The 134,835-nt window shown below is 45.5% G+C and overlaps 16 protein-coding genes and 2 long non-coding RNA genes across 42 annotated transcripts in view; 11 read left to right on the forward strand and 7 right to left on the reverse strand.

Annotated features, from left to right (window-relative positions):
• Window positions 1–2,173: 2,173 nt before the first annotated feature.
• pycr1b (pyrroline-5-carboxylate reductase 1b) lies at window positions 2,174–6,451 on the reverse strand. The gene is made up of 9 exons (XM_029159849.3): window positions 6,282–6,451; window positions 5,624–5,717; window positions 5,304–5,374; window positions 4,990–5,169; window positions 4,722–4,829; window positions 4,443–4,556; window positions 4,167–4,259; window positions 3,540–3,703; window positions 2,174–3,380 (listed from the first exon to the last, which is right to left on the reverse strand). Exons 2-9 carry the CDS (start codon window positions 5,688–5,690, stop codon window positions 3,203–3,205), a joined length of 975 nt encoding a protein of 324 aa, XP_029015682.1. The 5' UTR covers window positions 5,691–5,717; window positions 6,282–6,451; the 3' UTR covers window positions 2,174–3,202.
• Window positions 6,452–11,311: 4,860 nt separating this feature from the next.
• On the reverse strand, window positions 11,312–14,663 carry LOC114863258 (myeloid-associated differentiation marker-like protein 2). Its single transcript, XM_029164182.3, has 3 exons — window positions 13,660–14,663; window positions 13,131–13,465; window positions 11,312–13,058 (listed from the first exon to the last, which is right to left on the reverse strand). The coding sequence occupies exons 2-3, from the start codon at window positions 13,409–13,411 to the stop codon at window positions 12,419–12,421; spliced, it is 921 nt and encodes a 306-aa protein (XP_029020015.1). The 5' UTR covers window positions 13,412–13,465; window positions 13,660–14,663; the 3' UTR covers window positions 11,312–12,418.
• A 2,161-nt stretch (window positions 14,664–16,824) lies between these two features.
• aspscr1 (ASPSCR1 tether for SLC2A4, UBX domain containing) lies at window positions 16,825–29,019 on the reverse strand. Its single transcript, XM_029157747.3, has 17 exons — window positions 28,867–29,019; window positions 28,592–28,647; window positions 28,077–28,191; window positions 26,659–26,759; window positions 25,685–25,742; window positions 25,530–25,603; window positions 24,902–25,448; window positions 24,200–24,247; window positions 23,982–24,121; window positions 23,165–23,246; window positions 23,014–23,080; window positions 22,587–22,649; window positions 22,043–22,095; window positions 19,266–19,317; window positions 19,095–19,164; window positions 18,450–18,643; window positions 16,825–17,126 (listed from the first exon to the last, which is right to left on the reverse strand). The coding sequence occupies exons 1-17, from the start codon at window positions 28,954–28,956 to the stop codon at window positions 17,116–17,118; spliced, it is 1,821 nt and encodes a 606-aa protein (XP_029013580.1). The 5' UTR covers window positions 28,957–29,019; the 3' UTR covers window positions 16,825–17,115.
• Window positions 29,020–30,693: 1,674 nt separating this feature from the next.
• notum1b (notum, palmitoleoyl-protein carboxylesterase b) lies at window positions 30,694–35,352 on the forward strand. Of its 3 annotated transcripts, none has more exons than XM_029148274.3 (12): window positions 30,694–31,449; window positions 32,075–32,127; window positions 32,276–32,371; window positions 32,735–32,795; window positions 32,900–32,958; window positions 33,074–33,176; window positions 33,263–33,454; window positions 33,532–33,629; window positions 33,707–33,854; window positions 33,940–33,987; window positions 34,065–34,429; window positions 34,505–35,352. In XM_029148274.3, the coding sequence occupies exons 1-11, from the start codon at window positions 31,079–31,081 to the stop codon at window positions 34,405–34,407; spliced, it is 1,572 nt and encodes a 523-aa protein (XP_029004107.1). In that variant the 5' UTR covers window positions 30,694–31,078; the 3' UTR covers window positions 34,408–34,429; window positions 34,505–35,352. The 3 variants fall into 3 exon arrangements, with proteins under 3 accessions (XP_029004107.1, XP_055358986.1, XP_029004099.1); XM_055503011.1 differs by having other exon boundaries at window positions 30,694–30,974; window positions 31,058–31,449; window positions 34,065–35,352; XM_029148266.3 differs by having other exon boundaries at window positions 30,695–31,449; window positions 34,065–35,352.
• Window positions 35,153–47,165, reverse strand: tmc6b (transmembrane channel-like 6b). Of its 2 annotated transcripts, XR_005897566.2 has the most exons (24): window positions 47,100–47,165; window positions 46,840–46,996; window positions 46,632–46,729; window positions 42,806–42,935; window positions 42,256–42,386; window positions 41,826–41,978; window positions 40,963–41,130; window positions 40,774–40,882; window positions 40,583–40,667; window positions 39,394–39,651; window positions 38,790–38,998; window positions 38,513–38,657; window positions 38,247–38,402; window positions 37,796–37,980; window positions 37,591–37,681; window positions 37,390–37,487; window positions 37,209–37,304; window positions 37,048–37,123; window positions 36,677–36,810; window positions 36,316–36,492; window positions 36,113–36,191; window positions 35,939–36,025; window positions 35,679–35,755; window positions 35,153–35,420 (listed from the first exon to the last, which is right to left on the reverse strand). XR_005897566.2 is itself a non-coding variant. In XM_029148196.3 (23 exons), the coding sequence occupies exons 4-23, from the start codon at window positions 42,859–42,861 to the stop codon at window positions 35,741–35,743; spliced, it is 2,508 nt and encodes an 835-aa protein (XP_029004029.1). In that variant the 5' UTR covers window positions 42,862–42,935; window positions 46,632–46,729; window positions 46,840–46,996; window positions 47,100–47,164; the 3' UTR covers window positions 35,153–35,740. The 2 variants fall into 2 exon arrangements, 1 of the variants encoding a protein (XP_029004029.1); XM_029148196.3 differs by having other exon boundaries at window positions 35,153–35,755; window positions 47,100–47,164.
• A 932-nt stretch (window positions 47,166–48,097) lies between these two features.
• On the forward strand, window positions 48,098–53,594 carry tmc8 (transmembrane channel-like 8). Of its 4 annotated transcripts, none has more exons than XM_041070414.2 (16): window positions 48,139–48,439; window positions 49,075–49,324; window positions 50,125–50,273; window positions 50,373–50,507; window positions 50,605–50,657; window positions 50,740–50,879; window positions 50,951–51,098; window positions 51,270–51,431; window positions 51,526–51,674; window positions 51,756–51,849; window positions 51,986–52,089; window positions 52,196–52,382; window positions 52,463–52,611; window positions 52,707–52,847; window positions 53,054–53,132; window positions 53,229–53,593. In XM_041070414.2, the coding sequence occupies exons 1-16, from the start codon at window positions 48,397–48,399 to the stop codon at window positions 53,391–53,393; spliced, it is 2,148 nt and encodes a 715-aa protein (XP_040926348.1). In that variant the 5' UTR covers window positions 48,139–48,396; the 3' UTR covers window positions 53,394–53,593. The 4 variants fall into 4 exon arrangements, with proteins under 4 accessions (XP_055358622.1, XP_040926348.1, XP_055358665.1 ...); XM_029148206.3 differs by having other exon boundaries at window positions 48,145–48,439; window positions 53,224–53,591; XM_055502647.1 differs by having other exon boundaries at window positions 48,098–48,439; window positions 50,125–50,507; window positions 53,229–53,594.
• A 117-nt stretch (window positions 53,595–53,711) lies between these two features.
• On the forward strand, window positions 53,712–56,751 carry LOC114854114 (Fc receptor-like protein 5). 7 transcript variants are annotated; one of them, XR_008692746.1, is made up of 10 exons: window positions 53,712–53,895; window positions 53,997–54,023; window positions 54,130–54,402; window positions 54,486–54,779; window positions 55,061–55,333; window positions 55,422–55,754; window positions 55,959–56,008; window positions 56,101–56,211; window positions 56,321–56,396; window positions 56,603–56,751. XR_008692746.1 is itself a non-coding variant. In XM_029148227.3 (10 exons), exons 1-10 carry the CDS (start codon window positions 53,856–53,858, stop codon window positions 56,621–56,623), a joined length of 1,530 nt encoding a protein of 509 aa, XP_029004060.1. In that variant the 5' UTR covers window positions 53,712–53,855; the 3' UTR covers window positions 56,624–56,751. The 7 variants fall into 7 exon arrangements, 5 of the variants coding, with proteins under 5 accessions (XP_029004060.1, XP_029004077.1, XP_055358874.1 ...); XM_029148227.3 differs by having other exon boundaries at window positions 55,955–56,008; window positions 56,101–56,239; XM_029148244.3 differs by having other exon boundaries at window positions 55,955–56,008.
• Window positions 56,752–57,026: 275 nt separating this feature from the next.
• si:dkey-93h22.7 (muscle, skeletal receptor tyrosine protein kinase) lies at window positions 57,027–61,926 on the forward strand. The gene is made up of 13 exons (XM_029152057.3): window positions 57,027–57,167; window positions 57,254–57,280; window positions 57,422–57,548; window positions 57,635–57,810; window positions 59,320–59,506; window positions 59,581–59,684; window positions 59,769–60,047; window positions 60,123–60,428; window positions 60,502–60,603; window positions 60,693–60,720; window positions 60,859–60,907; window positions 61,142–61,207; window positions 61,289–61,926. Exons 1-13 carry the CDS (start codon window positions 57,137–57,139, stop codon window positions 61,370–61,372), a joined length of 1,566 nt encoding a protein of 521 aa, XP_029007890.1. The 5' UTR covers window positions 57,027–57,136; the 3' UTR covers window positions 61,373–61,926.
• Window positions 61,927–62,276: 350 nt separating this feature from the next.
• On the forward strand, window positions 62,277–66,767 carry syngr2b (synaptogyrin 2b). Of its 2 annotated transcripts, XM_055503095.1 has the most exons (5): window positions 62,277–62,547; window positions 64,274–64,511; window positions 64,595–64,731; window positions 64,858–65,142; window positions 65,231–66,767. In XM_055503095.1, the coding sequence occupies exons 1-4, from the start codon at window positions 62,410–62,412 to the stop codon at window positions 65,107–65,109; spliced, it is 765 nt and encodes a 254-aa protein (XP_055359070.1). In that variant the 5' UTR covers window positions 62,277–62,409; the 3' UTR covers window positions 65,110–65,142; window positions 65,231–66,767. The 2 variants fall into 2 exon arrangements, with proteins under 2 accessions (XP_055359070.1, XP_029007904.1); XM_029152071.3 differs by having other exon boundaries at window positions 62,279–62,547; window positions 64,858–66,767.
• A 286-nt stretch (window positions 66,768–67,053) lies between these two features.
• On the reverse strand, window positions 67,054–69,737 carry tk1 (thymidine kinase 1, soluble). The gene is made up of 7 exons (XM_029152083.3): window positions 69,531–69,737; window positions 69,322–69,353; window positions 68,826–68,939; window positions 68,336–68,429; window positions 68,085–68,174; window positions 67,703–67,822; window positions 67,054–67,605 (listed from the first exon to the last, which is right to left on the reverse strand). Exons 1-7 carry the CDS (start codon window positions 69,594–69,596, stop codon window positions 67,426–67,428), a joined length of 696 nt encoding a protein of 231 aa, XP_029007916.1. The 5' UTR covers window positions 69,597–69,737; the 3' UTR covers window positions 67,054–67,425.
• A 96-nt stretch (window positions 69,738–69,833) lies between these two features.
• LOC114862673 (uncharacterized) lies at window positions 69,834–72,406 on the forward strand. The gene is made up of 2 exons (XR_003787036.2): window positions 69,834–72,041; window positions 72,205–72,406. It is a non-coding gene; the product is annotated as an uncharacterized LOC114862673 (long non-coding RNA).
• Window positions 72,407–85,864: 13,458 nt separating this feature from the next.
• On the forward strand, window positions 85,865–91,945 carry LOC114859829 (uncharacterized). 9 transcript variants are annotated; one of them, XR_008694998.1, is made up of 5 exons: window positions 85,865–86,114; window positions 86,581–86,661; window positions 89,572–91,380; window positions 91,493–91,594; window positions 91,691–91,945. It is a non-coding gene; the product is annotated as an uncharacterized LOC114859829 (long non-coding RNA). The 9 variants fall into 9 exon arrangements; XR_003786556.3 differs by having other exon boundaries at window positions 85,866–86,114; window positions 89,765–91,380; XR_003786557.3 differs by lacking the exon at window positions 86,581–86,661 and having other exon boundaries at window positions 85,866–86,114; window positions 89,765–91,380.
• Window positions 91,946–94,117: 2,172 nt separating this feature from the next.
• pcyt2 (phosphate cytidylyltransferase 2, ethanolamine) lies at window positions 94,118–100,303 on the forward strand. Its single transcript, XM_029158168.3, has 12 exons — window positions 94,118–94,399; window positions 96,160–96,248; window positions 96,425–96,586; window positions 96,708–96,859; window positions 96,948–96,989; window positions 97,085–97,223; window positions 97,325–97,407; window positions 97,566–97,643; window positions 97,745–97,810; window positions 98,284–98,349; window positions 98,483–98,571; window positions 98,667–100,303. The coding sequence occupies exons 1-12, from the start codon at window positions 94,290–94,292 to the stop codon at window positions 98,782–98,784; spliced, it is 1,194 nt and encodes a 397-aa protein (XP_029014001.1). The 5' UTR covers window positions 94,118–94,289; the 3' UTR covers window positions 98,785–100,303.
• Window positions 100,304–100,586: 283 nt separating this feature from the next.
• Window positions 100,587–110,852, forward strand: gnav1 (guanine nucleotide binding protein (G protein) alpha v1). Of its 3 annotated transcripts, none has more exons than XM_055507814.1 (9): window positions 100,587–101,026; window positions 101,293–101,384; window positions 103,951–104,043; window positions 104,463–104,623; window positions 105,527–105,655; window positions 107,910–108,039; window positions 108,113–108,184; window positions 109,229–109,316; window positions 109,843–110,852. In XM_055507814.1, the coding sequence occupies exons 1-9, from the start codon at window positions 100,969–100,971 to the stop codon at window positions 110,031–110,033; spliced, it is 1,014 nt and encodes a 337-aa protein (XP_055363789.1). In that variant the 5' UTR covers window positions 100,587–100,968; the 3' UTR covers window positions 110,034–110,852. The 3 variants fall into 3 exon arrangements, with proteins under 3 accessions (XP_055363789.1, XP_055363792.1, XP_028984871.1); XM_029129038.3 differs by having other exon boundaries at window positions 100,591–101,111; XM_055507817.1 differs by lacking the exon at window positions 108,113–108,184 and having other exon boundaries at window positions 100,587–101,111.
• A 50-nt stretch (window positions 110,853–110,902) lies between these two features.
• On the reverse strand, window positions 110,903–112,118 carry npb (neuropeptide B). The gene is made up of 2 exons (XM_029129165.3): window positions 111,663–112,118; window positions 110,903–111,378 (listed from the first exon to the last, which is right to left on the reverse strand). Exons 1-2 carry the CDS (start codon window positions 111,921–111,923, stop codon window positions 111,250–111,252), a joined length of 390 nt encoding a protein of 129 aa, XP_028984998.1. The 5' UTR covers window positions 111,924–112,118; the 3' UTR covers window positions 110,903–111,249.
• Window positions 112,119–112,226: 108 nt separating this feature from the next.
• Window positions 112,227–115,873, reverse strand: sgsh (N-sulfoglucosamine sulfohydrolase (sulfamidase)). Its single transcript, XM_029128900.3, has 9 exons — window positions 115,568–115,873; window positions 114,963–115,123; window positions 114,776–114,881; window positions 114,283–114,656; window positions 114,095–114,176; window positions 113,812–114,015; window positions 112,996–113,162; window positions 112,697–112,914; window positions 112,227–112,610 (listed from the first exon to the last, which is right to left on the reverse strand). The coding sequence occupies exons 1-9, from the start codon at window positions 115,650–115,652 to the stop codon at window positions 112,427–112,429; spliced, it is 1,581 nt and encodes a 526-aa protein (XP_028984733.1). The 5' UTR covers window positions 115,653–115,873; the 3' UTR covers window positions 112,227–112,426.
• A 23-nt stretch (window positions 115,874–115,896) lies between these two features.
• Window positions 115,897–122,279, forward strand: slc26a11 (solute carrier family 26 member 11). The gene is made up of 14 exons (XM_029128771.3): window positions 115,897–116,054; window positions 117,276–117,515; window positions 117,591–117,783; window positions 118,349–118,434; window positions 118,520–118,736; window positions 118,835–119,013; window positions 119,160–119,232; window positions 119,359–119,470; window positions 119,537–119,592; window positions 119,797–119,937; window positions 120,009–120,136; window positions 120,629–120,728; window positions 120,844–120,977; window positions 121,155–122,279. Exons 2-14 carry the CDS (start codon window positions 117,312–117,314, stop codon window positions 121,260–121,262), a joined length of 1,731 nt encoding a protein of 576 aa, XP_028984604.1. The 5' UTR covers window positions 115,897–116,054; window positions 117,276–117,311; the 3' UTR covers window positions 121,263–122,279.
• Window positions 122,280–123,424: 1,145 nt separating this feature from the next.
• Window positions 123,425–134,835, forward strand: part of LOC114842717 (deleted in malignant brain tumors 1 protein) — a 19,871-nt gene continuing 8,460 nt past the window's right edge. The window contains exons 1-9 of one of the 2 annotated variants that reach the window (XM_055507804.1): window positions 123,425–123,510; window positions 123,589–123,680; window positions 124,064–124,837; window positions 124,985–125,413; window positions 125,498–125,812; window positions 129,408–129,836; window positions 129,921–130,235; window positions 133,882–134,310; window positions 134,395–134,709. In XM_055507804.1, coding sequence (XP_055363779.1) covers window positions 123,440–123,510; window positions 123,589–123,680; window positions 124,064–124,837; window positions 124,985–125,413; window positions 125,498–125,812; window positions 129,408–129,836; window positions 129,921–130,235; window positions 133,882–134,310; window positions 134,395–134,709 — 3,169 coding nt within the window. In that variant the 5' untranslated portion in view covers window positions 123,425–123,439. The remainder of the gene's footprint in view (window positions 123,511–123,588; window positions 123,681–124,063; window positions 124,838–124,984; window positions 125,414–125,497; window positions 125,813–129,407; window positions 129,837–129,920; window positions 130,236–133,881; window positions 134,311–134,394; window positions 134,710–134,835) is intronic. The other variant, XM_055507806.1, reaches the window with a different exon arrangement.

Consider the following 134,835-nt stretch of genomic DNA (forward strand, 5'->3'; position numbering starts at 1 on the left):
TTCACTGACTGTGTGGTAACTGTCAGCGCTTCCTCCCTCCTACAGCCGTTTCATCAGACAGCTGCAACAAGCTGATACTGTATCTGCCCAGAGATCGCAGATGTGCACAGGTCACACACACACACACACACACACACACACACACACACACACACACACACACACACACACACACACACACACACACACATCCAACAAAAGTGTAGTGCATGAGTGAAGCAGAAGCAACACAAGAGACTGGCAACCCGTGAATGTAAAGGTGGAGAGAGTATTGCATAGATGTTTGAGGTGAAGAAACAAAGACAGAAGAAGCCCTTCCACCTATTCACTCGTCTTGGTTTCTGGCACTCCTCCTAGGCCTGATACAATATGCAAACAACCATGTTACTGCAAAGGTCAGTGATTACATTGATTGAATGGGAATGACAGGTAGCATCTGGTCTACCTGTGGATAGAAATCCCATGCTGGGCTGGACCCCCCCGATACACACACACACACACACACACACACACACACACACACACACACACACACACACACACACACACACACACACACACACACTCTCTTTTTTTCTCTCTTTCTCACTGATGCACAGTCCAGACTTTCCACTTAGGATTATCTGCTATTGAACTGCCGTCTTAGACCATGTGCTTGTGCCTAGATGATTGACACAGAGCACATCCTCTTCACCTTGGATGGAAGAGCGGGATTGAAAGCAGCCCCGACCAGCGAAAAGGTAACAGAAGTCTAATAATGAGAGGCAAATGGAAGTCTCTCCAGGAATGGCTAATCTTAACGGACAGCGGGAGAAGCAAGCAGAGAATAACCTTTGGGCACAAAAGAGGGATTACACTTCAGCAGCAGAGGAAAAAGCCACTGCACGCACAAATAAACAGCCCGAGTGCACTGAGATTATGTGGGCCGCAATTTAATCAAGAAACACTGGGGTGTGTATTAGTTTAAGCAAAATAAACTAATCCTACAACTACAGCTATAAATTGTTCAATTATAATGAGGACATGGCTCTTCGTCATTTTTACTTCCCCGTTACGCACCTGTGTGTCTGCTGAATAGACCTGCGGGCCTATCTCGTCCCAACACAAAGTGGCATCTGCTAATCCAAAACACAGCAGCCTGGAGAACAGCAACGAGCTCCAATATCTAAAAAGTACCTGAAGCCGCTATAGCTACTGTCTCTTAACATACCCACGGGTTGCGTTGCATTCAAATTGTTCAACCTCCACAGCAAATTAAGAGTTGTCTGCGAAATACGTGAACTTTCAAGTGTTTGCACTGAACAAATCAAACAACACTTTGAATCGACTACGGAGTTCTCCTGATGGGTTGTAGAGCAGTGCTGTACAAACCGTCAGCATTTAGTGTGCTTCCTACAGTGCAAGCTGAAAAATGACTTTTTTGGTTTTTGACAGTTTACTAAAACATCTTTTCTGTGTTTTAAAGTAGTTAAACAACCTATATAATAATCAGCTACAACTGTACATATTACAGATCTGTCATTATAAATAATCCATTTTTTGCTTTGTAATGAAGCATCTTTACGTATGTTGAGCTGTCAATGATCTTCACTAAAAGGACTGGAGGGCCGTCAACTGGGGGCATCTCTAGGCTGCATGTGGACAGAAACCTACTCACCCGTCATATGTCCTGCTGACAGATCCCGTAGCTTCTAAAATTGGACAGTTTCCTCTTTAAACAGCCAATCACAGAGCCGCTCCGGGTGTGTGGGGGAAAAACAAGTTTAGCCCTTATTATGCAAGTACGTTCAAGTATGATTCCGGGGGAAGAATCTGATTGGGAAGACACTTAAGAGGCAGAGACGAATCAGAGGAGAGCTTTTAGATGACAAGTAGGTGAAACACGAGAGCCAACGCTCTTTTGCAATGAGTGAAGTGCAGTTATGTTTTATCTTAGACCAAGGTCAATTTAAAGTCACTCAGCTGGTTGCTATGTGAAGACTGTAATTTGATCTTTACAGACGTGCTAATGGCCACATTGATCACACGGCGCCATCTGCAGTCCAGGGTGCGCCCTAATTACTTTCTGACAGAAGAGTGTGCTCAGACTTAGTCTACATGAAATGCAAACAATAACTACAACGAATGTGCAACAGAAAAGGAAACAGAAAACAATCAGAACACAGACTAGAAATCAGTGTTGTAATATGTTCAATTCAGGCCAAATCTAGAATTCAAACAATGACATTTGCTATTTAGCTTCTTTAATTTGAGGGACAGGACGACAACTTCATATGCCAAACAAAAAATACATAACTGTAATAGGAATTTATACAATTTTAAAAAAGGAGACAATCAGGATAGCGTGATGGCTTTTGCTTTAACCTCTTTACAAATAAATTCACAAGCAAAACCTGTAGCACTTTCAGGTAATATCACATTCCCTCATGAGGAAAAACGTCATAACTTTACCCATGATGTAAAATAAAATTACATCTGATGACTTTCACTTCAAGATTTTGGTGTTCAAACCCTTAAAAAGAAAATTAAAAAAAAAAAAAAAATCAACAAACATGACAGAAGAAAAACGGATCTGACCAAATGCTGCCTCAAACACCTTTATAGGTGAGAAAGTTCTGGAGTAAAGGCACAATGTTCTTACTGTGCAAGAAACCTCATGATAACACTGTAGTGTTTAGTATTTTGTTGAATTCATATTCAGTCACTGTTAATGGTGCAATACTGTCGGCTAAGCAAAGATCGGTATTTGAACAAGTAAAAGAAAAAAAGGTAGAGGGTTTTGTTGACTCACAAAAAAGGGCATCAAAGACATACATTAAAAGCTTGATGGGATCTTAGCAGGTGCCTACCAGGATCCCACAATGGCTCAACGGGTCATTACTAAGCTTCACATAGCACAGAACTCAAGCAAAGCAGATTGTTAATGCACATTGTTCTTCAGTAGATCTGGATCCGAGTGTGTATAGACAGTAATCCTCCATCACAACATAGTGTTGTGTACAGCATGTGTGAGCAATACACCCAGAATACATCTGTGCATGTGTGTGAAGTCGTGGTGACCTCACTAGGTCTAGTGTCCATAGGTCACTAAAGTATGAATAAATAATTTGGTGACATACTTTGGATTTGATTTAAGACCAGTCCTGGGGGTGTTTCCTTCTACTACTCCCATGTTTGTGTGCGCGTCAGCCTCTCTGTGTATTCAGTTCTTCTTCTTGACCATTGGGTTGCGAGCGTTGAACAGGCTGAGCCCTGCTCTGCCGCTGCCATTAGACACGCCGCTGACCGCGACACCTGGCTGCTGGAGCACCTTGTCCAACGTGGTCTTCTTAATGGCTGCTGGAGAAATACGCTCTTGATCTGCCAGGAACTGAAGCTCACTGGCAGACGGAAGACATCAATGATATTAGACAGTGTTTATGACAATGAGCAGCAACTGTCATTAGACGAACTGAATAAGTTATTTCGTTTTTTAAAAACACTCAACTTTTTAGCAACTCACATAACTATAATTGAATGTAAAGGTGTGACAGTCTCACCGTGTCCTGATGCATGACGCCTCTACAGCATTTATAAGTAGGCTGCGGAAACCACCGCTCTCCAGGACGTGCAGGGCGTGGATTGTAGCGCCCCCTGGTGAGCACACGTTGTCCTTCAACTGGCCCGGGTGCTGCTCAGAGTCCAGCAGCATCTTAGCTGCTCCCTGAAGAGAAATAGAAACACAAAAAAAGAACTTAAGTAGGACATAATGATTTTCTAATTATGGTTTAGGTTTACATAATTGCAGAGTGCTGATGTCCAGCAGCAGTAATTTTTGACATTAAAATAATGAGTGGTGCATTTATAAACTTTAATGTACAATCAATCACAAATAATGGTAAACTTCCTCCAGGAAATTAAATCTACAAAAAAAAGGTAATGTTAATATTTTCCAGCCGCTGTGTCTAATTGCACAGGCCTACACTCAGACCTGGAGTGTGCACAATCTACTGGATAAAACAAACAAACAAAAAAGATCAGAAGGAGCTTAACAGTGAGCAGACGATGGAGCCTGAAGCAACTGATGCACTTACAAAAAGTCAGTAAGTTCATTACTTTGACTAGGCTATTTCCAATATTTCCAACCTAAACTAATTAAGCCCATCATTAAAACACATACAACTTACCAGTAGAGCCTGAGCTCCAAGTCTGACAGCAAGTCTCCTGGGCAGACCCATCTTCACTCCTCCATCTGCAAGAGCATCCAGGGCTGTGAACGCCTGTTCAGAAAACACACATATGCAGCTGTTACCTTTTAGCCAAGGAAACAAACCGATCACATTTGTGTTTATTTTCATTCATCGCAAAAACAAGATGCATAAACTATGCAGGTACAGGCCAGCTGATGGAATGAAGGTGTTTGTAATAGCAAGGGTTAGGAAATTGAAGTAATGGAAACTCACGTAAGCTGGTCCACTGCCACTCAAGCCAGTGACGGCATCAATAAGATCCTCCTCCACCTCAGTGCAGAAACCTACACTGGCCATCAGCTGCTCTAGTAACTTGCCGTCCTCCACCTGCAAGACAAATAAAATCATGCTGGTAAACAAATGTGGACGGCTTTGAAGCGGTCGTTCCAAAAAGGAATCAAGCAACACCCTAACACCAATTACTACAACATATTATCTTATTTATAAGCTACTTTGGTATTAAAAATACAGCCTTTCAACTGTGTCCTTTACCTCTGCATGTGTCCCAGTAGCATACACTGTGGCTCCTTCTCTCACCACCACTGGAGTATTGGTCATACACCTCATGACTTTAGGAGCTGAACGGTACTGAAGCAGTTTCTAATAATGCAGAAAAAGTTTAAAAATGTGACAATTTTATAATGTAGGTTTGGAATAATTGTGAAACTAGTTTGATATAAATTAATTTTGAGAGGAAGAAAATAAAAGACAAAAGTTATAAGACATAGTTATAAGAGATAGTGCAGGGGAAAAGACCGACCTTCTCTATGGAGCTGATGGTGACACCTGCAGCACAGGAAATGATGAGATGGCGGTCCTCTATGTCTGGTCCAATCTCGTCCAGAACAAAGGGGATGATGTGGGGCTTCACGGCCAGGAAGAGCACATCACTCTTAGAGACGGCCTCTTTGTTGCTAGTTGTCAGGTTCACCCCCATTTTCTGCAGAGGAAAAACAAAAGGCAAACAATCACTCCAGCAATACGCTCACAGACCTTCTTTGACATGTACATGCTCATTGCTTCCCATTTTTAGACTACACACACACACAATCATGCAGAAATGTGTCTCCTCACCCTCAGTCCTGACACAGTGGGCAGATCTGTGTCTGGGGAGCTGGCTGTGATCCTGTGTGTAGCAATCACACCTGGTGGAAGAGAAGGGAGGAAGTGGAGAGTGAGGTATGAAGACGCAGTGTACAGCAAGACAGGAAATAACCCTAAACAAAACTATACTGACCACATTTTACAGTAGTAACAAAATGTCACAAAAGGAATTTTTGATCAAATAAAAAAACAAGACATTTAAATTGTTTTTTGCATTACAACGCAGTGACCTCATTAATGCTGTAAACAAGCACAGAAAAAATACAGACACAAAAGGAGGGAGGCTTCACCTGCAGCTGTGAACCCTTTCACCAGGGCATGAGCCAGCTGACCAGCTCCAATAAATCCAACGCTCATCCTGTCAGATGATGTGACTGATGTGCTCTGTGAAAACAATAGGACAAACTGTATTTCAATTGGCAGGATCGTGAACAACTTGCATACATATTCCAAGACAGTACTATGGTAATTAGAACTATTTGCTTTGATGCTAATTGCGGATCCAGTCATACCGTAAGGCACTTCTAATGACGATGATGATGATGATGTAATTTATAGGGGAAAAAAAATGGAATTGGTCTACAAAACGTGAACGATCACTACATACTGTCTCTGCCACGCTGGCTGCTGCTCTGGCTGATCTTATTGTTAGAAGGACACTTGTGCTGAGATTCACATTCACGACCACGTAGCATTTCTAACTATATATGGAGCCACTGCATATATAGTTAGAACGCCACGTCTAGCAGCAAAGTAAGACACTTGAGTTAGGACCATTATTGATTAAAATTGCCACACGTCGCTGTGTAAATGTTAACGATGTTAGCAGTGTTTGCTAACTAGCATCCAGTGATGCTGATCAAGGTGCTAGCAGCATTTCCTAGCTAACAATCGACCTCGATAGCAGAAGTAAAATAAACATCAAAAATCACCTACAAACACACCTACCTTCGCTTAGTTGACCCCCACTGAGGTTCCTGGGTTCGCAAATAACAGTGGGCAACGGGTTCTCGGCTTCCCGGCTTTTAAAAAAAGCTATAAACCACTTTTTCGTCAACGTGGCTTCGGTATCACACCGCTGTGGTCCTCAAGTGGGACCGACAACGGCTTTGGCCAATCACGAATGACACAGCGCCAGCCTCACACCAATGAGAGGCGACGGGGGCGGGGTTTGTAGTCCGCTACCCGGTTGCATCAGTTGTAAAGCGCGGTGAAGCCGCCCGCCAGGAAAATGTGAACGAGCTGGGAAGTAGATTATGATTTCAAAGTGTAGTCATCTGTTCAGTCCACGTCTGGCTGATGTAACACTGTGTAAACGTAGCACAGAAATAAGGCAAGTTTTTAAAAAACAATTATGCTAATAAACATTGCAAAAACGTTGTATTTATATATACAAACCAACATTTGGCATACTAGAAACATAATTACTAGGTCTAATAATCACTACAACTAGAGGCAGTGATGATAGTTAACCTTAAATTTTAACTAAGGATAAATGGATTATCTGCTTTAACAATGTCAAGTCCAAGTTAATACAGAAGTGTCATTAATTAAGTACTATGAGATACATTTGATAGCTAACAGATGAGACGCAAGAGCAAGAATAATCTGAACAGATGCCAAGTTGGTCTTTAAGGATTTAATAGGTTCAGAATGAAAAATGACAGCATGACACCTCCACCAAAGAAAGGCACCTGGCGACCCTAGAATAAGACCCAGCATTTGGTGTGATTCAAACATGTTAACCACTAAACCATAACTCAAACTATAACCTACTTTAAAACCTCGGCCCGACAGCATTGTGATCTAAATAAATCTGAAATGAGTTAATTTCACTCAAATGAGCAAAAGTATGCTTATATAAATTATATCTACCTTTGGAGGTTTTCAATTGTCTTAAAGAAATATAGTATTTATAATATATCAGAAATCTCGTTATTCATACAGTACAAATTTGAATAATCTGTGTCCATATTCAATTTGACCATTTTAAATGCAAATGCACTGAGATCTACACATTCAAGCGACCTGAAGTGCCTTGTGGTGTTTGAGACACCTGAATTTAAATGAAGTATTGTTATTCTAAGAGCTCGGACCTGTGCCTCTTCCTCTCCCCTTAGAGTCGACTGAATCTGAAATAGAGCAGATTCCACAGGCGGGTACACTAATGAGCCTTGGTATTTGACTGCAGTTTGGCTTCTCATCCCTTGGTACTTCACCGGCGGGTATTCTCAAAATTAACCCTGAGCTCGTCCTGTAACTGTCAGCTCGACGCCACAGTCCGTCCTCTGCACATTTTAATGGTCTGAGCCGCCTCCCGTCGCCGCTTTCCTCCATGTGTTTGTCATGCCAGGCTAAATCTGTGCTCCCCAGGAGGTAGTGTGTGTGTGTGCGTGTGTGTGTGTGTTTGTGTGTGTGTGTGTGTGTGTGTGTGTGTGTGTGTGTGTGTGTGTGTGTGTGTGTGTGTGTGTGTGTGTGTGTGTGTGTGTGTGTGTGTGTGTGTGTGTGTCTGTTGGGGGATCACACGGCGCTGCCTGGGAGGAATGCCGTCTGACTGGACTGTGCATGTTCCTGCTCTATATATAAAGCAGAAAGCAGCAGCTGTTAGGATTCTCTTCCTCTCTGGTCAGCTGGACAGAGCGATGTACATCATCAGTCACTTCAGCTCAGTCCCTACAGCTGCACAAGCCAACGTCGCTTGATGTTTGTGTCCTGGGCCGATTTTTTTCATAATCATGTTGCGGTTAGTACAAATTTAAAATGAGTATGTTCTATCAGCTCTACGGGAATTTATTACAGCATTTTACAGTATAGTAAATTACATAATTCTGCTTTTTTTAAAGGGGCACTAATGATCAATTAGAACCTGAAGAAGGGCTGTTGTGGCTTCATGGAAATAAAGGGGTGCAGTAGTTTGGGGGCGTAACCTGGAGGAACCTGGAGAAAATAGCTGTGGCTGCTGCTTTAATGATGTTTTTTCATTTTGATGTATGTGTCTCTCCAACCTGTTGAAGTGCAAACGTCAAAACCTCTTCAGTGTCAAAAACAAAAACGTCAAATCACATTATGAATAAAATGTCAATGGGGGGAGTGTCAGAAATGATTTTCAAAGACGTTTGGGGCAAAGAGGGACAGATTGTTCAGGTTATGGAATAAAATGTTGGTTAAAATGATGGTTTACTCTGCTCCTGTTAGTGGAGTGGCCGACTGTGGGAACACAAGCTTGGCTCTGGCCTCGTGGGGACCAGTGTTGGTTCCCCAAGCAGCAGAGCTTTAGGAGCTCCAGCACAGGCCCCTCCTCCCCTTGTTACACCGCCATGTTGAGTAATTGCTCAGTAAACTGCTCTTGAACCTAATCTCAAATGAGGGACGTATCCCTACAACTCAGCGTCTCCCTCAGACACACAGTTTAGGTTCATTTGCCAGCGCCTGCCTCCGCTCCATCACTGCGACCCGCCATGTGTGCTGAGGCGTGACAACACTTATTCCTTCTTTCGTTTTTACATAAACCCTCCAAGGTAGAAAAAATAACGGGGCGAACACATTTGCTTTTGCTTTTTTTCACCCGGTCCACAGCAACAGCCGTCTCTTCTGTACGTGGAGCTTTCCCAACAATTTGTTGCTTACAGCGATTGAGGTCCTGAGCCTGTGTGTGAATGAGAGAGCGGCTGTAAAAATGTAAGAGATGGATTTATGAATTTATATTTAACACCACTGACAGAAAATCATTCCAAAGCGTTTCGTGCATGTCTGAGACAAGAATGAGTGACAAAGGAAACCAAAAGAAGTGTCGGCAGAGGAGCTTAAGCACCCGGTGTAATGTCAGCCTTCAGCAGAATGTCAAACTCAAGCACGGGAACAAATCAGACTGAAAATCCCAAAAGACCCAGTGTGATGACAGGAGTTGTGGAGTAAGTCTTTCTGTCTACTGTTGGTTCCGCAGGCATTTAGCCTGAAGTGATGACAAACCCAAATAAGCCAGTGTTTTGGTTGAGGTGCTCATGTGGGCGAGGACTGATGTCCGCCAACATGGTGACTAGATACAAAGAGGTTGCCGGGCCGGTTGCCAAGTGAGGATTCACGTCCAAAGCTTTTTGACACAATTTGTGCGGTTTGATACAAATATGTGAATGCATCATTATTTTATTCTAAACAAAAAGAAAGTGTATTATTCAACCAGAGCTAATAAAAAAAACAGTGTTGCAGTGTTTACAGAGATGCACAGTTCCCCAGCTGTTGGGGAGAGTGAGCCTTTGACCTCAGCTTCCCGGAAGCACTACCAGCATCATTGCTCTAGATAAATGTACAAATACACAGTCACAGCTGCATTATGCAAGCTTGGGTTTGGACTTTGGGACGCTGACACACTGTATTTGTGAGCCTCAGTTATTTCATACGTTCAGCTGTTTCTGCTGTTTTGTTTAATCTTGTTATTAATATAAACTTGAAAAAGAGCTGAGAACTACGGAGGGATGGCGAGCTGACATCAGCAACATGCACCGTCGGAGATTAGTCATGACAGGAAGCCAGCAACCCTCCCACCCCAAATCACCCCCGTGTCCCCCTGGCTGGAAAACCAGGAAGGGACAGGGATGACGGACACCTGTCTCTGTCAGAGGAGTTCATAGTGTGTGTGTGTGTGTGTGTGTGCGTGCGTGCATGTGTGTGCGCGTGTGTGCGTGCGTGCGTGTGTGTGTGTGCGCGCGTGTGTGTGTGTGCGTGCGTGCATGTGTGTGCGTGCGTGTGTGTGCGTGTGTGTTTGCGTGTGTGTGTGTGTGTGCGTGCGTGCATGTGTGTGCGTGTGTGTGTGCGTGCGTGCATGTGTGTGCGCGTGTGTGTGTGCGCGCGCGTGTGTGTGTGCGTGCGTGCATGTGTGTGCGTGTGTGTGTGTGCGTGCGTGTGTGTGTGCGTGTGTGTGTGTGCGTGTGTGTGTGCGTGCGTGCATGTGTGTGCGTGTGTGTGTGTGTGTGCGTGTGTGTGTGTGTGTGCGTGTGTGTGTGTGCGTGTGTGTGCGTGTGTGTGTGTGTGTGTGCGTGCGTTTAAGACGAAGGCCCGCAGGGAGCGAGAGGCAGAATGAGTTCCGTACGTGGAACAGCTGCTAAATGAGGATGTGTGGAGGCTTCCAGATTGCTGTGTGTTCCGTCACATTCAGCGAGAGCTTCTGTCAAATTCGCCTCACGTTACGTCCGACTCTGAAGGCGTACGCTCAGAGCGCTGCTTCCTGCTAATAAACATTAAGCGGCAGGATTTATCAGACGATTACATCAACTTTGAACCCGGGCACAGATTTTACTTCAGCCACAGCACAAAGTTACTCAATGCTGCAAAAATGATCATCATCTCACACAAATCACTTCCAATCTGTTGCTCATGTGCTCTTTGTCTACATGTAGATGATGTTTAGAATCTCGGGGCCGTGTTCTGAACTGCCGGTTTGCTGGATTTGCTGCCGAGCACTGGGACGCTCTCGTTAGACGTCTGCTGTGGCCCACTGGCTTCACAAGGACTTAATATAATACGTCCACGGCGCTCACAGACGTGACGGGGGAATACGCTGATCCTGGATTAGAGAGACGAGATTCACCGAGGTGACCGAAGCAGAGCGGAGTAAAGGATGTGGAGGAGGAGGCGGCTGGAACCATGTGACGTGTGAGGCAGAATTAACGAGAGCGACGCGGGAGAATGTGGGATCAGAGGCCTCCGTGTGTTTCATTCCTGGGAGGAAGAACAGCTGAAGAAGAGGAGAGCAGGAGCAGGAGAGGCCCGGCTTCTTCTTCTCGTGTCCACAGGCTGCAGAGATGATCAGTTGGGACGCGTTCTCAGACTACACCAGACCCTTGTTCTGAACTCACACTTGAGTGAGAGAAGCATGTAGGACAAAGTACACGCTGATCTCTTAATAAACCATCCTCACTGACCACAATCACCACATACGTGGTACATTATGTAGTTTTTGTGGATCTTGAAACAGTTTAATATCTTTTTATGGCTTTATTAAACCCCATTACATGATTCACAGTCCTCTGAGAAGGCACGAGCTAATACAACATATTACATTCCATTCTAACATCTTTGAAGTCACGTGGCTCCCTGTTATTTTGGTCTCCACAGTCGTCTGGGACCAGTGTCTCCTGAGCAGGTGGATTATTAGAGCGTCCTCAGTCGAAGCGGCTTCACTTTGATATGAGGCTGAATCAGAGCAGTGAAGCTTCAACGACGTGCTCCAACAGAGGAGCTGCAGAATGAGATGATCCCTAATCTCACACTAGGAAAAGTCATTCATCCACAGATTAGGTGAAACGATTGTTCATAGCAGCTTCATGTCAGTGGATGAGTCCAGTTTCCAGTTGACGATCAGTTCAGCCAGTGTTCGTTTGTTTCCTGGGTCCCAGGTGAATCAATGTCTGGTTTCTAAAAGGAGATTCTTTTTATTACAGACTGAAGGAGGGATTTTTATAAAGGCACCAAGACACCAACCTGCTGCAAATGCTGTCTCACCACTTCAGTCTGTCTCACGAGTGTCAGTATTTATTTTTGGCCGCCTTGGTGAAGTCTGTCGACCGCTGGTGTTGAGTTTGCACATGTCTGGGACGCCACAGATGCCAGCGTCATATTCGCTATTTATATATTCCGGATTCCCATGCATTATTTGAACACAGGTTCAAGTGGTGTGTGTGTGTGTGTGTGTGTGTGCGTGCGTGCGTGCGTGCGTGCGTGCGTGCGTGCGTGCGTGCGTGCGTGCGTGCGTGTGTGTGTGTGTGTGAGCGAGTGGGAGACAGTGGCAGTGTCTTGTTATTTAAGGACTGGGCAGGACATACAGTTCCAGACTCTGGCTGCTTGGATGAAGGTGACTGACCCTCTAAATCTCTCACAGGTCAGAGGGGTCGCATGGAGGGAAGTCAATCAGTGGACAGTTGTCAGATCATAGATCAGATTCCACTGAGTTTACAGACTGACTCTGTCTCTGTTAGTTGATATTGCAGCACCAGTGATGACCTGGCTCCGTAACACACCTCCCCCTCCCATTGTTTGTGACACATAATCCAGATAAATCTAACAAATGCCGGATGCCAGACTGGGTTCCTTCAGGGCAGGACCCGCGAGGAGCTGAAGCGCAGCCTCTGGGAGTAGATGAGATCTGCCGCGTACAGTGCGAGGTTCAGGAAGGAGAGCGCGGCCACCGCGACCTTACTGTCCCACGGACACTTGCCCCACCCGCACGAGGAGTCTCTCCACGGGGAGCCGTATTTGGGGTCGAAGCAGAACACGGGCCACACCACGGACGCGCTCAGGTACAGCAGCGCCTCCAGCAGGGTGCACACCACCACCAGGCGCTCGAAGGGCATGCAGCGCACGGCCTTGGTGCGGCCGCACATGGTCGTGGCCACCAGCGCGGCGGTGAGGGCGAAGCAGAACCCGTACACGGCCGCGCAGTACACGGTGGCGCCGTGGCGCGAGAACTCGCTGCCGTTGGCCAGGGCCCCGAAGATGATGCAGGCCACGAAGCCCTGCACCACCTTGAGCAGGCCGGAGGCCGTGGCCATGTAGCCCACCACGGCCTGGCCCGGCCGGGCCCGGCACAGGCCCACCTCCACCCCGTAGGCCACGGTGCCCAAGACGGAGCAGGCGCTGACCGCGATGCGGAAGTTCCGGACCTGGCAGCCGGCGTAGGGGCACTCTGCCTGGACGAAGAAGAGCGGGTAGAGCACGGAGGCCGTCACGTACCTGCAGGAGCGCAGAGGCGTCAGATCAGTGCACACACACAAGAGGAATCCCATCGGACCGCTCCGGACTCACAGCAGGGTGGCGAGGGCCGCGCACGTGACCGTCAGGTTGTCCCAGGACACGGGGAGGCAGCTGTGCAGCCGCGTGGCGTCCAGGAAGAAGAGCAGCGCCGACATGGCGAAGCAGAAGCACCACGCCGCCATGCAGAAGGCGCCGTGCGGGCCGGCGGCGCCGGCGCCGTGCGTCACCAGGGCGATCGCCGCGCAGCCCGCGGCCAGCTGGGCGAGGCGGGCGGCGCCCAGCGGGGAGCACAGGGCCTTGGTGTTCAGGTAGGGACCCCCCGCTGGGTCCATGGCGGGGCGGAGCGGGGGACGGAGGGGAGCGCGGATCCGGCGGCCGCTCGGCGTCTTGAGATTGAGCCGGAAAAATCAATCAACAATCAGCTGATTCTCATCTACGTACTTTTCCATTGCATCCTTTCAGATTAAACGAAGCAGAGTAACACTGATGCTCAGGTGTGGGCTGGAGGCCCCCCCCCCCCACTGTTTCACTGTTCTAAAGCATGCGAGACATCTGCATCTGGACAAGCAGACACACTCACCTCTCAGACAGAGCGTCTCATCCTGAACGACATCCAGTCAGATCCCTGTCCCCACCAGCACTTTGCTCTGAAGTTCCCGTTCCAGCTGGATCGGCTCAAACTCGGGCTCTCCTCCTGAATGCTCATGGATGATCCTCCAGGTCTGCCGCTCTCCCACTCCCACACACTTTCTCCTTCCTCACTGTCCCTCTCTGTTTCGGGGGAGGCGGTGCTGCCCGCCTGTCATACCAGAGGGAGTTATGTGGAGGGTTGGGCCATGGCAGCCACTGTTGGGGGTCGTGCATGTGCTTGGGCGTGGAGTCGGGACATGCAGACGTATTAGAGAGTAGAGGGGATGACTGGCCTCGAGGGGACCAGGATCAGCCTATGGAACGTTACACATACTGTACATATAACCATACAATATAACGTTTAATAGAAATCCTACCCAACCCCAGGATGAGAATGGGGGGTCACCTGCCTTGTCTGGTTGGGGGGAGGGAACAGGCCTACTGTTATTGTTTAGCCCTTGTTGTCATGGACAGCAGCCACTGCTTTGATGCAGGACGACTTCACCAGACAAGCATCAGAGACATATCTCATACAAGTGGCCTCTGAATAAAATATCAATCCTTAATTTAAGCAGTTGGGTCAGTTTAGTTGATAAGACACCTTCTGTCACCCTGTTAATGAAGCATCACTTCAGATGATTCCACAGCAGTAACCAGTAAGTGTAGTGTAAGTGTATAAACGCAGTGAGTGAAGGCTGGTTCTATTCAGGGCGTGTGTTTCCTGCTGGTCACTTGTTAAATAGCTGCAGCAGCCGCCAGCCATGTGCTTCAAGTGCCAACCTTCGCCTGGCATCTGATGCTGGGTACACGGTGTGTAGTGCTTCAGGTCATGGAGCCCTCCAGCTGGTTGTTTACAGGCCTGACAGCTCCATCCCAGCTCCTCTGGCTCCACATGTCCAGCGTGTGTGTCCGTTGCCACGGCGCCGAGCCCCAAGTCGCTCCCAGTGGAGGCGTGTGTGAGGCGAAACGAGAGGCTGAGCTGTTAAAGTGGAGAGCAGGGCATTGATCAGAGCTGGGTGGTAATTCACTGTGGGCCTGTCACTATTAGCAGCACAGATCAAATATTACACAGTCATCTGCTCCATTTTTAATACAGAAATATTGATCAGTGCAGCTTTTAGAGGCGCTGATACCATCTAGAAGCAATCTTAGCTCAAATGTTCAGGGAACATTACACATCACCTTGAATATCACACACAACATTACAATGACACGTTTTCACCGAACATGATTATCTTGGAACATAGGGACACAAAAATGTTATTTACTAATGCGTTTGATATTAGAGAGCGATTTGAGGCTGCACCATGTTACAATAACGTGCAACAATAAGGTGCATGACAAACATAAACACTAAGGTTACTCACTGGACCCGTCTTCATGGTCTGAGAGCACGGCCACTGTCCTCCATCAGCTCCACAGCAGCCCTCTGTGTCCTCAGGTCTCTGTCTCCACCTGCAGGTTGGTGGTGTCCCTGTGTAAAGGCTGACAGAGGGGTGGGACATTTACACAGAATAATAAGGATATGCGTTTTACACATTATTAGGGCCGCACACAGGCAGAAAACCGTTCACACTCGCCTTCACGCCTGTAATTTATGGTTTCTACAGTAACTAACCACGTCTTCGGACTGTGGACAGGAGGCAGAGCTGCACAAAGTGAATGCAGATATTAGGAGAACATCTCAGGCAGCAGAAGAATCAGTCAAATTTGAGATGTCTCTCATATTTAACCAAAAACATTTGTTGCCTTTGCTGCCTTTTGGTACGTCATTCTTTTTAGTTAAAATTGTAAAAATACTGAATATGTTTCATGTGCAGCCCTGCACTTTTATTTTGAAAAGGAACAAACAAGATCTGTGCATGTAAATAGATTAAAAAGATCATAATTCAAACTGCACATCAGAGCAAAATCCAAGACCAAGAACTTCCCCTAGACCTCAATGGTCTTGCTGAGGTTCAGATCGAGAAAAATCTGAACTCTTGACTGCGGGTGGAAAGCTCTCTGAAGCAGCTGCGGAGCTGCCGTTGCCACTGCGGCCACAAGGAAGCACTGTCGACAAGCAGACGCTCTTCAGCTCAAGTCCTCAGAGACCACACGTGACAGCTATTCATTAATAATAATCAGACACTTCATTGAGTCCTGTGGGGGGAGTTTTACATACAGCGTGTGACGTCACTGCTGCAAGGATGCGAGGACCCTTCAGCGTGTGGACAGGAGGAAGCAGGGGCCCAAGAACGGCTCAGCCGCTGCATGACTAGCTGACGCGTGTCTAAAGCTCTTAGTTATCGTCCCCTACAAATTTTATAGTAAACTCTCTCTATAATCAACTAAAATCCAGTAAATTGGTGCGAAAGTAAAACCTGCTTCACTAACGCACAACTAACACAAAACCCACAAACAGCCCATCGCTTTATTTGGCATCAAAGGATCCGAGGACAGTTGGAAGTCATTAATTTGCGAGTGAGACACAGAGTGTGTGTGTGTGTGTGTGTGTGTGTGTGTGTGTGTGTGTGTGTGTGTGATAAGTGGAGGAATGCACGGCTCCCTCAAACGCCCACCACACAAACAGCCAGAGTCCTGCTCCCCTCTGTGTTCGGCCTCTTTTTGAAGTCCTTCCCGCAGCCAGAGGAGCGCACGAGGGGCAGAGGACCGAAGGACATGCTGTAAATCTGCGTGTGACGGTGACAGCACATAAAATTGCTGCTGCTTGTTTACCATTACCAGACGGCCCGATAAGGGAGCGGGGCGTGCGAGAGCCCGAGGCTGCTGCCAGAATGTGTGCGTCGCTAGATCAAAGCCGCGGTCTCCGCGTGTCCAGGAAGGCACCTGAAAAATGTCGAGCTGCTTTTAAACGCCGACGTGCAGCTCCAGACGCAGGGCAGCCGTGGGCTCTCTGGTGCAACACATCCCACTATACGTTCCCATTACTTTCACCCATCAACACAAGGCCGGAGGACCGTGAAGCTAAAAGGGAGCTTTGTTGTTGTTTAACACAAGTATTAACGCAGGTGGTGACTGGATTTTTTTGCTCATCACTTTTCCCTTGGGGTGAGATTGTTTAAAATAAGTCTTCTGCTTGGCTAAACTTCAATTTGAGTCAGTAAAAGGCACATTTTAGATCAACCATCAAACATCTTTATTCACTGTGTGTTACAGTTCGACCTCTTCAGCCCCCCTCCACACAAACAGCAACCGGAATGAATCACTTCAATCTTCTTGGCAATCGAACATTACTACTTAACCAGGTTCAGTACTTTCCTCCATGATAGATCAAATCCATCAGAGTTTTTTTTTTTCTAGAGCCAAAGCACAGCAATGATTTAAGCGCTCTCCTAATTCTGGGTGGCCGAGCTGGTCCGACGCCTGCCGTGATCAGTCCTTGCATCGATGCGCATCAGTCATTTTATTTTTTACCTGCAGAAGAAACAGGAAAGAGCTTTCAGTTAGGCACTTCCTAAAAACAACATATCGTTGTTTGAGACCAGACATGTACTAAAACCATTTAACATTAAGAGGATCATCCTGAGAACTTTCAAAAACACTGTGTGACACTCAACAGCAAGTGACTTAAATCCCAGAAGGTCGTTGGTTGGCTGAGGACTAGAAGGTTGCTGGCTCTGATCTTGATTTCCCCAGAACACATGAACACACTCTGACATCTCATTTAACCACAGGTTAAACTGCAGGACATCTTCAGTGATGGATGAAAAGCCTCTGACAGAGAGTATGAAAGTCTTCTGTGTCTGCGTGTGTCCTCTGCAGGGCTCCACACATGGAGTCTATAATTCCTGATTCAGCCCCCTCCCTCGCTCTTTTTTCTTTTAAATTTCCTCATGAAAGAGAAAGCAGCCACAACTTTGCTATGAGATGCTCATGGACACACACAGAGATCAGGCAAGGAATAAAAAGCACATAAAAACACAAACAAGACAGCGGGATAGGGGGAAAAGGGAGCAATATTCTCAACAAAACATCAATGCAGTGACCACCAAAAACACAGCAGACCAACAGAGAAGCGCCATGCCTGGGTCGACCACAGCGGCTCGTGCCGTGTGATGTGGCCCAGTGGCAGTGGCCCAGGGCCCGGAGTGGTTGGTGTAGTGGTCCAGAGGGGTCAGTTAACTGCTGCTTCTAACATGCATCCTTATCTAGTGAGTCATGGGGGGGAATTCTGCTTTCAAAAGCCATTTCCTATTCACTGTGGTTGTGTGTGTGTGTGTGTGTGTGTGTGTGTGTGTGTGTGTGTGTGTGTGTGTGTGTGTGTGTGTGTGTGTGTGTGTGTGTGTGTGTTTGGCGGAGTAAGAATCGCGTGGCTGGACCCATGTGTTGTTTTCTTACAAAAAGAGGAAGTACTCCCAGAGACGGCAGGATGCTGGGCTGGACTGAAGGAGTAAGTCTGATGCTTTCCGTGTGAAAACAATGGAGACCACAAGGTTGTTAGACAGAATATACGTGTATGAGAATCAGCTGAAGTGTTATTAATCAGCTGACTGAACCGTCAATGAGCTCTGTCCACTACGACATCCACCAGATTATGGGACAGTGTTTTCTGCAGACAATCAAATATCCACACCATCACCGGGTCTTGTCCTTCTTGATAGAGAGGTGACAGGCTTAACATTACTTACTGTTGACACCATGGAGAAGGAACAACCCAATGAGCTTGCTGTTTAGAAGGATGACCAAGAGGATAAGATAAGTGAAGTGAACAGTAAAGGTCATTTTTCTGGTCCTCACCTGGAAGCTTCAGCCATTTGGGCACCTTTCCTGGATCAGACCTGGTGGTTCTAGCAGCCTGGGTCTGTGTAGAAGCGTCCTGCTCATCCTCTGCAGCATCGCTGGCTCCTGTTGAAGGCTCCTGTTCTGGAGGATGCAGTGGCTCTTCAGGGGCCAGAAAGCTGGAAGAGGGTGTTGGGGACTGGAGCATGCAGCTGAGATGGGGACGAGAGATGAGAAACAGAGGCTCAAATAAAAAAAATAAAACACACACACACACACACACACACACATTTTAAGGTCACATAAAAACAGAATTGAATAGACGATCTGTACCAGAAGTTAACTTTGACTGTGTGACTTGGACACAGTGCAACGACCTTGTTACGGACGTTAAAGGACAACAGGTGGGGGTCACTTTTGGGAAACGGGCCCTATGTTTAGGAGGAGCGGAAAGTGTGTGTGTGTGTGTGTGTGTGTGTGTGTGTGTGTGTGTGTGTGTGTGTGTGTGTGTGTGTGTGTGTAGGAAATGAGGGCACATGGGGGCACCTGCTGTTTAGGCAGAACCTCAAAGGGATTCCAATGATGACAGCTTTGTGACAGGAAAATAGTCTGGTTGCCGCGGGATACAAGTGCATGTACACACACACACGCACGTACGCATACCTTGCCACAGTCTCATTTGCTTGCGAGGCTGAGACAGACGATTCAAGTAGATCCCTCTTTATGTAACAATCTGTGTAGGAAACAGAAAGACAGTCACACAGTGGTAACTTTTGTTTTGGGGTTATGTTTCTCAGTAATGCAACATGTCCAATTCATCACGTGAACAGAGACCTGTCCTAGCGTCACAGCCAAAGTACACCAGCGCACCAGGGACCAGGTCGGCCTACAGACGCAGACAGGAGAGATGAACAGCAGCGTTAACAAGTGCTTGGCACACAAGGCAATTTCTGAGCAGAACCACCACCTGCTACAGACAAACATCCATGGTTCATGTCTGACGATGATTCATGGCCCGAGGGTCTGAATCAGTGAGTGTGGCCCTTTGATGCGGACCACAAAATGAGAGGCAATCAAATGCTTAGCGAAAACACTTTCGCCCCTGGAGCGCAACCCTCCTCACCCGTGACGGGCTCGGCGGCTGCAATATTAGCAACCGTACAATTATGAGGTGAAGGCGCAGACAGACAGGCAAGTGGTGTACCTGCGCTCAGTCTGGTGTGAGCCGAGTACAAAGTTCAGCTTGAGTGGGAATCAGGCTGTGAAAGCCATGATTTTTTTTGTTCTGTCCAGCAGTTTAACAAGCAGCATATATTACACTGAATGCCATATTGTGATGGACAGCTTTGCTTTAACAAGAGGGGTATATATAAAGTATATATACTCTTCTTGATTAATGGTTTATTTAATGTTTTATTTAGCTAATCCTAAATATGTGTGATGTTGCTGTGTTGGTGGACAGCTTATCTGCTTTGGGGTGTGTGGGAGAGGTGGTGGGGGGTTTGGTGAAAGCCATGATGAGTGAAGGATAAGCTATAGTGGTGGTCAAGAGCTTCAGCGTCCAGAACCAAAATTCCATCTTCTGCCCACTTCACCTCATAATCTCCATTTCTAGCAACTGGGCAGACTGGAGCTTTAGTTAGTGCTCAGTGCTGAAGTGCCATACTTTCTTTCGTCAACATTATTTCTGACATCTGCAACATTTATTTGCAGATGTCAGAAATACTTTAGTTGAATTTAAGGCTGTTTAAGAGTGTAATGGGTTTACGTCATCATCATCATCATCATTAGGTGAGCATGTTAAACATTTTGCTTGTTCTAGCATCTGAAATGTTGAAGGTTGTGTATTTCATAGTAATTTAAGTTGAATATCTTGAGGTGGATGGTTCTTTGAAAACAAAATATGAAGTCTGAAGTTGCCCCATTGGGCTCTATGAGATAATAGACCTCAGTACATCATCTCTCATTTTAATAGCCATCCCTTAAACAATAAAAAACTCTGACAGGGCTTAGCCTATATATCTAACATTTGTGAGTTCCTGATACAGGACCATAAAACATTTGTAATGTCGGCTGAAATAAGAAGCTGCTTTTGTCTGTCTGAAACCAAGAATCCACTGTTGGTAGTAAAGCTGCCCTGGGTTATCTATGAGCAACAGCAATGAGGTGACATGGGAGGGTCTATTCACCTGACACACATCCAGTACCGTGAGTAACTGTTCTATGTACAGTTTAAGGGCAGCAGCATAAAAACAATAGTTATCACTAGGATCAGGCAGGTTTACCCTCCTCTACAAATCATCTTACACACACACTGCTCTTTCTCTGTGTCCCGCTCTCATCCTCACTAGCTGGTTGCTAAAATAGGACACGCTGGCCTAATTGCTGTTAGGGAAACAATGTGTTACAGTGGGACAATGGACATTCCTGCTATCCTGCTCCTTTCTGGCAGCAGCAAGCCCCATTTGGGAAGACAGGGCATTGGGAGAAGACCCGGTGTGTGTGTGTGTGTGTGTGTGTGTGTGTGTGTGTGTGTGTGTGTGTGTGTGTGTGTGTGTGTGTGTGTATGAGAGAGATGGAGATAGAGAATGAAAAAAGGCATAACAAATCCCGATGGAAGACAGAGGGAGAGACGGATGAGGGAGGGGACGCTGGTATCAAAGAGCTGCTGGGTTGGGAAACATTCCTTTCCCGACATGACACAAAGTGATTAAAGTCTGTGTGTGTGTGACAGAGAGGGACACACTGGGAGTACATAAATGTGTGCATGTGACATGGAAAAAGAAGATTAAAGATTCTTTGCATGTGTGTGTGTCAGAGATTGATGTATAGACAGGGAACCAGCCAGACAGTGTGTCCATGTGTGTGAGAAACATGACACCAAGAGGATTAAAGATTTTGTTTTGGTGCGCTTTAACGCTTTTAAGTCCCTAATAGGTAGAGACATGGGGGTAAGGGGAGGAGAGATGGAGGCAGGGGGGTGAGGCACAAGAGAGGGTTGGGAAGAGGGAGAGTGGTGGAGGAGGAAGAGAGCAAGATGTAGTTGGAAAATAGGCAGTATAGGAAAATAGGCTGTCTACTTCAGGGTCGATGTGAGTCATAATGACAAAAACAGAAGTGAAGCACTAATAAAATAATGCATGTGATAATCTTTGACATTGATCAACTGAACCAGAGTAGTAACTTCCATTTCTTCCCCTACTTGTTTCGCATGACTTTCAAGTGTTTCACCACACGAATGGCTCTGAACTTGAAGGCAACAAAGCATCAAGGCTGCCCATTGCTCTGTGTGTGTGTTGAGATCAAAGCAAGGCCTGTATTAACCCCATGTGCCAGTCTGGGAAAAATCAAGCCCAGCTGGGGTCAAGGACAGTGGAGGGGGGGGGGGGCAAGTGTGAGTGTGTGGGAGTGAGAGGAGAGGGGGATAACGGGAATGTGGTGGGGCTTTGAAGCAGAGAAAAGGACCAGCCGATACGTTTTACAATCTGCGAGCGTGTTGAGACAGTTTGGAAGAAGATGGGACATTTGAAGGTGTTGTTGCCTGGAATTTGATCGTAATGTGGTCTGTTCATGTCTAGTGTGGCTTTAAGGGAAATGTGAGGAAGTCTTACCTGGAAAAGAGAAGCTGAAGGGTCACTCAGAATGGTTTTTGGGGGGGTGGTGACTGAAATGAAGTATTGACAAAAATCAGGAGACATTCGAGCTTTGGGAGTTAAATTTACACATTTACAAGATAATCAGGTTTTATCTAGAAAAAGTTTTGTCTGAAAAGGAATGTGTGGGCAATCTGTAATAATTATTAACTATTGTCAGCAATTTACCTGTAATGCATTAGCTGATTAATCAATTCATTATTTGACAGGAGATCCATCATTTGCTATTTGAAATATTAGGGACTGGTTCAATGATTTTGGCTGGACAAAAATAGATCTTGAGTGATTAGGTGGGCGCCTTTCTGACATCTTCCAGATAAAATCAAAAGTGATTAAATGATCAATTATCATTATGCTCATACTAAGAAAAGACACATTCTCACTCTGAAACTACAGTATTCTAAAATTAAGTCAACTGTAAATATTCAGAGATAAATCTGGAGTCGATTGTGATGCTTGATGATGTTGTGGTTAGTTAACAGGAATTTCTACAAACACTTACACAGGTAGAAACTGAGCTGGGGATCTTCCAAGTGGCTGCTCACAAACAGCCTCACAGCACCAACTGGTCACAGAAGACACACACAGAACATGAGCTTACAGATAAACACGCTGCTCCATGAGCATCAGACAGTGTGTGCAGTGTAATTCACTTTTCAGTGGAATTTCCCATCAATTTGTTGCTCTGCTGGCTGTCGTGTTGCTGTTGGGCCTGAGATGCATCTAATCCCTGGAATTACAGACCTGGCTCATTCTTTCTGTCTCTGTCACTCTGCTGTGGCTACAGTCATACATGTGGTGAGGGAGCCAGAAGTAGCTCTAACATTGCAGCCATACCTGTGGCTAGTGAGCTGAAATGAGCACTTGCCCCACACACACACGCACGCACGCACACACGCACGCACGCACGCACGCACGCACGCACGCACCTGTCTCGAGAGGCCTGAAAAAGCCCTGTAGAACGTGTCTGTCTGGAAACTGAACCCTCAGGACCACCTGGAGACAAAGGTCTGTGCATTTAAAAGAAGCATGTGATAAACATAACAGGATTGAGAATGTGTGCAAGTAGCCTGGACTCACTTTGGGGTATCTGTCCATCTTCTCTTTCATCTGTGATTCTCTTAGAGATTTAGTCATTAGCGGAGCCTCTTCCAATAGCTTTCTAAGGGAAAGAGAGTGAGGGAGACAGAGACAGTTAAAGACCAGGGAAGAGAAACAGTGGGTGTTTCTTCGGCTGCCCTTACTCGTGTGTGGCCGTGTATGTGTGTGTGCATGTCACAGGCAGAGATGAATTGCTGTGGTCGTCCTAATTATACACTGGGTAATTGCAGTCATTGACACAGTAGTAGTGTAGCAATGAGGCAGCCAGCTAAGTCAATGTAGACGGAGATTAAAGGATGTACTTGGTGAGGTCTCGACCTGATGGGTGAAAAGATGAATGTCTACACAAAACAGGTTTACTAATTGGTCCCTGTACACCATATTTAGAACGGCCCAGAGTGTGCATGGTGTCCTATAAATGAGAACATGTTTGCAAACACACACGGCGTCTCAGCAGCTGTGGTCTGCTGCGGTAACATGCAGAGCGCACAGAATAAACTCGTCCGCATCTGTTTTGAAGAAGCACTCATAAATAAATAAAAACTTCAAAACGCACGCAGTGATGCCCGGCATTCTGCCTCCCGATGGCCTCTCATCATTGCCATGGTATTCTACAATTAAGGGTTATTCATCGACGAAACACCACAGGACCAAATGCCAAACTGACTAATTATCTGTTACAAACAGTGAAGGAACATCTGATCCAGACGCGTTTCTGCAGCAACAAGGTATTTATACAAAATATCTCTCAGTTGTTGTCTGAGTAAAGTCCCTCCACCACCTCTCCTCCCCCCACCTTTCACTCTTCAGCTGGGCAAAGCGCTTCCGCACATCATCCATGGTCACTTCAAAGAACTCATCAGGCAGCTCTCCCTGATCCTCAGAGTGACAGGAGACTGAGTCCAAGTGGTAGATGAGAGACTCCCTGTCCACTGGCTGCAGAGAGGAAGTAAATGGATGAAAGTTAATGCGGTTGAATGGCAGAAGATTTTGATATGAAACAAATATGTTTACCTTTAAGTCCTCTGTCCCCTCTTTTGACTGATTGGCTGAGGTTTGGTGCTACAGTATGAAGGAACACACACAGCTACAGTCAGATAGTAAATTACAATACAAAGTACAAAAAGCTTGATTAAACTTGAAAAAAAAAATAATGCACCAGAAAACAAGAGTTGATCATGGGTGAATCCCCGGAATTGACAGTGCAACCACTCATACGTATAAGAAAACTTCCACTTTTTCCACTGACCCTGGTAGGTCTTATGCAGTATAAAGAAGAGAAGACAGTGCTAAGTAACGGGTTATAAATGATTTCTAAAGAGTTTGGACCCAATAGACAACACTCAGCAACAACAACAGAGATCAAACCAAGAGTAAGGCGTGTAGGACTCCAGGCCACAAGGAACCACAGGGTAACATTAGGTGAATTGAAGTTCGCTGTTAGTGTGTCAACTATATGAAAACCTTTAAACAGCTATGCCTGGCATGAATAAAGCTACTACTAGACATCAGATGATGTGGTCTACAGTTTACTCAGGCCATGTGAATAAACAAAGGCTACTATAAAAATGTTCTGTGGATGGATGAAACCATGAGCTTTCTTAGCTTGAAGCATTATTACTATAGTATACACTATACTAATATTACTATACACATTAGGTTTGACAGTGAACACACTAAGCTGCTTTACTCACTGTGGCAATAAAAGTAGCTCACCTTAGCACTAGAAGAGTAGCTCGGTTTGGCTTTCTTGGCTTTGGGTGACTCTACTGTAGTGGTCAGAGGTGATGAGGATGACAAGGCTGAAGATGCAGAATGCGCCGGTACTCCGATACCCAGGCCTCCGAGGCGCTGGCCACCTCCAGAGAAGGGAATGAAAGCAGCTGAGGGAACGGACGAGGAGGAAGAGTGATGGGAGTTCAGTCCCGAAGGTCCTGCCTTCTCGCCATCTTCCTCTGGCGTTTCACCACCGACAAGAGGAACCTTTGGCCGAACGGCCTCCTGATGTTTCAGGACGTCTTCCTGTTGAAGTGGAGGTGTACTTATGGAAGACACGGGAATCGGAGTTTCCATTGGACTACCATGAGCTGAGCCTTTAGTCACATCTGACAGTGACGTCTCTGGATGCAAAAGAGCAGGACTTGGCTGGGATGCTGGGCTAAATGCGGTTTCCTTAGCAACAGGCAGGATTGGCTTAACAACTATTTTGGTGACCTCTCTACCATCTTGTTCTTCTCCCGGGGTATTTTTCTTTAGTAAAAACCTTAAAAAGAAATCATAACCCAATTTTACCATAAGCATTTGCAGACCTTGCAGACCAAGTTGAAACAAGTAGTCCACATACCTGACAATGGCACTTCCTCCTGTGAGACCCAGAGATTTCAGAGTGGTTTCCTTTAGTGCTTCTTCTCCACTTACCTTAACATATACGTGGACAAACAGCAGTGTTACCACAAAACTCACATTTGTCTCTTGATATAGGAAAGGAACATAACATACCTCATCTCTCATGTACACACACACAGGAGTGGATCCTGTTTCAGAAAGCTCTGACACTCTGGAGAATTAAAAGAAACTCACATTATATATTATGGGTGAATTATTTCCTGTAACAAAACATGGCACAGAAGTTAATTTCTCTTGTTGAGGGAAATCAGCTCTGTGATTTTACAATAAAATCTAATGCACTGCAGTGGTGTACTGCATGTGTAAACCATGTGTGCACGATCCCATGTAGAAATTAACTGAACCATAAATGTTTTATTATTGTTCTCTTCAGCTCTAAAAATCAAAGCTCCCCCCTTTGCTTCACAACATTCCCAGAGACTTTTACACTGTGCAGCTAGTATTAATTTCATGGAAACGTAAGTTCCCTGGAACAGGATCATAATAGGGAGTGATGTCATTTAATAGAGATGAGATGAGGGGCTGGACAGATGCACAAGCACCTGGCAAAGCACAGCTGGAACTACTGAGCAACAGCTGCATGTGTGTGTGTGTGCGTGTCTCAGTGAGTGCTGGTGATGTGTGGGAAAGCATAAACTGCGGTAGAGGAGTGGTGAGGAGGGATGTTATCTAACCTAGAGCTGCTGGACTGCGCTCATTCCTGCACAATGACCACCTTCACTTTCCATCCCAGTGAAAAGTTGGCAAACACATGTGTGGTGTCTACACTTGTGAGGACCATATTCTTGGGCTGGAGTTTCTCACTGTTGTTCAAAGCAGTGAAGTGTTACTTCACCGTAATGCTTCACAGTTAACACTTTGAACAAGCAAAAGAATATACGGCTCTATTTTTAGTCTTTTCATTATATTGTTTTATTCAAGTCAGTTAAAAGTGAAGAGAATAAAGAATGTGGGTGAAAACACTATCCAAAAACACTTCCAACCCACAAAAACTAAAAAAACCTCTTACCTATTAATTAAACCTGTGACAGTTTGGGCATTTAAAATAGAGCAGGGCACATACATACCTGGTCTGAGGAAAATGTGTCAGCAGCTCCCACAAACTCTGAGCACAGGAGAAGGAACCCTGGAGCCTAGAGCCGTCCTCCATCTGCAGAGCAATCCGCACCTGAGGGATAGTAACACATATACGAACATTTAGACATGTGACATTTCTTTCATATTCCTATTGTTATGATTGTTGTTGAGTGTTAAAGACAAACTATTCTACCACAAACAAACAATAAAACAATAGGATTTCACTTTTACTGTTGTCTTATAAAAAAGGATTTACTAGAATATTTTGACAAAACAAGTGAATCAAACAATTATTTTTAAGGTTTAGGTTCTGATACAATGTGTCACGTAGAAAGTTCTTTGATAAGCCAGCTTGATCAAGCTGCACATGTGCTGGCTCAGTCTGAAAACCACCAGAAATTACTGCGAGTCTCTGTTGCTCTTTCACACGGAGTCATTTTGTAATCGTTTCTGTTTACTAAACAACCATGATGTCTGACATGGACATCAGGCGGTGCACCAGCACACCGGGACAGATGAAAAGACCGCCTTGGCTGTCAGTGACGAAACATGACACACGGTTAATGAGAATCCTGGGCGCTGCTCTGTATGAGTGTGCGTGTGGCACAGGGATTGGAGTGTAAGTATATAAAATGTGTGCGGTATCAACAGTCAACAATCCATCAAAGCACAACAAGATCAACAAATCAAACTCAGATGTGATTTTATTGCTTGGAATATGGTGCCATGATGTCATAGGAAACAACAGCTCATTTACAACAAAGTGCTTTTTTGGATACAAGTCAGGGAATGAGCGCATACTTACTGAACTCCAGGTAATGACAATAAAAACGCTCACAAACAGCTTACAGACACAATAAGGACTGTGTTTAAAGCCATATTATTTGTAATTTTTTATTGAAACATAATTCTAGGTGGGAAACACATAACTTTGCCACCAGTATCATTAGTTTTTGTTTTGTTGATTTCCCGGTTGAATGTATTTTCAGTGTATTTCCCTCAGGAATAAAAATTACCCTAAACACCAAAATTAAAAACAAGAAAAACAAATAACTTTTTCTAAATAGTCAGCATCATCCTGCAGTGGATAAACAACTAAGCACTTTAGTAGAAGTCTATCTTGGGTAAATTATAAATTTATTGCAAATATTGGAAAAATACTGACTAGATAGTGTCTTTTGAATATTTTAGGTAATATGGTCTAATTTTAGAGTTTCATTAAGTGCTACTGGTGATGATGGTGCGTATTTAGTCTGATCAATCAATATTAAAAACCAGATCTCAAGCCTCTCTCTCTCTCTCTCTCTCTCTCTCTCTCTCTCTCTCTCTCTCTCTCTCTCTCTCTCTCTCTCTCTCTCTCTCTCTCTCTCTCTCTCTCTCTCTCTCTCTCTCTCTCTCTCTCTCTCACCTGGCTGTCAGCTGCAGCTTGTTTCCTTGTGCTTGTCACCATTTCCAGTTTTGCGTTGTTTGGCAGGTTGGCAAATCTCCATGGTAATGTAAGATCCATAACAGTCCTCTGAAACCTGTCAACAACATGGCAGGATAATTAAATACCATAGTTCTTATTGAGTCAGCTATATGTAAAAACACTTATTCCAATTTTTGTTGTCCAGTAGTTGCGGAGAATACATGAATTCTAGTACAATAAGGTATGTGGGCATCCTCCTTAGCTAATAAATAGGTTACAAACCAATCTAGTGCTTATACTAACAACACACACTACTGTTTTACTTCCAGACCTACATTTCACAGACACCATATACTGTACAAAGCTAAACCATACGAGTCACCAGACACGTATGGTTTAATTACAGTCTATTCAGATACAGACTCAGATCGGGCCCTTAATTGCTAAAAAGGCTACAAACGTCAGATTTAGCGGTGATGTTTCGATGACAGCAACACTAACCAACTCATACTCACTTCAAACCGTGATCATCGGGGTCAAATCCATGCTTTTTGCAAACCTCCTCCAGCACCTGAAAGTACAAAGAATTACGAATGTTTACAATAATGCCAGACCACAAAATAATTGAAAATGTTTAATTTTAATAACCCCAAAACAGAAACTGATCTGTCACTGGCTAACTGCTGTTAGCCAAACAAGCTAATAGTCTGCGCTAGCTTCAAAACATACGACCAGAACGAAACAAAGTCAGACAGAAAACACAGATAATGTCCCTAATGAAAGGGGTTACCTGTAATAACGGTGTGTTTGAAGACACTTTAACTGTCTGTCTTCTCCCATTTGGGGTGAGAACTGTTACAGCTGAGCCACTGGCTGCCATTGTGCGCCGTACGTCACGTTGTTTATTTGAATTAACTTTATTGAAAACAGCGGTCGCGACAATATTTAAAGGGCCAGTTCAACGTTTTAAAATTGCAAGTTGTAATTGTAATAGATATATTGTACAACACAGATAGATAGAGACATTCTAATGGCTAAAGCATGTAAATGAAGACTGCTTTTGCTCATTTTTTGATTGCTGGGATTTTGGTTTAAGTGTTGTTAAACTGCATTGACTGACTTTTAAACTTGCACTATTTATTGCAGCAAGTTAAAACATTCCCTGGTCCTTTTATTTGCACCTCACTGGGTTCATGAATATTATATTAGAGGTGGCCAACCCCCGGCCTCTAGACTCCATGTCCTTTTAGCTTCCCACTGTTAGTTACCTGAAATATGATTGCCAGGTGTATTCAATGAGGAGTGAGTGCACAGAAATCAAGCCTGACTGTGGCTCTAAACATAAAAGTACATGTAATGGTTTCACATTTTCCCAGATAAAAAATTAGAGATGTTGTACAATATTCTCAGATGGTGTTCTCTATACCATCACCGAATGAAAGGCCTGTTCAGGTTGGTATACTTGCAGTTACCCTCATACATCAAGAATAGATCGTGTTTGTCTGTGGTAAACAACGCAACCAATCTGTTGCCCACATGAACAACATTGTAAATGCGCCCTTTACAGCTTAACAGATGATCTATATATTTTGTGAATCAAGTCTGTTTTCTCTCAACAAGAATCAAACAGGAACGAAAGTGGAATCAGACTAAACAGACAACACATGGTGCCAACAGATGGAGAGGTGTGAGGCCGGAGTTTCATAGGTCCACGACAGACTGATGGAGTACATCAGAGTCCACGGAAGACAGTTGAGAGAGGGAGGTGAATGCAGTTCTCAGTTATGGGGGGAAATTGTCACCATCTGAATAAACAAACAAACAATCTTGTTTCCTTCCTCACTCAGCAGGATACCAACTTCCCAAACTGTCCCTGAATGTAGCACAAGCCCCCGAAAGCATCTGGAGCCTCTCAAAAGTTGCATCAAATAAATCTTTAATTACGAAATAATTAATGGAAAAGAGATTTATTTAGTTATTTAATTTCATTTAGTCTAAACACAATGACAGCATTCCACCACTGTTGATGTATTGTTTGTTATTAGAATAATTCCAGTGATTTATATTGTCCACAAAAAAAACTGAAGGAAGATAGATTTGAATCCTCAATATCATTGATTCAGATTCTGTGCAAAGGACAAAGTACTATGAATCTATGTCCAAAAATAAGCTTCAGAATTTACTGATATTTGAATTCAACACAGAGAGTTGTTTTATGTAATCCATCCTTATGTTACATTTCATTTTACATTGCCTACAATTTTATACAAAATACAGCAAGATAACCCGAGCAAACTGCCTTATAACAACTAACCGTAATAACACTAACGGTATTGTAAAAATAGACTACATCTTGGTAAATCATTGGTAAACTGAACAAAGGGCAGGAGAGAGAAAATGAAGATGCTCGAACTCCAAAAAGTCTAGAATTTAGATTCCATCAGACGTTCAAAACTACTTTAAAGGTAGTCTGGCGATACAAATGGGACAGAAGAGTGGACGGACACAAGAGGCGTGTCAGGCTTGAGAGCGCTTTTGGCGTGAGACCGACGCCCCGCGAGGAACGTCAGCCAACCATAATAAGGATTGGCTCGCGGGAGTGGGAGTAGTGGGTGGAGAGGGGGCAACTTCAAATAAATTCCCCCGTCGCTCGCAGCTCCTGAGGACCAGACCCAGGACGCAACAGGTCGAGACTGAAGCCGCGAAGCAGGGCTCAACGACGGATTCCTACGTGCGTAATGAAGATTTGTTGGATGAGGTTCGGAACCATTTAGAATCGAAGAGATGCGGAGAGGACACGTGCACTTTTGAAACGAGTGCTCCATCTCTCAGGGCATGATGGAGACCTTTACCCTGCGCTCCTTCAACACATCTGGCGTGAGCCGTCAATTCCAGCAGGTCTCCGTGCGTTTTCAAAGAACTCACCTCTCCGTCGGCTCTTAGGACATGCGGTTTTTAACCCCTCACACCCTCGCACGCAGGTTTCCCCATAGAAATTAGACATGCAGAGCCGCGTCGCGTCCGCGGTGCGCTGCTGCGTGCTGCTGCTCCTGATCCACGTGAGCGCAGCGGCGGAGGCGAGGAGGGTGCGCGGCGGCCGCGCGGAGAGCCGCCGCGTGCAGCAGCAGCAGCAGCAGCAGCAGCAGCAGCAGCAGCAGCAGCAGCCTCGCGCGCACAGGGAGCGCGCGGATGGAGCCGAGAGCTTCCCGCTGGACTTCACAGCCGTGGAGGGAAACATGAACGACTTCATGGTGCAGATAAAGAACCTGGCGCAGTCACTGTACCCGTGCTCCGCGCAGAAGCTGGACCACGACATGAAGCTGCGCTTCTTGCAGAATGTCTCCGTGACGTGCAACGACGGGTCACCGGCCGGGTGAGTGACGGCCTGCGCTACGCTCTAGCGTTTGAGAATAGCCCTAAGCCGCTGATCGTATGTTGGGGGTCGCGTTAAAGCCACGACGGGGCACGGGCTCAGTTCCGCACTGTTTCACCCAGAAATGAAGTGATGCTGCGAGTTGAGTCCCACGCCTTTGATTCCAGGGTCGCTCCGGATGTGACCAAACTGGATCAAAGAAGCAGATCACAGAGAGGTGCTGTTGATCACAGTCTACTGACTGAGGGGCTCATTAGATAGCGGTTGAAGCCTGTTATCAACCTTAAAGGATAACACTTCATATTTATGATACAGGACTTCACAGGGCACTACATGTTTTACTTATAGTTTTATTGGCATGTATAGCATGTATGTAAGTTTTACAACTTAGGACCTAGTCTGCAGCAGTTACCTGCTGTAAACTCTGAACTGCAGCACTTACTGTAATCAGAGGTAGAGGTCATTTTAAAAGTCATTCAGTTGCATTCAGTTGTTTTTTTATGCTCACGGACCGAAACTTTAACATAAATGGAAGAACAGCATGGAGGCTTTGAATCAGGTTTTTGGGAAGAGTTTAAGTGTGTGATACACAAATACATTTAAAATGACTTGTCTTCATTTGCAGATACTACATCAAGGAGTCTAAAGGCAGCAAGAGGTGGCTCGTGTTCCTAGAAGGTGAGAGCTGGTAAAACAAAGCTGACGAGGAGCTTTGCACAGTGTAATCTGTTAACAGCAGTGTGTGTGTGTGTGTGTGTGTGTGTGTGTGTGTGTGTGTGTGTGTGTGTGTGTGTGTGTGTGTGTGTGTGTGTGTGTGTGAGATCAGGTGGCTGGTACTGTTTCAACCGACAGACGTGTGACAGCAGGTATGAAACGATGAGGGGACTGATGAGCTCCACCAAGTGGCCAAAAACCAGAAGAGGTAACACACAGCAGAATCAGCAGTCCCTGCACAGAAACACACATGCATGTGGCAGCTTCTCCTTAAAGTGAACGTCAACACACTCTGGATGACAGACATGAGTTTTCATTAAATCTCATACTCTGGTTATTTCCATCCAGCCTCAGGGACTGAGTTGTACACTTATTTGTGTACAACTCTCCCTGAGTCTGCGTGTTATTGCTGACCAAACAGTTCCTAATGTTAATGTTAATGTTTAATTAGTATCCACACACACAGCTACACATCAGCTTCATTGAATTTTAACTGCCCAAAGCGCTTTTCAGCTGGTCTCTGTGAAGGACACTTATCCACAAAGTGAACATTGTCGGCTTCACTTCACAGGAACAGGAATTCTGTCTCCTCAGCCGGAGGAGAACCCTCACTGGTGGAACGCCAACGTGGTGTAAGGCTTCACTCTTCAATTTGCTCCTAGCATGTTGAACATTAGAGATGCTTTATGAATGAGACCTGAAAGAAAACATCTAACTGGATTGTCCTGTCCTGTAGATTCATCCCGTACTGCTCCAGTGACGTGTGGAGCGGAACAACCGCGAAGACAGATCACAGTAAGACACAGTAAATCAGCAGGTTGTACCTGTGTCTGTTTACAAGAACAAACAAAGGAAGAAGAAAGAGAATGTCTGTGTTTTTCTCTCTCAATGAATGATGATGTGTTTTCAGGTGATTATGCATTTATGGGCTCTCTGATCATCAAGGAGGTGGTGAACGAGCTGCTGACTAAGGGTCTGGATAACGCCAAGGTTCTTCTTCTCGCTGGAAGCAGGTGTGTGTGTGCGTGTGAGACCATTAGTACCTGTCTAATGTTTGGAGATGACCAGCTGATCGCTCACCTGTCCCCTCTGTTACCAGTGCGGGCGGTGCCGGCGTGCTGGTTAATGTGGACCAAGTAGCAGAGCAGCTGGCGTCACAGGGACACAGGGGGGTGCAGGTCAGGGGCCTGGCGGACTCTGGATGGTTCCTGGACAACAAGCAGTACAAATTCACCGACTGCCTGGACACCATCAGCTGTGCCCCAACCGAGGCCATAAGGAGAGGAATCAGGTGAGAGGCGGATGGATGGATGCGTGGTAGGACGTTCACCAGCAGGGCAGACGGGTTCATCATTTGCTGTGGAGCAGGTACTGGGGCGGACTGATGCCAGAAAGCTGCAGACAGGCCCACGTGGGAGAGGAGTGGAACTGTTTCTTTGGATATAAAGTCTACCCCACATTAAAAAGTGAGTGACAACACTCCCCCAAGCTTCCCCACGAAGGTCTGTGTGCTAGTAAAGTCCGGCCCATTTCTTGTGTCCAGGCCCAGTGTTTGTGGTGCAGTGGCTGTTTGACGAGGCCCAGTTGACGGTGGACAACATCCACCTGACGGGGCAACCTGTGCACGAGGGCCAGTGGAGGTACATACAGAACCTGGGGCAGGAGCTGAGGAGCACGCTCCAGAGCGTACCGTAAGGACCGCACTCGCACACATACGTGTACAAACGCACACAAGAGGGTAATGTCGCTTTCGTTAACCATTGTTTCTATTATCAGGGCAATGTTTGCACCGGCCTGTCTGTCTCACGAGCTCATCACTACAAGGTGAGTACAACACCACGCTTACATTGGCCCAGCGCTCTGAGCCGACCCTCCATCACCACGTCTCCCCCTCCCCGCAGTCACTGGATGGACATTCAGGTGAAAGGCACGTCCCTCCCCCGAGCCCTCCACTGCTGGGACCGCAGCCTCCAGGATCAGCTCCCCATCAACGGCAGCCACGGCAACCGCAGCACCCAAAGGCCCAAGGCGCCGCCTGTCAGGGGTTGCCCTCTACATTTGATTGACAGCTGCCCGTGGCCTCACTGCAACCCGTCCTGCCCGACTATTCGCGACCAGCTGACGGGACAGGAGATGACTGTAATCCAGTTCCTGAAGCACATGGGCTTTGACGTGCAGAAGATGGCGCAGCAGCAGGGCATGGACCCCAGGAAGCTACTGGGCATGCTCAGCAATGGGAACTGAGTCCCCACTTTACTGTAAACCAGTAAGGCCACAAAAAGGTGCTGAAGCGATAAGTGAAAGCGAAGAATAAGCTGATGTTTGCTTTTTTTTTTTACAGCATTCAAAAAGCTGGATGACTCGAGAACTCGAATGCCTGATGAGTTCTAAAGCTGCCAGAGTCAAATACAATTAAACGAGAAAGTCTGAGCTCAACACAACATATGGGTTCACATGTCCTAGCTTTTACATGCAGATGTCAGATTGAGGTGCACAAAAACACACCAGCAGCCAAGGGCGGTATGTGTTCTGTATAATCTGTGTACACAGTAAAGGCCACCGTGGTCGTCTGAAACGGGAAAGCACAGGACTGGAAACACCTCCCAGTTTGTGTTTCAGGGTTCTAATACACATTCATCTGTGGTGCTGCAGTTTCTACTCTTCACCAAATATGCTGCTTTTTCTCATCTTAGAAAACATATTTAATGGGTAATAATTTCTAAATGGTACAAAGGTTAATATTTTGTTTTCAGGCCACTGTAAAGTGCTTGTATATTTATTTTTCTACTGAAAATATATTTTATATGTATATATATTTTATAGCCAGGTTTAGTTAAGCTAGTGCTATAGTGTCTCCATACATTTAAGTTTGTATAAAACAACTAAGCTGATAGTACAAACTGTGCCCACAGTGTGTTTAGCCTGATAATATATTTAATATCTGTTTGTGTGCTGTAGCAGAGCCCACCATAAGAAAAGAATACAAATACACAAGATAAAAACATAATTTAATTACAATACTATGACAATACAGTTGCATTCAGCAGCTCAGAATTGTATTTTTTAATCACACTCATACATCCAACACCATCCAGTTTATCTGTAACATACTGAAAAAAACTATTTTATAACAGAAGTATAAAAACAACAGAAAATTGTATGAGAAATAAAAAAATCTGTTCACATTTAGTATGAAAGTGCTTCTCTGAGAGATGATGAATCTCTTCAATCCAATGACACGGTTATATTGTGTTTTCCTGCAAACAGATGTCACCTCTTCAATTGTTTAATCTTTTCTCAGTTTTGTTGTCTTGCACAGTTAACATTTACAATGTCCACTGTGACTAAGGTCAAACATTTCATCTATATTTGATAATATATAAAACAGAAAGCTTTGTTTCACCTAATATAGACATGACTAGTTTTTAGCCACTTTACAACCCACCAAATGCATAAACCATTTGGTTTTAATCCTATTTACAGTTGCCAGTACATGTGTCAGTTATGTTACATACTTTTCTAGGCAGTGATTGTCAGATGTGAGAAGACTGGGCTCATAGTGTCAGGGTTTGCCATCTCAACAGTTTGAGTCCTAAAGGAGAAAAAGCACAGAGGGATGTACAAAATAAACCCAAGCAAAGCTTTAAAAACCGAGGGCAGCTGCAGATTCAGGTGATAATACCACACATCACTACAGGTGACAATGTGTCAAAGTGTTCATGGTTATATTTAATCTACTGTACAACTATTAATTACAATTATATTGAAATCTTACCTGACGTCGGGGTCTTCTACTTTGAGTTCGCTTATTCTCATGGATGGACTGGAGGCTAGTGATTAAAAACTTTTTATCCTCTCCCTCCTGAACAGATTCAACAAGGAAAGGTAGAAGATCGTCATCGGCTTATGAGTAAGATGTCTGTAAATTATTATTTGTGTGATATCTTACATTTTCTATCTGTCTCTGTAGTAAACTGATTATTGTCCTCTGTCCATCTACCACCTGACTGTGGAAGTAGATGACGATGCTGAAAAGACATTAAGGATTAGATTAATACAAGCAGCACATGACAACAGATCAACACTGAGCTCAGAGATAATGCAGCCTGAAATGTGGAAACCACATGGCGCAGCTGTGTTTTGTGTACTCACAGAAAGATGCCTGCTCCCACAAACAGAAACAGAGGGTTTTCCACCAGGAAGGCATGAGCCCTAGCCAGCACACTCAGTTTGGGATTGTCTTTTTCCAGTTTTTCCATCAAGTGCTTCCCTGCCTGGATCATTGTTTTGAGCCCGCGAAATGGGCCGCAGGATGAGGAGGGTGTGATGCTGATACATAAGACAGTCAGACATAAGACTTGGCCATGAGCCCAGCTACACTGTACTTTGACAATTCAAATTGCAGTATTAAAGATGCACTTGCTGGAAAAACAAAATGTTTAGTGGATTTCATTCAAATTTATACAAAATACGCCTACACATGTACTGTAAATGAGTGCATGTGAATGAGTACCTCCACATGGTGTATGTGACACAAACAGAGGCCCCGAGGAAGGAGGGAAAGCAGAGAAGAGTGATGAAGATGGTGGTCATCTGGCTGACTCGGTACGGTTTCCTTGGAGCCTGACAGTTGATCATTACACTGCCCTGAAACAAAAGTTAAGATTATAATTGACCCATTATTTGTTTATCTGGAGGGTCTCCTTTGCCTCTGCAGCCTCTCTGAAGCTGCATAGTATTAAAAAATATATATTTATTCAACATATACTGAATAGTGTCAATATTGACTTCCATTATTCATAAAGTGAGAAGCAAAATATATTTGGGGCCAAGATTTTCAATTTAAGGTTTTATAAACACTACAACTGAAAAAAATGAACATACCATCTTAATGTAGAAGAGCAGCCAGAGCTTGATAATCTGCACTGCAGGTAGGAGTGGAGTGAAGAGAACACCAACCCTGAAAACCAACGCTTATTGTCATTACCCAGAAACCCTTTGGTTTGATCTGCAGTAGAGTGGAGAGCAGTAAGATCCATCCGTACCAGGCCAGTGTCTGCCCGTAGATTAGTTCAAGGACATTCCTAGCAATATCAAACTCTGGTTTCCTCCTTCTTTTTAGCACCTTTTCTGAGAACAATCTGTAGACCAGAGGAGAAATGAGGTGGCATAACAGAATATAAAATAAAAAAAGAATCACAAAAGGTTTTTTACTGAATGACCCACCTCCAAAGGAACTCTCCAAACAAGGAGTCCAGTGCAGTGAAGATGAAGTCCATAAGAAGAAAGCGATAAAGCTCCTGGCCAACAAAACTCTCCCAGCACTGAAAACAATGTTATAAAAATGATATAAACATTATGTACTTAGTAAAGATGATAAACATCTGTCCTATTAGTACAAAAGTAAAGTGATCTTGTTGGTATTACCGTTAGGCCAATACTTTGAGGATCAGCAGCCACCCGACCCAGCCAGTGGTAACACAGGATGCCAAGCACACTTACTTTCAGCATGAGGTTCCTATAAAATCACAAACAACAGGTTGACTAGTAATTCAGTAACGTCCTCCATTCAAATACAGTCTTTTCTTGCAGTATGTTCTTTTGCAGCCTACCTGAGGATACCTGAGCATACCTGCTGAGGGAAATATATGTGTACGTAGACGGTGAGTCGTATTCCTCCATCCAGGCTACAAGGTTGAATAGGCCGGGCAGCAGCATGTTGATGAGTGACACAACCACAGGCAGAGCCAGCAGCTTGGCCTCGTCCAACAGTGGGTTCCTGTTGGCATTCCTATTCCGAGAGAGTTGCTGCAGGTCCTGTGGGGACATAACGCATATTACTGTAGACCCAGTTGGTGGACGGCTCGGTTTGGAACTAGGTGATGTGCTCTTCACATGCCCTGCAGGCTCAAGCTCATTTATGTGTGATTCCACCTACTGTGTGTGTAAAGTCGCTGACTGCTGGTGTACGAGTGTAAAAAAAACTCTGCTTGTTTGCTACAGAATCAGTAAAGAGGAAATAGACCTGGGTGTAACAGAAGGAGAATAATTGGTTGAAGTCACTTAAAATACATCTGGCTCACCTGATGAATGTAATCAGAGAAGTAGTAAATGGCAAACACACTGCCAATGGTGGCTGCTATGCAAATAGTCCATGCCACACCATGGACCATCATCCTCCACAGCTTCTGACACACAGTGGTGCTGGTATCTCCCTGCTTCACTTCCGCCAACAGCTCCTACAGAGATGTAATGATGGAAGGAGAGAAAGAGAAGGGAGAGACAAACACAGGATTACTTACATGGCAGCAGAAGTGTGCATCTTTGTTTTCTTTATGTCTTCTTTTACCTTGATCTGGGTGCAGATATTATCAGACATGAGTTTGACAGAGGATTCCCTGACGACCCTGAAGTCCCAGGAGCAGAAGACCTTCATGGCGAGGATACTTTGAGACTTGTCGATTCGGAAGCTTTGACCAAAGGACTTAGACATGCTTTTACCAGAATTAAGACAAAACCATAGATAAGATAGAAAATGAGCATCTATCACATCTGAGGCAAATTGTTTTAACCATTTTGATCATGTTTAGTGGTGCCTTCGAGGCCTCTCTCTAAGAAAACTGTACCTGTAGACAAGGATGATACATGTGAAAAATAAGGCCATTCCTATTGTGAAAAAGTATGCGAGTGGCATGTTGTAAGAGAGGTTATTCCACACACAGTCAGGCTTGGTTCCATTGGCCATAATGTGTCCTCTAGCATCATTCCTGCCACTCATCCGTAGCGTGTCGTTACAGTAGTATCCATAATACATCACAGTATCTGAGAAATAGCCCTGGGAAGACAGGAGATAGAGATGTTTAGCTTTTAGTGTTACCCCCATTTGAACAACATTGTGTATTATAATCTTTAAAACAAAAATATAGATTTGACAGTTACAAATTGTGCTGAAAATTACTGAATGCAAGAGTATATGTTGCAATTTACCTGAAATTCAAACCAGGGTCACAAAATTATGTTTGGATGTACATGTCCTGAATTAAAATGTATCAAGGACACATCATTGTGATGACTGAAAGACAAACTTCCAAGAGAAGCAAAACCTGTGTGTACCAATAGCATCTTTGATATTTAGATGTCATCACCATGTAAACTAAGTCAGCTGATCACACATTAAGAATGTGACAAGCGTGTGAGAGTTGCTGCAATAACTTGCGGTAAGCAACTTACCGCTCCAGTGACGAGCTCAAGTCCTTTGAAAGTACGATTCTCAGTGGGTGACACTGGAGAGTGCACTGCTTGAGGCAAAACCAAGAATGTACCAGTCACTAGGAACAGGAAAAGGTTGAAGAAGAGTAGGGTCTTGAGAAAGACGAAGTAGGAGAGCACTCCGGTGCCGAATCGTCCACCCACTCTCTTGAGTGCCACTTGCCACAAGTGGAGGGAGTGCAGGAAGGACAGCCAGCTGTACCAGCCTCGCCTCACAGCCTAAGACGGCCCAGAGTGAAAGAACAAGAAACATTCTGTTGTTTCAAAAACACTGACAAAAATCTGTCCAGAGTTGCAATAAAATAAAAGAATTTCTTTAGACAAAAGTGCGTGCACACATTCATTTATGGTTGAATCCATTCTTGACTCTAAGTCAGTCCCTCAGAGTTGTAAATAATTGAGTAATAGAATGTTTGCATCAACACCACCGACAGGAAATGCCCTCTGAAACCCATTAACGGTCATAAGGATTAAGTTGTATTGTGTTTTTGTATGTTGTTGTGTTCTTTTGAGAATTTGAGGGATCTTATTATCTACAGGGACTTAAATAACATTGTCTTAAGGGAAGGGTCTCAGGATGAAATATTCAGCTGTGCTACGGCACGGATCAGATTACATATTCAATATTTTTACCATTATCCTTCTCCTATTCACGTTAATGAAATCCACTGTATTATTTCCGCAGGTATTAGTTTAAGTGATGTTTGACTTTTACGTATCTATGGAATTAGTGTTTCTTTGCTAAACACAATACCACGAGTCTTGTTTTGTTCTTGTTTTTACATTTGCTCTGACCACCTTATGCATAATAAATTATTGCTGCTGTGGTGAGTGGTTTGTTACTATTTTATGTCTTTACTTTCTATCTTTGGGGGAGGACTGTAAAGGACTTTGTGCTACATTGCATTGTATGTAAGGTGCTATAGAAGTAAACACTTAGATTGGTTGATTGATACAACTCCTGACTTAGCACAAAGTGCAAAACTTAGTCCTCACTTCGATAGCTGTGGATCCGTGGATCATTACAACAAATGCGTGTACTTTGGAAGACTAGCAATAAAAAGTGAATCAGTAATGAAGATACTGTATGCTCTCAATGTCTTCATAAGCTCAAGTGTACTGAAAGCTGGTGTGTTTCTGGTGAACTCACAGAAAGAACGCAAATTTTAAGGTCACTGCAACAAGTGACCCTCTTGCTGGATTTTATTTGCGTCTCCCTATCCAAGACTGACTTCCTGTCAACAGACAAACACGCAGGAAGAGTTGGGCATTATTCGAATAATATTCACAAGTCAAAAGCACAATCTAAACATCTGTAATTAGAACAAGGACCACACAAACCTCAGATCACTCTTATCAGACATACTGAGAGGCATCTCTCTGAGCATCCGGACTCTGTCACCCACTGCCAGGTTCCGCAGATTGTTCACCAGCTGTTCCTTTTTACTCACTAAAACACACAGAAAGGAAGTTAAGCCACGTCAATAAGTTGTCAAAGACAAATTAATGTATATCCTATTGCGTCCTCACCCTTTGCATCAATTGCATATGTGCAGGAATCTGTCTCAATGCCGTAGCCTAGTATGCTTGGTCTGGCAGAGCGAGAGAAGTCACGGATGGAGGGTCTGCTCTGCCTGCGTCTCCGAAGCTGCAGAGTCCTGTTGTAGTACTGAGAGATGATGGCTCCCCTGCTGCGGCCTGACACAACAGAAACAGAGGACTGTTTAGAGACACTTAGCTGTCTTTGTTTAACTGACTTCTGCAAACATGACTATCTCTATATTTTATAATTTTGAAATGGGAAAAAAACACTAAAGGCTAAAAACTATAAATAAGTCTGACAGACACTTCAGACGCTTCAGTGAATCCACTGTTTAAATACCTGTCAGAAGAAGATGAACATGTACATTGATACACTATATGTGGCTGTCAACAGAACGTGTTTACAGCAGAAAATGTGTCATGTGTTGAAGCTAAAATCTATCAAACTATCCCAACAAACTTGATGAACCACATGATCTGTCACGGACAGTGACAGGAAGATGACGAACTGCTTCCCCATGAAACTCCACTCACCAGAAAACAGCTGATTCTTCTCTTCAAAAGAGCAGCGTACGTAGCATGAGTGAGAGCCAAAGCTCAGAGGACTGATGTGTAATTAGTTATGAATAGTGATTTTATAGCACTTTTAACAAATGCAACTATTCATATACATAATTAAAAAAATGTGAATTTTTTCAGGAACTTCGATCCAGAGTCTATGTCTGCCACTAACCCACTAAAACCTATTTAAGCATACAGTCAAAAAAGGTCACTGTAAAGTAATAGTAGTAATCAAATAGTAACCCAAACTCAAATAGTCACTGTTGTTTCACAGGCTTTGCTGAACCCACCAATGGTGCGACTGGGCATAGAGGACAAAATCTTCAAGGTGTCTGAGGACCAGCGTTCATCCACCAGGGGGTCTGTCAGTCTTTCATCACTGTCCCAATCCTCATTCTGGTCTTCAAAGTCATATCCAGGGCTGGATAGATAGGCCACATCGTCTTTGGGATAAAAAAATTAAAGGTACATGTAGGCATGTGGGCAAAAACCAAACATCATTATATTCTAAACATGACAGGTTTTGATTAGTGATATCAGTAGCAGAGACATGTTGACCAAAGATTCTCAAATTACTTCCATGACAAGTGACACTGTTACTTCCAGCTTACTGTTATTCATTTTTTGGCTTTAGTGACCAGATTATTATAAACACATTTCACCATAGTTACATACAGAGATGTGACCAAATACAGTACTGTATGTGCTTTGAAACAGTACCTCGACCCTCCTCATCCAGGTCTCTCTGCAACTGCTGCAGCTCAAAGGCATCGTACTGTCCTTCATCCTGACTCTGCTCTGCTATCAGCTGGTTAAATGAGTCATGAACAACTTCCTCGTCCACTGGGCTCCTTGCAGAGGGACGCGTGGACATCAGTACAGACAAATGACACAAGAATAGGCTTAAATAAATGCATGATCCTTGTCTCTGTATTTTAAAGGTGCACAGTCACAATAAAAAAGTGCATTTAACAAGAAATAAATAAATTGCAAAGCCCAAATTCCTTCTTTACTTTACAAAGATAGCACAGGAAATGTACCCCACATAGGACAATCAAGGCTATTTTTAAATGAAGCAGTTGCTTTGCCTTCCCATTGGAAGTCAAAAAAGACATCAAACCACTTCTAATCCTGCAGTAGCTGTTCCTTTCTTGCTCTCCTCCCACCGACTTCATGCTAAACTACTGGAAAATAACAACTAAACAGAAAAACGAATGTGTAAAAAATAAAGCGGATGAACACGGTGCGAAAGAGATAGGGCTAAACTTACTCTAGTACTGCGTCCATATGGAGGTCGTTCAGGTTAAAGTTAACATTATGAGCCATTCTTCTGCCCTGAGGATCACAGTCTTGCCCGTTCAGACCTGCAGTCTCCTCCCACCATGGTGTTTGTTGTCTACCTGAAAGGGGAGGGGTTGGCAGTCAGTGAGAAGGAGAGAAAAGGAAGCAAATGCCAACACTCATGCTTGGAAAGCTCAAGTCATGTTACTGCCTGTCCAGTGGCGGTTCCACTGGAATTTGAGCATATAGACATTCATGATTTTTAGAAGGGCATTAATATGGAGTCAAATTATCGTTTATCGGACAATAATAAACACGTTTACTTTAACAATGGTTTTAAATAGCCTGATATGTAATACAGTTGTTAGACAGGCTTGGATTTCAGTGCAGGATCTTGGTGCTTCCTGCTCATGTCACCAGTACCAAAAACACAGGCAGAAAGCTTGGTCTGCGAAATCTCGATAGTTTAATTAGTTCACAGCTCTTAGGGAAATTGTTAGATCCCTTTGTAAATCTTAAATGAAGCAGATACAACCAGTTGAGACCTTCTTCAGGATTTTATTTGCAAGGAGTGAGCAGTTTACAGCAAAGGCAACTTCCTCTCACTGAAGAGAAGACAAGGATTCAGCTCATAATATGTATTGCATTCTGGGAGGTGCATAGTCACACAGTACGTGGGAAATGTTTCCTGCACAAAGCAAGCATTGGGCTCATCAGATAAGGATGCTACACACCGGTACTCCCTATTTCTTGCAGAGCAGAAGGGAGGAAACTTCAAAGCCATAGCACAGCTTACGAGGCTTCAGCAGATCAGCAAAATAAATTCCAACAATGTTTCATTGATTAAATGCAGTATTTTTCCAACAACAGCATTCACTTTCAGCTGAGACCTGCACCGCTCTTACTCTGCCTCACTTCACCCACAGTAATGTGATGGCGCCTGCCAGCAGGTAACAGGCAAATCGGTGAAGGACAAGACGCTCCTGATCGTTCACTAAAAATACGACACAAAATACAAGTTAAACACTACGCTTCATCCACAGATACCTGTCGCAGAGAGCGACAGGGAACGTAACCCAAGGCATTGACAGGGACAGCTAACAGGATGTCACCCAGGTAAAACAACTCACCGGAAGTTGTTAATCAGTTAACATGGTCACTTTTTCATATGGATCACATACACACACTTGTATTTACATCTTAGTGGGGACCATTGACATAATGCTTCCCTAGCCCGTTACCCTAACCCTCACAACTAAAGGGAAACGTCAAACCTTTGCTCTAATCAGAGTCAAACCTCAATTCTAACCCCCCCCCCCCCCCCCCACACACACACACACACACACACACAGAGTAATTATTATAAAGACAAAATGATGTAAATATTACATCATTTTGTCCAGACCCCAATAAGAAACCCCATTGTGGCAGTCAGATGATGCAGTGTCACCAGTGAAATAAATATTCATAGGCGGAGACAGAATCCTGCATTGTCAGAGTTCACAGAGTGGCACAGACTGTTTCGCATTTAGAGGAAGAGCGATGGTTCCCGTTTGTGATTTTCAAGGGCTAAAGCTACTCCTCCCTTAGTTTAGTGACAAATGAAGAAAACTAGAAACAACAAACTGAAGGCTACTGGGAAAATGTTCTTTGGACACATGAAGCCAAAGCAGAACTTCCTGGTGACCATTACTTCATTTAAAGCTGCAACGTGTTATATGTTACAGATACTAGCAAAGTAATGCAACCCCCTGGTCATATACATGGCATTATTTACTATCTGTCTTCAGCATTACCCTGCTCTTTGGAAGCAATGCAAAGAAACATGTGACATACACTGCAGCGCCTAATCATAGGTTGACACTGCAAGGCAATGTACTATGCAGCGCTTTAAAATATTCATCTATGAGTTGACAATCAGGTTTTACAAGGCATCGCACAACAGCGAGTCGTTTAAGCTAGGCAGTAGATAGTTTATAATGTATGCAGATTGATAGTTTATCATGTATGCAGATTGAATGGAGGATAGGAAAGATGAATAGGTAGACCATTTCTCCTGACTACCACTACTGCTCTTCTACTACTACAATTGTCGTAAAAAAATATGGTCTTCAAATTTGAAAACATCATCATGTTATAACAACCTATTTCTGATTTGATAAAAAAATCATTACAGAGATTTTAATTAACAGGACATTTTGTCAGTAATTAGATTTTTCAACATAGTTGATGGATATTTGCTCAAACTACACAACATCACGTATGTATTTAAAACACTTATAGTAAGAAGAGCTTAAGTTACGACAAACGGTCCACTTCCTGTTTACAAGTACTTACAACAGAATGTTTTCCCAAACAGCTGTACTCATTAAAAACATCTGTTGCGCTTGTTAATGATGCTATGGTAAACACAAAGCACGTGTAAAAATTCTACATCAACGCATTCAATGTAAAAGCAGCCGTACGAGTGCATGATTTCATCAGTACACTTTCATTAAAACTGCATTACATGTATCTCAAATACAGAACAGACCCATCTGTTTCACATATACAAAGCAGGGAGGAGCCAACAAAACAGCTAAATTACTAAACATCTCAAAAATGTCCTTCAACCATTATGAACATGAATCTGTTTTTTTTTAACTTGCTGTTCAGTCTGTTGTACACATCTGCTCAGTCGACATGGCTTCACAGGGGGTCACAGTGCTGCAGTACACGACTGCCAAAAAAAACATGTGCGAACACAGTGGAACAGAATACAGCATGACTTAATGTGCATATGCCACACCACATACAGAATTGGAAGAAAACACATTCACAGTGAAGTCATCCTACAGTAGTGCTGCTAAACATCATCACATCACAAGTACAGTAGCAGGAAACGGAAAACATTACATCAGTAGATGTGAAGCATAGAAGTAAAAGGAAAGGAGGATAAAAGAATCTGTTCGCCCTGATAACTATGAAAGCCTGCAGGGAAATCAGTTCCCAGACTGATGAGAAGGGAGAACAGGGAGAGCATGGAGAGCAGGGAGGCGGCGGGGACATGGGAGTAAGTGGTTGTTTTAATATGTCAATGTGTTGTTTCAGGCATTCCAGTTGGTTCTGAGGGAAGAGCGGGACAGATGACACCTGCTATTCAGTGTCCACACAAAAAAACCCCGAGGCTCTAAGTTACAATGAAGGAACCAAAACTCAAAGCTGTTCACACAGCTGTGCAGGCGAACGCAGCCTGGCACGAATACAACGTAATTATAGGGTTCGTCTTCGTGAGACCCAGGATGTGATGGTCTCTAGGCTTCTTTCTGAATAAAAAGTCACACCATTGTACGTTTAGCGTTTACTGCACCGTGAAAACTCCACAGCACAGATGTTAGAAAAGTAACAGACCGACCTGTTAAAGGTCTTAGTTGTTACAACAGACCACAGAATCTTTGCACAACGCGAGACCAGAACTCAGTCACCCGCGTTAGTCTGTGTGAACGGCCGTGGGGCAGAACGCATCCACACCACGTAGCGAGCGAGACGAGGAACGTAACAATAACTTTAATGTCAGTCGCATTAAATCGCGGGGCGTGTTGTCGTCGCTGCTAGCTTAGCGTTACCTGTTAACGTTAACTACCGCTAACTCCTGGGCCGGTTGGTGGCGACCAGGTTGCGGGTGCGTTAATGAGTGGTAAAGTTTTATAGGCTTCGCAAACGTTAGGTGGTGACAGCGACACGGCTTTACGAAAGCCGGGCTTTTTTAAATAAGTGAGACGGGGGTACCGTCACAAACAGCGTAGCGCTCAGCGTAACCAAAGTTTTCAACTCACCTTCTCGTCGGGGGTGCGCTCATTTGTACGTCAGTCAAACTCATTTGCACGCGCAGACAGCTGGGAAGAAACCATTGTTTCTGATCGGAGGCGCGTTTCTAAATTAGCAGCAAGAAACAAAGTATCGGTCGCTTAAATCTTTAGATTACTCTAACAAGCACAGTTGCAAAGCTAATACGTGTGCTGATATAACAGTGACCGAACTTACTCAAGTGTGTTCTCCTCAAACTACGACGAACTAATTAACGTGACCCCCAGCAGAGTTGGAACGAATGGTTCGGTCCTGTTCGGGCTTGAAAAGCAGTATTTGCTTCATCAGACAATGGAAACTTGCTTGTGTCACGCAATGTCCGCTGGTCAGACCCCTAAATGAATCGTGTTTCCATCAGTTTACATGAAAAAATATGTGGCGAGTCTATGCTGAACGATATTAAAACATAACAGAAAGGCTATGATGCACAAACGTACCTGTTTCTTCAAGGGTGGCTGCTGTGTGGGTCCATCATGTTGTGGTTCTGTTTGTGGACTCGCTCAAAGTTCTCAAAGGCCACACCCTAGAAAATAGCCAGGAGGTTGTTTGCCTTCTCTTACATAAGATCAAGGCCACAATTCACTATATGGGGAAATTTCCATAAACGTTTATACCTGAAACAGTCTCAGGTGGAACAACACAATTGGTAAACGATGGCTGAGTCAGTTTCAGGGTTCTGGTACTGTTCACTTTGTGACTTCTACTGCTTCTACTCAGCTGCCGCTCGTTCAGCATGTGGTTCAGCTGAAGACAAAGTACCCTGGTACTTCCCTCCTAAGAGCATCCTTGTTTACTAAGAAAACAATAGTGTTCATGCTTCTGGCCTAATGAGGATTATGTGAGTTTTAAACCTTCCCTGGAAATGATGTTGAAACGTCTTGCAAGAAATGGCACCTGTGGTCATGTCTCTTTGTAAATGGTGCAGGCTGAAAGCTTCACACATACTTGTGGTGCAATGGTGAGTGGGTGTAAAGAGCATTTCTGCTTTATTATTCCCACACCCCTATATTAGATTCAAACTAATTTAATTAGTTTCAGGACGCACGTTGAAGGTTTCTTAGTGTCAATCGGAAAGTTAGATGATGACTTTGACTAATTTTGACTGTTTCTGTTATTTATATTTATTATGTACATTTGTTGCTCATTACAGGCCTAAAACAATGATCATGACAAAATGTATTTAACATTAGAAGTAGTAATTAGAACCAAACATGAACATAGTATTGTCTTGGTGTGGAATTCACTTCAATTTTAAAACAAGTAAAACAGATCAGACCTTATAACAATCTGATTTCTAAAAGCTTAGATTGTGTGATGACTAGGTTATCAATTCTTGAACTGTGCCTGTTAATTTAATTATTTCAGCCTTTTCTGTTCCCCATTAAATGTGTAAAAATACACCTTTTCTTGTTGTGTTGCAGCTTTATTTGCAGCATTTTAAGCTTCGGTAACAATAGGACTACTAAAGTTGCTTCCTGTCACGTGATTTCCTATGAACTGTCGATTTTACCCAAAGTTAGTCAGCCGTGAATCGGTCTAACATCTGCTCAACATGTCAAACATAGATACTAAACCAACAGGACAAGAGGAACAGCGCCGACTCTAGATCAGCTCAGTGTGATACTGCTGCAAGATGCAAAATATAGAACTATGAAAGTAACCTTTTACATCGTAAAGCGAAGTCTGGCTGTTGAATGTTTCTTACTGAAGAGGAAGCTCTCCATTTGAGAAGCAATGGAGGAGCAAAACACCACACACATGAGGAGGCTCCTATCAGGTAGCGTTAACAAAGAGAACTCAAAATACAAATGTGTATATGCTTTAATCACACATTATGAGTGTGTGAGAGATATTGTTTTTATTCACCCATGTGTCCGTATGTAACTGTTAACCTGTGTGCGTCGTTACACTGAGTGATATACATACAGTGTAGAATATGGTACATAGCTTAATCTACCAACACATAGCTCATACTATGACAATAAACACAGAGGCTTATGGGAACAGGATTTAAACATGGCTTAATGCTGTAACAACAAACAGCAACATGTTTTCATTCAAGTAAGAAATTTCTTGTAATGTCCGTATTCTAGATTTTATCTTTATTTAATCTTTATGACACATATGCTGAATGACCATGAGTTGAAACACCAATTGTTGGTTTCAGTAAGTTATTTATATTACAAACAAAGGCTAAGCAGGCAGACATATATAACCATACCCAGATGCATATTAACGGTAATGCAGCAGATGAAGCATGTAGTTAGTAAATCTAATTTTTTTGGATAATTTAACAGTAGTTTGTGCATTTTTTTCAACTGCAATTGCCAAGTGGAATATTCACGTGTTTTTGACTATCTATGGATAGTCTGTGATAATGTTCTGAACGATCATGTGCCATTCTCACCACAGAGGAGAGCACTTGTTCCGACCTGTCGTCAGATTATGAGTACTATCAGACAGATATCTACGAACTGCTGCCCAGCGTCCAGGCCTCCCGCGCCGAGCAGAGCGGGCCGGGACTGGAATCAAGCGGGGCCAACCAGGGCGGCCCAGGTCCAGAGGAGAGCCATGGCCGCTTGGTCAGAGGACAGACAGACAAGGGGTCCATGCAGCCCTTAAAGAGCATGCCCGTGTGCATTCAGGCTAAGAGAGATGCCAGGTGGGAGGACTCGCTATAAACATTACATATAAGCTTTTTATTACACGTGAAGGTCCTTTGTTGCATTTAAGGGAAAAATCTGTTTTCAAACCTTGATACTTGAATAATGTCATTGTCCTTCCATTATTCTGAGCCCTAGTGTTCAAACCTCCTTTGGGACATTGTTTACATTTAATTCTTTGGCAACATAATAACTATTAGTGCAGATTCCCATCCAAGTTTTATTTATGCCTCCAAGCGGATGTATGCGACAGTGAAGGCCCTTCATAGAAAGAAGCAATAGAGGTGAAAGACAACACAGAGTGTACTGTAGAACCACGAGGCACTCTGAGGAACTGCCGAATGCTTTATTTATAATAAATAATACCTGAACTGTATTGATCCTGCTTTTTAATCCCTCCCCTGGAGGAGCAGTGGGCAGTGGGTGTGTGTGAAGTGTAAAGTGTAGTCTTCGACCTTCTGCTTCCCAGGCTGTTGCTCTACTTACTGAGCTAACAGGCACAAACAATGTCCTGGCACAGTGTGAAGATATTTTATCCTGTAATTGACAAGCAAATCCAAACCTGAACAACTGAAAATACCATTGATCCAAATGCCTTCTGCTCTGTTTCTCTTCTGTTTCTTCTAAGTGTGCTTATTTTAGTGTATATCACACATATATATGTTAGTTACCCTTGATAACATCACTATGACATCACTGTGCAGGGTTTGTAGACTTTTCCAGAGCCATGTTTTATTTATTTTTACTATTGCTGCATGCATTTTGATCATTCATAAAATTGTAAATACATGCTGATTAGGGAGAGAAGGAAGATGCATCTCCAGGACGCTGGCTTTTGGAAGACCTGGTGGACGACCCAGAGCATCAAGAGGAGGAGGGCCTGGGAGCAGATGAGTGAGACTCTGTCAGGGCTTCTGCCGTGGCAGCACACGCTCCACGTCATTGAAGGTAGGAAACCTGCTGAAAGCTGGAATTTGGTGAGAGCTCCATCTCATGCTGCAGCTCAGTGTTGTTGCAGTCCTAACACTGACTGTTGGTGCGTTTCAGGCAAGTTCGGAGTAGGAGTGAAGGCCTATTTTGTCTTCTTCCGGTATCTTATTTGCTTGAACCTACTGCACTGTGCTATGATCTGTGGTTTCATTCTGGGGCCCACGGCACTTTATGGCAGTAGCAAATTCAGTGGTGAGTCAGAGGAAATGCCATGTTGCAATAAAGGAAACTCAGCTGGATGCAAAAACATATATTAATATACACATGCTTGTTCTCTGGGATTTTGCAGAACTTTTGCAGTTCAGAAAAAACGACTCAGTATTAAATTTCTTCGATGGAACGGTAAGAGTTTGTGTTCATAGATGCCCCGTGTTTTTATTCTGACCACAGGCCTTGACAGCTCTCCTTCTTCTCCTTCCCACAGGGCTACTTGAACCGCTCCCTAGTCTTCCATGCTTTTTACACTCCTGGATCCCTGGCTTCGCCATGCTTGAATACACCTCTGCTGTACCTTGCTGGGATACTCGGCATCCTCCTGCTCAGCCTTATCATGGTGGTCCGCAGGTCAGTGCCCCAAACAACACAGGCGAGTCAGATTTGATAGGTAAATAATCACCTGCAACCTTCTCGCATAGAACAACAGTCGGGTACAAGCACACCTGGATGCTGGGTAAGGGTTTCAGTACGAACGTGAGCTATAAGATCTTCTGTGGGTGGGACTTCACCATCCAGAACCCGGAGGCTGCCATTCTCAAACACGGCTTCATCAGGAACGACCTCAAGGTGCACGACATGCTTGCGTGTGGTATTTGCACAGTCACCAACCAAATACACCTGTTCTCTAATTATTAGAGTCTTAATGAGTTCATTGCAGGTCTGTTATGATTGAATTGCTTTGTGGAATCTGTCTCCCCAGCTCACCCGGGCGTGTTCTGTCTGTCTGTGTCTCCCCAGCTCTTCCTGGAGGAGCAGAGCTTCTCCCTGCGTGTGGCTCAGAGGACGCTCTGCCAGCGCGTGCGTCTCTACCTGCTCAGGTTCGTCCTCAACATGCTTGTCCTGTGTCTGCTGGGTGGAGCCTTCTCCCTCATCTACTTTGCCATAAAGTACCAGGACAAGGTGAGGCCCCAACCCTGTAAGATTCACCCGATGCTGAATGTTACAGACTCGTCACAGTTCGTCCTGGATCTGTCTGAGTGCATTTCTTTTCCAGAATGAGCACTGGCTCATCAGCCTGTTCTTTCAATATCTTCCTCCCATCACCATCTCCTTGGTCAACCTGGTTCTTCCTAAAATTTTTTCCAAGATCTCATCCTTTGAAGACTACTCTTTCACCATGCAGGTCAACATAACCCTTGTGAGGTAATGTGTGCAGGGGGAAAACTGTTTACAGTGATTACATAGAGTACATACCAGCATAGGTTCACTGTGATCTGTCTACAGGAGCATCTTCTTGAAGTTAGTTTCGCTCGGGATCTACTTATTCTTCCATTTCATTTCACCCAATAAATCATCCGATAAAACATCATCTGAAAAGGTGAGTTCATGTTTTAAAGTCCAGCAGGCTGAGCTGTAAACACCATAAACTGCTGCTACAGTATCAGTGTTTGATGCAGAATGGATGATATGAGGCAGATCCTCATTCTTTGTCTTCCTTCGTCTGCTCTTTGCAGCGTTCGTGCATTGAGAATGTGATTGGCAGAGATATGTACAAGCTGTGTATCTTCAACTTCCTCATGACTTTCTGCAACACCTTCTTCTGGAACTACCCTAGAAAGTGGGTTTGCTTCAAGTCTCTTTTCTTAGTCATCAGTGGCTGTAATGGAAAGTGTTCTTGATGTCTTATTCGAGCAAAGTATCGATTTACACGGTGGGGTTCACAGGCTGGTGAAGGAGAAGTCCCCCACGTCCTGCCTGGGTCAGCTTTCAGGGAAACAGGAGTTCCTGATCCCTTTAAATGTGTTGGACCTGGTCAACATTCAGACAGTGTTCTGGGTGGGAGTCTACCACTCCCCTCTGCTGCCTCTGATCGGGCTCATCACTCTGGTGGCCACGTTCTACATGAAGAAGGTAGTCTGAAAGCTCATGCAGAGCATGCAAACAGCAACAATGATCACCAGCTGTGTTTGAACAAAGCGTCTCTTTCCCAGTTCACAGTCCTGCGGTGCTGTGTGGCAGAGCAGCGGCTGTTTCAAGGCTCCAACGCTTCAGTCCTGTTCCACTTCATGCTGCTGCTCGGCCTCCTCATGGCCGCCGCCTCGCTGGGCTTCCACTTCTTCCTTAAAGGCGATGGGAGCACGTACGTGCATGTTCCATATGTATATACTGTAACAGTCACTGGACAATAGGTGGTCAGCAGGTCTGCAGTGTGTGTCCTTTGTGTCTCCCTTCCAGGTTTTGTGGTCCGTTCAGTGCTGGGTGGACGGTGCACAATGTGACGCAGCAGTGTGTGGAGAGTCTGCCCGGGCTGGCTCAGAACATCATTCACTTCCTGGCCTCAGAGGTCTTCGCCCTGACGCTCATACTGGCCGAGATGTAAGAGAGCAAATCAGCCGGTCGCTTCGGCAGAAAGAGCTCAGCTGCTCCGTATGAGCAGCGAGACAGGTTTTTCTGCTGGAGCAAACAGGTTTACACATACCAAACAGAGCCGAGGCGTTCTACTGCTACCTGATCTAGTAGTTGCGGCTCTATGCTCAAAGTACCTGCATGTTGTAGCGCTTCACTGTCTTCTGCTCCCGCAGCATCGTCTTAACCTCATATGTGTCACGCGGACGGGCTAATCAGAGAGCCATCGACAGGCTGAAAGACATGCTGGTCATGGTGAGTCAGTAGACGCACGGCTGCACCACGTGCACGGCGCCGCCCTGAGTCTGTGTGTTAACTGGGTTTTTGTGCGCTTGTGTCGTCACAGAGTAGCTCGGACAAACGCTTCCTGGTGAAACAACACACCACCATGCAGAGACACCGCAGGACCCCCCGCTGTGCGGCAGAGGACCCCTTCCCAGCTGCTTCACAAACCGTCAGACCGGACCGCACGCAGGCTGCTACCTAAGAATTATTAAGATTAAGGAACTTATTTAACCGGCTGCAGTCATTTTAGTGCTCACTTTGCTTGTGCATGTATTTATACATCCACTTTATCAGTAAGTTTGAAGTATTTTGTTTTTTTTAAGCTTTTGTCTGTGTAAACGTTTTCCACACACAAACAGACATACTATGATCATCATGGTCATATTGCCAAATGCAATTCAGCCTGCAATAAAAGACTCAGAGACTTAATATAAGCGTTGTGGTTTCTGATCCTATAAAAATGTGTTCAGCATCACAAAGATCAGTGAGAGAGAGGAGCACAAAGACGATAGAGAGAAAAGCGCGGCCTCGTAGGTTATCTACCAGCAACACATGTGTAACACCCTTAACTCTGACCAACACACACACACACACACACACACACACACACACACACACACACACACACACACGCACACACACACGCACACAGGCCAGCAAAAACCATGTCCACGATAGAAACAGAGCCCTGTTATGAAGGAGCTACCGACTCTTGCTTTCCTGCCTTTTCTGGGTGAGTTAAATCCATTTAATTTCAAATACACACACAAATAAAAAGCAAATGAGCAGTAAATATTCAATTAATGCCGCGTGTTATTGCTATTGTTTTTCCAGCTCTGACGAATGTGTTTGTCAAGACATGTAAGTCTGCTACAGTGGTTTGCTGGACTCAAATATCTGTGTGACTGGAGCCAGGAACTGAAAGCAGAGAGCAGAATTGAAGCGTGACTCTCACCCGTCTGTGCAGGTGCGGCGCCTCCTGTGCGTCCCGTGCTGACGGGTCCTGGCATGGCCTACCTCGGCTCCACCGCGCTCTTTAGCTGTGCTGCTCCCGGCGCCTCCTCGCCGCTCACGTACGACCTGACGCTGGACGGCGTCGTCACCAGGACCTCCCGCCGGGCCGAGCGGCCCGCGTCGTTCGCCCTCAGAGTCACCGAAAGGTCGGGCGGGTCGTACCGTTGCCTGGCGACGGGCGGAGGAGGCGCAGGGGCGAGCGACAGCGTCCGGCTGACTGTAGTCAGTGAGTACCACGCCTGCTCCCCTTCAGTCTCCCTCCAGGCGTTCGTCCCGCTCACTGCCGCGTCCTCTCTCCTCCACCTGTAGCTCCACCGTCAAACACCAGGGTGACCTCTGAACCCTCGCCCCCGGTGGTTTACGAGGGAGCACGCGTCACCCTGAGCTGCGTCGTCACCAGGGGCTCTCACCTCTCCTACACCTGGCTGTTCAACAGAAGCGAAATAACATCCCCTTCCTCCTCCTTCAACCTCCAGGGAAACACACTAGAGATAGCGCAGGCGGCCCCGGAGCAGGCCGGGCTCTATTCTTGCATGGCCTGGTCCAGAATAGGAGACGTCAGCAGGTTTTCCAGCAGCTCAGAAATCCTGGTGACGGTCAAAGGTATATACACACAACAGATGGCTGGACCTGAGGCTCTGTAGATGGAGACAAAGAACAAAAGAACGAAAGGCTGTGACCTGGCTGCAGCTTCATGCTCAGCTGGATGCCTGTTCCGTGCAGAGGTGCTGCTGTTTGAGCTCAGATTCTTCATAGGACGGGCTTTCAGTTTAGACAGGAAACAGGAAGGCGCCTTCCCCAAACACTCATTGTTAGCTGTAGCATTTTGAGGCTACTATAAAAAGCCTCATGCACCACATTTTCTCTCTCCTGTCCTTCAACAGTCTACGTTTCAAAACCGAGGATCTCTTTCTCCGTCTTCAAAGAGGGAGACGGTTACCGGGGCAACGTGACCTGCTGGTCCCGGCGAGGGAGTCCTCCGCTCAATTTCTCTCTGTCAGTGGACGACAAAGAAGTGGGATCTGTCACAGCAGCGGAGCGCCCCGCTGCCTGGTTCTCTGTGGCCGTGGTCCCTGGGCTGGACATGGGAGACGCACGATGTCAAGTCAGCACTGACGTGCAGGAGTTGACCAGTGACTCTGTGACTCTGGAAGTGGGTATGAGCTACACAGACGTGGGGGAAACGTGTGTCTGTGGTTCCCTGGTTCTCTGGAGTTCTTACTCTTTGCTCCTCTGTGCATCCAGTCCCAGTCGGAGGTGCTGCCAAGGTGGAGGTGGAGCATCTGTACAGGGCTGACTCCAAACTGGCTGCCATCATTCTCACCTGTGGAGTGAGCAGAGGGACCTTCCCCTATGTCTCATGGCTGTATAACGACTCCGTGCTTCCCGCCGAGGCGCACGCCGAGCCCCTTTTTCAGCCCGTCCTGCCTCAGTATGTCCTCGCCGACCGTGGGCGAGCCCTCGTCCTCGCAGCACCTGGCCCACGGGAGTCTGGGTACTACTCCTGCAGGGTCAGGGACAGCTACGATGAGGCGGGGCCCTGGGTGGAGAGTCCGGCTGCGCTGGTCCATGTCACAGGTAAAAGGATCCACTCAATAATTACTCTGTTCTTCCCTTTCATCTTATTACAGCCCCCTCAGTTGAGAGGCTTGACCCTTGACCTTTGCCCTTCAGACAGATAGACATTTCCCGTTTCTTTCCAAGACGCTGGATCACCACTAACTCAACAAACAGAATTCCAATCAAAGCTTATTCTTTTATTTTTTACTTCTGATCAGACAGGATCCTTAACTCCATGCCTCGAGCAACACCTTCCCCCGAAACACCACAAAGTAAAAAGTGTCTATTGTTCACCTAAATGACCTTCATGTTACGCCACACGCTCCCATCGTGATCTGCCGGCCCGGTCCCTTCTCTTCCGCAGACGTTCACATCAGCAGCCTGGAGGTCATCACCATGGCGTTCTGCTGCTTCCTGCTTCTGATGCTGGCAGTGGGCGTGGCCTGCGTTTACGCGATGCTCCACCACAGGCACGGTGTGTGTTTGCCTGTTAACGTGAGGAAGTAAGCGCTATCTCACGTCAGTGACGGCAGTTTGTTGGTTGTGTGCGTGAAAAGCAGCTGAGTAGTGTCTGTACTACACAGCTCTGACGCCCTGCCACTGTCTGCGCCCAGCCGGGTCGACACGTCTGCAGAACGGGACGTGCAGAATCAGAACCAGGTAAACGGGCCAGTGACTTTGAATCAGAGTGATCTTCAATTCATACAATACATGGAAAACACTTATTATTAGTTGTTATTCACGATAACATTTTTTTACATTGTTTGTAAAGCTTTTATGATTTAGTATTATATGATTAGACAAACTGGCTGGATTCAAACAGGAACATGCATCCTGACTTTTGAGTCTCTCTCTGTTCATTTCAGATGGTGGAGATGTCACTGTGACATCAATCATTTCATTTTTCTGTAGCTACTGCAGCTTTTGTCTTTTCAATTTGTCGAATTGTTTATGAATTCATTTGTATTACTACTGTTATTTTTTTTGCCAATAAAATTTCCAATTTGAAATGACATTTTGTTCAAATAAATCCCACCATTGCTTCAGCTGGGATCCCCCTCAGCACGACCAGAGCAACTTAAATGCACCATCGTTCCCACTTTCGATCACATGTCTTCAGCGCTCACTCTGTGACATGATGGGCACTGACAAACAGGGCGGGTGCAGTGAAGAGGTGGGGTGTAGCACTATCAGTTGCTTCCACGTGTGTGTGTGTGTGTGTGTGTGTGTGTGTGTGTGTGTGTGTGTGTGTGTGTGTGTGTGTGTGTGTGTGTGTGTGTGTGTGTGTGTGTGTGCTGCAGCACTTCGACTCTGTTTACGACTGTAAAACTCCTGTATCACGCAGCCCGATTGCATTTGAAGCCTTTACATGTAATGAAAACGGTATTGTTTCTTCAAGAATGCTGGCGTCGCTCTTTGTGGTGGTTGTAGGTAAGACAGATGACATAGAGCTCTACAGTCTGCTTCTATGTCACCATGTCCCTCTGCTTGATTGCTTTTCTTCTCACTCCCTACAGGTTTGTGCTACTGTAGCACGGAGAGCAGTAAGTTAACCATAGTCTGTGTGTGTGTGTGTGTGTGTGTGTGTGTGTGTGTGTGTGTGTGTGTGTGTGTGTGTGTGTGTGTGTGTGTGTGTGTGTGCGTGGTGCTAGTACAGTTCCTCAGTGCCTCTCTCACTGTGACAGGTGAGCCTTTTCTGTGGCGTCCTCAGCTCTACGGCCCCTCAGAGGGTCTGGTGACGCGCATCGTACAATTACAATGTGAACTTCTGAGCTACCCGAAGAACGAATCTGTCCTGCTGCAGCTCTTTAAGTCAGTACCAGGACATCCAGCGCACTGCGTGAATAAATGAACACGCTGCCCATGCAGAATAGCTGTAGTTGACCCTTCCTCTGCAGGACGGGCACCCGTACCAGGGCGCTGGGCGAGTACACGCTGCACGGCCGCGTGGCGACCTTCAACCTGGTGCTCGGACCGCACCACGACGGCAGCCTGGAGTGTGTGGCCACGCTGCAGAACAACACCTTGTCCTCAGAGGCCATCGTCAGCAACTCCCATCACCTGAAGGTTGTTGGTGAGTGTCTTTATTCACAGAGCTTTATTATTATGATAAATACATAGAAGACCTTTATTGTCCCACGATGGGGAATTTACCATGTTGCAACAGCACGAAGCCATACAGTACAAAAGAAATAGATACACAGTAATTACAAGAAATGAGAACTCCACGGGTTATCAACATTATGTACACAAAACAATGAGGCAATTGACTGCAACAGGCAGAGTGACTTAGATATTAAATTGACTGGTGCAATTGCCCTGGAGATGTAGTGTGTGTGACAGTGGGGTGGAAATGTGCACCATTTTATAATTGTTTATTGTGAAGTCAGCAGCAGGAAGGAAAGACCTGTGGAATCTCTCCTTCGCACAGCGAGGGTGGATCAGTCAAGACACGATGATGCAGTGAGAATGTAAACATTCTTACTCACAGCGAGATAAGGTGGCACAAACCATTCTATTGGTGCAGAGAGACATTCCACCAGAGCCAGAGAAAGGGGTTAAAAGGCAGAAGCAACCTGAGGATCGTGGGCTCTTTGCATCACACCTTCGTGGTGTGTGCACTGATCTCCCCAGCTGGTTTTTGGTTTGTTGATGTGCACGATCAACATCCATGTTTCTGATTTGCTTTCCCCATTATTTTTATTTTTCATCTGCCTCTTTATGGGAAATTTATAACAGTCCACTCTCTGGATGTTCATTCCCTGAATGTTCACTGAAGGAGGGGGTGTAGACTGACATCTGCAGAAGTCCACCACCATTCCCTGCATTGATTAGAAGGTGGTTCAGCTGACATCAGTCCACAAAGTTCTGTGTCAGTTCTCTGCATCGTCATCATCAGTGATAAGTCCGACAATGGCAGAGTCTTACTTCTGCAGAACACAGCTAGATGAGTTGTGTCGAAGTCTACAGTGTAGAGGGTGAAGAGGAAGGGGGCCAGGACAGTGCCCTGTGGGGCTCCCACGCTGCAGGTCAGATATCACATACACAGTCCTGAGCTCTAACAAACTGGGGACGGTTTGTGAGGTAGTCCAGTATCCACTCTGCACCAGCTGACTCCAATTTGTCCCTTAAGAGAGGCGGCTGTATAATATAAAAGGCACTGGAGAGAAGAGGATGCTCACAGTGCTGCCAGGCTTCTCCAGGTGGGTCCTGGAGGTCCTCTACTCTCTAGATAAACACCGCACCTTCCGGGAGGGTACGATGTCTTCATAACGAAGGTTAATATAGTCTGTGATGCAGTCTGTGATTGCATTGATGTCCTCCCCGTGTGGATCACAGAGCTCAGTCCACACAGTGGTACTGAAGCAGTCTCTCAGGGCAGACTCACACTCAGGAGACCACATCTTCACAACCAACCAGGCAAAACAGGCAGCCTGTGGACAACAGGTTCCTACACAGGCTTCAGATGGATGATGTTGTGATCAGCTCTCCCCAGGGGAGGGAGGGGGGATGAAGAATATGCTCCCTTGGTATTAGTGTTATTAGGGATATGCACTTACCTGTGCGGCTGTTTGTGTGTCAGTGCCAGTGAGAGGTGCAAGGATTGAAGTCCTCCACGGGTCCCTGGAGTTCTTTGAGGGGAGGGGGCTGACGCTGCGCTGCACACTTCAAGCTGGAACTTATGTCTCCTACAAGTGGTTCCTGAACGATCGGCTCCTGCGCCAGTCTCAGTTCCGCCATCAGGTCGCTGGCGACCTCCGCATCAACAGGTGGGTGACGGGCGACGCGCGAGCAGATGAGCGCTAGGTCGGAGTAAACACCGAACCCACCGTGTCTCCGACAGAACCACCTCCAAAGACAGCGGCTCCTACAGGTGTGTGGCTGCCAACGAGTTCAACGGCACCCTCTTCACCTCCAACGCCTCTGAAGTGGTCGTTACTGTCAAAGGTGTGTGGCGGCGCCGGCGTTCAGGCTCACGCCCGCATCTGCCGTTCCTCCAGAGCCAAACGTTTGTGCATCCCTGCTCCTCAGACGCGGCGTCGGAGCCTGACATCTCCTTCGTCGTCCTGAAGGAGGGCTCCCACGACTACTCGGCTGTGGTCACCTGTCAGTCGGCGAGGGGGGCCACGCCCATCACATTCTCCCTCTACAACGGCACGGGGCGACAAATGATCGGCAGTCAGACCAGCGGAGACAGAGAGGCCACGTTTAAGCTTCCCGTTGAGTTGGGCCGACACATGGGATGGATCCGGTGCAACGCCAGCAATGGAGCCTGGCCTGCGCACAGTCAATGGCTGCCTTTAGAAGTCGGTAGGTTGTAATTCATCGTCACAGCCAGTCCGTTTGCCTGCGGCCTCTCCGCTCAACCTGCCATGTCTCCAACAGTCCCGGTCAGCGGGCCGGTGAACATAAGCTACGACTATGACACTGGGCAGAACTACGCCGTGGTCCACCTGAGGTTCCACTGCAGGCCGGCGAAGGGCTCTCATGCACGCTTCCACTGGTTCCTCAACGACACCCTCCTCCCCGAGCGCGGCAGCTTCTACAGGATAATCCACAAGCTCCCGGGAGAGTCCCAGCTGGAGCTGCACGTGGAGGGGAGGAGTGCAGGGACCTACCGGTGCGAGGCGTACGACAGCTTCGACAACAGCACCGGCTTCAGCAGCAAGAAGCAGTACATGGATGAAGAAGGTAGGCGTCAGCTGGTGCCGTAGCCGTCTGTGAGGCCTGATGACTGATGTCGTCCTCGTTTTCCGGTCCCCAGTGTTGAATCGTCTTCCCGTCCTGGTGGTGGCAGTCGTCTTTGGGTGTTTCATCTTCCTGATTCTCCTCGTCTCCGTTTGCTGCTGGTTCGGCGTGATGCGTAGTGAGTTTATCCACAGCACCTGTGTTTGCCTGCTCCGTCCACTTCTTCCTAATGTGTGACTGACAAACAACACGGTTGGCTTGTTTCAGGGAGAAGACTTTTTGGAGACGCATCACTGTGAGTCGTTATGTCTGTGTCAAAATGAATCAATAAGTCGATCGCTAACAATCATTTGGGTGTAACTGTTCAGGCTGATGAAACCGAGCTATTGGCCTTTTTGCTGTCTTGTGACATCTGGCTGTTTCCTGCTCTCAGGTTTGGTCTGGACATCAAGAAAAACATCATTTTGTACGAAGGCGAGCTGGTCAGTGCATGTTTCTATATTGTCATGTTAATATTATCAAATATTTTAGATCTGTCTCTAAAAAAAGCCCTTTATTTATATAATGTCGTCTGGTAGCTCACTCTACAGCGGCGTGGTCCACCTCCTCCATGACATCATATACTGTAGAGGAGAGGAATAGTTCAACATATAGAAATTATTCATACAGGATATTTTATTTGACTATAATCTAATGCCAGCGGTGTATATTTGTAGGATCTATTAGACAACAGCGTGGATGAAGATTTGGGGAAGACAACCAGCAGGGATGACTCGGATCAGGTCAGATCAGATGTACTATCATTCATATCATAAGTAGTCAATAACTTGAAGGAGAAAGACGTGAAACTGTGTTCTGTTCAGGCATCTGAACCTTCTGTAGACGAATGGCTGCATATGGCAGAACAGAGGAACACAATGGAGGACGGGCCCATCGAGTTTCCATGAGAGATCTTTGTGTTGCAGTTTGTTTGTACAAGCACCAGGACGTGTAGATGTGTAGAATGAGTACAAAATATAGTATATTCCAAGTATATTGAATCAGTAAGATAAGTAATTATTATTCATTATGCAGTTTTTATTTATCTATTAATTAATGTTTTTATGAGGAGTGGCCTCATAAAAACATTTATAAAAAACTAGCTTGCTTGATGTTGAACAATAATTTACTAAATAGTTGTTCCCACATTTCTGCCTTTCTGACATTAATCTGACACACGGGTCAAGCTGCGAGCTCATCTTTTACATACACGTCCTGTGAACTGGACGCTTATGAAAGCCTTGTTTTTTGGTGTGTGCTTGCTTAGAGAAGTGTATTTTTAGCTTTTCCATCCATTTTTTGACGACGTCTTCCCTGAAACACCTTTGTTTTGCTTCGTTAAGGAGACGTTGTTTAAATAAATTTGCGGTAAACACATTAATTTTGTCTGCTCGTTTGGTGCACTGTGTTTTTATGAAAACATGAAAGAAATGCACAATTATACTAAAGTCATATAATTACATTATGTTGTGTTGTTTTTTATGGGGCGGCACGGTGGTGAAGTGGGTAGCGCTGAAGTAAAGCATTACTGAATTAACAATAGAATTAGTTCAAATTTTGTACAGGCGTAAAAAGTTGAACCAACAACACTGTGATGCGTCATTTATGGGTTACCTGCTTAAAATTGGTAAATTTGGTTGGTATTTGATCCACACTCACTGACTGAGTTTAAGTATCACCTTTGACAAATGATTTAATTTGCACCGGACGCCTGCCCTCGTGTTAACAAGCGCATGAAATTATCCCCTACAACCAAACAAACAAACCACAGAGCCTCTCGGGCGACAACCGTCACATTGTGCGCTCTGAACTCCGCCCCGTGACGCGCGGCCGCGGGTGCGCAGCTCGTCTCGCGCTGGTTCGTCTCGTGCGCCTCAGTTGAAGTAGCGCAGGATGCGGCTGTAGCCGTGGTTGTCGGACCCGAAGGCTGTCGCAGACCGCGCTCATGATTCCGGAGGATCGGCTCAGAGACATGGAGGAGACGGGCGGCGCCAGCGCGTACGGAGCGCCGCTCGCCGGGGGCGGCTTCGACTTCTACAAGTTCATCCGACAGCCGCAGACGATCGTGCGGGTCCTCAGCTGGGTGAGTTGGAGCGTTTCCTGCGAGTTCAAAGGTCGAGATAAGCGGGGGGAGGAACGCCGGCGCGGGTTCAGGACAGGTGCGCTCCGGGTTTTTTACGTTTATTGGCGTGAACAACAGGCTGCTGTGTTCGGCGCCCACGCGCGGGCAGCTGCTGCGTGACGGCAGCTCGGTGACAGCGCAGGTCAGCACCGCTGCTGTCACAGGACGACGGCAGGAAACTGGCGGATACGCAGCGAAACTTCCACTACTGAGTTAAAAACACGGACTGAGCGGCTTTATTGTTTCCACTGTGATTTACGTTACCAGGTTATTCAGCCGAGTCTTTGCGTAAATGGGGAAGTCGCTGTGTCAAACTGACCCGGAACGCTTGTAGGAAGTCGCTGGGAGCCGCTGATCACTTGTTGCCAGGGAACTTGTGAGCGCCTTGTTTTTGCTTCATTGGGCCCAGACACGGCGACAAAGCTGAAATGGGCGCGATCCTGGGGGGCCTGGTGTCCGTGAGCGTGCGCGAGCGCACTGATTGCAGGGCAGCAGATGAGCAGCGGTCTGAAACCAGAATCTGGAGCTCGAGTCAAAGGCGCCTTTGTGGAGCACCTGCGCTTTCATCTCATTGTGACGCTGAACGACGTTTTTTTAACCTGTGTGCTCCATGAAGTGGAAACTATTTTAGCTAATGTTTATGCGGGTGTGTGTGTGTGGGGGGGGGCGCGTAGTGTGTCAGGGTAGTAGGTGAGCACTGGAGACAGAATGTGCCCCTGGTTGTTCGTGGGCGCGTGTCTCTGGTAAACAGGGCCAGTGGGGTAAACGGATCCCACACACACACACACACACACACACACACACGCACGCACGCACACACACACACACACCCTCAGGACAGTTGCTGCTCCACTCGTCTGAGATCGATGCACCCTGTGTCTGGTGATTTTAGTCTCACTTCCATGAGCACAGCGGATGATTGTTTCCTCTGTAAACCTGCCTATAGGTCCCATGATGCACTGCAGCAGCTCCCATTTCCACTGATGAGTGGCCGTAGGTGTATTTCCAGTGTATTTATAGTCGCTGATAGTGCTGTGGTTAATGTGTAAACACTCGTCGCCGGCGTTTGTTTACTGACAACTGACAAAGCCAAGCAGCGCACACCGAGGGCCCAGACGTACGGGACGTGTCCGCAGGCTCATCACGTAAACCCATCAGAGCTTTTATATCTAGAACCCCCCATGCCCACTGTCTGTCAGTGGGTTTTATCACTCTTTGCCTCGTCCCCCCTCTCGATCCTCCTCCCAGGTCTCATTGTGAGTGTTGTCAGGGAGCGGGTGGAATCTCCACAGTCACATGTCGGGCAGCTGAACCGGCAACCGGAGCAGACCGCAGGGCGATCAGGAGCTGCATTTAGCCTCACTTGGCAAATAACAGGACGATCACGGCCCAAAGGAGGCTGTTGATGTCGCGTTCGAACAGCGCCGCGCTGGATGCGCTCTCTTGTGACTTGCCTGAGTTGTTATGTAACATGGTTCCAGCGTGATGCTGTCGGGAATCACTTCTCAAAAGCCTCTTTCATTAGACACAAACCAAACCAGGGGGGGGTTCTGATTTCCTCATTTTTCATTTTCGACAGCTTGTCGAAAAACACTTGAATTAACAGTAAGACTATTACGGTCAAGCTTATTTTAAAATTGCTTATTGAAATAATAACAACCACTGTGTATGTGGACGTCCACTGCAGGTGTTCGCCCTGGTGGTGTTTGCCTGCATCACGACAGAGGGACACATCAACAGCGTCCACAGCTCAGAGGTTTACTGCATCTTCAACCAGAACAACTCGGCGTGTCAGTACGCCGTGGGCATCGGCGTCATCGCCTTCCTGGCCTGTGTGGCCTTCCTGGTGCTGGACGTGTACCTGCCCTTCATGAGCAACTCGCAGGAGAGGAAGTACGCTGTCATGGCGGACCTGGGGTTCTCAGGTGCTTTTCGCTTGCGTGTTCGGCAGAAATGATGTTTCCCATGGGGGCTTTTCCGCTTACGCGTGCGTGGCTGTTGTGTCCAGGCGCGTGGACCTTCCTGTGGTTCGTGTGCTTCTGCCTGCTGGCCAGCCTGTGGGGCCGCACCCACGACGTCAGCGGCATCCCAGAGGACGCGGCTCGTGCCACCGTGGCCTTCTCCTTCTTCTCCATCGCCACCTGGGTGAGCTGTCGGCGTCCTCTTCCTTTCTCCCCCTCCCCCAAACACCATCTGTTGCTGTAGAAGTGGTGCAGGGTTCGACAGGCAGCATTAACCGTAGCGGTGTTTGTGTTTCGCCTCATGCTGCAGGGAATCCTCACCTACTTTGCCTTGTGCCGCTTCCGGCGTGGCGTCAGTGAAGTCACCCTCTCCACCTACACGGAGCCCCAGCCGGAGCTCCACACCCCGTACCCTCCCACCTACGCCCCCACGTCCTACAACCCCACCACCTACACCCCCACCACTTACTCCGTGTATCCCAACATCGGGCCCGACGTTCGCCAGCAGCCTCTGAACCCGCAGCCTCAGGGGGACGCGGGCTACCAGCCGCCCAACTACTGAGGCAGAGGCCGCACGGACATGGCGGCGATCCAGGTCCCTGCAGCGGCACTGCACACACAGAACGACATCCTATTGATTTGGTTTTACAGTTGATTTAACACCGATTCCCACGTGTTGTCAGATCCGCGAGGCCGAGCGGTGCAGCTGCAGCTTCTGGATGAGGAACATTGTGGTTTACATCAAAAGGTCTTGGGTCAGATTTCAGGACATCACATTATTTGCTGAGATTACTGCTGATGCTCAGGTTATCTGACCTTAGGCCTGTGTGCAACTATGCAACTTTTACCTCAAACGGGCGGACCCTGAAGTAGAAGTAGATAAAATGTACACAGGAGGGCAAAGGTCACACAATGTATCATAAGAGAGGTTGTTTTTTTTCAGAGCGCTGGCGGTGAACACTGAATGTGTTTCACATTACCTTCAGTTGGAGCCTATGATCATTAAGTTATAGATTTCACTATGCAAAGTTGTTTTAGTTGATGTATGTGACTGATTTTCTTTCCAGTGGGTTTAGTGGCTTTCTTCCCTTTTCAGAGCAGTATTTGGCCTGTAACTGGCAGACTGCAGTAAAACGCCCCTGTATTCACCATATGTTGCTGACAGAAGAAAAGACAAAAGATCCTCACTTTTCTTAACTGACATGGCAATGCAACAAATCTGTCTTGATAAAAAATGGGTATTAAACCATAAATGTGTTCATCAGAATATGAGTTTCAACTTGTAGCTAACATTGGAATAAACCGAAGGGAAAAGAATGTACATAGCTGTGCACTTCCAGTAATAAACTACTGAGCGTGTCCTCACACTGAAGCATTACTTATTATCTGCCGGCAGCAGTGCTTCCTCTTCAGCCTGTGACCAGACACTTCCTCCCAGCTCTGGGTGATATTCAGCTCTCTGAGCAGATCCGTATCTCCTGCTCAGTCTTTTGTGTGTAACCTTTGGAGGCTGGAATCAGCCTGTTGGCTGTCGCAGTCCCCGCCTCAGAGAGGCTACTGCTTTGTGGCTTTGACGGTTTAACAGCTCAGCTGCCTGCTGATGTGGAGGTGTAGGCACTGAAACAATGTGCACCGACGCCCTGGTAGTAACAATGTAAAGATATCGATGATCAAGTTTGTCCCTTGGAAGAAAGTATTACTGAGGCCAGATACTAAGAAAATCATTCAGACTGTAGTATTGTTTTTTTGAGGAAAGAAAATGAATGTGAGCGTGATGTACTGATAGAATACTGACATTATAATTTAGGGTACAGCTGTGTATCACAGCTGCCTCCACTGCTGTGCTTGAGTAACGATTGTGTGTTTTCATGCTCCAGAGAATTAGTTCCATCCTTTTGTTAAACATTAAATGTCTCCTGCTATACCAGCTCTAACCAGCGCCTTCCTGTAAAATATCAAAATTGTACCAAAAGGCAGCAGTTTAAATTTAAAGTACAAAGCTGCAGACTTTGTGAAGTTAATTATATTTTGGTGAAGGTTTTAGATGCAGACCGTAATGCTTCTGGTTGGCTTGATTTATTTCTTTTCACATGATTTGAAAGTTGGTTTTGTCCAGTGATTTGCAAACCTCTCATTTGTTGTCATTTCAACGTGTCAAATGCACGGCCATGATTTACTTGACACTTGTTTATAGAATAAACTTATTGCTATGATAGTCAACTTTATAATACTGTTGAATTTATGAAGCATGCTTTATAGTGTATGGAGAAGAACCTGTCAACTCACTGCACAACCTTGAAGCCAGGTTATTTTGGGCCTTAGTAAAATGTGAGGGTGTAGTATCACATATCAGTGCACAGAGTTCAAACATTTGCATTAAACAAGTGAGGAAAGACTTTCCCCATCAGCTTTGAAACCTTCTATACGGTAGCAAATTAAATCCTAGATTTGAAAACCTATTGTACTAAACATGACAAAACCTCAACTGTTACAGTTCTATTAGAAATGATGGCACAAAAAACATTTAATATAAATAATTTAAAACATTGAACAAATCACGCTACAGTTTAAGAGGCTTCTAGAAATAAACACATCATCGAACACAGAAAATCACTCCGTTCTTATTTGTCTCATTTGTGCTAGGACTAATATTAAGTGCTCATATGCATCATGGCAAACAAGTTACACAATCTGACACCAAACAAAGATATGATAACTGATTAAAACTTCGCCTGTCATAAAAAGACGATGCAATCAAATGTGGCAGGATATAAGTTTAAAAGTTAGTATTTCATAAAGTTTCAAATGTTATCACATCACTTTTTTGTTTTTAAACTTTCAACTCCACAAAACACTTGTGGCAAGTCTTGTTTTATGTTCAGAGTTGTAGCGTGGCGAAAAGTTTTCTGGGAATCCCAGAGTCCACGACTTTTCCTGCAATGCCGTGTTGTGGAGTTTCATCTCTGAAAGGAGCGCTGTTCTCCTTGGCCACCATTAGACCTCCATAACACTTTCTACACACCGCCTGATACTTGTCAGCTCCACCAATCACTTCCACCTGCAGCATAGAATTTAACATTTCAGATAATTACTGTAGTGAAAAGATAGATTCAGGTTGGCGATGCCACCGTTGACACTTAGGGTTACCTCCTCACCTCTTTCTCTGCTCCTATCCTCTTCGTATAGGCAGCTTCTTTGTAACACTGCATGCATACAGCGTGGAGCTTCACTACACTCTCTGCTAGAGGGACAAGGTTCAAGATGTTCCCAAATGGCTACAAGAATGCACAGAACAGCAGAAAGGGAGTCAGTTATAACCACATTACAAGGACAAAGACACACTATAGTCAGGGACAATGGGAACATCTATCTGGGCATTATTCTGCTGCTCATGTGGATTGTTCATTCCTTCCTTAAAAATGTGTTTTTTGTTTTGGATACTTTGTGGTGCTCAGTCTGTCCTGGCAGCATTCATTTCAGTCACATCAACACATTTGGGTTTTCTTGCATCACTAAGACATGTAGACAAAAACTCACTTTTCTTTGGAAGGTTCCATCCAAGGCCGCAACAATGACTGTCTTTCCCAAATTGGCCATTTCTTCACAGAATGCCACTGTGTCTGGAAACTGCATTAACACAAACAGACTTGTTAACCTCCACCTTTTACTGGTTTTTGAATCATGAGGACCTGAACGTCCCACACAAGTCCAGAGAGCAGGCCTTAGTATGATAAAGAGTATCTCATTCACACCAGGAAAATAAACAAATATATGGTCCACAAACTTACAAACTGTCCTTCATCAATTCCAATGACACAGGCTTGTAGAGCCAGAGACTTCACATCATCCAGACGGTTGGCTGGTACAGCATCCATTGTGTTTCTAAAAAGGTGTAGTACACAATGGCATCATTTAATATGCCCTCACACTAAACACAAGTATGAACTGTTAAGTAGAATTCGCTATGAAACTCTAGTGTTTTCACTAGAGGTCAGCATTTGCTCAGACATCATGGATCCAACTAGGGAAAAGTACAGAACCTCTCCCTGTCTGGCCAGATCCAAAAGCAACTCTCATTCCTCCTCTTTACAGTGAAATATGTGCCCACGGAATGATGCCTCAGCTCACATTGTATTTGTTAATGTTGATATATTACATGAATGAATGAGCGCAAACCCAAACGTACTGAGTGTGAATTGTGTTTTTCATTACAGCTTCTCCAAACAGGCAACATTTGAAATGGTGGAAAGGAAAAGCCCAACAAACCACGGGACTTGCCTGTCATGCGTAGCCATGCCTTTGTCAGTGTAGCGAGTGTCTTTGGCATATTTAATGACCAAGCACTTGTACTGAGCTATCTGGAAACGACGCACCCTCCTCATCAGCTCAGTGCTGCAAAGCAAATAATAATAATCAATTACTCGACATGATTAAAAAGACACAAGTTACATTTTTTATATGCTAGAACGAGAACTTGGTGGTGGCGCCCTTCTCATTACGTTATCATGGGTTGATAACCGCTACATAACATACAATACGTGCGCAAAACCATTGTGAAGTGGACCTTAGATCGCAGGTGTTGAGGTACAAAAATGGGTGCTTTGATATTCGAGCGGAGTTTGAAAACAGGACGTGGTTAAGAAAACATCATTTGGCGGGAGGCGAAGCCCGCGCGCTCTCTCGTGGCTGTTTAACAACACGAACCATTCCAACACTAAATAACAACCAAACCTGTAAACACACCACCGTTTTATGCATGTGAAGAAAAACCCACCTTTTGCCTGAGAACATGGGACCAAAGATGACCTGCGAACAAAGACATCAGCTGTTATTGCGGAAGTAACTCACTACAGGCTCAGTTACTACAAATACGTCACCCTCCCCAAAACTACTGTAAGAATAGTTTTAGGTGCACAAAAATGACATATAAGTTAAAGATGACTTACAACAGAATCAAGAAGCTAACATCAGTCTGATACACACCTGTACTTGACCCCGAGCTTTCCTCGGCGAATTAGGGAGGACTCTTGGAAAGTCCGCACAGTCCATGTTATATTCAAAGGGATTATATTAAACTAAAAACAAGAGTTAAATTTGAAAATTAATTGTAAGACAGCTATATTCTATTTATCATACACTAAAACAGTTGAATGTGGCGCCCAGTTGGTGCAAGGGTCTTTATCCAGAAACCCGCCAATAGGGGCATAGACACGTGATAATTTCAACCAATCACGTTTTCTGGGCGTTATTTCCGACCGGCTACGTGTTAAAACTTCCTGTGAAGTTTTTTTCAGCTGGGTTATTGTGTTTAAGACTAAATTCTGTTATTCGCTCATATGAAGAGCAACGAGTAAACCGGTGTGTTTTGAGTTTCATCTTCAGGACAATGTAACCAGTCAAGACGGCTTGATTTCGGACGATATAGTCAGAACAGGAAAATATAAATCCATTTTGCACGTGAGGAAGGGCTTCCTGTCGTCGTAGCACTCCGTTTCAAAATAAGAGTTTTCTCTCATATTTCTTTCATATGGCGTGTGGGTGAAGTCTACCATGTGTACTGTCAGAACAAATCTTATTGTGTGTGTGTGTGTGTGTGTGTGTGTGTGTGTGTGTGTGTGTGTGTGTGTGTGTGTGTGTGTGTGTGTGTGTGTGTGTGTGTGTGTCATTTATTTTCACTCAAACAAGATAAAACCAACTAAAAACTATGGGCGCAAACTACAACTGGGTGAAGCAACTGTCAGAGCATGAAGTGTTATAGAATCGCTGGTCTTCTGGTAAAACCAGTGAAAACGTGTCTGTCTACCGTTACAATATGACTTACAGGGAGCTATGGTCGCTGTGTTACAGGCGTGTTCAGACACATTAACAACTCCTCCAGTTCTAAAACTGTCAGATCTTGTTCACATAGTTCTGCACATTACATTTATGTTTTTATATGCACAGCTGTATCCATCTGATTAAGCTGGGAGATACAGATGCTAGGGTGGGAAAACAGGTTGAAACAATAGAAGAAGTACAAACCAAACTTGTGTTTGTCAGAGTGGAGAATAAGTTCTGACTGTTTGCTGGGGATGCACCAAATGTTCTTCTACAATCATGCATGTGCTCTACAGAGTAATAACTTAATGTCTGTGGGTTGAGGCCCTGTGGGTTATTGGGAGGACGACCCACAAACGGCCTTTTATCAGTTTTATAACATTGACCCAGCTCAAATAACTCTGGTCCCAATGTCAAATATTTGTATTGTATACATGTTGGTTTCAGGAGAAAATAAGAGGCTACAGTACTTGCTGTTTGTACACAAATATTACTGCCACAGTTAAATATGAAGCTGCTCCGACAACATGTGGCCACTAGATGTCTCCACGCAGATGAGCAAAACAAGGACAGTAAACTCATCATTCATACATTAGCTATGTTGTCCTTTAGCTGTTGTGATCTGGTAGAGACATGGTCCAAGTAATAGAACACCTTAGTGGAGTAGAGCATGTGGGAGAGAGAGGCTGATGGTGGTACGGTCCCTGTAAGTGTGTTAGCTGTCCAGCATTGTGAGCTATGCAATACACAGTTTCAAATAACTTACTTTTTATTTTCTCTGAAGTAAAAAAAAAGAAATATTAAAAGACAACAGATGATGAGATGATAGAACTGCATGATAATAGCTATCTTACAAAATGCAAAAACAAGAGGAATCAATTCAAAGAACAAAATGGCAGGTTTTCCCTAATAATTTTACAACTCTAGGACTGCAGACAGCCCCACAACCTCACTGTGCAGGTACTGTGTTGACCCGTTCAACAACAGCTTTGTGTAAAATTTGTTTATTTTGGTACATGTAGGTCTGTGTTTGTGTATGTACTCAGTGATACTCATCCTGGCCACTTATTCCTGGTATGAAGGTGCTGCGGTGCACAGACACTGGTTTGTCCACTAAACATCCTGAGGAACATCTTGATTTCTTTACTTGTCTTCTCTCCAGGTTGTTTGGTAAAGTCGTCTTGTGGAGCTTTTCCAACAACGTTGCTGAGAAGAAACATGTCCTGGCAGCCTTCCACCCTTCATCGTTGCACACTTTGCCTCTAAGTGTGACGACAATCCACACGTTTGTGCAATACTGGTTTATGCTACTTATGTGGTCGTAACAATCAGTAAAGAACTGTGAAGCGTGGCAGCTTGAACTGCCAGCCTGTCATGGGAACTGGAGACTACCAGCAGCCATCAGAAGATAAAGGGGAGCTTCAGCAGTGAAAGGCCTAGTTCAATGTGCTGTGGTATTGAATGTGTGAGGTTAATTGTTGGTAACTGCTCTTTTCCAGACAACAGCCCGTCACTCACTGGTCAGCATCATCAGCCATTTGGACCCTTCGAGCAACATGGTGTTACCAGCCTCTGGCTGAGATATATACAGACGCCTGCTCAGCCAGCAGATGGGCTCCTCGGCCTGTAACAAGAAGCAGAGATCATCGGACCACGGGTCATTCTTGACCCTGCAAAGTGAGTAACATCACGTTTCTCATCCCATATGTCCAAAGCCCACATCACAGCAGGGGGGATTCTACAGGTCAGCTGAAAAGCAATACTCAGATGAGGTCAATCTAAGTTGTCCAGAAGTCTCACTTTGTAATAGGTTGTGTGTATGTGTGTTCTTTTCCTATAGAGACCGCGCCCCACGGCACTATCTCGGCCTCCGCTGGTGATAGACAGACATAAACATACACTCCTGCTTGCTATGATGAAAAAATGATCTAATGCAGTGGTTTGTAGCTGATGCTGATGTATAACAACTCATTCTAATTAAGTTTCATGGAAGACACTCAATAGCCATAAAGAAAGCTAATAAAAACATTTTTATTAATAGACCAATGCGTTTGTTTTTTTGTTTTTTTTTTGTGGACCGCCTGTGGGAGAAAGAACTGGAGAACCAGCACAGGCTCATAGGTGGAGAACAGATGTACAATTTGCTGGTGATGGATGAATTCATGTCTGTGGGGAAGTTGAGTCCCAGTCTCTTGTAGTCTCATGTGGTGTCACTGCTGCATGCAGAGGATGCCACAAGCACCTGACTCTAAAAAGCTAAAGCTGTTTGCAGTAAGGAGGAAATGAGTCTTCATCAAACTCAACAAAGACTATGAACTCAGACAGTGCAGATAATGATTAACAGCGATACACAAGATCGCTGTAAAAGCTTCTGTGGAAGCGTTTCAACATTAATTAGACACAGTAAGTAAACAAATATAAGGCTGATGTTATTCTACACAACCTTCATGGTTCAATATGATTCTTACACATAAATAACTACTATACATAAATAACATGTTTTCTCTCCTCCACCTGAGCCTGGTTCTGATGGAGGTTTCTTCTGTTCAATCAAGTTGGTTGAACAGTGAGATGGTTCTGTTTTTGCATCTTGTTCTTGCAGGTTATGGAACCAGAAGCTAACTGAGTAACTGGCCTGATGTTCCACATTAAAAAAAAAAGAAAACAATGCTCTGCAAGGCCCGAAGCTATGGCCACACCCAATAGCTTTAAATAAACCTTAGATTTAGACCTTTATTAGGATACTAAGCTTATGTGTCTGAGAAGTCCAGAGAAATAAATGACAGCTTGGTGAGTTTTGTTATTTCAGATCCCAGAAATATAAGAAGTGCATGCCTTTTGACTGTGCTGCTCTGCAAGGACTAAAGATATGACATCAGATCTCACTGTACAGCTGTATGAGTCTACCTTGTATACTCTCAGTGTCACGGTGCAGCAAGGAGGAGGACCCAAACACACACTGGTCCCAGTTCGTGGAGTTTAATGAAAACGGGTGGTCAGACAGCACCAGGTCGGTACACGAATATCAACCAGCGGCAGTACAGACAGGGAACAGGCGAAAGGCAGTCAAGTTCCCAGGCAGAGTACAAAACACAAGGCAGAGTCCAAAAAACAGAATCTAAGGGCCAGGCAAAGCAAGGTCAAAACACAATCCGGAACTGGTACACAAGAAGGACTTACTAGGCATGAAACACTGGAGAGTCCACACAGGTACGTGATCAAACAATCTGGCAAATGACTTTCTTCATCTTCATCATTAGCATCTTCTTCCTCTTCTTTTGGCTTTCGTGTGACAGTTTCCATACTACAGTGCATTACTGCCACCTACTGTTTTTAAAAACAACTCATACCACAATTTCAGTGATCTAACATTCCATTATTCGCTTCCAGCCGTTTCCTCCAAAAACTTAAAATCAGCTCCATACCCCATATCATCTGCTCTCAAAATCAATAATATATAACTTTATATATAACTTTGTTTTATTTACTCTCAAAACTCTATCATCCTTTTCTTTTGAATCGTATATTTTGTGCAAGGGACTATTACATACTATACTTTTCCACTCCACATTCACACTGTCTCATGCTTTTTAAGTATCTTTAAGACCTGTCTGCCCGAACGTCATTCTGCTAATTAGATCCTCCTGTCTCCTATTCCTACTACATTCTACTAGTGCTCCCACCTTCCTTTGTATGTTGCAGTATACTCTTCTTTTACTTCCTCTATCCCATTCTTCCTGCCAATTCCTTTTTGTTATTAGTTTTCACAAAGTTTGCTGCTAAACTGCTTTTAGATCTTTGTATCAGTTGTTTCTATGATGTACTGAAATATGATATTCTGAAGTATATACAAATTGCGGTTATAAAAAACTTAAACTGCAACCTTTCTAATTTTCAATATTCATGTAATTCTCAAAACCTTTGGCCATGACTATACTCTTTATTTCTCCTTTACTATACTTTATTTCAATATCCACATTTTCTTTCCCCGCTGCTCTCTTGGCCTGTTTGTCTGCCAGCTCATTTCCCTGTATTCCTATCTGCGCTGATATCCAGACAAACTGCACTACCACCCCTGTCCTTCCTACTCTATAAACTGTGTATCTATACACAACATCTCCACCACCACATCTTGTCTAGCTTCTGATTCCATTTGTTTAATACTTCAATCAATGAGCTACCTGAGTCTGACCCTATTACCACCCTTTGTGGCCTACATACCTCTACCCACTTAAGTACATACAATATTACCACTAATTCCCCTGTAAACATCAATAACCCATTTAACTCACATGATCCCTACCGGTTGCCACATCTTTACATTTTCTTAATGCTCTTACCAGCTCTGCTCCACTAAAATCCACGTCCAGACACGTCTTAGTTCTATTGTGTTTTGGTTTACCACGTCCCTTCTCCTCCCCTTTTTTAACCATTTAGATTATCTAGACTATGGACTTTAGTGAAAGCTTGTTCCATAACCTGTGCTTTAATCTTATCATCTACCAAAAACTTTTCCTCATTCTTCTTTATTGGATATCTATACTTCCTTCTCTTCCTATCCATATTCCTAATTACATATACTTGGCATACTTATTTAATGGTGTGTATTTCCTTACAGATCTCCAAAAGTTCTGCCAATGCTCCTCCTCTCCTCACCACTATGGGATACCGAATGTAAAAGGAGCACCTATAACTAGTTTTCTCACATTTGAATAAATGACACAACATGTTTTCTCACATTTAGTTAAATGTGCAAAAGTCTAAATGTAAATGTTAAATGTTAAATGTAAATGTTAAATGTTAAATGTTCGCAGAGTGTAAACTGAATATTCATGAATGGGCAAGTAGACTCCACCCCTACCCTCAAACAGCGCTGGTCTCAGATCAGAGACGCGAACTCAAACACCTCAAACAGTGCGTTTATAGCATGGACGGAACTTCGGCTAGCTAGTATAGTTAGCCAACTAATTCTCCACCGGCGCCACAGAAATATTCTTTTTAAACCTACTTGACTCCCCATTAATGGTGTTTACGACAGAACGGCAGTTTGAAGCGGAGCCTCAGCCCGCACACCTGCCGTTACAGCCCGTTCAATCTCCCCCAACGGGAGGGAGTCGGAGCTGGCGGCCATGATGGCTTCGACTTCAGGCTTCTCTCCAGTATTTTCCCTCAGTCCCTCAGTCTTACCTCACTCCATCTCCTGAACGTGTTTCAATTAGCTTTTTTAAAATTCCACCTCCCATCCCCTTGTTCCTGTTCCTCTGTTTCCTGTAGGCCAGCCTTAATACTTCTAGGATAACGGGTAAATGACTATTGCAAGAGGTGGTGCTTAAATATAAGACGAGTGATTGGAAACAGCTGAGAGATCACATGACTGCAAAGCAAAGCTACACATAACAAAATAATAATAAAAAAGTAAATAATAAAACAGGAAACAACAGAAAACAATATCCGATATCTTAGGTTTTGAGACAACTGGTGTGCTGTCATCTGGTTTGACGTTGGTTATTCAACAGACATTCGACTAAAAGTGCCTCCAGACAAGCGGTCCGTGTTTGAACAAGCGATCCGCTTTTTGCGTTCGCTAGGCGGACACAGAACGAGACCGCTCGGCACATGCAGACGTCGACTTAGGGACCGTCGTTAAATTATTTGGATTTTAAAAAAAAATAATAATTCAAAAGCGTCCAAATCGGATAGTCGTGGAAATTCTCATGTAGCACATTTTTTAAAAATATTCTTGTCAGGTTTTTGTGCTCACTTCCTGTTTTATTGTCACAGTCCCGGTTTCCAGCCTCATCCTGTTAATGCTACCATTACTTCCGGTTATCATTACACGCACCTGTCTTGCATTTACCATCACTTACCAGGATATTTAACCACCACCTGTTACCGCAGTAATCCGCCAGATCGTTGAATCAATGTCTTCACGGTCTAGCAGTTTCTCGTTCAGCTTATCCCGTCTCCGACCCAGTTCTGTATTCCTGACCACTGATTCTCGTCTGATCCTGACTGGTATTGTAAATTCCTTGTTTCTGTTTCTGAATTCTGCCTGTTACCAGACCTGTTTAAGCCTGCTGGTTCAAACACGGAAATTTGAGCCTTCTGGTATTGACCCACACCTGTTATCGGAATCGATTACGCCTGCTCCCTCTGTGCCTCAATCCTGTGCTTACCCGTGTATGACCTGGACTGTTTGTGACCTAGATTTCTGTATTAAACCCTTGAATTCTACCATCTGTCTGCTGTCTCATCGCTGTGCATGTGGGTCCGATCTCCCCGAAGCCTGACAATTCTAGTATTAATATTACAGTAATATTTCAATACCGTCCAAACCATATGACCTACTGGTTCAAAACCTGCTACATAATTTGTGTCTATATCTCTTTATTGGGGCACAGCCATTTTTATGAGTATATAGTGATGCTGCATTACTTTCAATAATATTTTATTGATAATACAGCCCAGCTACATACACAGGTCACAGACATTTAAGGGGATTTTATTTGCCACTCCTAATCACCAGGGGGTGATAAAGCCATTGAAGCCTAATACCAGCCCCATTAAAGTGCCTCAGAACAGAACAAACTTTTGGAAAAGTGTTGCACATGTGCTGCTTATCCTTAGCCTCCCAACACAAATATGGTTCATTTCAAAAAAGGTCACACACAAAAGACTACTGATCAGTGGGAACATGCTAGAGGAAAAGATGCAATAATTAGTTGTTTACCTAAAAACAGTTTTACTACACCTAATGCAGCTATTACAGCTGAGCAGTGGTCTGCAGTCAGTGTCAGTCTTTTTAAAAATGACATTAAAAGCTATTTAAAATGGCTAAAGGTGATATGGTTTCAGGACAGGAAAAGCATCAAGACAAATGTACTTTATTCAGGTCATGTGTGACAGGTAACAAACTGAAAGCTGTATGTATGCATGCTGCTGTGCATGCTGTGAAAGATGCGGAATATCAGAAAGCTACAGACACAAATCAAAGTAGAGAAAACTGAATTGTTGACCTAATAGCCATTTCATGTACTTTTTGTAGCCTCAAAGTGTGACAACACAGTACTTGGCCATAAGTCAAGGTATTGTGTTATGTCACACAGCTGGTTAAGGTGTATTCAATTTTTGAGTAGTGCGAGTGGGAAAGAGAAGATTGAGTCATGCAAAACTGACGAAGAGGACATATTGAAAAGGAAATGTGAAAAAACAGAGGAGTGCTAAGGAAATTGAGAGTAATAGGACGGGCGATCTGTGCAACAGTGTCACAGACAGAAAGGCCATCGAAAAGACAAACAACAAAAAAGACAAATCTGATGAGTTAAGTGGACTTACTTCAGCATGTGAGGAATCAAGGGACACTGTATAAGACATGGTCTCAGATGTTTCAAACTTATTAGCCAGTGAAGACAACTGGTAAAAAGGAAACACAAAAAACAGTGCAAGGAACAAATATGTAAAGACAGCTGTTCACAGCAGAAGAAGATGAAGTTGATGGCAAACAGAGGTGCTAAGGAAAACGAGAGCAATAGGAAGGAAGACTTGTACAACAATGTCACACACAACCAGGACACAAAAATGGCCTTCGGAAAGGTATTACAAGTTCAATTACTTATGAACCAAACAAAACTAAACTAACTAAACAGACAACTACACCTGTAGATTATTGGTCCCCAACATTATTTGCACCACGGACCGGTTTAATTTAACAATATTTTCACAGACTGGTCCTTATTGTGGGGCGGAAATATAACCCTAACCCTAACAAAATAAAATGTTACGACCGGCATGAAAACTGGTATTGTCTATTTATAATAATAAACGTGCATCCACCATGTGTGCAGCTTTATTAGCAGCATCCATGTAACATCGCCTAACCAGTAGAATGCTTGATCTCCAAGTGATGAAGCAGCTTGAAGGCTTCATTGCCTTGTTAGAACCACTCGCTGTACATTTAGCATAGCGGACTTGGAACAACCAGTCGTAATAAGTCCATGTTTCAGGTAGGTTTTCTGTTCAATGCATCTTTCTTTTTATTTGTAGTCGTTGGCTCTTCTTCTGCCTCGCTGGCTCTTTTACGCTGCGCAAAAAACGTGTTCGCTAGCTTGGGGTTTTTAATTTAGCGGTAATGTGTTACGTGTTATCGACCGGAGAAGCCTGTAAGACAGCGTCTTAACATGTGTCAAGACCACGTCCTAGGCAAATTTAGCCAAGAGATTCTGGTGAATTTCCAAAATAACATCGTTCAGAATCACACAATAAATAAAACAGGAATAATGGGAGATTTCTTTTCTCGGCCCGGTACCAATTTATTTTTTTATTGTCCTAAAAAAATCAACGGTGGACTAAAATAAAACCTAAACACGGCAGAAAAAAATCTTAATCCTTCATGGACAGACACAAAATCCTTTTTGTACACTTTCATTTAAGTACCAACATGTCAAGACGGTTCACATTCGTGAAAAGAAATCTCTATTTTTCCGTGCGTCAGCAGCCTTGATGGATGCAAGGCTGTGTATATCTTTACTAAAAATTCCAAACCACAGTCAGCAGATAAAAAAAAAAAAATCAGTTTCAAGGTTAGGCGACAAGGTGGAATGAAACATCTTAAACAACAACAGAAATGTAGACCAGCTAAATACCTGCAAAGGGGAGCTATTGCAAAGGCTGTATCTGCAGGTACCAGTAATTACTATCTTAACAAAGACACCAACACAGGAAGTGCTCGCTGGCAACATGAGTAGAAACCTAACCAAGAAAATATCATCCGAGGTGAAAAGGGGTTCAAGGCTTCACAATGACATAATACTTGAGCTCATGCTAACACAAAAAATAATCAAAGAGAGTGGCAGTCATGCAGCATCAAATGGCTATCTCCAGAGCCTACAGATAGATCCTTTTGCTGTTCATATTTACACAAAGCGAAATCCAAATATTAATGGAGATTCCTGATTAATATAAACGGGTCTTGTATTTTGCACTGGTTTTGCCTGGCGTGGGAAAGGATAAGCCTCCTTTGCCCGTCGCAGAGCTTATTTCAAACAGCCATTCAATCCCAGCCATTTTATACTAGCTCACGGAATTCAGGAGGAAGCTGTGTTATGCTACAAAAAGGAGGATAGCACAGATTTAAACTGACCACAGCTGGGCTCTGATCAACAGTGTACTCCTATCCTTTAACAAGGAAAATATGTGTGCCTTGACCGAGCCTTTGAAATTATATATTCTTTAACACTCCTTTACTGTGGTACACATCTGCTCTGCCCAGATCATGAAGACAGTGGCTCAAGCTTTTGGGAAAAAAAACTGCAGACAAAGGCATAAAAGAGTATAGAAGCTTCACATTTGCTTGTGTAAATGGGTTATATTATTATATTGTTATAATTACACAAAATCTGATCTTAGTACTGTATAATAATATTATCTTATATCTAATTATATATGTAACACCTTATACAAAACTGGAGTCCCTCTTTTTTTCTTTATTTTTCCTCTTTATTTTTTTCTGTATTGGGGATAAATGTGGGCTGCACCCCCTCACTCTCAGGTGGGTGCTGTTTCACGTAGAACAAAATGGCTATATGTCCAATAGTTTTATATTAAGTCTTGTTCAGATTGTTAATATTCGTTATCCCTGTCATGTCACGATCCACCACACAAAATGGTGGATCGAGGCTATAGAAATCCATTAGTCTGAGGCAGAACCACAAAGGGGGCGACGTCGTCTGTGGCGGGGGCCGCCGATGTGTGGCATTTAAGACGTGCAAAGGCACCTCTTGTATTTTACGCCCCCTTTGAACCACCACCCGGAAACGAAGCGTACGTGGCCCCCTCCGGATGAGCACTAGAAGGCAAGGCGGCGTGGTCTCCTCCAAACCACCAGAAAGAGAGGCCGGCAAAAGGTCTGGGCGAGTATCGATGTTAGCAGGGTTAAAATTCAATAGTCCCGAGGAGGTGGATAGACAGATGGCCACCTCCCATTGCCACTCATCCGCCGCCAACAGTTCCCTCCTGGAGTGTCAGCGGGGTCGAGCAGGGGCCATCACCAACAGCAGGGCACGACTTGGAGCTGATGCCATGGCAGACACTGTAGCCAGTGTTGTGGCTGGGGCAGGATACGGACCCAATGCAGCGACAAGACATGGGGCTGGTGTGAACCGGAAAGCAGATGCAGGGACCAACTAAGGGACAGGTGCCGAGGCTGTGGCTTGGTCAGGACGTGGATCGTTGGCTGAAGCTTGGGCAGGTCGTGGAACCATGGTGTGGAGAAGACGTGGAGCTGCAGTGTTAGAAAGTCTTCCAAGAGAGCAACAAGTTGCTCGACTCCACGGAAGCCCTTGCAGTCCTTTAGCCAGGGTGTGGCAGAACACACCTCCTTAGCCCAGTCGAGTGTGGACTGTTGGGCAACTCCGGGATTGTGGCCAGGAGCCTATAAAGAGTCCCGATAATCTGGGTTTCTTAGCCTGCTTTGACTGGGCCTGCTTGTGGCTGGGTCATTCTGTCTGATCCGCCACACAAAATGGCAGGCTGAGGCCTACACTCCTTTAAACAAAACACCACACACTAGGAGGCAAAGATACCAACTTGGCTACATAGAAAAAAAATGAGCAGAACGTAGCAAAGGCACCGCATGAACAACGAGAATAAGGCATTGCATGGCATGAACAGAACTAAGGCATGAACCACGAAACCAATGACCCAAATGATAATGACCCAGCACCAAGTGCTGGGCTGCAGAAGTCTTTAAAGAGAGGCAGAGGGGAAGCACAGGTGTGGCGAGTTGTCTAATGAGGGAAAGAGAGGGAGTGGGTGTGGTCTAAAGGCGAGGCGTGGCCTGGTGAGGGAGAAGGTGTGGTCCAGGGTCAAAACAACAACAGGATGGCTGGCAGAAACAGCCCAGGATTCTGACAGGTCTTTACTTTTATATACATGTATGTCGATACTTTTAGGTCCCAAAGTGGTTTTCTTTTAGTTTTGTTGATCGTTACTGCTAGTTTGCAGTTGCACTAATCAAGCTAACTTCAGTGTTTGTGTCCGGTGCCTTTAGGTAGGTAAGGAGAGAGGGTGGATTTTTACCCTGGTATGGGATGTGTTTCATTTCTGTTTGTCAGAATGAAATGGACAACCGTAAATCCCGGCTGTGAGTCGATCTTTAAAGCCACTACACAACGCAGAAAGTCACCGGTCACATTTGCCTTCTTAACTGCACAGCTATGGACGAGGCTCTTGATATTTATGTGTGTGGTTTTCAATGCATAGGATGATATCCCTCTGGTGAAAAGCAGCAATACTTATTTGAATAAGTGCATCCTACAAACAAAAGATACAAAAGTGGAAGAAAGTGAAGCACACAAAACTGAAACTAAGTGCAGCAGGGACTGTGGTTCCAACAGCGTTGTTGGAGTCACCTTTTACACAAGCATTTCAGATCAAATGTGATCAGGCAGAGTGTGATATCCTGTCAGAGGAGGCAACTAGTGTCAAAAAAGAGTTCTTCTGCTCTGGCATCATAGAGGTCCTCCTTGAATCCTACATGGGAATCTTCCCATTGTGGAGTGGTCTGCTGCTAGGAGATCTTATGAGACACAGAAAAGTCAGAAGCTGTAAAATAGAAGCCAAAGGAGAAACTAACTGTCACGTTGAACTCTGGTTTGGCTTAGTGAAGCATTCCATTCTACAAAAAAAGAAATTTCTTAAGACCGGCAGAATTTGTTTCTAAAAATGTTTGCCTCCATACGAGGGCGTTACTTAGAGCATATCAAAAAACATAATCTGCCATTGGACATCCTGGACAAATAAGTGTCAGGTTCCACAAACACAGAGGATGACCAGCAGGAACAGTGGGCCAAACGGGAGAGCGCAAGTGTTTCCAAGACTAAATCCAAGTATTTTAATCGACCCGACAAGCTGCCAATGCCCAAACCTAAAAAAATCCATCACAAAAAATTTAACAGCACAAAAGACAAGCTTGGTGACAAAGATGCACAGGTATACTAAATTTCTCTGTTGTACAATGTGCAATTACTTTGCATAAAATTAACATACAATAATAAAAATGTTGTCAGATACGATAAGTCTGTTGTTCTACCATATTTTTTTATAATTGATAAAAAATAAGTAACAATGAGTTACTGTAAATTTCTTTCAGTTAGCAAAGCTGTGGGGAAAAAATAATGCAGTATTGCAGTGATTGTTGCAGTACTTTAGTTACAAACCAAGGGTCGCAACATTGTCATCCATCACAGCGATCTCTGTTCACTTCGTCCAAACCAGTGGTTAACAGGCGAGGCATGTAACTGCATATTTTGACTTCCTGAACAAACACTGTGATGTGAATTTTTGCTTTACTCTACCTTAGTAGCATCCAAAATACTTTACAGTAGCTTCTCATTTTGTGGCTTTCAGCCTTTGCGCCGCTAGAGGCGCTCCTGTGTTTTTTATGTGGGTCATCACCTGTGTGCTGTAATGAGTTAATGATTTCCACCTGGTTCATGTAGTATTTAGGCCAGCTTTTTTTGGTTCACCCAGCGCTGGTGCGTTAAGCCGTATATGCGGTCGTAGGTTGGAAGTTACGCCAAATTACTTTAACTAAAGAGAGGAGTTTTCGATGAAGTGGAGCTTTTTGGTTTCCTTTGATGTCAGTGATTTTTAGTTCTTGCATTATCGTGTTAGACCTGAGTCCTGCTTTGCAGTGATTTTGTCTGTGTTTCCAATGGTTCGGAACCGCACAGGGGGAGTTCGTAACACATTTACCCATTGTCTCACTCACTCACTCTGATCATTTCTAGGAATAAATTATCTGGTTGTGTTAACATAATTTTTTAAAATACATTTATTAACTAAATGTATAATGTCAGATTATTATTTCTTTTTCTTTTTGTTTATTAGGTCATTGAAGGCTTGTTTCATGTTGCTGCCCACAAATTGAATGTCATAAGCAAGATCTATATACTGAATCATAAACACAAAACAGAGCTGGTGCAATCTTGTTTGGTGACAGAACACAACTACAGTTTACCAAAGGTAATATGTGTTTGAATATGTATGTGCAGTACATGTGCATATGCTGTTGCCAGCCAAGTGTCACGTGTGACTTTCTGGCAAGCTTGCTGACTCAAACGCATGCCAACATAGTTAAATTCCTGAATGTACCTACTGAGCACAGACTCACTAACTAAGAACACAACTGTTATTGCTATTTGCTGTATTGTTATGGTACATTAATGCAGCAAGAAGCATGGTGTATCTGATGGATCCAGCTTGTTCAACATTAGATTTGCAGGATTCAGAAGATGCAGCAAAGAAAATCCAGTAAATAATGTTTTTTTTTGTAATTGTATTTTATGATTTAGGAATATTTGAATGTTTACATTTTGGCAGTAAGCCTAACACAAAAACTAAAATAAACAAATTAAAACCTTTGGTCATGGTGAGTAAAAAATGATGTAAAGCTAATTTATACCATAATGAAATGTTTTAAATTGTAAAGTAGTTGTGAATATACTGTATACACTATTGAGTGATCTGTTAGTGTTACAAACACCCCAAGACCAGACAGGGCAGAACCCAAAAGCAGTAACAGGCGAGGATGGCAGAATACAAAACGATATATTTATTATACTACACAAAACCAAGGATCACTACAGAGTAGGCAAAAGGTGCATAAACTAAACTGAGGCGCGCTGCGAAGCAGGACCAAACAAACTAGACAGAGGAATAATACAAAACAGAAGCCACTACCAAACAAAACTAGGACACAATATGTCGCTGCACTGAGTAGCCAAATAAGAAGTAACAGGGCTGTTCACGATCCAAACTAAACACAAAACCAACCGTCATACAGGAAGCCAGATGCAAACTGAGAGTCCACCATAACACACTGACAACTGGACGAGTCTCCATCCTCCACTTAAATAGTCCCCAAGTTAATGATGTTCCGGAAGGAAACAGTTACTCAGTGCCGCCCTCTGAGGTTGGGAGGAGACTCACAACAGTTAGTGAGATTTCTGTGATTAAAAATAATGTCATTTGCATTCTAATTACCACATACCTAACTTTTGCTTAGGGAGTTTTTAGGAGAATGTGTCATGGAAAAACTGAATGAGTGGACCTAAAGTGGAAAGGTGAACGTTCAACAGGATGGACATAACTCTGGTGTGATTGTCATCAAGGTAATTTCATAATTTGTATATCATTTGTACTGTATAAAAACACTACTAAGATAATTTTCATAACAAAATACAGTACTAGTATGTACTAAAAATGTTGTAATAACACAAAACAACCTCTATTTGTTTAGTTGGCAAAATTTGTGATGGAAACCTTCCACGAATACCAAGAATGACTTGTGGGATTTCAAAAAAGGAAATGGCAAATGAGAGGCAAAGCCCTGGGGGCCTCAAGTATGTTTACTATACAAATTTACAGTGTTACATAAACAGGTTCATAATAATTGACTTACAAGCTACAACACATAAAATTCCTGAACTTTTAACACATCAATAGTTTGTTGTGTGTTAAAATTACATGTTATAATACACAAGTGGTATATCTTAATATTAGAAGCCAGCAATTTCAAAATATTCTTTTATTTAGTTTGTTTCAATCTTTGATGAGCACACCAACTGTGCAATGCGTGCCACTTTTAAGCCTCCAGGATCTGGACTAGGCATTAAAACTGGGCAAGTTGGTTACATTGAAAAATAAAGATTCAGAAATTAATGAAACTATTATACTGTGACAAAGCAAGAAGAATAAATCATAAACATTTTACAGGTCCGGTGCAATGAGTGTCAAAGATGGTTTCATGCTCAGTGTCTAAGTATGAAGAATGCAGAGTTTGAAAAGGCCAAAAAAAGGAATGTGGAACTCTCTCCTATGTGAATGAGAACATGTTAATGAAGCATTTCCTTTTATTGTGTATATATACTGGAAATAATATTTGCAGTATTGTAGATACTACTGCATGTTCTATGTAAATACAACCAGAAAAAAATTATAAATAAATGATAGATATCCTGTAGATATCCTAGATTATTTGCTCACGTCGTTGAAGGATGCGAAATGACACAAATTGCATTTAAATTATATTAAAGAAATGAAACGTGCAAACTAATAATATCCTACTGAAAATTATTGTGCCATAATCAGTTTCAATTATTAATTGTGGAGCAAGTTTTGGACCAGTATGTTCAACGTCAAACTAACTTCAACGTGGTATCCTCAACCTACTACTACTCTGTTCTTTAAACTGGTGCCTATAGGTCAGAGGACCAAATAGTAGAAGCCAATGTATCCTAAGTGGCGCAGTTGTTAGCAGACTTACAGTAAGTAGGTTTTTGTTCATTTGCGAAAGTGTTTTTCTTTTATTTGTTCTCCCTGTGTCTGTGTGGGTGTATTTTCCACCCCACATACTACAAGATTAATGCAGGGGAGCAGGTTAATATATTAAAAAATTATTAATTTCTTGAAAATCCGAATAATTTATCGACGGTCCCTAAATCGACGTCTTCACTGACGGAGCGGTCTCGTGCTGCGGTCGCGTAGCGAACGCGAAACGTGTCCGTTGAATATCCAACGTCCAGCCAACTTCACCGCGGTGTTGAGGATCAGGTGACTGCCTGTATGGAGTTATGAACATTCAAGAAAAAAATGTGAAAATCAAAGCAAAGGAGCTGCAGAATTGGGAGAGAGAACAAAGTGGTTGCAGCAACGGACAGACTGGTTTACAGACACGTCGAGTTGTAGCAGGTAAGAAAAGAATAAACGTCTTATTGTGAGACTTACAAGAGCAGCTTCTACTAGAGAGAATCTGAGCGCTAGTGACAAGACAGCACGAAGCTAGAGTGAAAAAAGGGCAAAGCTTCTCCCTTCAGTGAGACCAGAGCCTTGTTGTGTTGGTAAAATGATACAAAATACAATCACAGATTTATGATTGAGAATGTATTTACTTAATCTTTGTTTTACTGTGAATTATTCTAAACCCCTCTGGTAAATTAGCAATTCTTAATATAAAAATGGGTTTAACTGGCACCTGATGTAATGTTACACTTTAGTCTTAGTGGTACAACCCACATCCAAAGTTAGGCGCCTAAAAAAAGGCGCCAATAAGGTTTATCAAATCAAATCTATCCACAACAGGAAGAAAGGCGTGGCATTTAGTTAGGATATAAAGCTGTGTACGGTCATACTTCCCCCCCTTTGCCTGATTCATCAGTGATACTGCTGCAGAAGCCACTAGTTTTCAAAGGAACAAGAGGAGATGGACAAGCTGAAATCTCGACTGGAATCGGTCAAGGTAAATCTACGTAGACTTCTACGTGGGTTGTGGAAACTGCTATATGTAGTCGCGCAAAATGTCAAATTTGATATTGGTTTCACCCTGGGTCCGATCTCAATCTTCAATCTCAACGTTGATTGGAGGCGTCTTATGGCTGTGTTTAATAACAGCCATGACCTTACACAGGCTGTAGAATCAAACGACAACGTTGTTGCGGTGCCTGAGAACCGCAATGTTCTTTACTGAAATTCAACGTTAATGTCAATGGATGCTTGCGTCAGAAGTCCAGAAGGAAACTAACGTTCTAGAAGAAACATTCCAACAGGAATTGGCAGAGTCCCTGTTGTTGTTAACATAAAGAATCCGGTCAATAGCTTGAAGGGATCAGTTCAATCCACACCACGAAGTTCATACAAAATCATTCGTTGAAAAAGACCAACAGAATGTACGACGCAGAACCGTCTCGGTTCATCAGAAGCTAGTGACATCCAGCGAGCAGTAGGAAGTTGTGGTTAAGTCCGGGGATTTCCGCAGCGCGGCAACTGACTACGCATGGTTTCCGGCTCGATCTGTGAAAAGCAGCGAGACTACCTTGAATGTCTCTGGAGGTGTGTCAACACACTGTCGAAAATCCGCCAAAGGAGTGGCCACAATGAATTATTCGCATGTTTGTTAGGCAAGTTTTTACACTGGATGCCCTTCCTGATGCAGCCCCTCTAATGATGCAGCCTCAGGACCGACACCAAACTCACTGGTTTGCAAGTCTTGCGCGAACCCGCAACCTGGTCGTCAGTAGCGCAAAGCGCTAACCACTGCGCCAGACGGCAGTAACCAACAAAATATTAACCGTTCTAGAAGGCGGCAAAGCTCGTCAGACATCTCCAACAGGAATCGGCAGAGTCAAGAGTCCAGCCAACGGCTGGGAGTGATCGGTGCAATCTGCACCACAGCATTCATACAGAATCATCTAAACAAGACTTGGTAATTACTCGAGGCAGAACGAAGACTCTGGAAAACTCAGACTAAAAACATACAACGTTTGGTCAGTTTCGGTAAAACGCAAGTCTCACTGCTACAGTCAACCAAGTCAACTTTCCAACGCCACCTGCAGTGGGCGCAACGCTGCATTACTGCCACCTACTATGCTTTACGTACTATTGAAGAAATCCCTCCTCTAAGCTCCCCATGAGCTATACGATGTTGGACTGAGAGAAAGGAGCCCAAAAGATTTTTGGCAAGGCTACATACTGGAGGCGAATATTAAGGGGCCCCGGGACTTGAATTGCTTCCAGTGTGTGAAGACAGAACCGGCAACAAAGAACAGAGGAGAAGTGAACTAACTGTTCTGATTTATGTAGCCACAAGAAACATGGAGAGCTATGCATCCTGCTGCGTAGATGGGTGGCGAAGGAGGACAATGACAACCTGGAAGACCGGCTTGGCGCTACATCAGAAGTCCACTAAACAGCACATACCAGAGGTGTATCAATCATTGCCCCGCTTAAAGGAGAAGGACACAAGTCCGGGGATTTCCACAATGCGGCAACTAACAACGCATGGTTTCAAGCTCGATCTGTGAAAAGCAGTAAGAAAAAAACAGCGAAACAACCTTGGATGTCTCTGGTGGTGTATCAACACACTGTCGAAAATCCGCCAAAGTTTTCCCAAAGTGGCCACCATTGTGAGAGCAATGGAAGGGTGGTAGTCCTTTGGCCCCACCACCGGCTGGGAGTGATCGGTGTGGTTCCCAATTCATACAAAATCATTTCAACATCTAAACAGGACTTGGTAAGTATTCGAGGCAGAATGAAGACTCTGGAAAACTCAGACTGAAAACAAACGTTTGGTCGGCCTCGGTAAAACACAAGTCTCACTGCTACTGGAACCAAGTCAACTTTCCAACGCCACCTGCAGTGGGCGCAACGCCGCATTACTGCCACCTGCTATGCTGTGTCACGATCTGGGTTTTGTTTCTTGTTGTTTCCTGTTCGTCGCAGTTGTTTCCTGTTTTATTTTGTAATACTTCCTGTTCAGTTGTCACGTCCTGGTTTTAGATCTGCTTTTATGTTGAAAGGACTTCCTGCCACGTCACATCACAGCTGTTCCCTGTCAGTACCTGTCCTCATTATCCACATCTGCACTTCATCTGCTATTAGTCCACCCCTTGTATTTAAGCTCCACCTCTCACCCTTGTAATTTGCCAGATCGTTGTATGTGTGTAATCGTCATTGTCCAGTTCGTTGATCTAGCCCTGCCGTATATTGTGTACCCTGTTTTTGATCGTTGATTCCGAGCCTGCCTAATCCCTGCCTGTCCTGTTTGCCTTGATTATCTACTGCTGCCTGTTACCGACCTTGCCTGCCTGACCACGATCTGACGCCCAACGATTTGGTATTGTAACCCATCTCTCGTGTATGACTTTGCCTGTACCTGACGCCGTCTCTGCCTGATCCTGTTTAAACCCCGTATGATCTCCCGCGTATGACGCTGCCTGAATTGGATTCGCTATCTGGAATAAACTGTCCTCTTATCATCATCAAAACGGTGTTGTGCTGTGCATGTTGGTCCTCATCCGTGCGATCGTGACATGCTGGAATCATTCAGAATATCCCTGATTGATTCCAGAGCACATCTCTGCGTAATGTGATGTGGTTAAATTGATCACTATAAGAAATAAAGGGCTTATGGTCTTAATGTCGTAGTCATGTGTTATTTTCACCCCTGGTCTGTTTGTATAAGTTATGTGTTAAAATGAGCATTAAGAATTGTGGGGGGGGGGGGTTCAGGAAAAGGCATATCTAAACATTATGAGGTTACAGTGGCTACAGTGCAACTTCATAATGTACAGTATTATTAAAAAATATAAGACATGCTGTGAAAAATCTTGGAGGACATGGTCAGAAGCAGAGTGACACATGTGCTTTCCAGGGGGATGGTGGGAGAGGTAAAAAGAATCTAAATATCATTACCAAGGCCATCCTGATGAAGCTGGGCTCTGCTGGTGGCAGCATCTCAAGACAGGAAGTGACGTAGTGGACTTTTTTATTGGTTTTATTTGGTTTGGTGTGTTTTTGTTGCATGTTTTTAACATTGCATGTTTTGTATTTTCATGTATTTTAAGTCAGGGCTTGGACTGCACTTTAGTTGTTGGATCCATTCCCTCTTGAGTAGACGCAGACAAACTTGAGAACACTGGACGTGCCAAGGACGTGGAGCCAGGACACACCTCCCGCGTCAGTGGGCATCCCGGAGGATGCCGTACAGCGTTTTTGGTGTGGAGCTGGTTCTGGTGGCCTGAATTCAAAAAGTACGTCCAGGAATACGTTGCCGCGTGTCCTCATTGTGCTGCCCACAAATCATCCCATCAGCGTCCGGCGAGCCTCCTGCACCCGCTCCCGGGGCCTCATCGTCCATGGTCGCACATTGCTCTGGACTTTGTGACCGGACTACCGCCATTGCAAGGGCATACAGTAATCTTGACAGTCATTGACAGATTCTCCCGGTTAACCCATTTTTTTCCCATGCCCAATCTTCCGAACGCCAAACAGACGTCCCAAGCGGTGTTGGAGCACATATTCCGTCTCCATGGATTTCCCCAGGACGTAGTCTCCGACAGGAGTCCCCAATTTGTCTTTCTCAGTTCTGGCGGGAGTTCTGCGCGTTGCTGGGAGCAGAGTCTCTCAGTCTCTCGTCTGGTTATCACCCGGAGTCTGATGGGCAAACGTAGAGACCCAATCAGCAGTTGGAGACAGGACTCCGGATACTCGCATCTAAGAACCCGTCTACCTGGTCCAAGCAACTGACGTGGATCAAATACGCACACAACACCCTTCCAAGCTTGTCCACTGGTCTCACGCCTTTTCAATATGGGTTCCAGCCGCCTCTATTTCCAGCCCTCAAAGAGGCACTCTTCTGAGCCTCTGTATGCTGTGGGTAAGTGTGGCTGTCCACCAAGGACCTGCCGTTGCGGGTGGAATCACGTAAGTTGGCACAGAGATTCATTGGGCCATTTGCAAAAACCAAAGTCATTAATCCAGTCTCTGTCAAGCTCGCCTTGCCTAGGTCCATGCGAATCCACACCACGTTTCACGTCAGTCGCCTCAAGCCTGTCTGCGTCAGTCCACTGGTTCCTTCGGCTCCTCCACAACCTCCTCCACGGGTCATTGATGGTGGCCCTGCGTACAGTCAGGGCTCTCCTGGCTTGACGAGGCCAGGGCCATCAGTACCTCGTTGACTGGGAGGGGTACAGGCCAGAAGAACGCTCATGGGTTCCAGCCCAGGACATCTTGGACGCCAACCTAATCAAAGACTTTCATCAGGCTCATCTGGACCTCCCAGATCTGTCTGGAAGCTGAGGTGGTTCTTTGAACCACTTTCTCTTTCTGTGCCTGTACTGTAGCTGTGCCTGGAACCACTGTGAACATTAAAGACTGCGTACATACCTGCTGGTCTCCATCGCCATGCATGTGGTTCTGCTTTGTCAAGACACCTGCCAGCCCTGACATCAGTCACATTTTAGCAGCCACATGTGTGAAGTTAACCAATCCATAAACAGGTCTTCTCTCATTTCAGGCTCATACGTATGTGACAGATTTCGATGAGATGAGCAACATGGTGTTACCAGCCTTTGACTGAGATAAATACAGACACCTGCTCAGCCAGCAGATGGGCTCCTCGGCCTGTAACAAGAAGCAGAGATCACGTCATCGGACCACCGGTCATTCTTGACCCTACAAAGTGAGTAACATCACGTTTCTCATCCCATATGTCCAAAACCCACATCACAGCAGCTTCTTCCACTTCACATTAGTGATCTGACCACCTGTCCTCCATCTCTTTCCGTTCTCAGCTTTTGATCCTCCAGCTTGTAAGAGTCGTGGTCATGAACAACAGAAGAGACGAGTTGAGGATTCCTGTCAAGCTACAGGATGATAAGTGGGGGATTCTACAGGTCAGCTGGAAAGCAATACTCAGATGAGGTCAATTCAAGTTGTCCAGAAGTCTCACTTTGTAACAGATTCTGCATGTGTCCATTCTTTTCCTGTAGAGACTGCACCCAACGAGATGAAGGCTCTGCCTTAAAGTTGTGGGTTGTGAGCTGCCACCTGCTCGGCATCCGCTGGTGATAGACAGACAGTATAAATAATACAAACTCCTGCTTGCCATGATGAAACAAATATCTAATATAGTGGTTTGTACCTGATGCTGGTTTATGACAAAAGTCATTCTAATTAAGTCTGATAGAAGACACTCAATGGCCATAAAGAAAAGCTAATAAAAAAAACATTATTAATAGGTCAAATGTGTTTTTTTTTGTGGACTGACTGTGGGAGAAAGATCCAAAGAACCAGCACAGACTCATAAGTGGAGAACAGACATAGAATATGCTGGTGATGAATGGATTCATGTCTGTGTGGAAGTTGAGTCTCTGGCATCTTATAAGACTCAAGTTAGCCTCGCTACATCCTCCAAACCTTGAGACATCAAGGCGTTCCTCAATTTGATCCTTTATTCCCTGAAGAACAAAGGCATCACTTTATGGAAAACCTGCCATTTTGTCTGTTTTGATTGATCCTGTTCATGTAATTTGTAAGTTAGTGTTTTATTATCATGCAGTGCCATCATCTGTTTGTCTTTTACAAAAAAATGTTTTTTGTATTCAGAAAAGATAAAAAAGCCTTTTGTTTGAAACTGTATTTCATGGCTCACAAAGCTGGTTAGCTAAAACACTTGACCCGTACCACCATCAGCCTCTCTCTCTCCCAGTGCTCAGATTAGAAGCTGGTACCAAATCAGATACATTGTATCAGATTTAAAGCTGGTACCAGATCAGTTACATAAATTTGGTTAGATACATTATATAAGATACAATGAATGGAATCCATTCAAACATTTCACCCTGTGACGGTACTTCTATAGCAGTCGATGAGTCCGATCACATCAGGTAAATCTGCTCTTGATGCAAACTGTGCTTTAATCTTGCTCTGATTAACCGCATCATATGGGAACTTGATGCCTTGCTGACATACGGATGATTGCGTCCCACAGAGCTGGCTCAGGCTCCACTACCCGACCGGTCTGCAGCTTCCTCTGGATGCCCTAATGGCTGGGACCCTGTGGTCAACAGCTGGATGTGTGCTGGCTGCGCGGGTTCTCGCTGCGTCGCATTCCAGGAATGGGCACTTCCACCAGATTCTAATAGATGCTCTATTAGATCTTCTAACAGATCATCTAACAGAGCTGTACAATATATGTTTTTACCGTTTTGCTCTTATTTTTATATCATCTCATCTAATTGCAAATGTGTGGCTGTATATTAATTGTTTATCGTTTTTCTCCCTTGTGTGACTAATGATCGTTTTCATGAGATTAACAGTTTCCCAGTTACACCTCTTTGTGTCGCTAATGGACCAATAGCTGTAGAAAATTATTTACGTTTCTACGTTAAGTTTTTCTTGATACATCTGACCTTAGGCGTAAATTTGTGCCTACGCCAGGATTTTGTGCGTAAGTACCGTTCTTACATGAGTCCCCTGGTGTTTAATTGGATCATAGTTTAATAACAAGCTCTCACATTCACTAATAGCAAGACACCACAAACCCAGTTGACAGACTAACCATGGTTGTTCATGTTTTGCCTTGAGCTTCACAAATGCCAGCAAAACTCCTATTTTCTCCTGAAATTGACGTGGAAATAAAACAATATTTGACCATGAGACCAAAATTATGTGAACTGGATCTCTCTCTCTCTCTCTCTAGAGAAGTTACAGAGGGCCATTTGTGGTCATTCCCTAAATGAGCCACTCTGCCTCAACTCAATGACTTTCATTTATTATTCTGGAGATTGTAAAACACGTGCATGATTGTAAGCAAAGAGTCAGAACTTATTCTCCACTCTGACAAACACATGTTTGGGCTGTATTTCTTCTATTGACCCGTAACACAGCGCCTGTTTTTTAGGCTGGCTGCCACAGAGGGTAAAGTAGTCAGGACCACGCCTCCCAATAAGTCCAGTACATTTATATTCTAACATTCTAAGGAGACACCTTTTCCAGAAGTTCATTACAGTTTATAGTTGGTTGTATTTTGTATACGTGAAAACCAAGCAGCAGTAGCAGCCCCCCTCAAACACACACACATACACACACAAACACTCTGTAAGATTTGCTCCGACGGTACACACGGCAGCCTCAACACGCGCCCCTTAAGAAAGCGAGACTTCTGTTTTAAAACACAGCACACGGACGGCAAGAAACCGGTGCTCACGTGCAAATTAAGTTTTTTATGATAGTGTTATGATTGTTTTGTTAAGCTTTTAATTTGGTGGAGAATTCAAACGTTTATTCCGTACGCGGACCTGCGAGTACCTTCTGCACACACAATTGCGTCCACTGACCAGCGCCCCTATCACTTTGTTTATTGGCTACTTCTGGTCACGTGATACGCGTTGTTACGCAATCGGTGTCTGCGTTTCGTTCGATGTGACGTAGAGACGGAGGCGTTGGCTGTTCCAGTGTCTTGCGCCAGGAAACTCCAGACGGCTTCTATTGTAATATCCGTAAAAAGTCGCCGAGGTCAAGCGTGTTCAAGTCGTTACTTGATTTTTATTTGTACGACTACTACACTCTTTGGCCGAACCGCTTAAGATGATCAAAAACGGACATCACGCTGCGGAGCAGGACGAAGCCGGCTGCGATAATCCGGTGTGCAGCCCGGTGAAAAGGAAGCGCGTTGTCCGGCTGTGGTGTGACGGCTGGTGAGTACCTGTGCTGCTGCTAACTTACTATTCTTGACTGATTTATTAAACTCTTCCACGTGCCTTATAAAGAGTCACGTGTAACACGCGCCAGAGAACACTAGGTAGCGTTACCATGCTAATGCTACTTACCTAGCTTAAATAGTTAGCATATTATTACCACGTTACTAAAGTGTTATCTGTTAATTACATCGCGACGGAGGTTGGGGTACGCTGTTATCCCTTCATCCTAGACTATTAAACGTAGCCAAAACACCGCTGATGTCAGTTAAATGATCAGAATTGTAGTTATTAACATAGTTAATTGAACTTGTACCCAGAACAGAAACTATGGTCTAGAGAGTAGGAAGGAGCTGAACATAAAACAAACAAAGCAGTGCCTGATGTTGAAAGTGCAACAGCTGATTCTTTTGAAAAACGCTCAATGTAAATCTTATACCATGACACTGACAACTGACACAGCACTATTTACGCCTTCTAATCCTGTTCTGTGTAAGGAGTTTACGCTGATCCCTGTTGGGTTGGCTGTACACATGCCTTTGCTCTCACGTTCACTCTTACCTAGTATGTGGTAGTGACACTCAGAGCCAAGTCATACAGGCTGTGGCTCCCGTGTCTGTCATGGCTGGACTGGAGGGAACAATCTGTGATCATCACACAACATTACCTGCAGCTCAGCAGATACTACTTATGATCTGGGCATAAAGTATTATCTAGACTTATTAACAAGGAACCAGAACCTGGCAGAGGTGGTAATAGCTAGTTTTTCTTGGCCCATCTCATGTGGTGGGTATAAATAACTAACATAGTGAACATGTTGTCCAGAGTGATGCCAAAGCTGCATGCTGTGGTGCACGCAGGTTCGCTTTTTTAGTGGAGAAGGTTGAAGCTTAGTGCTGCTGAAGTGTCATAGAGACACTCTATGCACTCTTGTGAATATAATCACTCTCCAGAAGAAGCTTGATATGCCAGTGGAGAGAACAAGGTTGCTTGCTGGGGATTCAAAGACGAGCTGGCTGAAGTTTCTGTCATTTCTTTGACAGAGACATCGTTTCTGATTTTACTGGAAAATGCTATTGAAAATAAATTATTCAATTAATCAGTCAAACTATCTTCAGTCATACTGTTTATTTCAGGACAAATCTCCTTCTATAGATATGTATTATGAAACTACTTTTGCTGATACAACATTTTTTATAGAAGTGTCCTTGGGCTGTTTTGTAACTGCTGGAATGTGAACGCTCCAGGGTGCTGAACAAAAGCACATGTTCATCTAGACCTGAACAAACTCAAGTTGGGGTTTAACAGTTTCACAGGACTAGGACCCAGATATAGAAGGGATATTAGTGAAGTCACATTCATTGCCTTTGTTTTGATGTGTATTTCACAGGAGTCAGTTTTCAATAAGCCACATGAAATGTTCCTGAATAGTTACTCAGTAGCAGAAAGCAAATAAACACTGGCTCATTTGTACACGTAGTATATGTGGCCATCACTCCCAGTAACCTTTATCATTCTCATTCACTAAGCCAAAAGGTACCGTCAGTCCATGTTATAGGCTCTAACACAATGCACTCTATTGTGCAAGGTCAGAATAAAAGACACAAGCGTAGGTATTCATGGCCAGTGAAAGCTGTGCTGCACGCTTAGACGAAATAGCCAGAGAAGTACGCTGCTGATTAGGAACATCCAGTGCTGCTTTGTCTGAAGCCGTTACATTATCTGTTGCTTTTATACTGAACGTCTGTCTGTCTTCACAGTTATGATATGGTGCACTATGGTCACTCCAACCAGCTGCGTCAGGCCAAAGCCATGGGAGATTACCTCATCGCTGGAGTGCATACAGATGGTAAGACCTTCGCACACATTCAGATTTGTGTGAAGCCTTTTATAAGTTCTAATTTTATTTTCATTTGCCTGAGCACAGTGTCAGCTGATCTACATATTAGTATGGTGACCATGTATTATTAACTGTAATATGGTATTTTAATAATAAACACATTGTTCCTCAATTGATTCTCACAGAGGAGATTTCCAAGCACAAGGGTCCTCCAGTCTTCACTCAGGAGGAACGCTACAAGATGGTACGCGCGATCAAGTGGGTGGATGAGATAGTGGAGGGGGCACCGTACGTCACTGCCCTGGAGACCTTGGACAAGTACAACTGTGACTTCTGTGTTCATGGAGGTCAGTCTGTTGATTTGTGATCCTGACTGTTCACCATGTGTCATCACTGTCATGGACCTCACCTAAGTGATAGGATGTGATTTATGTTGATAATTTTGTTGTCATTGTGTTTGTTTACCAGATGACATCACGCTGACGGTAGATGGTAAGGACACGTATGAGGAGGTGAAGCGTGCAGGTCGTTACCGGGAATGTAAGCGAACCCTGGGTGTCTCTACCACAGACCTCGTAGGACGTATGCTTCTCATGACTAAGACCCACCACAGCAACATGGTGAGCTCCTATTTGCATGTCATGTTGTGTATGAACAACAGTTCTTTTCATGTTGGTCTAATGTGTTGCCCAATAATCATTTCTGCAGAACAACCCAGATTACCAGCAGCACACGGACAACTTTGGAAAGGTGCACAACATACCTTTGTGTTGTTGAAACTTGTTGGGGCATTATAATAAAAATGTATCTGTACTATTATATATTTTTACTGTGTTATGTTCAAGGGTCCTAAAGGCCACAGTCCGTGGACTGGAGTGTCTCAATTCCTTCAGACGTCCCAAAAGATCATCCAGTTTGCCTCAGGAAAGGAGCCTCAGCCTGGAGATACCATCATCTATGTGGCTGGAGCATTTGATCTGTTTCGTATCTTTAACATGTGGTGATAATGTGGTGTGTTATTTTTGCTGTGCAAAGCCACGTATCTGGTGTTTAGGTTTTAGCTGTTGCCTTGACCTCAAGTACAGACATTGGCCATGTTGACTTCTTGGAGATGGTCTATAAACAGGCGGAGAAGCCCTATGTCATCGTAGGTCTACACTTTGACCAGGTACATCTACGTATGAATGTGAACTTGATGGGTGAAATAATCCTCTTTGAAAACCAGCAGTATTTAGTCTGTTGTGTGAAGGTTTCAGATTTTCAGAATCAACAGGATGAAATTAAAAAAGCAGTCACTGAGCACCTTACTGTCTGCATTGTGTTCAGGAAGTGAACCGATACAAAGGAAAGAACTATCCCATCATGAACATCCATGAGAGAACACTAAGCGTCTTGGCCTGTCGGGTGCGTACACACACACACACACACACACACACACGCACACACACACACACACAATTAGGCTGTGCTGTAGTCTTTTTTCTCACTATGGTCTATGTTCACAGTACGTGTCTGAGGTGGTGATTGGTGCACCGTACACTGTGGGCAAAGATCTGTTGGATCATTTTAAGGTAAGTCGCCTTTCTTTCATGATGTTTTTATTTTGTGAGTACAATGAATAAACGCGAACTGTTGGTTTTTACAGTAAACCTTAACAGTCTGGAGGAAAGTAGCCTGATCAGGATAACTGTCCTTTCCCTTCTCACTACGTAAGGCCATGTCGGGGAGGCGTGGTTCTGCAGTGGGCTGCACCGTATTGTGTTGGTTAGCACTGGTTAGCACTCTTTGCTCACAATAAGAGGCTTGTGGGTTCTTCTCCAGCTTCCTCCCACAGTCCAGAGTCAGATAATAGAATTAAGTGGTGGCTCCACTCTGCGGTAGCTGAGTATGAATGGTTGTCTGTGTGTGTACATTGGTGCCTCCTTGTGGAGAGGTCAAACATCACCAACTTCTTCACACTTTGCATCACACATTGTGACGTACTCTATGTGTAATTTGTCAGTGATATAGGTTCATTTAACTTGGTGTTTGTGTAATTGTATAGGTGGATCTGGTCTGTCATGGCAAGACGGAAGTGTTCCCAGACAAGGATGAGTCAGACCCCTACGCTGTGAGTACAGATTTATAGTTTACAGTTCACAGTCTGCTTGGTCGTGTTCAAGATTTCACTCAGTGTAACCTTTGCCGATCTTTGACTTCGCTGACTCTGCGTTTGCATGTGTGTATGTGTGCGTCGTCCTCAGGAGCCTAAGAAGAGGGGCATATTCAAAACTATAGACAGTGGGAACAATCTCACCACAGATGACATCGTCCAGAGGATCATTGAAAATAGGTCCGGAACATTAACTTCCCTCTTGTCTTGGTCGTTTTTTGATTTTTTCTTATGTGGAGCAGTTTGAGTCCTGATATTGTTTATTTTCTGTACAGGCTCCAGTTTGAAGCCAGGAACCAGAAAAAGGAGGCCAAGGAGATAGCAGTGATTGAGGCGATGAAGAAGAGGGAGCAGGAACAGAAGAAAGAAGCTGCAGCTCAGAGTGCTCACTAACGACCCCTCACACTGGACCTGCCTGGTTCTGTGTTTCAGGTCCTCACTCTAGTACACTCAGCTGTGAGACTGTGCACACCGTCAGAATGGCCCTGCACATTTCTCTCAGCTCCTCTGTGTGAAGACGGCTCCAGCATATGTTAACCTGTCCTGATCCGTTTTTTCAGCTCACCCTCCAAAGGAAACTTCCTTCTTATCATCTATTGTTACATCGCGTTTGCATCTATGAATTGACACACTACATGCCCCTGTGTAGGTGCAAATATGGTTTGTTCAATTGCTAATTATCCCTAACTTATTGACAAATTTTAATGCTGTTGTTAGTTATGTTATTTAAAACCTAATTAGTTTTTAATGATCATAAGTGTCACCCATACAGCTGAATATTAGTACACTTGCTTTACAAAATAGAGTCGATTTGTTTTAATTTTTATGCTTTTGAAAAAACTAATGACAGAATTTCTACATTTGGTTGATCTATGAAGTAGTTTACTGATTTTATCTGTATTTTACATGAATTTGCAGAGTGACTGAGTGAGTCAGGGAGTGAGTGAGCGAGCGAGTGAGTGAGTCAGGGAGTGAGTGAGTGAGTTGAATGTGATTTTGTGCCGTCAATGACTAGTGCCTCATTTCTAAAGCTCTATCTAATGTAGGAGCGCTTTCAATGTTCTGACCTCAGTGATCAGTAGTAGTAGTAGGTTGTTGAGAACCTCTTAGTACCTATTAACTCATTTTTTTCAAGATGTATTTTGGAAAACTAGATAATCTACTACTCTTCTTCACAAGACAATCAAACCTGGGAACCTGGGACCCACTTTCACTGTTGGACTGTTGACACTTCTCTGTTGCTTTCTCGGCACTTTGCTTGGGTGGGAATCATTAATAATCTGTGAGATCCTGACAGTCTGGAAAAAAGAAAGTTTAGTAATAAATGTTGGCAACTGTCACCTCTTGAGCTCCATGTTGCAATTTGTAAATGTTATTTTTTATGAAAAGGGTGTATAATATGGCAACGCAGCCTCTGGTGTCTGTTCTACAGTGGCAGAAAAATGTGTGCAGCCGAACCGATCTTTGTTGGATCAGCACATAGTCGCGGTCCACTGAGTCAGTCAATGGGGCCACAGCCGCTCAGAATCTGCTTTTCCAACTGCTCCTGTCTAGTTACCGATGGGCGTCACCTCGTTACAAATACAAAGAGCCTTTAAATTGAGCCAAGTGTCCCGTACCTGCAGGAAGCACCCGGTCTCCTACAGATACTGACCCAAGATACGTTCAGCTGAGACGTTCTGCTGCACATTTACTGCGCTGCTATTTAGACGTTAAAGAAGATGTCACCCTTCATCCTGCAAGAGGCTTTGCTTTATTAGTGTACAGTGGCTGCTGTGCTTCTTTTAGCACCAGTTGAATAGTTGGCAGGAAACAGACTTCTGGGATTCATTAAACGACTGGACTGTTTCACTTGTTCATCATCCAACACTGTATCACCAAAAACTAGGAAATAAATTATTTTAATAAGTTATTTTGCCTGATCTGCCTCCTTACTGAAAAAACCCAACTGTTTTATAATATCATCACTGTCAAGCTTCCTGTCAAATAAACCCATTTTCCTTCCTGAATGTGAAAGTAAGAGCTTGTGATCACAGTAGGTGGAACTTCTCTTTATTACCCACTACAATTATACCAAGGCAACCACGAATTAGTGTTACCATAACTACTATTACAGTACTAATGTGCTTCCTGAGTACCTTCTCTGGTGTCAGGTAAAAGCTGGGTCTGCACAGTCAGCAGTTGAGAGAGCACGTCACTTCCCAGGGAAGTCCCGAGCTCCCAGCTGCGCCGCAGGGGAGGAGGCAGCGCCACCGTTTGGTGCTGCGCCAGGGCGGTAGCGCAGTTTGAACCGCGCTGGCGCACAGGGACGAACGGTTGGGAACGCACGCTCCCGCTGCTGGTTTCGACGCGCTGAAAGGAAAGAGAAACCGAGGACGAACGGCTCGGACCCGTGCGCGGACGCGGTGTGCCCGCGGCAGCGTTGATGGACGGCTCGGAAGATGGCTTGAAGTCAACTTTTGCGCCCTGTACTTGTGCTTGCACGAGCGGTGGGAGGACTCGGCGCGTGCGGGCTGGAGGAAATAACTCGGCTTGATTCCACTGTGGACCCACTGCTTTTGTGTGGCCCGGGAGGGGATGAGCGCTCAGCATGGGACTGTGCCTCGGTACCGAAGTTACAGAGGAGGAGAAGAAGGCGAGGACGCGCAGCGCAAAGATAGACAGAGACCTGTACGAGTGCGCCAAACAGGACATGAATGTGGTCAAAATACTCCTGCTCGGTGAGATTGAAGCTTGGCCGCCTGGCACTGGTTCCTACCTGGCTGTGTGTGTGTGTGTGTGTGTGTGTGTGTGTGTGTGTGTGTGTGTGTGTGTGTGTGTGTGTGTGTGTGTGTGTATGCGCGTGCATGCGCGTGCATGTGCGTGGAAGCCCACTATAACCACAGCCCTCATCCCCTTCAGGTGCAGCGGAGAGCGGTAAAAGCACCTTGGTCAAACAGATGAAGATCATCCACAGTCACGGCTTCAACAAGCAAGAGCTGATCAGCTTTAAGGTCGGTGACACACACACACCAGACACACACACACACACACACACACACACACACACTACCTGCCCGTTATCAGATCACACACTGTTAGCATACAATGGTTTCTGTGTTGGTGAAGAAGTGCTGCTGTTCCCATTGGATCCTCATAGAGTAGTAATGAAGAGCTGACCAATGCCTTCACCCCCTCAATAGGAGGCCTGTCTACACTGGGTTATTATTAGCGTAGCTCAGTGTCAGGACTGAGTTCAGAGGAAACAGAAGCAGGTCAGAGGTCAGTTTATCCTGCAGGCGATGGATCAGAAAGTCTGACGAGATGAAGGATGGGGAATCAGAGATGATTCCTATGGTCAGATTCAAGCTGCATGCAGAGGCTGTGTGTGTGTGTGTGTGTGTGTGTGTGTGTGTGTGTGTGTGTGTGTGTGTGTGTGTGTGTGTGTGTGTGTGTTTTCAGACCACTGGAAGCCAAATTCCTCCACTGTACATGGAGCTGGAGCTGGGATGAGGTGGGGATAATTCAAAACACACAGACACATCAGACATCATGAGGCGTTTTAACTGAGAGCTTGTCTTTGTCCTCCTCGTGCTGCCGCCCCACACTCGTCTGTCTCTCCTTTTATTTAATTACGTGGTTCGTCCTCGTGTCTCTACCTCATCCTCTCAGAAATCCCCATCGGGTCAGAACCAGGTCTGGTCAGTTTTATTCAGGCCAAACAGACCAGTCCTTCTTTATGTAATCAATACATTTATATAATCAGTACTCAAAGCTGTTTTGCATGTACAAGCATCCGTCAACAGGTTTTTTCAGATCTCCTTTGTTGTCCCCACTGTCAGTTGGCGCTCTTTTGTTCTCACTACACACTCATTCTCGTGTAAAAAACTGACACTAAGCCACGACTCGCCCTTCTCTTCTCTCCCCTGACCGTCCCAGCCTCCCACAGCAAACACAGGCACACCCTCCACTTCCATGAGCTCATCATCATCATCAGCCTTTCACACCCGTGGTTGTGTTGATCTGTTCCTCTTCAGTGGTCAGTAGAAGTAGGTTATCCCACAACAGAGATAACATGGGATGAGATGAGAAGGAGCAGAGCTAGGCCGCCCAGCGCCGGACTGGACTCCCTGATGCTTCTCCTTCCTTCTTATTATGTCTGTGGCCCTGCAGCTAGGTTTGTAGTGCATTAGAGCCGTGACGGGAGGAATAATGAGAGGAAAGGTAGGACGGGGCTCCTCTTTGTCTCATCCCTCCATTATTTGCTGCCAGAGGCTGTTGTTTTTACTGTGAATTGGCTGATGGACAGAGGATTGTCCCCTTCATTCTTCTACTGTGTCAACAGAACCGTGTGTGTGTGTGTGTGTGTGTGTGTGTGTAGCAGTGCTTTGCATTTTTCTCTCCTTTTTTTACTTCAGGAATTTCTTTATTGATTCAGGTGTCTGTGTGGACCACGTGCTTCTCAATAAATGTGACATATTTCACTGAGAGCCTGTGTTCGGTTGTGAACTCAGCAGAGCTTCAAACCAACAACCACTCCCGTAGTTCTACAGTGTTTGCACAACAGTCAGCGGTTAATGATTAAATACCAGGCCAGCACCAGTCCAGCCACATTCTCTGATGTTTGTTGTCTGCGGGCAGGAAGCTGAACGGAGAAGAGAAGACGAGCACTACTTTTATGGATTACAGGATTACACTGTCTACGAGTTGTAATATCCCCTCTGACACACAGGCTATCGCAAAGTTCCCACAATACGTGAGACCGTCAGGAAACGTAAGATAGAGGGAGGTGTGAGTCTGCTGGACTTCCTTCCTTGACAACTGATGGACACACACGTACACACACACACACACACACACACACACTGGTAACAACAGGGTGTCACATTACTCTGTTGCTGCTGTTGGATTTAGATTACCATATGAGATGACACTCCTGTGGCCCCAGGCCTGTGTGTGTAGGTGTGCGTTTCCCTGTGAAAATGAAAGAATGTGTGTTTGTCGTCAGCTGAAATGTTCCTGTGTTGTGCACACTGTTCATTACAGTGTGTCCACTACAAGAGAGGACGAGTAATAAACTTGCTGTACACTGTGACTTCCCTGCGGTTTGGTTCTAATCATGCTGTTCATCAAAGCACAACGTGGCCCTCGAGGCTTGGTTGATGCTCGGCTCCTCTGCCTTTTGTGGAATGTTTGGGAAATATCACTAAGATGACACATTGGCCTTTGGTTCCTTGTTCCCATGCCCTGAACATTGACCTGCTCCATTGATCGCTCCACAGCGCCTCTAGTGGTAGAAAACGGCAGCTGATATTTAATTTAATGAGTAGATGCAAAGAGGTTCCATGTTTCATACTTCACACACACACACACACACACACACACACACACACACACACACACACACACACACACACACACTTCAGCAGTTGAGGTTTGATACATGCTTGACTTGGACTCTTGCAGATGACAGCAGATTTGACCTCAGATTTGCAACAGTGTGTTTGTTTGTGTGAGACTGAAGTCGTGAGTCAATCCTGGCTGTCGATGAACTTGACCTTTGAGCTTTGTTTGGTGCAGCCTGCGGTGCTGGATAACCTCCTGACCTCCATGAAGTTTGTCCTTCACGGCATGGGCGTCCTGCGGATCAACCTGCTCAACAGCAGGAACAAGGTAGTCGTTCCTCACATACTCTTACATTCACTCCTCCGGATGAAGCTCCGTTCCCTGCACTGCACCCAGACCTCCAGTAGAGGGCAGCATCCTAGCGCTGCGGCTCCATCTGGCCCCTCCTGCAGAAAGGAAACGGCTGTCTGCTCTGATTATTTGAACTTTGTTGTCAGAAGTATCAGAGCTCATACATCACCCGCCCACTCAGCACATCCTGCTGGTGGACAAAGTACTTCCTCTATTATCTGTCACTGGGGTGTGTATGTGTGCTTGTCCATGCATTTGTGCATCTGTTCTGATTAAAAGTGACAGACAGAGACAGACGCAGGCCTTTCCCTTGTTTCTGCTCACACCCTTTTTTCCGTCCTCCATCTCGTCTTCCTCTAATGGTCCGTCCACTATCTGCCGCCGTCTCTCCTCAGGTCCACGCCCACTCTGTCCTGTCGTGTGGACGGTGTTTTGATGAGGACCAGGTGCTGTTTCCCTTCCTGAGCCATGCGCTGCACTGTCTGTGGGCCGACACGGGCGTGAGGGCCGCGGCCGCTCGGGGATACGAGTACGAGCTCAATGACTCCGCGCTGTAGTGAGTACACGCCGCTGCAGGGGTCTAATTAGCTGATGCCCACTGTCACTGGGAATGTGGGAGTGTGGAGAGAGGAGAGGGAGTGAGGGGCAACAGAGATAATTGATTAAATAAGTACACGCTTGTTTACTTTCGTGCCAAATGTGATGTGAAGACAGTGTTGGCTGCTCCAGGAGGCCGTCTCTTCTCATCCCCGGCCCCAGCGAGAGGTCTCAGGTCTGGGTTATTTACTGCGACGGGCCCCTTGGTTCCCACAGAGAACCAGCGTACATCACCATAACCCACTTTAATGTGTTTGTACTGCTATACTTCTGAGGACCCAGAAGAAGAAAGACATGAGAGATGTGTAAAGTTACAGTTCTAACTGCATGAACCATAGTTTGCTCATTTGCGTTGCACCAGTTCAAATGATTGACAGTATGTCGGCGTTTAGGCCTTTTGAAAAGTCGACCACTCAAACGTGACCCTCTCGATTACTGGTCCTCACCGAGACAGTAGAAACAGTCTCACACACACACACACACACACACACACACACACACACACACACACACACACACACACACCAGTGTTTGCAGTGACAAGAGGCTGATCCTGGAGGACGAGCTGTGAATGTCACAGGCAGTTCAGGCGTGCGTGCGTGTGTGTGTGAGATGCTCTGTGTTACCAGCTAATCTTTGTCTCAAAGCTGAGCCTCAGAGTGTTATTATGGTAAACTGGCTGTAAATATTCATGGCACTGAGCTGTTGCGCCCCCTGGGGCTCCTTTCTTATCACTGCACTCACTGATTCCTACTTTTACTCTTTTGATGTCAAGTTGTCTGCAGGTTATTGTGTTTACAGTCTTTAACCTTGCCCTCTCTCTCTCTCTCTCTCTCTCTCTTTCACCTCTCTTGTTTCCTAGTTTCTTTCAAAACATGACTCGCATCACGTCGCCGGGCTACGTACCCACCGAGACGGATGTTCTGCGAGTGCGGCTGAGGACCACGGGCGTCATCGAGACCCAGTTCAAAGTCAACCACCTCATTTTCAGGTAGTCGCCGTCCACACGCCATTTAACATACGGAGATGCAGGTTGAGGTTGCTGCCTCCCTCAGAGGATGCAGCTGTCGCATTAGCGTTGGCTGTGACGCCTTTATCTCTGACCACAGCGCTGATGAGAGGTGAAGATCAGCGGCTGTGATCAATAGGCCAATACGCCGCCGCCCACTGACGCCGTTATCAGTGCACAGCTCAGGAGTTTCACGTCAGGTGACAATATTTATTTCCAGTCAATGAGCTGGTGTCACACAAAGCAGTTTATCGCTCCCCGCTGGATGAACTCATTTCCTGAAGCTGTGTGTGTTTGTCACACTGTGGAGCACGGCGGAGGTTCCTCTGGATGTCAGTGACTTTCACCGTTAATATAACATCTGTATTTGTGGAGTGTAGAAGTGAAGGCGTCTCTTCGCTGCTTTTATTGGAGGAGTGATGGGCCGACGGGGACGCCGCGTGCTCGCGTGTGTCGACGGGTCCCATCACATTCTGCAGCTCTCTGTTTTAACGTCTCCCTCGATGGCACGTTTCATCCGGAGCTGTAATAATAAAGCGCTTTAGCTCAGCCCCTCATTCGTGCTCTGCTTAGCATATAAACGCTGTAGACGCAGCGCGGTTGTCAGCGGATGACTTAAGGCCGCGTGTTTGTGTCTGTGGGTGCTGCCGATGTGTGATCGTGATTAAAATGTCACAAGAAGGTTTGAGTCACTTTAAAAGTTGAGCGAGTTTCCGTCAGGAAAAGTTCCACCTGCTGCGAAGCGCTTTGATCCCAAGCGACGTGTGAAGATAACCGGTGGCGTTTCCTTGCGGTTTGGATGATGGCGTCACTAGTTTTTATGAAAAAGCATTTGTTTCCATCATTTGATCTCCCTCTGTATTAATGTGACGTCACCATTAAGCGATGGAGCAGCGGAGTCCCAGGTGGCGCTGCAGGATGGAGCCAAGCACACGCTCTTATCTCCCTCAATCCTTGAGCTGATGAATAATTGGGTTTAGAGGATTGGCTTGTTTTTGTGTCTGTGTCTGTGGAGTCATGTCTGATTTGAAACGATGAAGAGCTTTGCATACGTTGATGTAATTATTTCAAACTGGTTTCAAAGGGATTGGCAGACGTTGATGGTTTCCCCAGACAGAGTGAGGGCAGTCAGCAGGTCTACAGCACACGCGTCTGGACCACACAGAGGTTGACTGGTAATGGATGCTAGAATAGAATGGAGCTTGAGGGAATCTACAGATGTGTGTGAGACGTGTCCAGTGCCTCCTGTTGGTTTGGTGAGACTTAACATTTCTCATCTAAGCCAATATCTGTGACTTTCCAGTGACTAGTTTGCATACAGACACTCTAGTTGACCTTTGACCTTCGGTTTAATAGGGGTCACGGCTTGTTCCTTCATCATCAACTATCAGATGGTTGCAATTAAACGTCTGCATACGAGAGAGAATATTATACAACAAGAAAGTCGGGGAACTGTTCTTCTTACAGATGAGTTGAATCACAGTCTCTGTCAGATATTCCTGTACGTTTATGTCTCCATCAGGATGAGCCGTAAAAACATATGTGCATAAGTCAGTCCTCCATCTCCAATAATGAACTCTATGGTTCATGTGGTGTCAGACAGTTTTTAGTGTGAGTGAATTCCATCAAAAATCTCTGTCTCTTCCTAATGTGGTGTTGCCTTCTATCGTGTAATGGAAAATGTGTGCGTGCGTGCGTGCGTGCGTGCGTGCGTGCGTGCGCGCGTGCGTGTGAGCGTGTGAATCCCAGGTTTGCATCTGTCTGACCTTCTACATCCGGTGCTATATGTCACTGATTACAGCCGGGTCATGAACGCACCGTAAGCGCAGCCTTTCGCTCTTCAGCTGGAAATTGAATTGTGATAAAGGACGTCAGTCGCGATGAGAAGCCGTCCCACATATTCACAAGCCGGCAACATTCTGTAGGTGAAGCACAGAGCTGCCTACACGGCCTGATGAGCGATCGGCAGCCAGATGTTCCCCGCTCATCAGGGTGATGCTGCACCGATGATGATGATGATGATGATGCTGTAATGACTTCACGTCATCCAGCAGACAGCAGTGGCCGCTGCTGAAACGTGGTTATGTATAATGATAAAGGCATGTGGCACGAGGCAGGAGGAAATCTCTGTGTGGCCGGGTCAGCTGGGGGGTGGGGGGGGTTGGGTCAGGCAGCGGCGACAGGAAAAAGCGCAGCGCGGCCTCATTCGTCACCGAGCGTCTGTCCTCGCTTTCAGGATGTACGACGTCGGGGGCCAAAGGACCGAGCGGAGGAAGTGGATCGGCTGCTTCGAGGACGTGAGGGCCGTGCTGTTCGTGGTGTCGCTCAGCGGCTACGACATGACGCTGGTCGAGGACCCGTCCACGGTACGAGCCCCGCCCACTCGCGCCTGTGCGCCGCGAACGCCACCGGCGTCACTCACTGCCCTTCTCTGCGCAGAACCGCCTCCAGGAGAGCATGAACCTCTTCTCCTCCGTCTGCAACAACGTGTTTTTCCGCAGCACGTCCATGGTGAGAGCCCGTAAAGACGATCTGGGTTCAGGTTTCCTCATGACTGTTTATAGTGATAATAACTCTACACAGCTCTTGCATTGGGGCCTATGATGACAAGAATATAAAACTATATTAACATCTTTTCAGTCCTCAACTCTTCACTAGTGTCTCGTCTGATGGAGCTGATGGAACGACAGCGCTGCTCCACCACCGCGGCCTCGTCCTCCTCCGTCCTCTGACGCCCGTAATTAAACGCCAGGCCGTAATTACAGCACGACCCCCTCGTTTTCCATCCCCGCGTTCAGTAAATGATCAGGATGAAACTGCGCTGGAACAAGCTTGATCCCACTTAAAACGCGAGGCGCAGACGGTGACGCAGCTGCTGTCGCTCCGACGCCTCTTCTGATTAATCACGTGGGTCGCGTCTTATTCTGGTCTCGAGTTTGCAACTTGGAAAGTCACAAAGATGCTAAAAAAAAAAGTTTCACATTTATGTAGAAGAACATTCTTTTTTTTAATTCATTAGAGATAAATGCGTGCAGGTTGTGTGTGGGCCTGCGCTAACGGGCTCATTAACAAAAGGCTTCAATGACAGCTTTCTCACCGTGGGAGCGACATTTGTCACCTCCACTTTAATTCACTGGTCGCTGTGGCTGCTCAGCGGTAATTAAACACAAAGGTGCTGCTCCGCGTCCCCGTCACTGGAGGTCCCTCGTTATTAACACGGGCACTTTGTTAACCCGCTCGTGTTTGTTTTTGAGATCAAACGAGCAGGAAACGGCCGAAGCTGCTCGTGGTTTTAATTGATCCACCACCAAGACAAAGGTTCCGCTGAACGGCGGCGTCACCGGCAGGAGTCGCGTTTAGAGGCAGCGAACGTGTGACGCTGATTGGCTGGTTTGAGTTCAGCGGGTTGATGTTCTGTCTTTGTTTGGACTGGATGGATTTATGTTTTACACTGGACGACACACTGTGTGTGTGTGTGTGTGTGTGTGTGTGTGTGTGTGTGTGTGTGTGTGTGTGTGTGTGTGTGTGTGTGTGTGTGTGTGTGTTTTGTTGCAGATTTTATTCATGAACAAAATCGACCTGTTTCAAGAAAAGATCTTACATTCTGGGCGACATCTGCGCTTGTACCTGCGTCAGTTTAAAGGTAAGTCTGCTGGTTTACGTTCTAGTTCTAGTGACCGGTCCACATGAACTGAACCAGGCGGCGAGAACGTTTCTGTTAATTGGGTACACCTGACACCACCCAAAGAACCAATGTCCCACATCAGCATCAACAGACAAGTATGAATTCAGACCCAGCATAAATTCAATAACCCTCTTAGTCTTTGCTATAAAACAAATGTAAGATTTGAAATTGTAGATAAAATCCCGACCTTTGAGCCGAACGCTCACACTGGTGTCCGTCAGGGGGTCCTCGCATCGGTTCCTCTCACGCCTCGTGGGCTCTACAGGGGCGGCGTCTGCTCTGCTCTCATGCAAATGTCAATATAAATGCTAAAACCCCCGGGATTGGGGTCATCCAGCGTCTGCCTCACACTGACCTCCGACATGATGAAGTCTGATGCAGAGCCCCCTGATGCCACGACGGACCCCCACCGACAGCTGAAAAGGTTCTGCTGCATTCAGTGAACGCGGCTCCCTCTCTCTATAAACCCCATGCGCTCCTCCAGGTGCAGACTGCGACGTGGACTCGGCCGCTCGCTTCGTGGTCGACGCCTTCGTCTCGCTGAACGCGGCGCCTGACAGGCTCGTCTACTACCACTTCACCACCGCCACGGACACCGGCAGCGTGCAGGTGGTCTTTCAGGTGGTCATGGACACCATCATCAGGGAGAACCTGGAGGCGGTGTCGCTCCTGTGACCGCACACGCCGCCTGTTTCATCACATGCAGCCTCTGAGCGTTGGAGGAGGTTCTGATGGAACAAGCAGCTCGCTGGAGGAGGAGGAGCTCTCGGCCAATCTCACTGAACCCTAAAGTGTTGAATGCAAAACCTTTATCTCAGAAATGGGCATTTGTTTTACATTTGTTCTGCAAAAATCGAATGTGTATGAAGACTTGATGTGTATGTGTCATTCAGAGGCATGAGTTACTGCTCGTCACAGCCCGTTGGTGGAGCCAACGTTCGTAGCACAATCCCCCACGATCGCCCCTGTTGCTTATTGACCTGAGCTCAAGCAGCCGACGCTGTTTTCGGTGGAATCTGTGCCTTCGCCCGTTTTCCAGACTCGTAAAAGTCAGCGATGACGCCGAGAAGCTTTAACAATAAAAATGTGAAATGTGTGTTAGGAAATGTTTGGTTGTTTTAATGTTTGATGATTGTCGTTGCACACACACGTAAATGCTGGAGGAGTAAGTCTGGGTCTGGTCATTGTCCTGTTACATTGTCTGTGCTTATGTTCTCATAGTGTGACAGCAGCAACGTGATAATGGCCGATAACAATAATGAAGGAGAAAGACATAACAAAACACAATAAGTGCCTTTCTATGAACTAGTTCTGTTGTTCTGCAATTAAAATGTGTAATATTCATGGATATGTGAAATTTGTACGTGCTCAGTTGTGTTTTATATTCTATCTCCAATCTTTGAGTCTTGTTTTCCCAGTTACTGCTGTTTTATGGTTTGGACAAAATATGCTGGAACTACGAAACCGAATAAACGGAAGAGGCTGCCAACCTTACGGTGATGAAGTATTGTCTTTCCAGCTCGGCATTTACGGCAGAGACACAGTAGAGTTAAATAACCACATTTGTTCGTTTTAATAAATAAAATAAATTAAAGCACCTTCTAACAAATCCACTCTGCAACTTTCTGGACATTTAATACATTTTGGCAGTGGTGGGTACATGTGGGGTTAAACAGCAACACACGCCTCTCCCGCACCGTTTCTCTCATGTTCCTGATGCGCACCCAAAGTGAAACTGAACAGAATTCGCGTTTTAAATGAGAATATTCAAAGTCCGCAGCGGTCCAGCGTCGGCGGGGATCGGCTCTTCCTCCGCAGCCTCAGTCGCTCGTCGCTCCCCGTCTTCCAGACGCGCTCCCCGGCTCCCGGCGGCACCCGGTCCGACCCGGACTCACGCGGACAGACAGTCCAGGGAGTCGAGGGTGAGGAAGACGTCCGCCCTGCACTGAAACGTGCCCGTCCCGTCCCGCAGCAGCTCGCAGCTCTTCAGGTTCGGTGAGATGTCCTTGACGCAGATGGCCTTAAGAGCAGGAGGAAGGAGACAATGTGAAGTTTGCAACCAAGGTCCACTGAGTGGTTCCATCTGTCCTGTAGCTCCGATAAAATACACGGACTCTAAGGATTTACTGGTTGCGTATCACGTTTTATGACCGTTCTGGATTAATTGCGGTTTAATTAAACCTTTACGCACGAGCCGTTTAAGCTCTGTGGGACTTTGCTCAAGTGTTTGTTTTCTCGCCTGATGGAATGAAGCAGAACCACAGCGCGCGACGGAGCCGCGCGGTCCGCAGCGTCTCCACTCACCATGCTTTTGAGGATGGAGATCTGTCTGCTCTCCGGGATCACGCTGCTCCCCGCTGTTTCCCCGCTGTCGCTCTGCGTCTCCTCGGACTCGGACCTGCGGACGTACGGCGACCTCCGGATACCGGACAGCAAACCGGAGGCACGACCCACCGAGTAGTACGTGGGCCCGGCCGACTGCTTGTACCAGGCTTCGGCTGGACGGCAGTGGATGAGCAGGGAAAGCCCGACGCACACCACGGCAAACAGGACGGACCTCTCCATCGCCTCACACCTTATCGGCACTTTTACCTGCAAGGAAAAACGGTCCTTCTCTAGTCTGTTCCTCAGCTTCTCAGCTGCCGAGTTTATGTTTTGCGGGATGATCGGCAAAGTTCGGGGTCTTTTATGGGCTGGTGCGACGGCGCTGGACGTTCGTCAAATCAAAACCAAGGTGGGCGGATGATGTGTGGAAAGAAAAAAAGACCAAACTCGATGCGATCCTGGTCTGGAGGGGAGTGCGTGTGTGTGTGTGTGTGTGTGTGTGTGTGTGTGTGTGTGTGTGTGTGTGTGATACACACGTCAGTGCTTCTCTGACTCTGTTTATTTGATTCTATGCATTATCAGTCACTCACCTGCATGAAGATGTATCTTTACATTATTAAAAAAAGCTTTATTTGGTTTATTGTTGAGCATTGCAGCAGCACTTACAACAATATGAAAGCTAAATATAAATCATGTATCAAAATATATATTCAGGTGGTGCGATTAGTGTGTGTCAGAGTCCATCAGAGGCCATTGTACAGTGGTCGGCAGCGTGGCTCCAGTTTGTCCTCCAGGACATAGTCTGGTCCACACACCCAGGGGTCCCCGGTCTCCCACTGCCACTTCTGCAGACTCTGCCTCAGTGTTTCCAGCACGGCGCTGTAAGACGGGTCTGACACCAGGTTCTTGGTTTCCAGTGGGTCTGTCCTGTGTTAGTGAAGTACAAGGTGTCAGCCAAAGTGTAACAGTGATGATGCAGTAAGTGGTAAAGACCACACGTCGCTGTAGCAGACCTGGTGTCGAACAGCTCCCAGCGCTCCCTGTAGTAATACTCCTCCAGGCTTTTGAACCAGTGCGTCGGCTCACTCAGTACCGTGTGGTTCAGGAGGTCCTGGAAGGTGGGAGACACGTACAGGTCCTGGTCGATGGGGAAGGGCATGCGGTACTGGAGGTTGTGGAGCAGGCGGTACGCCCCCTGGTGGATCGATCGCATCGGGTAGAACATGCTTATCTGAAACAGAGGGAGCAGCGCAGGCGTCAGCAGCAGAGCCCTGCGTCCGGATCCTCGGTGGCGCCGGTGATGCTGGCAGACCTCATGCAGCGACTGGCTGGCATAGACCGTGTGCCAGCTGCCGGGTTCGGTGACCAGAGCGGGCAGCAAGGAGCGGCCCGTCAGGTGGACCGGAGCGGCAGGGTTCCCAGGGAGCACGTAGGATGGGTAGGGAATGGAGAACCAGTCCAGGACGGTTGGAGTGATGTCTGCCCACAAAAAGACACGGCAGAGGGTGAAAAAGCCTGATTACATGGTTTTTGGGGAAAGTTTACATATCTGCCATACAATTAGTCTCTGTTCTTTTATGCTGTTCAAAGGGGAAAAGATGAAAAACAGACTGTTTTCTTTGGCTCCCAAACCTCACATTTAGTTTAAGTTACATGTTCAAATAACATAACTGTTTCATGTGAAATATTCATAATTTACAATTGTAGTTTCATTTTTTTACTCTCTGCTTTTATTGACGCAGCATCGTTGTGACCCCCTCTTGTGGACAATAATGCATGACATAAAAACCTAGACACCACTATTTGCTCTTTCGTGTCTGCCGGTGGTTTACAGTCTGGGGATGTGAGGACCCAGAACGTTCCAAGGAAAGTCTGAATACTCAAAAGAAGAATAAAACAAAATGTTACTGTTTAATATTTCTGACTTTGCATATGGAACTCTATGAAAAAAGACACGAGACGCTTTTAGTTGAGCTGCTCACAAATTCTCCCTCACTAAGGAAATACCATATAATAAAATATGATGAGCCACAAAATGAGCACATATGTCACTACTGAACCGCGAGCTGCTGTCCAGCGTGTGATCACAGCATGTGCTATTCTTCAGCGCTACCTTGACCTGTCTTACCCAGTAGGCTGACGTAGGCCTGGCTGGTGTCTCCCCATCGCTCCCTGTGCTCTGGAGAGGACACCAGCATGGGCTCTGCAACCCCTGACTCATACAGGTTGGTTCTGCCGTTGGGAAAGGGGATGCCATTATCTGAGCTGTAGATGATCAGGGTGTCGTTGTCATAGCCGGCCTCCCTGAGCTCCTGAAGAACTAACCCGATGCCTGTGGAAGCAGTTGAAACCGTTATTGTTTACTGTTCAGTCAAGTTCCTCTGGTTGCGTTCGTGTCCTTGCCTCCATACCCTGATCCAGCCTGCTCACTGTGGTGTACTGTGCAGCCAAGTCTGCTCGCGCTGCAGGTGTGTCTGGCACAAAAGGAGGGACCTAAAGTACAGATGTATGTTATTACAAAATTATTTGGTGAAAATTAAATTATTAAGTTAAATAAATTAAATTATTTGGTGAAATATAATTGTTGTAAATCACTGACCTTTACTTGCTCTGGTTTGTAATAAACTGGTTTCCAGTCAGGAATTCTACCCATTCCCATTTCACCGTTCCCAAACTTCTCACAGAAAGCTCCATACTGAGGCTGTGAATGTCCACATCGGTGGATGTCGTGAAAGGCAACGTAGAGGAAAAACGGCCTCTCTTTCTCTTTTGTATCATCTCTGTTGCCCTTATTTTCTTTTCTCCTCTTTCGCTCCAATGCTTCCTCTTTATGGAGGTGGAAGAACTTGCGGACCAGGAGTTTAATACGAGTGATGTTCCTCCCCACCTGCAGGACAGAGCTGTTTTCTTCTGTGTAGGCAAAATCAAAAGGGTAAACGGATCCAGGACCAACGTGCTTCTTCCCAATTATACCTGTGTGGATAAAGAGAGAGAGAGAGAGAGAGAGAGAGAGAGAGAGAGAGAGAGAGAGAGAGAGAGAGAGCATGTATGACTGCAGACTGAAAATGAACATGTCTCGCCCGGTTACGTACCTGTGTGTACGTTGGCTTGTCTTAGTAGCAGCGGTAGGCTTTGTACAGCATCAAATGAGTTAAAATTATGGACCCCCTGATGAAGACCATACATGCCATTCTGGTGCTGAAAGACAGGACAAACACAGCTCAGCGTCGTGCCTTTGTGCGTATGTGTTCCTCCTCCAAGTTCCTCTTGCTGTGTTACCTGTGGCAGGCCTGTGAGGATCGTGGAGCGGCTGGGAGAACAGCTACTAACAGAGGCGAAGGCCTTGTTGAACACCAGGCTGCGCTGGGCCAGGGCGCGCAGGTGGGGTGTGTGGACCACAGAGTTGTTGTACACCTCTGTCTCAAAACCTCCATCATCCACTGGAAGAGGACCAGCACAAAACAAAGCAGCAGGATGTGTCTATTTATATCTGTAGGAACACTCGAAAATTGCACCAATACACTGTTAAACTATTCTGCCATTTCCAAGGCCTGAGCATCAATCTCTGTAGTCAGCTGATTAGCTATAGACTAGTAACGACAAGTTTAACGTCTGGATTATCAAGGGTCTAGAATGGAGTAAAGGTCAGTGCAGAGCTGTACTAAGAGGCCAAATCAATGAAAAACAGCTGTCAGGTGTGTATTGATTTATATTCCTCGTTCTCTTCTGCACAGTGTTTGAATACATTATTATATGTGACCACTACAAGGATCATTAGGATCCAGAAATTTTTAAAAGACTGCTAAAAAAAAAATCATCAATCTTAATAAAACGTTGTTCTGTTTTCCCCACTGTCTGATGCAAAAATAAAAACGCGAACTTACCGATTATTAAGAGGACATTTCTCGTCTCTGACTCTCCAATCCAACAAGATGCCAGCATGAGAAACACTAACTCAAACAGCACCATGACGCCTCAGCAGCAGTTCACTGTTAACGTCGCCGGCCACGTTGCAGTCATTAAATCATAAAGTGCTAACTTAAAATAAGCGGTCGAAACACTTGTGTTTATAAAACACTTCTCCAAATTAAAAGACATGTGACATGAAGGACCAGTGGAGTTATAAACCAACAACAAGGCAAACCATAAACAACTAAGCGTCACCTCTTCCGGGTCCCGCCCACCGGTCGTCACATGACACCGGTCACGTGTCCACAGAAAACAGGAACCTGCTTTTTGCTTCCCCAGCGAAATCGAAGATGAATGTGGGGGGAAGTCGAGTATGAGGGAACAGCAGCACTTACAGAAACATGGACCTGACAAATCACTGCAAAGGAGCAAGAGACGCGTTTAAAGAGGAGACACAGTAGAGTAAGAGTTTGTGTCAGTGTTGTGTTTGTTTGTCTGTTCATCCCCTCCCTTCTCTATTGAGACTGTTTTTACCTTATCTACTACACTTGATCTATTACTGTTGTATTGATTCCCCCCTAATCTATGTATCGTGTTGTGGTTCAATTACAATTTGTTGTGTTTTCCTAAATAGTTTCGTTTTTTGGGGTGATTCTTTTCTTCTTTTTAACAATTTTTGTTTTGTTGTATTTATTTGTTTCTGTTCTGTGCAAAAAAATCTTTTCCCAGGTTCACAATTCAAGAGTTTGACAAGGTGGCTTATTCTGTTAACCTTTGAAGATTCTTATGTCCAACATAACAGGATGTAAATACTGGTAATAATAAGTGTAGGTAGCTCCTAACAGAGGAGAAAGTTTTGTGTCTTTTTGTTGGGTTATTTTATGCCTGTGGACAACTGTGGGTTGTAAAATAGTTTCTGCTGGAAGACAAGCATGCAAAGTGCCAGGCCGTCGCATGATGAACAGCTATAAAACCTGTTTTGGGGCAGTGTCACAGAATGGCATGTGGATTGTCTGTCCTCACGAGGCCACATTAGAATAAACAAACAGAGGCATGCATCTGAAACAAGTGACTGTCACTTACTTTGTATCATTGTGTATTTGTTCAGAAAAACTCACAGATAAACTGACTCATACCCGCCCATGGAGCACATCAGTGTTGTGTTTGAGTGCTGGGCCTGTGGAGACAAAGGACTCACACAGTATGTGAGGATGTTTTATACCATAGAACGATAAACTCTCCTTTGTTTTGCTGGTATTTGCATGTAGATTGTTGGTGGTGCACCATGTGGACAGCTTCTGGACTGTGACTGTTGTGTCACCTGTAAACGTGATTATGATGTTAGATGAGTCAGAGGCGATGCAGTCGTGTGTAGAGCAGCTACAGGTATGGACTCAGGACACAGCCCTGGGAGGGCCTGTGCTGAGCTCCAAAGGGCCCAGTCCTTGTTATAAAGGCTGAACTGTAGTCTATGAAGCGTGTGCTGACGCAGCCTGTAGAGCTGCAGCGATGGCGTCCCCTGTTGACCTATTTACTCTGTAGATGAACTGGTGCTGGTCGAAATTTGGTGGGAGGAAGGACCTAAGAGGTTGTAGGGCAAGTCTGTCAAAGCACTGTATAAAGTAGAATTATTACACATAGAGCTGCACACACCTGAAGCCTCACTCTGCTTCCCGCCTCCAGGTCCCCTCTCTTCACCTGTGACCTCTGACCTCTCTCATGGATCGGCCTGTGCGTGGGGGACTGTCAGCTCGGGGCTGCTGCTCCTACAGCGCCCTGAAGGCCTGCCTGCCCGTCCTGTCCTGGCTGCCCAGGTACAACATGGGCTGGCTACAGATGGACCTGCTCGCAGGCCTTACCGTCGGCCTGACGACTGTACCGCAGGCGCTGGCCTATGCTGAAATAGCCGGACTGCCTGTGCAGGTGAATCCAATTGACCGTTTTTCATTTTAATGTTTAATTTCACTTCTATTTATGTGAATTAATTTGTCTTTGTAGTTTGGGCTGTATTCTGCCTTCATGGGAGGATTCATCTACACTGTCCTGGGGACGTCAAAGGACGTGACGCTGGGTCCCACGGCCATCATGTCGCTCCTCTGCTTCTCTGTGGTGGGGGGGCAGCCGCACAGAGCCGCGCTCCTCAGCCTGCTCTGTGGACTCGTCCAGGCTGCAATGGCCCTGCTCAGATTAGGTGAGGAGAGGGTTATTGGAGTCACGAGGAAACAGCGTGGCTGCAGTTTTTATGTCAAAACCCGTGAGCGTTCAAGGTTAGATTTTATAATGACGTGATGCAATATTTTTTTCAGTCTGTGTTGAGAGTTACAACAAGGAAATGAGAACACGTGTCATGTTGAAGGTGAAAGTGATGATGCATAGATATGGATGTACAGTATGAATATAGGCACTGACATTTATTGTGTGCTGCCGCTGCCTCTTTCATCCTCACAAACAGGATGCAGTTTTATCCGAGAATACTTGAATTAATCCACCTTTCACGCACTGCAGGTTTACAGGCAACATGACCGTGGCTTATTAATTGATACTGATATGTCTTGTTCACATTGCCTGCTGCTACTGCAGCGGTGTCCAGCGCTGGCTCATTTCTCTGAAGGGCCCAGATATCGTCATTGTTCCTTTATCTTCATTCAGTGCTATTCTAATATGTTAGTTTCAAGTGTTATGCGGTTGAGTGGAACTGACACTCAACCGCTTTTCTGTGAAATCTGGAGGTTCGTTCACCAACGTGTCTTCTGCAGGTTTTCTCTTGGACTTCATCTCTTACCCCGTAATAAAAGGCTTCACGTTTGCTGCTGCAGTTACCATTGGGTTTGGTCAGGTCAAGGTACGGAGACACACTGGGCACATACAAACACAAACCAAAAGAAAGAAGCAACCTCGCATTGATGCCTTGATGTTTCTGTTCTCAGCATATTCTGGGACTGAAGGGGGTCCCTCAGCAGTTCTTCCTGGAGGTTTATTACACCTTTCATAAGATCCCAGAGGCCAGGCCCGGAGACGTGGTCCTCGGTGTCATCTGTCTCTTTCTGCTGGTCATGTTTAAAGTCATGAAGACGAATCTGGGCTGTGACGACGGGTCTGCATCATTGAGAGTCACCAGGAAAATAGTGTGGGCTGTTGCGACCAGTCAGTATCTGTGCTTCAGTTGTGCCTCTGCGCTACGTTTTAGCTACTGTGCAAGTTTAGGATTTCTGAAAATCGTGGGGTTTTTTTTCCTCTTTTAGTGCGTAATGCTCTGATAGTCGTGGCTGCATCGTTGGTAGCTTTTTCTTGGGATGCTTCTGGTCACCATGTGTTTACTATCACTGGAGAAACTCCTCGAGGGCTCCCCCCATTCAGGCCCCCACCCACCTCAGACACCACATCCAATGGCACCGTTGTCTCCTTTGGAGACATTGTTGAGGTAAGAACGAAGGACAAGTAACAGGATGAAGGCAGGGGCGTTTCTTAACTGCTAAATATTAAATTGCAACATTCACTTTGTAGAATATCTTCATTTCACGTGAGCTGTAGCTGACTGACCAGTCTGCCTCTTTGTTGTTTGTGCAGGACTTCGGAGCAGGGCTTGCTATGATTCCCCTCATGGGTCTCCTGGAGAGCATTGCTATTGCTAAATCTTTTGGTAAGTGCTTTTAGTGATGAAGTCACTCGCTCTAGTCTCTTTCGTCCAGATGCACATTTCTAAAAAAACATTTTTACTGATAATCAGAAGCATTTAAACAAAACCTGCATTTCTGTTTCACCTCAGCAAGTCAGAATGACTACAGGATTAATGCCAATCAGGAACTGCTGGCAATCGGTCTGACCAACATTATGGGCTCCTTTGTGTCTGCTTACCCCGTCACTGGCAGCTTTGGAAGGTGTGTATGTGAAAAAAGCCAGAGAAGACGAAGCGTCAGGTATTTACAGTGTGGTGTTTCCTCCAGGACGGCCGTGAACTCCCAGACTGGGGTTTGCACTCCTGCGGGAGGGATCATCACCAGTGAGTGCTTTTTCATTAGATCTCTGCTGCCCTCTTGTGGTTTCACCCACACCAGAAATATTAATTGGCTAAACATTCAAATCACTTTGTTGTTTCGATGGACTGTAAAGTTCCCAGTTTATACAGGTGCCAATAACAAGATTCACTGTCTGTGGTTTTGCAGATTCCTTGTGTTTTATCCATGACCTTTTCTTTTGTTTGCAGGTGTGATAGTGTTGCTGTCCTTAGCGTTTCTCATGCCGGCCTTCTACTACATCCCCAAAGCCTCCCTGGCTGCTGTTATCATATGTGCAGTAGCACATATGGTGGATTACCGCATTGTGATTAAGATGTGGAGGATATCCAGTGAGTGTCTGCTCAGTGTTTATTCGACCCTTGTGTTTATTGCTCTCAAACCTGATGCCTGTGTGTTCCAGAGTTGGACCTGGTGCCGTTTATTGTGACCTTCCTGCTGAGTTTCTGGCAGGTGCAGTACGGGATCATAGGAGGCGTTGCTGTATCTGGAGTCCTGCTGCTGTACAACACTGCCAGACCCCAGATAAAGGTACACTGATACTCAGCACTGAGTGTGAGTGTTTGAAGCTCAATCCAATGATGAAACCCGTTTACCTACCCTCCCCACAGCTTAAAGCTGGTGATTGCGAGAGCGTTTGTCAGAAGTGCATGACGTTACAAAATCTGAACTAATGAGGTTCAAACTTGGCTGGAACACAGCACAATGTGGCCATTGTATTAGCGAAGGGAGTGATTGGGCGGTTGGATGATATATTATACTGACATCAGCAGTTCCTTAACAAGTGACAGGAGCTTTGATGTCATTGTGCTCCAAGGTCATTTATAGATGTTCCATAATCTCCCTAATGAACAGATCCTATTATCCTTTGAGGGAGTACAAAGTTAATTATTAAACTTTATTCCAGTCATTTGAATCAAAAACGATATCTGTCATAGACGAGTTGAATCATGATCATCAGGCGTCATCGCTTCATCGTATCTAGACTCTTGAGGGTGATTTGTGTTAATGCCGTGTGTGCAGGTGTCTGATCACGGTGTGCTGGTGATGGAGTTGAGCAGTGGCCTCAGCTTTCCTGCCACAGAGCATCTGAGCCACATCCTACACAGTCAGGCTCTGCAGGGTAAGCCTTTGCTGGTTAAGTTAGTAAGGCTTTTTTGTGTGATGATCCCAGTTGTTTTTTGTAGATTTGTTTTGTTTTTTCCCGTCATTCACTCCCCAGTCTCTTTCCCTCCCAGTTTCCGCTCCACGGTCAGTGGTGCTGGACTGCCATCATGTCAGCGTCATAGATTACACAGTAATCAGCGAGCTCGGGGACCTGCTGAGGCAGTTCAGACTACGGGATGTGGAGCTTGTGTTCTGCAGGTTGCAGGTATGATACACATGTCTCACCTTCTCAAACCACACAAGCTAAAACACACAAAACATATAATAAATGAAAAATAAATGTTAGATGTGGAAGGCCAGTGTTAATGCCACATCTCAGCTCAACAGTCCCACTTTGCACTGTACTCTGTTACACTAGTTGTCTTTTTCTGCCCCCCCTTAGCCGTCCGTCCTGCAGAAGCTTGTAGCTGCTGACCTGAAGGACTTCAGGTACACAGACAGTGTGGATGCAGCGCTGCAGGTGGAGTCACACTGCCTGCTCGACTACTGACACCGAACCCCTGCAGTCGCATTCTGGAGAGAAAAGGCAGCAACAACACACCTCGCTGACGTTTCTGAACTGGGATTATTGTGCTGGTATCTGTTGACATGAAACTGTGATAAACCGCCACCAGCAGATCATTGACCGGCAGTGAAGGGAGCAGTATCTGCCACTGGCCAAGTTGTTTTACATTTGGTTTTATCAAGTCTGTTGCACTAAACGTTTTATCTGCTCAATTTATTATCAAAAACGACTGCAGTCATGTTGGTTGCGACACTACGCTCCTTACGCCTTAATGCATTGGACCAGATGTGTTACCTATATAGCTATAGTTACCAGCATTTTGTATACTTCTGAGAGATATTTTGTAGTTTTTAAAAATGAGGCAAATAATATAACTGATTTACATTCCAACTGCTTAGAGGGAAAGAGCTGTCAGAGACCAAGTTTTCAGATAGTGAACAGAGCACAGCGACCTCAAAGGTCACCCATTGTTATGTGTTGCGTTATTTGTCTATGTAAAATCAATTTTTATCTGACTGACACACCTGTACAGAGGATAAATCAAAGGGTAATTTATCTGACATAAAATGTACTCATTATTCCTGAGTGAAAACTTTGCATCAATATTTTAACTGCTAACAGGTGTCATGGTAGAAGGTGTCAGATGATGAATATACTCCATGTTTATGGAGGTAATGCCAGTGGATGAAGCAAATCTGTTTCATTTGACGTCACATCCTGTGGAGCTTTTACTTGATACACATTGAGCAACTCTATTGAACGGCCTGGAGCCCGCAGCCTGAGCAGCTCTGCACCATTTGCTGCATCCAATGTTTTTTAGACTCCAAAGCCACCTCAAGTCTGTTTCCACTTTGAGGTTAAAGTGGCAGTTCGACACTTTTAATAAATGTTTGTTGATTAATTATAAAATGCACTCATTACATGAATCCAGCAGCTTAATGTCAACCAAAGCAATAGAAAGTTTCAAATGAATGTTTTGCAGAAAGAGGAATTCAGTTACGACATGTTATGGTTTGGTGTGCTCTTTTTTTAATACTAATAATTCCTTATTTATCGTATGTCAGAATGAAATTGGTGTTCTGCATTGAACCCATCCCCTATTGTGGGCTGCCACTCAGTGTTAGTGGAAGTGGAACTCACAGTGAGCTACAGTATGTGAAGTGTCTTACTGAAGGACACTCCTGATGACAGAAGCCGGGCCGAGACCTTGTGCTTCCCATGCCAGGCTCCACCAACTGAGCTACAGCCATCTTCACTGATAAAATAAATGATGATGCTACCAGACAAATGGCATCAAACTGACACTTTTATCATCCAGGTAGAAATTCACAGTCAAAACACAGATTCCACTGAATGAGGAGGAAGTTATGATGAAGGAATATTGATCAGTCAAAGCATGTTCAAAGGGCTTTTACAGTAATAGAAGGATCAGGAGCCAAGTTTGAGGTTTTACAGCTAGCGGTAACTGAAACAAGAACCTTCAGTTCTTTATGAGGCTTTATAGGAGCAGCCACTGGGTGTAAAACATTTTCGCAATATTTTCGTCCCACTTAACTTAACCCTTGTCTCCACCCACATACTGGCCACTGTGTGTGTGCTGTGCCAGTTAAACACATTTTTACATATTCTGCTCTTACATCCTCTGATGAATTGAAGGGACTCACGTTTTGGCCCTCATGCTGCAGAGCCTCCTGCAGATGAACTTCAGTCTAACACCTGGAATACTTGTTTTATTTCATATCCTTGATTTTTATTTGCTCTAATCACATTTGTATCAACTTGTACGTCAGTGAAATACAGGAAATACTTATCAGCACAGCAAACACACCCTTGTTGTAATGGAACAAACAACTGGGTCACCCTGTTATCTCAGTAATAAATCTGAACAAAGATGTTGGCCATGAGAATCACGTGGGAACAGGAATTCTGGTAAATAATAATATTTAATTTAGATGTGACAAGGTGATAAAAACAAACAGGTTTCTAAAATGATTTAATATCCACAACCATAAAAGGCATCTGATCTGATCTCAGACAGGTTTTATATATATTTATCACACACGGCTTTGGTTCTGGTCCTGTGTGAATGAGAGCCTTGTCTCCTATTTTTATTAATAAGTAACTGAATGTACAGAGGCTGAATCTCAGCAAATGATTGCTAGATGCAGGACTATAAATCAAAGCCTGCTCAGTCGCTGCCAGCTTTTCCACTACGGGCGCTGAAGTTACTAAGGCAAGACAGAGAAGAAACCTTCTGCAGAGCCTGTTGTTTGAGAATGTATTGATGAGTCTTCTCTTCCTCCCTGTGCAGCAGGTCTGCTCCCTGGATGTGGTCCAGTATGGATGTGCCTGGGGGTTTGTTATGGTTCCTCGTGTTTCTCATTTTCACAGGAAGCACTTCAGGTAAACCTTCGAGTGTGTCATCGTAGAATTTACATTAAGAAAGATGCCTATTTAATATACTTTCACTGTGTTATTACTAAATTATACTCAAATTCATGAAGTTTATGGCTCTTTTCACCTATATTGTTGTGTTTGAATTAATTAAAGTTACACTCAATATTTAATTTTTACTGCCACAAACATTTTGTATAGTGGTTGTTTACATTATAAAAGCATATTAACAATTTTTAGTATGTCACTAGTGTAGAATATAAGAAAGGCCATATATAGGTAATATGTAATAAATATAATAAATTAATAATTTGATTTCATTTGACACCACTACCGTAGTAAAATAAAAAAAATAAAAAACAGTGTGCAACAAACTATTTCTATGCTTCCAGGAGAACTTGTCACCAGCTGTGATTCATGTCACAATGAAGCCACCTGCATGAAGCTGCAGGAGAGAGGCGACAGCTTTGCCGACCAGTCCGTCTCATGTCTCTGCAAAGATGGCTTTGTGGGCGATGGTGTCACCTGCTACAGCGTAGAACTCTGCAGTAACTCTTCTTGCTGCCACCAGGGCTATCACTGGTCTCCAGATGGCGGCTGTGTGGACACTGACGAGTGCTCGGTCAAAGACCCGCCCTGTGCCCCACCACAGGTTTGCCGAAACAGCGAGGGCTCCTTCACGTGTGTGGACCCTCCTTCCTTTAGCAGTTCTGGCTCACGGCTGCAGTTCCATTGTGGAAGCACTGTCTGTCCTGCAGGACAGGACTGCATCACTAATAATGGGAGTCCTCGCTGTTTGGACCCCTGCGACTTTTACACTGTACTGGAAGATATCTGGCGTTCAATAGATAGCACCGCAAACATCGTACACTGTGATACACAAGTTAACTGGCAGGGCTGGTACCGCATGTTTCTGCGGAATTCCAACGCTGAAATTCCGGACAGGTGTGTTGAAAAAAACAGGTGTGGAACCCACGCTCCTCTGTGGATCACAGAACCGCATCCTGCACAGACCGGTGAAATTGTGACCCGCACGGTGTGTGGCCACTGGTCAGACAGCTGCTGCTATTTCAACCCTCAGAACATCCATGTCAAGCTCTGTCCAGGGAACTACTATGTCTACAGGCTGATGAGCCCATCTGCGTGCAGCCTGGCATATTGTGCAGGTACAGTATTGTTCCATTTCAAGCATCTTTAAATTGTAAAACATCATGAAATCAATGCATGTCAGGGTGGTGGGTCAAATGCAGAGTTGAATTCCTGCACTGCTAGGATCACTAAAATTTCTATTATTATTCATATTTTTCCTTCAGTTGAATCAGGAGCCAACACCACTGTTTTTCCAACTACACCTGAGCCAACGTATTCAACTGTCACCATGACGCCCACATCACCAGGGGTCAACGGTACCAACAGTACATCAGCTGAGGGACAGGTCCGCCTGGCTAATGGAAGAAACAGCTCCTGCTCTGGCAGAGTGGAGATCTTCCACAACGGACAGTGGGGGACGGTGTGTGATGACTCCTGGGACCAGGCTGATGCTCAGGTAGTGTGCAGACAGCTGGGCTGCGGCAGGGTCCTGTCAGCGCCACAAAGTGCAGCTTTCGGACCCGGCAGTGGACCCATTTGGTTGGACGATGTCGCGTGCACAGGCAGGGAATCAGAGCTGTCTGAGTGCCACCACCCAGGGTTTGGATCACATAACTGTGGGCACAGTGAGGACGCTGGTGTGGTCTGTGAAGGTGAGACTGTGGATGTGCTCAGTAGTTCTTTCTCACCTGCTGTGTGTAGCACGTCTACATCCTGTTGCATGTCTTGTCTTTTAGCTGCTTCCCCAGTCAGGCTGGTGAACGCTGCCAACCGCTGCTCCGGCAGAGTGGAGGTCTACCACGATGGACAGTGGGGGACGGTGTGCGACGACATCTGGAACCTGAACAACGCAGAGGTGGTGTGCAGACAGCTGGGCTGTGGCAGAGCTCGCTCAGCACTTTTAAATGCTGCGTTTGGACCCGGCAGTGGTCCCATCTGGTTGGACGAGGTCATCTGTTCAGGAAACGAACCAGGGATAACACAGTGCAGACATCCAGGCTTTGGAGTCCACAACTGTGGTCACGGTGAAGATGCTAGTGTTATCTGTGACTGTAAGTATTTCCACATGTTTAAATTATTTTAAAATTCTTATTGCTGAAATGTAACTGAGATGGTGCCTTATAAAAGGGTTTAAATATTTAACAAACACTCTTTTCAAATCCATCCATCCATCCATCCATCCATCCATCCATCCATCCATCAATTCATTCATTCATTCATTCATTCATTCATTCATTCATTCATTCATTCATTCATTCATTCATTCATTCATTCATTCATTCATTCATTCATTCATCCATCCATCCATCCATCCATCCATCCATCCATCCATCTTCGTCCGCTTATCTAGTGCCAGGTCGTAGGGGCAGCAGTCTAATTAGAGAGCTCCAGACTTCCCTCTCCCAGAAATCGGAAACAGATGCCTGGGCCACCTTACCCGGCCCGCCTGGATGTGGAGGAGCACGGACTCTACTCTGAGCTCGTCCAAGTGACAGAGCTCCTCACCCTATCTCTAAGGGTGCATCCACCACTCTACGATGGAAACTTATTTTGGCCGCGTGTATCTGTGATCTTGTCTTTCGGTTATAACCAAGAGCTGAGAACCATAGGTGAATATAGGAACATAGATTGACTAGTAAATTGAGAGCTTTGACTTTCGGCTCAGCTCCCTCATTGCCACAATGGACCGGTACACCGACCACATTGCTGCAGCCGCCGCACTGATCCGACTGTTAATCTCACGCTGTGATGGCCCTGGGCATTTTGGCGCCCTGGGCATGATTTTGCTTCCCCCGATCGCGACTATGCAGGCCCCACCCCATCGACACTATGGTATGGGGCAGGAGTTCTCCTCCAACCTGGAGAAAGCAAACCACCTTTTTCCAGGTGAGAACAAGGACCTCAGATTTGGAGGAACTGATTCCGGTCTCAGACGCTTCACACTCACCTGCAAACCTCCCCAGCGCATGCTGGAGGTCCTGGCCCGATGAAACAAACAGGACAACGTCATCTGCAAAAAGCAGAGCTGCGATCCTGGGGTTCCTGAATCAGTCCCCCTCTGGCCCTGGGCTTCACCTAGAAATTCTGTCCATAAAAATAATGAACAGAACAGGTGACAGAGAACTAGCTGAAGTCCAACATGCACTAGAAACAGGTCTGACTTACTGCCAGCAATGCGAACCAAGCTCCTGTTCCGGTTGTACAGAGACCGGACAGCCCTTAAAAGAGAGCCTTGGACTCCATACTCCCAGAGAACCCCCTACAGGATGCTATGGTGGATGCGGTTGAATGCCTTTCCAAGTACACAGACACATGTGGACTAGTAAGGCAAACTCCCACAAACCCTCAAGCACCCTGGTGAGGGTATAGAGCCGGTCCATCGTTCCACAACCAGGTGGAAAATCACCCTGTTCTTCCCGTATCCAAGGTTCGACTATCAGAAGAATACTCCTAAAGTTGGAACACACTTTTCTGTCCCACTTTTTATGAAGTGGGACAACCACAGTTGTCCAGACCAGAGGAATTATCCCCAGCGTCCATGTGATGGTGCAGAGGTTTGTTACCCAAAACAGCCCCACAACATCCAGATATTTGAGGTAACCAGGATGGATCACATCCACTCTTGATGCCCTGAAACCTAGGAACTTGTCATCTAACCCTGTGACCTTAGCCTGGGTGATGGGCAAGTGCACCTCTAAGTACCCTACCTCTGCTGTCTCAGTAGAAGGCGTGTAGAGGGGAGATACTCAAAGTACTCCTTCCACCGTCTGATAACATCCTTAGTCGAGGTCAACAGCTGCCTGACTTCACTAAAAACAGTATTCGTGAAAAACCGCTTCCCCCTCCTCAGGCGATGAACAGTTTGCCAGAATCTCTTTGAGGCAGAACGATAGTACTTCTCCCTGGCCTCTCCGAACACTTACCAGGCCCGAGTTGTTACTGCCACAACAGCTCGTGCTGCAGCACATTTGGCCTGTTGATACCCATCAGCTCCCTCAGGAGTCCCACAGGTCATCCAGACCTGATAGGACTCCTTCAACTTGATGGCATCCCTTACCTCCGGTATCCACCACCAGGTTCGGGAATACCACCACATCAGGCACCAGAAGTCTTGAGTCCACAGTTCACGATGGCCGCATTGACAATGGAGGTGGAGAACATGGTCCACTCTGACTCAGTGTCTCCAGCCTCTCTCAGGATCTGGTTGAAACTCTCCTGGAGGTGTAAGTGGAAAATCCCTCTCAGAGACGGTTCGGCCAGACGTTCCAAACAGACCCTTACAATAAATTTGGGCCTGCCAAGTTTTTCCAATTTTCTTCCCTGCCAGCGGATCTTACTCACCACCAGGGGGTGATCAGTTGACTCTCTGCCACTCTCTCCACCTATGTGTCCAAAACATATAGCCGAAGGTCAGATAACATGACCACAAAGTCTGTTTTTGATCTGCAGGCTAGGGTGTTCTGATGCTATGTGCACTGACGGACACCCTTATGTTTGAACATACAGTAGTGTTTGCTATGGCCAAACTGTGCCTGGCACAGAAGTCCAATAGAATAACACCACTCGGGTTCATATCGGGGAGGTCGTTCCTCCCAATCACGCCTCTCCAGGTTTCACTGTCACTGCCTACGTGGGTGTTGATATCCCCTAACGATGCAGTCCCCAGTTGGAGATCTTTACAAAAATTCCTCCAGAGACCCCAAGAAAGCTGGGTCCTCCACAGTGCCGTTCAGCCTATAGGCACAAATAACAGTGAGTGATCTATCCCCAACCCAAAGGCATAGGGAAACGACCCTCTTGTCTAACGAGGAACACTCCAACACATGGTGTCTAAACTGGGGAGCTATGAGCAAGCCCACACCAGCATGCCGCTTCTCACTGTGGGCAACTCCAAAGTAGAAGAGTCCTGCCCATCTCAGGAGTTTGGCTCCAGAGACCAGGGTGTGTGTGGAGGTAAGCCCGACTATTTCTAGTCGGGACTGCTCAACCTCCTGCACGAACTCCTTCCAGGCTCCCTCCTCCTCAGTGACATAACATACCATGTCCCAATAGCCAGATTGGTTGCCCACAGATAGGGTTGCCAAGGCTCCCACCTTTGACTGCTGCCCAATTTGCTTAGCACCAGCCCCCTATGGCTCCTCCTGCAAGTGGTGAGTCTACATGAAGACAGTTCCACGTTGCTCCTTTGGGCTCCAGTATGAGTCCCAACGTTGGGTCTGGCTCTACGGTGGCGCCCCTGGCTTTGCCATACCGGGCAACGTCTCGGCCCTTGTTTTTACACAGTTCATAGGGGGTGTTGTAAATCGCTCTTTGTCTGGTCTGTCACCTAGCACCTTTTGCCATGGGAAACCTTATCAGGTGCAACATACAGTAGCCTCTGACAGAATAGCTCCTAGGGTCCTCTGAACAAACAACACCCTAAAACAAATTAGACTCACAATTAATGAAACCCTTGTCTAAAAAAGCCTAAGGTCTCCACTGTCACCAGGAACAGAAACAGTGACGTAAAGCTTGGTAACTACGGCAAATGATTTATGTCAAACCACAAGACACAATCACTTTTATGTATGAAGCCAGTGCTTTCATCTGGTGCTGGTCCAAGTACAGTCTGACGCTGTCTGGTGTTCATGTTCATTTTCTCAACAGTTGAATCAGGAGCCAACACCACTGTTTTTCCAACTACACCTGAGCCAACGTATTCAACTGTCACCATGACGCCCACATCACCAGGGGTCAACGGTACCAACAGTACATCAGCTGAGGGACAGGTCCGCCTGGCTAATGGAAGAAACAGCTCCTGCTCTGGCAGAGTGGAGATCTTCCACAACGGACAGTGGGGGACGGTGTGTGATGACTCCTGGGACCAGGCTGATGCTCAGGTGGTGTGCAGACAGCTGGGCTGCAGCAGGGTCCTGTCAGCGCCACAAAGTGCAGCTTTCGGACCCGGCAGTGGACCCATCTGGTTGGACGATGTCGCATGCACAGGCAGGGAATCAGAGCTGTCTGAGTGCCACCACCCAGGGTTTGGATCACATAACTGTGGGCACAGTGAGGACGCTGGTGTGGTCTGTGAAGGTGAGACTGTGGATGTGCTCAGTAGTTCTTTCTCACCTGCTGTGTGTAGCACGTCTACATCCTGTTGCATGTCTTGTCTTTTAGCTGCTTCCCCAGTCAGGCTGGTGAACGCTGCCAACCGCTGCTCCGGCAGAGTGGAGGTCTACCACGATGGACAGTGGGGGACGGTGTGCGACGACATCTGGAACCTGAACAACGCAGAGGTGGTGTGCAGACAGCTGGGCTGTGGCAGAGCTCGCTCAGCACTTTCAAATGCTGCGTTTGGACCCGGCAGTGGTCCCATCTGGTTGGACGAGGTCATCTGTTCAGGAAACGAACCAGGGATAACACAGTGCAGACATCCAGGCTTTGGAGTCCACAACTGTGGTCACGGTGAAGATGCTAGTGTTATCTGTGACTGTAAGTATTTCCACATGTTTAAATTATTTTAAAATTCTTATTGCTGAAATGTAACTGAGATGGTGCCTTATAAAAGGGTTTAAATATTTAACAAACACTCTTTTCAAATCCATCCATCCATCCATCCATCCATCCATCCATCCATCCATCCATCCATCCATCCATCCATCCATCCATCCATCCATCCATCCATCCATCCATCCATCCATTCATTCATTCATTCATTCATTCATTCATTCATTCATTCATTCATTCATTCATTCATTCATTCATTCATTCATCCATCCATCCATCCATCCATCCATCCATCCATCCATCCATCCATCTTCGTCCGCTTATCTAGTGCCAGGTCGTAGGGGCAGCAGTCTAATTAGAGAGCTCCAGACTTCCCTCTCCCAGAAATCGGAAACAGATGCCTGGGCCACCTTACCCGGCCTGCCTGGATGTGGAGGAGCACGGACTCTACTCTGAGCTCGTCCAAGTGACAGAGCTCCTCACCCTATCTCTAAGGGTGCATCCACCACTCTACGATGGAAACTTATTTTGGCCGCGTGTATCTGTGATCTTGTCTTTCGGTTATAACCAAGAGCTGAGAACCATAGGTGAATATAGGAACATAGATTGACTAGTAAATTGAGAGCTTTGACTTTCGGCTCAGCTCCCTCATTGCCACAATGGACCGGTACACCGACCACATTGCTGCAGCCGCCGCACTGATCCGACTGTTAATCTCACGCTGTGATGGCCCTGGGCATTTTGGCGCCCTGGGCATGATTTTGCTTCCCCCGATCGCGACTATGCAGGCCCCACCCCATCGACACTATGGTATGGGGCAGGAGTTCTCCTCCAACCTGGAGAAAGCAAACCACCTTTTTCCAGGTGAGAACAAGGACCTCAGATTTGGAGGAACTGATTCCGGTCTCAGACGCTTCACACTCACCTGCAAACCTCCCCAGCGCATGCTGGAGGTCCTGGCCCGATGAAACAAACAGGACAACGTCATCTGCAAAAAGCAGAGCTGCGATCCTGGGGTTCCTGAATCAGTCCCCCTCTGGCCCTGGGCTTCACCTAGAAATTCTGTCCATAAAAATAATGAACAGAACAGGTGACAGAGAACTAGCTGAAGTCCAACATGCACTAGAAACAGGTCTGACTTACTGCCAGCAATGCGAACCAAGCTCCTGTTCCGGTTGTACAGAGACCGGACAGCCCTTAAAAGAGAGCCTTGGACTCCATACTCCCAGAGAACCCCCTACAGGATGCTATGGTGGATGCGGTTGAATGCCTTTCCAAGTACACAGACACATGTGGACTAGTAAGGCAAACTCCCACAAACCCTCAAGCACCCTGGTGAGGGTATAGAGCCGGTCCATCGTTCCACAACCAGGTGGAAAATCACCCTGTTCTTCCCGTATCCAAGGTTCGACTATCAGAAGAATACTCCTAAAGTTGGAACACACTTTTCTGTCCCACTTTTTATGAAGTGGGACAACCACAGTTGTCCAGACCAGAGGAATTATCCCCAGCGTCCATGTGATGGTGCAGAGGTTTGTTACCCAAAACAGCCCCACAACATCCAGATATTTGAGGTAACCAGGATGGATCACATCCACTCTTGATGCCCTGAAACCTAGGAACTTGTCATCTAACCCTGTGACCTTAGCCTGGGTGATGGGCAAGTGCACCTCTAAGTACCCTACCTCTGCTGTCTCAGTAGAAGGCGTGTAGAGGGGAGATACTCAAAGTACTCCTTCCACCGTCTGATAACATCCTTAGTCGAGGTCAACAGCTGCCTGACTTCACTAAAAACAGTATTCGTGAAAAACCGCTTCCCCCTCCTCAGGCGATGAACAGTTTGCCAGAATCTCTTTGAGGCAGAACGATAGTACTTCTCCCTGGCCTCTCCGAACACTTACCAGGCCCGAGTTGTTACTGCCACAACAGCTCGTGCTGCAGCACATTTGGCCTGTTGATACCCATCAGCTCCCTCAGGAGTCCCACAGGTCATCCAGACCTGATAGGACTCCTTCAACTTGATGGCATCCCTTACCTCCGGTATCCACCACCAGGTTCGGGAATACCACCACATCAGGCACCAGAAGTCTTGAGTCCACAGTTCACGATGGCCGCATTGACAATGGAGGTGGAGAACATGGTCCACTCTGACTCAGTGTCTCCAGCCTCTCTCAGGATCTGGTTGAAACTCTCCTGGAGGTGTAAGTGGAAAATCCCTCTCAGAGACGGTTCGGCCAGACGTTCCAAACAGACCCTTACAATAAATTTGGGCCTGCCAAGTTTTTTCCAATTTTCTTCCCTGCCAGCGGATCTTACTCACCACCAGGGGGTGATCAGTTGACTCTCTGCCACTCTCTCCACCTATGTGTCCAAAACATATAGCCGAAGGTCAGATAACATGACCACAAAGTCTGTTTTTGATCTGCAGGCTAGGGTGTTCTGATGCTATGTGCACTGACGGACACCCTTATGTTTGAACATACAGTAGTGTTTGCTATGGCCAAACTGTGCCTGGCACAGAAGTCCAATAGAATAACACCACTCGGGTTCATATCGGGGAGGTCGTTCCTCCCAATCACGCCTCTCCAGGTTTCACTGTCACTGCCTACGTGGGTGTTGATATCCCCTAACGATGCAGTCCCCAGTTGGAGATCTTTACAAAAATTCCTCCAGAGATCCCAAGAAAGCTGGGTCCTCCACAGTGCCGTTCAGCCTATAGGCACAAATAACAGTGAGTGATCTATCCCCAACCCAAAGGCATAGGGAAACGACCCTCTTGTCTAACGAGGAACACTCCAACACATGGTGTCTAAACTGGGGAGCTATGAGCAAGCCCACACCAGCATGCCGCTTCTCACTGTGGGCAACTCCAAAGTAGAAGAGTCCTGCCCATCTCAGGAGTTTGGCTCCAGAGACCAGGGTGTGTGTGGAGGTAAGCCCGACTATTTCTAGTCGGGACTGCTCAACCTCCTGCACGAACTCCTTCCAGGCTCCCTCCTCCTCAGTGACATAACATACCATGTCCTAATAGCCAGATTGGTTGCCCACAGATAGGGTTGCCGAGGCTCCCACCTTTGACTGCTGCCCAATTTGCTTAGCACCAGCCCCCTATGGCTCCTCCTGCAAGTGGTGAGTCTACATGAAGACAGTTCCACGTTGCTCCTTTGGGCTCCAGTATGAGTCCCAACGCTGGGTCTGGCTCTGGCTCTACGGTGGCGCCCCTGGCTTTGCCATACCGGGCAACGTCTTGGCCCTTGTTTTTACACAGTTCATAGGGGGTGTTGTAAATCGCTCTTTGTCTGGTCTGTCACCTAGCACCTTTTGCCATGGGAAACCTTATCAGGTGCAACATACAGTAGCCTCTGACAGAATAGCTCCTAGGGTCCTCTGAACAAACAACACCCTAAAACAAATTAGACTCACAATTAATGAAACCCTTGTCTAAAAAAGCCTGAGGTCTCCACTGTCACCAGGAACAGAAACAGTGACGTAAAGCTTGGTAACTACGGCAAATGATTTATGTCAAACCACAAGACACAATCACTTTTATGTATGAAGCCAGTGCTTTCATCTGGTGCTGGTCCAAGTACAGTCTGACGTTGTCTGGTGTTCATGTTCATTTTCTCAACAGTTGAATCAGGAGCCAACACCACTGTTTTTCCAACTACACCTGAGCCAACGTATTCAACTGTCACCATGACGCCCACATCACCAGGGGTCAACGGTACCAACAGTACATCAGCTGAGGGACAGGTCCGCCTGGCTAATGGAAGAAACAGCTCCTGCTCTGGCAGAGTGGAGATCTTCCACAACGGACAGTGGGGGACGGTGTGTGATGACTCCTGGGACCAGGCTGATGCTCAGGTGGTGTGCAGACAGCTGGGCTGCAGCAGGGTCCTGTCAGCGCCACAAAGTGCAGCTTTCGGACCCGGCAGTGGACCCATCTGGTTGGACGATGTCGCATGCACAGGCAGGGAATCAGAGCTGTCTGAGTGCCACCACCCAGGGTTTGGATCACATAACTGTGGGCACAGTGAGGACGCTGGTGTGGTCTGTGAAGGTGAGACTGTGGATGTGCTCAGTAGTTCTTTCTCACCTGCTGTGTGTAGCACGTCTACATCCTGTTGCATGTCTTGTCTTTTAGCTGCTTCCCCAGTCAGGCTGGTGAACGCTGCCAACCGCTGCTCCGGCAGAGTGGAGGTCTACCACGATGGACAGTGGGGGACGGTGTGCGACGACATCTGGAACCTGAACAACGCAGAGGTGGTGTGCAGACAGCTGGGCTGTGGCAGAGCTCGCTCAGCACTTTCAAATGCTGCGTTTGGACCCGGCAGTGGTCCCATCTGGTTGGACGAGGTCATCTGTTCAGGAAACGAACCAGGGATAACACAGTGCAGACATCCAGGCTTTGGAGTCCACAACTGTGGTCACGGTGAAGATGCTAGTGTTATCTGTGACTGTAAGTATTTCCACATGTTTAAATTATTTTAAAATTCTTATTGCTTAAATGCAACTGAGATGGTGCCTTATAAAAGGGTTTAAATATTTAACAAACACTCTTTTCATATCCCCCATAACCTTTTTT

Source organism: Betta splendens, chromosome 1 (assembly GCF_900634795.4).
Source record: "Betta splendens chromosome 1, fBetSpl5.4, whole genome shotgun sequence".
Lineage (NCBI taxonomy): Eukaryota > Metazoa > Chordata > Actinopteri > Anabantiformes > Osphronemidae > Betta > Betta splendens.

Excerpts from the sequence above, each read along its gene's own strand:
- pycr1b (XM_029159849.3), bottom strand. The coding sequence starts at position 5,690 with ATGAGCGTTGGATTTATTGGAGCTGGTCAGCTGGCTCATGCCCTGGTG. Across the intron at positions 4,260-4,442 it reads GTGGCAGTGGACCAGCTTAC|GCGTTCACAGCCCTGGATGC; the intron begins GTGAGTTTCCAT and ends TTTTCTGAACAG. Across the intron at positions 3,381-3,539 it reads GCGTCATGCATCAGGACACG|TGAGCTTCAGTTCCTGGCAG; the intron begins GTGAGACTGTCA and ends TCCGTCTGCCAG.
- LOC114863258 (XM_029164182.3), bottom strand. The coding sequence starts at position 13,411 with ATGGACCCAGCGGGGGGTCCCTACCTGAACACCAAGGCCCTGTGCTCC. Across the intron at positions 13,059-13,130 it reads GCGGCCCTCGCCACCCTGCT|GTACGTGACGGCCTCCGTGC; the intron begins GTGAGTCCGGAG and ends GCGCTCCTGCAG.
- aspscr1 (XM_029157747.3), bottom strand. The coding sequence starts at position 28,956 with ATGGCAGCCAGTGGCTCAGCTGTAACAGTTCTCACCCCAAATGGGAGA. Across the intron at positions 22,650-23,013 it reads TTTCAGGCCTCTCGAGACAG|TTGGTGCTGTGAGGCTGTTT; the intron begins GTGCGTGCGTGC and ends TTCTGTGACCAG. Across the intron at positions 19,165-19,265 it reads TGGCTGTGACGCTAGGACAG|ATTGTTACATAAAGAGGGAT; the intron begins GTCTCTGTTCAC and ends TTTCCTACACAG.
- notum1b (XM_029148274.3), top strand. The coding sequence starts at position 31,079 with ATGCAGAGCCGCGTCGCGTCCGCGGTGCGCTGCTGCGTGCTGCTGCTC. Across the intron at positions 33,455-33,531 it reads GCCATAAGGAGAGGAATCAG|GTACTGGGGCGGACTGATGC; the intron begins GTGAGAGGCGGA and ends GCTGTGGAGCAG. Across the intron at positions 33,855-33,939 it reads AGCACGCTCCAGAGCGTACC|GGCAATGTTTGCACCGGCCT; the intron begins GTAAGGACCGCA and ends TTCTATTATCAG.
- tmc6b (XM_029148196.3), bottom strand. The coding sequence starts at position 42,861 with ATGGCTCATAATGTTAACTTTAACCTGAACGACCTCCATATGGACGCA. Across the intron at positions 41,979-42,255 it reads CCTGGATGAGGAGGGTCGAG|ACGATGTGGCCTATCTATCC; the intron begins GTACTGTTTCAA and ends TTTATCCCAAAG. Across the intron at positions 36,026-36,112 it reads TACAGAGACAGATAGAAAAT|GAGGGAGAGGATAAAAAGTT; the intron begins GTAAGATATCAC and ends GAATCTGTTCAG.
- tmc8 (XM_055502647.1), top strand. The coding sequence starts at position 48,397 with ATGGAGGAGCAAAACACCACACACATGAGGAGGCTCCTATCAG. Across the intron at positions 49,325-50,124 it reads CAGGCTAAGAGAGATGCCAG|GGAGAGAAGGAAGATGCATC; the intron begins GTGGGAGGACTC and ends CATGCTGATTAG. Across the intron at positions 51,850-51,985 it reads ATAAAACATCATCTGAAAAG|CGTTCGTGCATTGAGAATGT; the intron begins GTGAGTTCATGT and ends TGCTCTTTGCAG.
- LOC114854114 (XM_029148219.3), top strand. The coding sequence starts at position 53,856 with ATGAAGGAGCTACCGACTCTTGCTTTCCTGCCTTTTCTGG. Across the intron at positions 54,403-54,485 it reads CGTCCGGCTGACTGTAGTCA|CTCCACCGTCAAACACCAGG; the intron begins GTGAGTACCACG and ends CTCCACCTGTAG. Across the intron at positions 56,009-56,100 it reads TTCCCCCGAAACACCACAAA|ACGTTCACATCAGCAGCCTG; the intron begins GTAAAAAGTGTC and ends TCTCTTCCGCAG.
- si:dkey-93h22.7 (XM_029152057.3), top strand. The coding sequence starts at position 57,137 with ATGCTGGCGTCGCTCTTTGTGGTGGTTGTAG. Across the intron at positions 57,281-57,421 it reads CTACTGTAGCACGGAGAGCA|GTGAGCCTTTTCTGTGGCGT; the intron begins GTAAGTTAACCA and ends TCACTGTGACAG. Across the intron at positions 57,549-57,634 it reads GTCCTGCTGCAGCTCTTTAA|GACGGGCACCCGTACCAGGG; the intron begins GTCAGTACCAGG and ends CTTCCTCTGCAG.
- syngr2b (XM_055503095.1), top strand. The coding sequence starts at position 62,410 with ATGATTCCGGAGGATCGGCTCAGAGACATGGAGGAGACGGGCGGCGCC. Across the intron at positions 62,548-64,273 it reads TCGTGCGGGTCCTCAGCTGG|GTGTTCGCCCTGGTGGTGTT; the intron begins GTGAGTTGGAGC and ends CGTCCACTGCAG. Across the intron at positions 64,512-64,594 it reads GGCGGACCTGGGGTTCTCAG|GCGCGTGGACCTTCCTGTGG; the intron begins GTGCTTTTCGCT and ends TGTTGTGTCCAG.
- tk1 (XM_029152083.3), bottom strand. The coding sequence starts at position 69,596 with ATGGACTGTGCGGACTTTCCAAGAGTCCTCCCTAATTCGCCGAGGAAA. Across the intron at positions 69,354-69,530 it reads AAGCTCGGGGTCAAGTACAG|GTCATCTTTGGTCCCATGTT; the intron begins GTGTGTATCAGA and ends CTTTGTTCGCAG. Across the intron at positions 68,430-68,825 it reads GGCATGGCTACGCATGACAG|AAACACAATGGATGCTGTAC; the intron begins GCAAGTCCCGTG and ends ACACCTTTTTAG.
- pcyt2 (XM_029158168.3), top strand. The coding sequence starts at position 94,290 with ATGATCAAAAACGGACATCACGCTGCGGAGCAGGACGAAGCCGGCTGC. Across the intron at positions 97,644-97,744 it reads TAAGCGTCTTGGCCTGTCGG|TACGTGTCTGAGGTGGTGAT; the intron begins GTGCGTACACAC and ends CTATGTTCACAG. Across the intron at positions 98,572-98,666 it reads CAGAGGATCATTGAAAATAG|GCTCCAGTTTGAAGCCAGGA; the intron begins GTCCGGAACATT and ends TTTTCTGTACAG.
- gnav1 (XM_029129038.3), top strand. The coding sequence starts at position 100,982 with ATGGGACTGTGCCTCGGTACCGAAGTTACAGAGGAGGAGAAGAAGGCG. Across the intron at positions 101,112-101,292 it reads GGTCAAAATACTCCTGCTCG|GTGCAGCGGAGAGCGGTAAA; the intron begins GTGAGATTGAAG and ends CATCCCCTTCAG. Across the intron at positions 104,624-105,526 it reads CTCAATGACTCCGCGCTGTA|TTTCTTTCAAAACATGACTC; the intron begins GTGAGTACACGC and ends CTTGTTTCCTAG.
- npb (XM_029129165.3), bottom strand. The coding sequence starts at position 111,923 with ATGGAGAGGTCCGTCCTGTTTGCCGTGGTGTGCGTCGGGCTTTCCCTG. Across the intron at positions 111,379-111,662 it reads TCTCCATCCTCAAAAGCATG|GCCATCTGCGTCAAGGACAT; the intron begins GTGAGTGGAGAC and ends CCTGCTCTTAAG.
- sgsh (XM_029128900.3), bottom strand. The coding sequence starts at position 115,652 with ATGGTGCTGTTTGAGTTAGTGTTTCTCATGCTGGCATCTTGTTGGATT. Across the intron at positions 114,016-114,094 it reads AGTGAGCAGGCTGGATCAGG|GCATCGGGTTAGTTCTTCAG; the intron begins GTATGGAGGCAA and ends CTGCTTCCACAG. Across the intron at positions 113,163-113,811 it reads GGCCTACGTCAGCCTACTGG|ACATCACTCCAACCGTCCTG; the intron begins GTAAGACAGGTC and ends TTTTGTGGGCAG.
- slc26a11 (XM_029128771.3), top strand. The coding sequence starts at position 117,312 with ATGGATCGGCCTGTGCGTGGGGGACTGTCAGCTCGGGGCTGCTGCTCC. Across the intron at positions 118,737-118,834 it reads AGTGTGGGCTGTTGCGACCA|TGCGTAATGCTCTGATAGTC; the intron begins GTCAGTATCTGT and ends TTCCTCTTTTAG. Across the intron at positions 119,593-119,796 it reads TGCGGGAGGGATCATCACCA|GTGTGATAGTGTTGCTGTCC; the intron begins GTGAGTGCTTTT and ends TTTTGTTTGCAG.